Source organism: Mytilus trossulus, chromosome 4, assembly GCF_036588685.1.
Source record: "Mytilus trossulus isolate FHL-02 chromosome 4, PNRI_Mtr1.1.1.hap1, whole genome shotgun sequence".
NCBI lineage: Eukaryota > Metazoa > Mollusca > Bivalvia > Mytilida > Mytilidae > Mytilus > Mytilus trossulus.
Genome location: NC_086376.1, coordinates 85,225,929 through 85,370,107, shown reverse-complemented (window position 1 = coordinate 85,370,107; position 144,179 = coordinate 85,225,929). Strand labels below are relative to the sequence as shown.

Below are 144,179 nucleotides of genomic sequence, written 5' to 3'. Positions count from 1 at the left end.
TTCTAAGCACATCTCATTGGCATATCAACCACATCTCATTGGCATTCTTAGCACATCTCATTTGCATTCTTATCACATCTCATTAGCATTCTTAGCACATCTCATTGGCATATTGACCACATCTCATTGGCATATTAACCACATCTCATTAGCATTCTAAGCACATCTCATTAGCATTCGAAGCACATCTCATTGGCATTCTTAGCATCTCATTAGCTTTATTACCACATCTCATTGACATATCGACCACATCTCATTGGCATATTAACCACATCTCATTGGCATTATCACATCATGATCATCTTTACATTCTTCATTGATCACTGGACCAATTATTTCAAAAATTTAAGAGAATATACCTTGAACGGATTTTTAAATTGCTTTTCTGAAAATCTTTCCCAAAATATTATCCGAGTACTCATTTATAAGGTATTGATCCAAAGTTGTTGTAAAGGATTTATTTCAATAAGTTTATCTCCCCTTGAATAGGACAATTTGGTAAAGGATGTTTTTTTGTTTAATCAGACGTCAACACTTTTAATCAGCAATACCTTAAACCAGTACAAACATTTCAACAGAAACTTTGGACAACATTTAAAGACACTGAAGGTCGGTGGTTTTTCAAAAATGTATCCATTCCGTATCATGATTTAATTCAATCCAAAATTCCAGTTAAAAGAATGTATCCATTCCGTATCATGATATGATTAAAGTCCCCAAATTCAGTTTTATGAATGTATCCATTCTGTTTCATGATATGATTAAATCCCCTAAATTAAAATTAAAAGAATATATCCATTCCATATCATGATACATGTATAATCAAATCCCAAATTCCAGTTAAAAGAATGTATCCATTCCGTATCATGATATAATTAAATCCCAAATTCAAGTTAAAATAATGGTCCCATTTCTGCATCACGATATAATTAAACCCCAAGCATTTTTTTGTTTTTTTTTCTATTTTTCTTAAAATCATTAAAAATGATAACCATGCATATTATTTTAACCATGCATATTATTTTTATTTTTTTTATTTTTCTTAAAATCATTAAAAATGATAACCATGCATATTATTTTAACCATGCATATTATTTTAACCATGCATATTATTTTTTTTTTTTTTTTTTTCTATTTTTCTTAAAATCATTAAAAATGATAACCATGCATATTATTTTAACCATGCATATTATTTTAACCATGCATATTATTTCTTTTTTTCTTTTTTTCTATTTTTCTTAAAATCAATATTAGAATGAAAACCATGCATATTATTTTTTTTTTTTTTTTTTTTTCTATTTTTCTTAAAACTATATACACATTTGACACTATCCACATTCTCATAAATAATTTTTCTGTTTCCTTCTTAAAATCTTTAACAAAAGTAATGAAAAACAATTTTGAAATGGTCATTCCCCTTTTTACACAAAAATTTTACAACTTAAATATGTTACATTTACAATAAAGTTTACAAATTATTTAAAAACAACAAAAGTGGGAAAAGAGATATCAGTACCAAACTTACTTTTCTGAAACATGTGTATCCATTTTTATGAGTTCAAAGTTCATTTTTAAGCCGATTCTGTCATCAATACAAACTGAACAACTTAATTTGGATTCCAATATGGATATCAGATACCAGTAAATTTGGAGCAGATGATGCAGTGCACCTATGAATTTGAATTTGATCTTTTGGTGTTTTCACGCCACTTTTAAGCTCTACTTTGGCTGTTTCATGACGGCCAGTTTGTATTGGTGGGGGAAGCCAGAGTGCCTGGAGAAAACAACTGACCTTCAAAAGGAAAACTTACAACCCTAAGTCAATTAAGATTGGAGTCATGTGCACCCGCACAAGCAGGGTTCGAACTCACTACCTCAGTGTTGACTGGCTAGTGATTACAGTAGTTAATACTTAAGACCACTTGGCCACTGAGGCTCCCATGTTCCTATGGATATCTTATTTACATTGGTAAGACACATGGGATGTTCCTATGGATACCTTCATTACTTTTGAGAGGAACATGTGATGTTCCTATGGATACCTTCATTACTTTTGAGCGGAACACGTGATGTTCCTATGAATACGTTCATTACTTTGAAGAGGAACATGTGACGTTCCTATGGATACCTTCATTACTTTGGAGAGGAACATGTGATGTTCCTATCACATGTTCCTATGGATACCTTTATTACTTTGGAAAGGAACATGTGATGTTCCAATGGATACCTTTATTACTTTGAAGAGGAACATGTACTGTAATGTTCCTATGGGTATATTAATTTCTGGTAAAAATGGGACATGTTCCCATGGATACTCTTAATTCAGGGAACATCTAATTTACCAAATTTAAACTTTAAAAAGAAGTTTAGAAAAGGACAGAGGATCTTTTTATCACTTTAGTTGGCTTCCATTTTCTGTTTCACTTTAAAATTTATCTAAACGAAGGAGATGTGTGAAACAATTATTTAATTTGAAGGAAAATTTAACAGTTAAAAGTTTATATGAAGGGTTTGGTTATTCTGTTTTTTATAATTTGTCCTTTGTCTATTATTAATTGAAAATTACTTTAGGGATTATGTTATTGAGACAGCAACTAAACAACACAAAAAACCTGAATCCCAGAGGTCAATATAGTCTCCAACAAAAACAAGTATCTATACTATAGATCAAGTACTTAATTGTGTTTTTTTACAACACAAAATTATATAAATAGAGTGAGATTTTATTTACTCAATTTTAATGAAAGGAATTCAGAAACACGCATAAATGTTTAAACCAAAGGTTTCTAATTAAATGTTGATATTTTAAAGTTAAAAAGGTACACTTTGGTTCTTGTTTCAAAACTGAAAGTTTAAACAGGAATATTTTTTCATAATCATTTTCATCCAAAAGTGCTGGGGTATTTGTGCTCCACAAACTTCAAAGCAACAATAAAATCATCACAACAATGTAAATACAACGTTAACACATAACTTACTTCATTCAATGGACAGCAACTCTATCCCCATTCCCTATTTTATCTCCCCCAGTTCACCAGGCCGTGGATGTAACCTTCTCCCTCTTTTATCTCCCTAAATACACCAAGCCCTGGGTTTCCTCTTCCCTTTCTTTAAGCCCTAAAATCCCAGGCCAATGTATTACCAAGGTATTATATCTCTTATTCCTCCCTACCTGCCCAAAATCCCAGTCCCAGGTCAATTTTAAAAAGATGTTGCTATATTGGGCTAGGGGTTAACTAAATAGAACAATGAAAGAAAACATCAGCAAGCCAGCATAAGCTTTACATGTTAATTTAAATATGCAATGCTAATTTTCCTATGCAGGTTTGCAGGTTTATGCAGATTGTGCAGTGTTAGATACATTGTTATACTTGACTTGCCAGTGTTAACTTTGGATATACTTTATATTTTTGTAAAAAAAAAAATTGAACCCAGCAAGTAATGTAATAATGTTGTACTCAGACACTATAATAATGTAATATCATTCACTTCAAGTTGTTGTAATAAAGCCCAAATCTTTTGCTGAATTAAAAATTTGCACTTATTTAATTGAAAGAAAAAAGAATTTTTAATTATTTTGCTTTATTATTACTTTTAATAGATATTTAGTAAATTTTGTATACTTTAATTTTTCTTTTAATATAGATATTTAGTAAATTTTGTGCACTTCTTTCATTATAGATATTTAGTAAATTTTGTGCACTTCTTTCATTATAGATATTTAGTAAATTTTGTGCACTTCTTTCATTATAGATATTTAGTAAATTTTGTGCACTTCTTTCATTATAGATATTTAGTAAATTTTGTGCACTTCTTTCATTATAGATATTTAGTAAATTTTGTCGACTTTTTTTCTTTATAAATATTTAGTCAAGTTTGTTGACTTTTTTTTTCCATAGATATTTAGTAGATTTTGTCAACTTTTTTTTCTTTTAGAGATATTTAGTAAATTTCGTTGACTTTTTTCTTTATAGATATTTAGTTAATTTAGGACTTTTTTCTTTATAGATATTAATGTAAATTTTGTGGACTTTTTTTCTTTAAAAATATTTAGTAAATTGTGGACTTTTTTCTTTATAGATATTTAGTAAAATTTAGTCGACTTTTTTCTTTATAGATATTAAGTAAATTTAGTTGACTTTTTTCTTTATAGATATTTAGTAAATTTAGTCGACTTTATTCTCTATAAACACATTCTGTTTCAACTTGTCAATATTCTGATTTGTCAAATCTCAAGGGTTGAACTCAGTAGATATATTATTTATCATATTATACCATTTAACATTCAACATGTGTTTGCAATGTGCATCATTTCATTTCCATTTTATTTAAAACGTATTAAAACGTCAACCGTGGCAAAGAAATATTTGCATAAATACTTTATTAGTATTGTTAACTTACAACATATGAAGAAAAAAAAACATTGTATTGTTATTATTATTTGAATGACTGAATTCAGTCACTCGATTTCATCTTTATATCAAAGAATACAATCAGTGTATTTGAAAGTAACATAAATCTTATTTGTACTTGTTGCTTCTTATTAAATAAAGCTCAAACTGTAAATTCGGAAACAGATTTCGGATTACAGATATTACAGATTAAATACAAACAACATATAACAGAAACAGCCAAATGAAATTAACTCTGTATCCTGTTCATTATTTTCACAAAATGTTGACTGAATTCAGTCACACAACATTTGAAAGAAGCTACAAGAAATTGAACTAAATAAGAGTGTTTCATAAGACTTAAATTACACCAAGTGAGATTACATAGTATTAACATCTATACAACAGATGACTGAATTCAGTCAACACAAATTCAGTAAAAATTTGTTGAAAATAGACCAATTCTGCAAAAAATAAAAAATAGAATGACTGAATTCAGTCACAAAATTAGGTTTACACAGTTATGTTCAATAAAGCAATAAATGCACATAGTTAGTTTACAGGTCGATGTTTGTGATTTGGTCAGTTTAAAGCACAATCCTACTTGAAAGAGACAAAAAGGTGTTCAGTTGTTGTTTTGTCAAGATTTTGGAATCAATGCACAGCAGTCTGCTACTCCTGTCCAAAATATATCACACCAATCGAAACATACGTGTGTTGCTGTCACTTTTGCTAATTTTCTATTTACGGTAAATTCTCTTGACTGACTGGTCTGGATTCAAAATCCACTGAACTGCTTAAAGATTATATTGGTACTCATAGATAGTGAAGTCTAAAAAAGAAAATAATTTATGCTAAAGACCTATTTCAGAAAAGATCATTTAAATAGTGAGAATAATACCATAATATGATTATTTGTAAATGCATTTTTGTCGAGCCTTCGACTTTTGTCGAAAAAGCGAGACATAGCGATCATACATTCAGTCGTTGCCGTCCACAGATATTCTTATATTAGAAATATATATCAGATATCTTGTCTACTTTATTAGATATCTTATAAAGTATATAAGATATCTTAAAGTATATAAGATATCTTAAAGTATATAAGATATTTTAAAGTATATAAGATATCTTATAAACTATATAAGATATCTTATAAACTATATGAAATATCTCATATAATATAGGGTTATTGCATGAATATTCTGGAATATTGTTCTTAGTAGAATTTTATATTGCACTAGCTGGCGAGTGCAATATATGATCTACGAGGGACAATGTTTCCCAATATTCATGCAATAACCCTTTTATTGTATAGCAACATTATAAGTTAAATGGTTTGCTACTGACCCCATACGGATCCATAGAGGGTTAACTTAGTAAAATCCATAGGGAGTGAGGCCGGAGGCCGAGTCCCCTATGAATTGTATTCACTCTCTATGGGTCCGTAGGGGGTCAGTAGTTAACCGTATAACGTATTTATTGGACGCTGGACTTTTTTTGCGGCGTTTTGTTGAAAATAAACAATAAACACATTAACATAAATAGATGACGTCGCCATTGACGCATCATGAACCCCATATGAAACTTACTAACCCCATACGCCTCATAGGGGGGTCACCACGTGACGGCGTTTAATCAATCACAACGTGATAATTCATCTGCGGTCCGATAAAGGCTCTTTAGAGCCTCTAGTTAGGTTTTACTTTGCTGTACATTATTGCTGTAACAGTTTATCTCTATCTATCATAATATTCAAGATAATAACAGAAACGGCAAAATTTCCTTAAAATTACCAATTCAGGGACAGCAACCTAACAACGAGTTGCCCTTTTCATCTGAAAATTTCAGGGCAGATAAATCTTCACCTGGTTAACAATTTTCATGTCATGTCAGATTTGCTTTGGTTTTTGAGATATACGAGTCAAAAACTGCATTTTACCCCTATGTTCTATTTTTAGCCATGGTAGCCATCTTGGTTAGTTGACCAGGTCACCGGACACATTATTTAAACAAGATACCCCAATGATGATTGTAGCAAAGTTTGGTGTAATTTGGCCCAGTAGTTTCAGAGGAGAAGATTTTTGTAAAAGTTAACAGACGACGACGACGGACTCAAAGTGGTGAGAAAATCTCACTTGGCCCTTTGGTCCGGGTGAGCTAAAAAGGTGCACTCGATTTTCTCTTTTCGATACAATTGTTAAACCATTTTTTGGAATTTTTTTCTCGAGTTACATAATAGAAAGGCAGACACGAAAATTACTGAACTAATAGATTGATATGTTCTCCGTCCGTGGTAATTTAAAAAAAAATCGGAGGTTATGCATTTTCTTGACTTGATGGATTCCTATGTCGTCGACTTGATATCGAATTGTTCTGCAGCATTGGGTCTGCATTGATATGTTGATAAATTGAAAACTTATGCAAATTGTGTTTTAAAAATAAAACACTTCGTTATTGAGAAGAAAATTGTCGTTGTGTTTGTTTCTATATTAATTTTTAAAAATCGTGTTACTATAGTAAACATTGCAGTAAGCATTGATCGCCTTCTCTAACAAAGAGCTTCGATTTCAACTGGGTTTCCGCCTGGTATGATATATTTAAAGCTACAATAAAATTTGATCATTTAAGTAATTCCCCTGACTATTAGCAGTGATACCTCGAAGTTATAAAGTAAAGTTTGCAAATAAAATTTTGTAGCCTCACCTTTTTCTTTCATATTCTGTATTTGAGGGTCGCTGTTGATATTTCGAATTCACTGCACCCATGCCACCAGTACTTTGAGTTATTCTTTTTTTTCGTGATTCGTCTGTTTTAATACAAATTACACAGTTTTAAACAGTGTTTCACAAAAAGTTAGAACAGTACATACAACAAGTAATTGTATATTATTTTTTCTTTAAAAATGTATCGAAAAAAACAGGATTTTCACACATATTTGACTTTGCCAATATGCAATCATACCACATCTTCTAATTTCATATTTTGACCATATCTAAGTATATTAAGCAGGTCTTGTCTATTTTACCGTTTATATGTTTTATATGAAAATTAAAGAAAACAAATCGTAAGACTGCATCACATTATCACTTCATTATAAATGAGAGTTCATTGATAGGGAGCATTTTCAATAAGCTTTCCAAAAACGAATCGACCCTATATGAGATAGAATGTCATAACAACACATATACAATTCAAAATATAAAGAGCTAGCAAAATATCTTATTAATAACATTGAAAATTTATACTCTCCAAGTTGCTTTGGAGTAAACATAACTAATAAGGATAGGCGGTGGAAATATATAAAGTTATAAGTATTAATTCACCCACAATTATGCTTATTATATCTGTACTCATCATATTTACCACTTCTCGTTTGAGCATCAGAGAGATATAAAATTGCACGAAAAAAAACTGGCACATGAATGGCAGTAAGCTTTAGAAATTATCACATTTTAACTAAGTACAAGTATGGTTACTGACTGGATAGAGCCTTATTTTGGTACATAAATAACTTAACCATGTAAACAAATATTTTTTTTATAGTTTTGACTGAATTCTTAATACAAATGCAAATTACATGTTTCCGCAGATATAGATACACTTATATATATATATATATAACATTCCAAACTGTTTTAATAACTGCTAGACATTAATAAAAATTGACACTTATTGTACTAAGTTATTATACTAGGTAAATGTAAAGTTAAATAAGAAATATCCTTTTTGAATGTTAAATAGGCCTCAGACACTTTATTCGTGGCTATGGATTTTTTTGGAAAAAAAGTTTTATGAAAAAAAAATATTGTTTTTGATTCTGAGAAAAAAATGCTTGTGTTTCACCCTCAGCTGCCACTATATGTACTGCTAAAATTGAAAGAAAAGAATTGTTTTTGACTTTACGTGAAAGAAATAGATTGTTTTTACCCGCAGACGAAAAAAAAGTATTTTCTATGGATTAAAAAGTATATCTTACCAGAACTCTCGTAGGTATACACGTTAGCTTCAGACTCTTCTTCCTTTAAAACGAAATCCAATCAGTTTCATTTTCTTATTCTAAGGGACTCCATCTTTCTCTTCCTTTGACTAAAGTACACAACAGAATGACCTCGTTTCACTTTACAGTACTGCGTGTATTACAAAACGCGCGACATAATCCATCACTGGCCACACAATAATCCCAAATTATTATTGTACCTCGATGGTTCTACTGATGTAAGAATAAACATGATAACGGTTACCCATACGGTGTATTCAATATAATACTTCCTTCCGAGTCTTTGGTCAATCAAAGAGGCAACATTAGAAGGATATAACACCCAGTTAGCATCTCTAGCAATAAAATATGATAAGAAAATGAAAAGAACCAGCATGTGTATTACCCACTAGATATAACCATTATGAACATACGGTGGTCCTTATTTTCGAAATATTAAACGTTTCAATATGTTAATGTTGAAAGTAAAAACAAATTTAATGTAAATTGTAAACGTAAATTCATAATATCATGATCTTAACTTCTTTTTACTTTAAACTGCAAGTTTTATGTAACGTAACCTCAACTTTTGGGAGTGGTTTAATAACATCAACAGAATGGAAAAAACTTTACTTGAAAAAAGTCTATATTGAAAGCTCGGGAAGGGGGCTTAAAGATTTTTGGTAGGGGTGAGCATGCAGCTGATACCTCAAGTACCAAACCTTTTGTTTATTAGAAATATATACCTTGTCATATATCAACGAACAAAAAAAACTATTGAGATATTTGGATATTTTTCATCTTCTGGTACATGAGAGTTTATAATTTGTTTTGGGGTCCCGCTTATCTTCACGAACTTGTTTAGAAGCAAAGCAGTTGCAATAATCACAATTAATTTAATAAATTCGTCGCATCTTAAACACTTTCCTCTATTTGCCCCTTTTTATATCTTTCATTAAAAAAGAAATTTTAAAAGACAATATAAGATGTTTGGTCAGATAAGTATAGTAACACTCCCGAGAGAAACACTTTCACTGAGTTTTATATTAATGAAAAACTGATCAAAAGTTACATTTTGTACATTGCTGTTCCATCTCATAGCTGACACTATGAAATTTCTTTAAATAATTGTTATCATGTTTCATGTAAACAAACCTTTGAATGTTTATTAGGTGCAAATGTCAAAATGATGACATTTATAGCATCTGTATCTAGCATTAGCGGAAATACCACATATGTCTTATAGAGTTTAACATGTTTAAATGTGTAAATGGTTTGACAAATAGTTGATGTATTTACGACTGTGATTTAACCACATCACAAAAAATAAGAACATCTGATTAGTTTCAGATACTTATAATATAATCAAGCAAGTAAACATATCAATCTATTGAACTGAATTTGATTTCTCACCCTTTTCATATGCCATGCCGATGGAGCATGAAAAAGTGACATATTCCAGGGGATCATCCCTACCCACTCATTACATAGAAAGTGACCCCCCTCCGAGATTGAAAGTAAAGTTGGGGTTGATGGTTTTCATTGGTTTCTGGGGAAAAAATAATTAATATATCCCTCTATATACATGTACATGTATATATACACTCTGAGACAAGTGCCTGTGCTAGTTTGAACTGAAATCGTGACAAAACCGCATAAAAGTTTTACATATACGTATAGAATGGTTAAATTTGTATTATGCATGAGAGGAGGGTGTGTGGTTTATACCCCCGTCACACTTGGTCACGGTCGCACTATGATCTCAAATGCAAATTTTGACGATCGTAGTGCAGTCGTGTTGATCAAAGTAAAGTCGTGGTATACGTTTGTGGCGATCATGAAGTCTTTTTGATCGTGCTGAGCGAGGACCAACTTCGAACATGTTCCAAACAATCTACGTATAAATAAATAATAGAAGGAAAACGACAGTTGTATGGTACATGCTATTGACGTTATTGCTGAAAGCGTAGTAGGAATGCAGCATGAACGTGCATGGTACTCAAACGTGTAGGTCAAGCTATACATAGTCATGTAAAGTTTCAAAACAAATTGGCATTGCAATTCCTGAGGTATGAAATTGTCTTACTCGATTGACCATTCAGCCTTTCAAATAGTCAGAAAAGTACTCCCTCTAATGTACTGGTATATATGTAACATGTGACTGCTTTTTCTCCTGTTTGATATTCTAAATACATATTCCTGCACATTTGTATTTACACTTTCTGCACATGCTGCAAGTGCACAAATATATGCTTATCCTATCAACTCTTTGTGAAATATGCACTAAATACCTTTTATTTGACAATAGAATATTGGTGACAACTAAGTGGAGGGTGGCATAAAATGCTTACAGCGATAGCGGCAATCGACAGCAATCTTCATGAATGTCATAACAGACCACACTCGGAGCCTTGTGCATAATTTTACTCCACATACCGGTATTCTATACCTGCGCAGGTTTTTATGTACAATAGAAATCGTTAAATTCACCCGCAGTAGTTTTATAGGAACACAGGATGATGGTCAACATATTAATGTATTGCCATCAGTCAACGAAGTGTGGTATTAGATTTCACCCAGGATTTTTTTCATTTTAAGAAATAAAGATAGCGCAAGTCGTTCTCCTCTCGTTACCCTTATAGACGTCAGAAACTTGGAGTTACATGTAGACCAACAGCAGAAAGAATATTATGCAAACAATTAACTTGTGATTATCGTTTGGGATTCTGGTATACGCGAAACAATCTATTATAACTGCTTTAGAAACTTTCAAAAGTAAATATATACGTGCCTAGAGAAACACCCTTAACAAAAACCCCGTATGTACAGGTTGAGCGGATTTAGTACAGATTGCTTGTTTGTCATATGTATTTAATCCAGTGACAAGTATTTCATGCCGAGGTTCATCTTGTGTTTTACACTATTGTCACAGTTTAAGTAGATGATGGACTTACACACATGATTTACCCAAGCGCATTACAAGTATGTACTTGTGATCTAAAAGGCTGACTGGGGAATAGTTATGGGCACTTTGGTATTTTTCCGAACGGAGGTAAACCCTCTCCGAAGTGGCACATCTGTTGAGCTGTATGGGATGTAAACGCTACCACGTCCAGTCAGAATGGGAATATAAGATGCAATGTCTCATAAAGAGAGAGCACCACTCTCTCTACACTTTGCGAACCCTTGCAAAAACTCTACGAGGGGTCCGTAAATAGCCTGCTGCACGGCATCGTTTTTGTACTTTTCTAATATACTTTATTTTATCCAGTGCCAGTCCGAAATTCCGCGACATTACTCCGGACTGACTCCTTCCAGAACCAACCTGTAGTATTGGTACTTTGTGTTCATCCTGGACATTCATGAACTAGTTGCAAGTGAACGTTAAGCAAACAATAATCATACAGTATCAATACGAGTGTCATTAAAACATGAGGGGGAATAGGAGGGGTCCTGATCCCGAAATCCCGGGCTTAAAAACATGAAATCCCGAAGTCCCGATTTTAAAATTACTTAAATCCCGACATCCCGAGATTAGGAAAAAAGATTTTTCGGATCCCAAAAGGGTCAATCCCGAAAGGGTCAATCACGAAATCCCGAGCTTAAAAACAGCCGATCCCGGAGTCCCGATAAAGGTCCTATCCCCCCTCACACATGGGGCTCCAGAAAATTTTCAGGGCAGTTTCACCAGTACCAACTTTGAACCGTTCATTATGTATTGATAACTATAAAGACATGCATGAAAGACGCAACAACGCAAGTATATAAGCTTACGTAGATGATTGGTGCTTTGTCCAACTGTATCATTTATACCGACGACGCCATTTTTAACTGGGGTATAAAAATATGGTCCCCTTCCGAGACAGTACAACCTGTGCTGAAATTGGGTGTTCGTTTGGCTATGATGAATGTCTTAATTAGCCAACATGTTCGTTTAGATTTGTGACATTCACTCCTATGACCCACATTGAGAGTGCCCTGCCATTTGCATGTTAAAAGAATTTGAATCACTATACACATGTACAACAACTCTTTGTGGAACCAATAAGTTGCATTTTCAAGGGCCAGTCAATCCCCCTACCACCACCATCTCAGCCCGATCAGATTTGATCATATGACGTTTTAACTGTATTTGTTGGCACTTATTAAAGTACATGTATACTTTATTAACCATAGGACTATAGGAAAACTAATGGCCTAATTTATGCAACAAAAAAAACCGAACGAAAAACAAATATATATAACCACTGAATTACACGCTCCTGACTTCGGACATGCAGGTACATACATAATTTGGCAATGTTGAACATGTTAGCGGCAATATTAGTTTATATCATATCAAATAGACATAGGAAGATATGGTGTGAGTGCCAATGAGACCATTCTCCATCCAAATAACAATCTTAAAAAGTAAACCATTATAGGTCAATGTGCGACCTTCAACACGGAGCATTGGTTCACAACGAAAAACAAGCTATAAAGGGCCCAAAAAATACTTGTGTAAAACAATTCAAACGGGAAAACCAACGTTCAAAGCATACTTTAACACATGCAAAATTAATTGAAAACGTGCATCAACGAAGCGTAGTATAAAAAAAGTGTAATGAAGAAGAACCGTACACAGCTGTATGAAAATAAAGACACTTTAAAACGTGTATTTAGATACCATTTTACCCCTATATCTTTATAAGTATGGTACTTTTGAACAATGAAATTTAAAAAAATGTACGTTTTAAAAACTATGAGACACGATAAACAGAAGGTTTTTAATTATAAAAATACCCAGCCTGCTTTAATCAGTGGCATTGTTTTTTTAATGTTTGCCTATAAAATGTCACATATTTGAAACCCGTTGTACTAGTTGTAGTTAGAATTGAGTATTGTGACAAAGAATATATTGGAGCAAAATATCCGAAAAATAGATATATTAGATTTGTTTAAAAGTTATTATATGCACTCTTCACTATCTGAACTCATTGGTACGCGGTGTTTGATTCGAACGCGTTAACGTCCGAATTAATGTGTTTCGAGGCTATTTTTAAATACGGGGTGAATATGGTTAAGTTGACGGATTTGTGTTTTGATGCTTGTCACAGATCATATTTTTGATTTATATGATAAGGCAGCAACCATTTATTTGATTTTTCGGGGGGGGGCTATGGTTTTTTTTTTGGAAAAAAAACCAGTTTGTTTCCAGTTTTTGGTGAAAAAAATAATTTGTGTTGGACCCTGAGAAAAAAAAATGTTTGTTTCACCCTCAGCTTCCACTATATGTAATGCTAAAATTGAAAGAAAATAATTGATTTCGGTTTGTCGCTTAAAAAATAGATTGTTCTTCGTCGAAGGCGAAAAAAAAAAGTTTCTACAGAAAAAAAAAACATCCCCCAACTAGAAAATCAAATGGTTGCTGCCTTATAGCATTATTTGATTTTGATATACAACCAAAAACTTTGTTTTCAAGTTACTATTGAAAGTCTCTCTTGAATTAAAGTATGTTTTATTTTTATAAATTTACTTGTATATTTGGCACAAATAAAAAGTTTTATTTTGGCGCAAATGAAATATAGGTTGTGTCGTAAATGAAAGATTATTTTGGGGCAAATAAAATGCGAATTGGCGCAAAAGTAAAGCACCACTTAAGATAAAACACATTTGTTTTCGTTGTTTATGATTTTTATCAAGTGAAACAGGCTGGGTTAATTATCCAAAGCTGAACTCTCGATGAATCAAGGCACTGCAATTTTAATCTGAACTAGTTTACGACCACACCAATTGCAACAATACCAAAGATCAGATGTATCGATAACCAAATCTTACAAGGATTTCTCATTTTAACTGTTTAAAAATAGAAAGTAATATAGATAAAACATTTCCGAAAAGATACCTTTCCTATATCTGTATTATGAATATTCTTTGTACAGTGCACCATACCATATGTATTTGTCACGTTTTGTAGATTTTAAAATAATAATCTTTTTTTAACATTAATATAAAAAAAATAAAGATGTGATGTAATTGCCTATGAGAAAGCTAGCAATTGAAATTTATTATTTAAAGAACCTTCAATAACGAAGAAAACCGAAACCGTACTGTAAGGAATAAAATGGTTGTCGTCTGTTTATGTGGTTCATAATTTTCTCGATTTTTACATATATTTAACAGTGGCGGATCCAGAAGTGTTCATAAGTGGGGGCCCACTGACTGACCTAAGAGGGAGGTCCGCTCCAGTTACGCTTTAGTGATTCCCTATATAAGCAACCAATGTTTTTCCCAAAAAGAGGAGGCAACCTGGGCCCCTTCCTAAATCCGCCTCTGGATTAGACCGTTGGTTTTTTCCTTTGAATGGTTTTACACTAGTACTTTTTGTTAGTATAATAGTCCTATCATGAATTGTTATATACCATGTTATTAATGTAAATTTAAAAGCGTTAGCATTTCTCTACAAGTCTTTCCCTTTAAGCATTAACGTCGGATTTAGGGAGCAGGGGACCAGGGTCCTCCCTTATTGAGCTTCGAAATTAATAAATGTATTAATGCATAGACTTTTTTACAAGTATCACTTCCAATGTTGGCTTTACACGCCCAACCTCCCTTTTACAAAAAAAAAAATAGATCAGCACGATCTAAGCATGGGTTTCACTGAATGATAGGAGAAGGTTAAGAAAGACCAATATATGCATCCCGCTAACATGTTTAACCCCGCCACATTATTTATGTATGTGTCTGTCCCCAGTCAGGAACCTGTAATTCAGTGGTTGTCGTTTGTTTAGGTGTTACTTATTTGTTTTTCGTCCATTTTTTTACATAAATAAGGCCGTTAGTTTTCTCGTTTGAATTGTTTTACATTGTCTTATCGGGGCTTTTTATAGCTGACTATGCGGTATGGGCTTTGCTCATTATTGAAGGCCGATCGGTGACCTAAAGTTATTAATGTTTGTGTCATTTTGGTCTTTTGTAGATAGATGTCTCATTGGCAATGATACCACACCTTCTTTTTTATGTAGTAAAAAATGTCAGGAAAACTAACCGTAATCAATTCCAATATATAAAATTATAATTCTTCTAAATAACACCCCAACAATTTTAGACCTGCAAAGCGAATGCACATTTTTATTCTTCCCTGGCTGGGATTCGAACTGACATGCTAAAGAGATATCGTGCTACCAAATCGCTTTGCGCTAGACCACTCGAGCACTTAGGCTCGACAAAAATCAAGCTTTTGGTTGCCGAGTGTTACCTTTTCTCGTCTGTTTTTATCTAGCGTCGTAACAAAAAACATGAGCCCTCGTGAAATATGAATATTCTAATCTTTGTTGAACAAATCTTTATATCTACCTGAGGCACGGGAAATACATGTATAATATATACTAGGCATAAATATGGAATATAAAAAAATCAGCTGAATTATCTATCGTAGAGGATCTTGAAAATTAATGTAGGATGCAGTCACATAAATAATTATATTATAAACTACGTCTGAGCCTATTATATATAGTATTGTTTCTATGACACATGTACAGGTCCGTTGGTTAGTGTAAGAATTTTTTAAACGATTTTATACAAAACTACAAAAAAAACATATCATATCTGATTGTTTGAGATATCGAGGGAAAATATATTCTTTTTGATAACTCTATCGCATTGTTATTTCCATCTTTCACTATTTATCAAAATAGATGTTGTATATGCATTTACTGCAGTAGTCAAAGTATTCATGACGACAAACGCATCAAACACTGGTTTGATTAACTTGGAAGGTAGATAACTATTGAACCGGTTTACCCACTGTTAAAAAAATAGACTGATCTTCTTCTAACTAGTTAAATTTTAGTTTATATTTCAAACAAGACGGTACACACATGTCGAGGTCAGGTGAACTCTGACGGACATCGGCGGAGGACTTTTTAGCGCATTGAAAGGAAATTTGAGAGAGAAAAATCGGACGTTTTAGCGCCAAAGTAGAACCCATTTTAACGTCTGGTTTTTAACCCATTTTAGAGAAAAAATTAAGAATCTATGATGTCTTTCAAAATACAGCACTAACAGTCTAAAAAATTTAATCAAATGTTAAAAGTTCGTTCTAGCCTGGAATTTATATCCTAGAGAACGTACATAATAGGCTCCGGATAAACCCCATGTACAAAATTGTTGAATTGCATTAGGAACTGTTCTTTCTCTTTATCTTGTCTAGATTAATGTGGTGCATATTTGTCTATACTTCGTATTTTTATATATGCTATTCCTTGCAATTTGATAAAAGTATATTAAAAAAAGTAAATAGCTGAATGATAACTAAAAAGTTGTTCATTATAATGTCATGGAACGACTCAGATCCATTATTAATTCGCTTTGAATTACACTGAACTTCTGCCCAAAGCTTAGCGAGTATTATCTAACCAGGTAAGTAAGTTTTCGCTAAAATGGACTATCGAAAATACAGGTGAACGGATTAATCCCGCTCTAAAATGGGCTCTATTGTCTCCTTGTAGTTCAATTGTTTCGCTAATATGTCCTGCGCCCACACCCACCCGACGGACATATAGAAATTGTAAGGAAACCATATACCAATTATAATTCTTCTTTTTCTCATGATACCGTAAATGACTAATTTACATGACAACTTTGTTAAGTAGTTGCTGAAACATGAAAAAATATGTCTAGGACAATGTATGGACACATGACAGATGACTTCGTAACATAATGCATCTGTTTACCAGATATGAAGCATCCATGTCTTCTTCCTGCTAAATTATATATGTTTCATAAAAATAGTTTACCCCATTACCACCACCGCCGCCGAACACCAATTCCTATATCTCGAAAACTGCGAGAGAACAAATAATTAAATTAGAGGTTTTACTTGTTTACATTGTTTTATATTTGTTGTATCGTGCTAGGTGTGCAGTATAGCTAAATGCTTATTTTTGAAGGCCGTTGGTATCATGAAAGTTGCTAAATGCTATACGCCATTTGTTCTCTGGAGGAGTGGTTTCAAATCGGCATTCATATTTTATAATTTTATATCGTCATGTAAATGATGAATCAACTGGTCAATTCACCGATTAGATAGGTTTATTGTTGTTAAACATTTTATAGTGTATTTGTGTACATAAATAAGGAGCTTTATAAACAGGCAGACAATTATTGCTTTGTTGTCCATACATTTTCACGTTCAGTCGTTTCAATTCCAAACAAATTTTTTCAATTTGCATTGATATTAAAATATATCATAAGTGTATAGTATACTTTACACTTGAAAAATATCTCCCTTTTTCCACTTAGGTCGCACATCGGGATTCTCGAAATAAAAAAAATATATTCAAGTTAAAGAGCTGTGTGTATCACTGCCTGATTATTTCTGTATGAAGATAAAGCCAAAAGCTCAGTCACGTGTATTCTAAAATATAAAAATTGAATGTATGCAATTATATACAACCGGACAACCTTCAACAATAACCAAACCATACCATATGGTCGTTTATATTAGTCCACAACATGAAAGATGTAAAACAATTCAAAAGAAAAAATAACGGCCTCATTTGTAACAAAACATGACAGACATAAACCTGACTTATAGGAAATGCACATTAAGAATGTGCGAGATTGAAAAAATTACACATCCAACGGCCTTCAAAATTTATCGGACAGTAATTGCATAAATAACAGTTCATCGAAACTTAAACGGGGCTACAGTAACGATCATGGTTATCAAGTTGTGAAATATGCATGTACATAGGAGAAAGGGGCTTAAGGAAAATCAAAGGGAAACATGACAATTAAGTACGAAAAATTGTCTATTTTGTCGGTTAGTGTAGTGAAATATTTAATTCTAGAAAAGGGACAGGTATTGCTGTCTGTATTGTATTTAATGTGCTCCTTGTCTTCTTAATTTATATCAGATAGCACAGTATTACTTTATTCGGTTATCCTCTGGTTGTTACATGTATTGCAATTTTTTCTCGGTTTATTTGTCATCGACATCGATCTCACATATTCTTTTATTCTTAAATATACCAAAGTACCGTGTCCGTCAATTATGCAGTATGCGGCTCCATTTGTTAAAAAGTCATGGTCACTGAGGAGGATGGACTCAACAACTGCATGATAGTTCCTTATATGTATATAATGTTATGTTCTTTTGTTGTTATTTTTGTATGATGTATTGTGTTGATTTATATATATATATACGCCTTCAACCCCATTGGGGTATAAATGTGCATAATCATTTATTCAATAAACGTAAAATAAACACTCCCCTCCCCAAACGCTTATAGTAAAATAACTTATTTAGTAAATTTGTAACTTGAATATCACTTAATCCGAATAAAATAACTTGTTTGAGTGATCATGATTTCATAATGTATTTTCTATATTGATAAAGACCTATCTTAACTAAAAATCTATAACGGTTAAATCTTTCATGAACCAACAGATACATATATACTTGTATATATTTAACAGACCAGTAGCCAAAAAATAAGGGTCCAGGGATTCGTACGAATCCCAGGCTTTGAAAACGAATAAGCTCATTTCAAGTCGACGTTCTGTTTGAACTGTGACCGTTAAATTTGAAAATGTTTGTTCTTTCGGTAGATGTTATAATTATCTCAAATTTTCAGACATTTTTAGCTATGTCTACTTTAAAACTACCTTTTAGTCGTTAAGTCAACGTTAAGTCACTGGACATTTTTCTTATTCCAGCTTAATATGTAGCCACCGAGTCAAACGAAATTCGACAAAAGAACGGCTTTAATCTAGCCAAGAACTGACACACTTCGTTGCTTCTGCCAAGTTTCGGGAAGATCAGAGAATAATAAATAGGATCACTATACATGAGAGATAAAACAGTTGTTCAAAAATGTAACGTTGGACATCCGTTTTTTCATATAGCTTTGTTGTTTTAATCCTCAAATATACTATATATTACTAAGCATATGACCAAGACCTATAAGAACATAAAGGAAAACATATACTGAATTAGTTTTTATAGTGGTTAGTGTTTGTTAACATTTTATTTTGTTTTGCGGAGGAAATTTCGAAGATTCTGTTTTAAATTATAGGAGTTGTAGGAACAGCGTGCGTGACGTTAGTAGGTCCAGGAAAGAACCTTTTTTGGCCCCAAAATGTAGCAGTTTTAAAAAATTGATAATATGTAAACTTTTAGTTATTTATTGAACAGTAGTGTGCTTCTGCTACATAAATATGGGCTTTTTTTTAATATACAATGAACATATATCGGGTACTGCATGGCACCTGAAATTTGTGCTAAATTACTCGGAATTCTTCATGCAATTCCTACATTTTAGTTAAATTTTAGACGGTTTTCGTGTAAAACGAAAGTGGCCGCATTCGTGTTCATCCATAATATTGAAATGGAAGTTGTATTTTATGACAATGCATAACATATATAAAGGTTGAGGATGAACACGGATGCGACCACTTTCATTTTTGCCAAAAACCATCCAAAAGTGACATTTTTCTGCATATTTGGTTGATTTTTCATACATTGTATTTGAGCTTGAATCGGGTAGTTTTTAATGACTTAATCAGTTCAAATCTTTCACATAAACTAATTGATTCAAATGAAATAGACACTGAAGTGTTTAAAAAATGGTTCAAAATCATTTGTCAGATGAACCTGAAATATGAGGCCAAAATCGGCCCTTACCGGACCTACTCCTTTGTTGGAACAACGACTATTAACGAGTAATGTAACCCCCTTAGAAATTCCTTGCTACGAACTTTGTTAAATCAAAATGTGCGGATCTAATTCCATTATTATGGATAATTACCATTAAACACGTATAATTTGACAAGAAATAAATATAGAACGAAGTGAAAATTATCAATAGATCAATAGTTGCAATTTATATAAATGACTGAAATCTTCATTTTTGTTATTTAACCTCTTTATACGACTGCAAAAATGTATTATTCTATCATGATCATGAATATCCTGATTTTTTTCATCATATGTTAAATAACCCCTATAGTGACCGAACCCAACTTGCTTATAGAAATATGTTCACCATGAATTGTCTTGAGGATCTGGCCATAAAATCTGTGTCGAGGTCGGATCATGACTTTTGTTTAGATGCCGTTTAAGTAATTTATATACATATAAAAAAGAAGATGTAGTGCGATAGCCATTGAGACAACTCTTCACAAGAGACCCAATGACACAGCAAATAAAACAAATATAGGTCACCGCACGGCCTTCAACAATGAAAAACGCCCATACCGCATAGTCAGCTAGAAATCACAAATGTAAACTAATTTAAACCAGAATATAGCCGGTTACTGTACAGTGTGAGGTTATAACCTACATTCGGTTGTAGCTTTAGACTCCCGATGAAGTGAGTATAGTACGCACTTGTTTCTGTCAATATTGCCCCTTTATCAATTAAACAATTCATGGTTACAGTTAAAACCAACATCAAGTCTTTATTCTTGATCTTTACATACATTTTCAATATATTAAAACAAAAACGAATGATCGTATTTTTTTGGATTCACGGGAGCTCGTTCGAAAACTGAAAGATTTGCATACGATTTCAAGAAGAATGTTTGTATACAGACTACAAAGTCAGACAGCGGTAAACATAGAAGACGAAAAGACAAAAGGTAGGTATGTATGTAAACTTTTCTACATTGGTTAGAGGTATAGGGGGAGGGTTGAGATCTCACAAACATGTTTAACCCCGCCGCATTTTTGCGCCTGTCCCAAGTCAGGAGCCTCTGGCCTTTGTTAGTCTTGTATTATTTTAGTTTCTGGTGTACAATTTGGAAATTAGTATGGCGTTCATTATAACTGAACTAGTATATATTTGTTTAGGGGCCAGCAGAAGGACGCCTCCGGGTGCGGGAATTTCTCGCTACATTGAAGACCTGTTGGTGACCTTCTGCTGTTGTCTTTTTATTTGGTCGGGTTGTTGTCTCTTTGACATATTCCCCATTTCCATTCTCAATTTATAGAGTATACTTTAAAACTTTAAAACATTTTTTTTTGTTTAAGGAACCGCTTTGATCTTCAACACGTCGGTTGTCTCGTAATTATTTTCGTGTGCGTGCAATATCACGCCTTAAAAAAGTCGTAAAGGGTGGGTGGGGTGGGGTGATTTATGATTTACATGCAGTACATCGAATTAATAAAAAATCATACCACATTTCTAGTCTAGTTCTACGGTCTACATCTCGAGTCCATTAAAGCATAAAGGGGAGGGACTTTTTTTATGTTTTTCTGGGGGGGGGGGATTTATAATTTTACCTGTTTCTGATCTTATAAAAATATGCAGTTCATCGAATCAATAAAAACTAATTTAATCCTATACCACATGTCTTTTTTTTTATTTATCTAAAATTTGCCTAAATGATCTGCGTATTTTTCTTCCTTCCAAGTCACCGATCTTAAAGTTTGCTTAGTACTTCATGCATTACTTAAAAACATCATGGGTACAATTTCATCAAGAAAAACTTTAATCTTTTTGTATAAAAGAAGACAATGAAATGTTTTCCCTGATTCAGTTCCACAAACATGTATTTGCTTATTTTGTACACAACATTTTAAGTTGTAAATTTATATCGGTTTACATAAAAATTTAATCAGGTTTTTTTAATGTAGAAGATAAATGTTTACGTCATATAGACAAAGTATAGTCCAACCGTCAAATGAAATATTCAGGAAATGACAAAAAAGTAACATAAACACGGGTCCAACGTAAATTCTGTGGTAATCTTCAGAAGAATTGTTGTTGTGAGTCAAATTTATATGAGAGTGAAAAAAATTCAGCCAGAAACCCAACAGCACAAAACCAAAAAAGTCATCGCAAGCGATGTTGATATGGATACAATACACAAGCGCAAGTTTAATTCACTAAAAGTGAAAAGAAAGTTGTGAATATGTTTATTGTATCTGCCACTCAGTTTTTTCGGAGATGATAGCTCAATTTCGTTATATATATAAATGTTCTAAATTTGACATTTTCTGAACAAATTCTGAAGCGACATTTATGTGTTTGTCCTATCCAAGGAAACGAACGACCTGAGATGCTTTGATATTTTTTTTTTTTTTTTTTTGGGGGGGGGGGAGGAGGGGAGAGAGTGGTGGTATTGAAATGCTGTGAATTTTTACTTAAAAAACTGCACAATAAGCCAGCTTAGAAACTGGAATCCTCTTCAAAACCGTGCTATTTAAATTATGAGTTTACTTTCTGTCTATAAATCTCAAGAGTTTCAAAGTATAAATGGGAAAATTGTATTTAGTTAAATAACAATAAAACCAACGATTTTATCACATAATTTGATATAACTTATCATAAGACATAGTTTTATTAATATTGCTTAAGATACATTAACATCATAAATAACTTAGTATAGATTAGTAATAACTCAGTCTGAATCTCCGTTCATTTTTATTTTACAATATTTAAAGCTGAATCAGAAATTTTTAAGTGACCTTGTTATTATCTTAACATGGATCTTGTAGAGTTGCTCTTGACCTCATTAAGGTTAAGTCATTCATCGAAATTCCGTAACACCTATCCCAATGTTCGCAACTGTAATAAATCATAGGTTGGGGTGCAAAGGTTAAGGTTATCAAATGTAACCTATTTGTAAACAAGATTCCGCGCTTAAAAATTTGACAGGAAGACGTTCAGTTAAAATATAAATACAGACATAGGTCTTCATTTGGCAGTTTCCTTTTCTACACAAAATGAGCAAAGTTAGATGTGTATTCGTCGTTGGGGACATACCACACCTGTCCTTGCGCTAGTTCTCTGAAATAGGTAAGAATTCAACAATCCTTATTTTATATCTCAAAACTTGTTTTAAAGACACTGAGTTTCTTTAATTTCTGAGACGTTAGATTTATAAAACACATGTAGACTTAAAGGCGTGATGTAGCACGCACACGAAAAGAATTTATACGAGACAACCGACGTGTTGGAGATCAAAGAGGTTCTTTAAAAAAAAACACCTATACAGACCATTTGTAACATATTATATTTCAGGACCCGTATTTCTTTTGGTTACAAAATATAATTAAACTCTTCATATGAACACAAAAAGTATAGGATATTTCATTTTGAAAAATCTCTGTTGCCATGTGATTACGCTGTTTGAAAAGCGCGCTTTATTTATAAACCAGATGATACACTCCAACCAGTAATGAGATTTTAAAATACAAGGCAAAACAATTAAAGAAATCTCTCAAAAACTGAAAAAGGAATTTTGAATATCAAATCAATACTCGACGGACAAATTTAGGGAATGAAATCTGAACTTTTGAAAATGATATTGTACGTATGTATCGAATACAGTAAATTATAAGCCTTTCACGGATACTGTGGTTATACTGTAATGAGATGCGCAGTCATATTTTTTATGATGATATAATCAAAGAAAAAACTTTGACGGAGGAAGGATAAAATCTAGGACGTTTTCCCCAAATTGACAAAGATCTTTATCGGACAGGATAGTCGCTGCATCGAAGTAAATTCATTGTTTCCTTTTTCACAGTTGATAATCAGCAAGAATATGTGATCATTAATAGTAATAAAAACAACTCCTCATCAGATATCCTATAAATAGTACGGGAAAGTCCAAGTCAGTGAACTAATATCATAAACTCTGGGTTACATTTTGTCTCTGCAGGTCTTTCAGACAATAAATTCAAATAAAAAAATAACTCTAGTCTTTTCTAGCCCCAAAAAAGTTTTCACAGCGAACGGTAAAATACTGCTTTTGGGACAAGCGGCGTATCTAAGGTGGTGGAACCCCCTTTTTGACGATGAATGCGTCTGAATAGGTAAACATAAGGCTCTTCCCCCCCCCCCCCCCCCATCCTGGGTTTGAACCCGGGCCCTTTTAAAAATGGCTGGACCCAAATTATATCAAAATTACAGAAAGGACATGTAAAAATATGGACAATTCTTTAATAAAAATGGGGGGGGGGGGGGGGGGGGGGTGGTCTTTTTTGCTTAGGTTGATTAGGTACTTTCATACTTTGTGTTAACTGGTATTAAGAAAATATGTGTGTTAACTGTTATTCAAATTATCAAATAACAATTAAGGAATTTTTATCAATGCTGGATCTCCTTGTTTTTTTTTCGATCGATATAAAGTATTTTGCCCTATATTGACCCCATTTTCTTAGGTAAAAATCATTAATCAATTATATAAGTCGTACTGAGATTTCTTCCGGCAACACTGACATCTTAATCCAGCCTTCTATTTCGTCAGCGTTAGCTTATACTGGATCTATGGTTAAACAGTGGCCCAGGATCACAGGTTATAGCAATCAGTGAGCCAGGACCCGAGGCTACGACAAATCATACAATCTAATAGGGTAGCGAATTCAGTTTCTGCAGAGGTTAACCGCTTGTCGAGGTTTAAATTTTCGCACCTTCTATGCAGGATCAAAAGTCAAACATCTATTTTTTGCAATTAAGTGACAATTTTGATTTTTTACATTTTATCATTGTCAATAAAAATTTTGTTATTTCATTATTTTAATAAATATTTGAATGATTGAAAGTTGTGACCTCAGTTTACATGGTTTACAACAATTTAACATTTATTGTTGCAATTTTCATTAATCATGTTGATGCAAATTCATTTCCGGAATTTTCGATTCTTTAATATGAAATAAATATATAGAAATTTGTCCTTATGTTATATGTTAACCGGACTTTAACCAAATGCCTTTGATTTATGTTAACAAAAAACCTGGGATATGCACCTTACTGTCTAAACATGAACCAATTGTGAACTAGTGATACATGTTTTGATAATTTGCAAACAAAGAGTCTAGTTCTACGGTCTACATCTCGGTCCATTAAAGCATAAAAGGGGGGACACTTTTTTTATGTTTTTCTTTGGGGGGAGATAATTTATAATTTTACCTGTTTTTGATCTTATTAAAATATGCAGTATATTGAATCAATAAAAACTTATTTAATCATACCACATCTGTTTTTTTTTATTTATCTAAAACATGCCTAAATGATCTGTGTATTTTTCTTCCTTCCAAGTCATCGATCTTAAAGTTAGCTAGGTACTTGACGCATTACTAAATAAACAGCTGTGCTATGAGCTCATGATACGCCCGTCGTTTTATGCAATAATCATAATTCTAATATGACGTCCTTATTACGCTTTGTAAACAAAGCCGTGTTTCAATGAGCATAAAAAATATGTTTGACACATGCGCACGAACTTACTGTGTATATTAACGTTATTCCCATCGTTATCCTTTAAATTGTACACATTTAAGCAGCAAGCATAAACTTTTATTGTGTATTTTTATAAAACAACATATATTTACTCTGCCCATAGTTTTTAAACTTATCTAATATGAAATTTAATGCACAGACTCCTCGGGGAGGAAACGGGAAAAGCCAAACAGTTTTACGGTATTTTCGTACGCTTCGACCTATAAAAACACTGTATTTGTCCGATTAGAATAGAAATAATTCCTTCGTGTCATATATACTCTATGCTCATTTTAACATGGGTAGGCATTATATTTGACCACATTTTACACCTCGCTATCGCTCAGTATAAAATATCGACAAATGTAATGCCTACCCATGTTAAAATGAGCATAGAGCATGACACGAAGGAATCATTTCTTAAATAGTTTCTGAGGTACAGCGTGACATGTGAAAACACACCTTTTCTTAACATACTTTTTTAATACTAAAAACTCAATAACTCATAATTAAAGTTTTGAAGCATCACCAAAAAGAATACAGAACTTAAGATTAATATAACTAAGAAGTAGGCAAAGTTTTAAACAATAATCATAAATTGTTTTTTTAGATACGGCGCTACATGTGAACCCCCTCCCCCCTTAAAAAAACAAACTCAATATCTCTAAATTAATATTTTGAATCAAAACCAAAAAGTATACAGATCTTTGGATTAATATAATGTAGACCGAAAAGTTATCAATTATTTCTCTTTAATTTCTCAAATTAAAAAAAACAAAAAAACGTATGAAGTTCTTAGATTGGTCATATTCAGGTGCAAATTTGTATGTAAGTATTTGTTCCTTCTTCAGTGAATATAAAAGAAGAATATTGTGGTTCATCTCTAACTCTAAGCCACATGTCAATTTTATTTGATGTAAACATGGTTAAGTGTGTCATCTTAAAACAACCTATCCAAATTCTAATAATTATTTTCAAAGCTTAATTTTACTTGCATTTAATAAATGAACATGATAAAGGTATAGATATTCATATGTTAAGATAACTAGTATCTTTATAGTCGTTGATTGTATAATATATGCACAAATAACATCAAATTTAAAGATAAAATTTCTTTGTAGGTAGAAGAAGCTTTATCAGCAATGGACAACTTTAAGATTGACAATTAATTGAGAATAAAATAATATAGAGAGCAAGATAAATAAGAGAAGAAAATATTTAATCATAGTTGCAGTTTTTTTTATAAATAGCAGCCTCACTAATCATAACGAAAAAGACAGTTTATCACAAGCATCGCTACCAATCGATCTTGACCCAGTCGTGGCTATATATTTCTGTTTTGCTATCAACGCTACTGATATTGGGATTGTCTATATAAGACTGTTTCTAAAAAGAATATGTTGCTGATTATGATAGAAGTACACCTCCTATTAGTAGTAACATCAGAAGATTACCTTACTACGCTTAAAGAAGTTTTCAAGGAATAATAAACAGTCAATAGGAATATAGACCAACTGTTTTGATGTCTGAAAACTACAAGATCACTTATTAAACACCTATGGTGTGGATACAAACAGGGAAAATACCATAATGTATAAGACAGAACGATAATAGTATGTGACTGAATTCAGTCATAGACTTAGATTTAAAATGTGTTTGTATATATTGTATAGATATTTCTACTGCACAAACCATGTACTTTATAATGTCAATAAATAGTGGTGCCAGTGACTGAATTCAGTCAAGATTTTCGTTATTGTTAACATTAATATGTATATTTAGAATCAACTTGGAATTTTTTTCTATAATACTATAATCTAGTTTTGAAAAAAGGAAGATGATTCTTGATGTTTAATTGTAAATTGACTGAATTCATTCAACAGTTTTCTTATGTAAAAACTGTATATACCCCTCAGAGCATTTAACTTGTTGTGTAGGATATTGCACACACCCAACTGCTACCAATCTCTAATTTTTAATGTATTATCAATTGAATATTCAAATAAATTAAGATGAAAGTAGAAGTGCAAGATGACTGAATTCAGTCATGACTATGGTGTCACATATGCAGTTTTTATTCATACAGATAACTGGGACAAACAGATTTTCATTAAAAAAAATAGTCACAATTTAACAGTTTGAATAAAACGTATATTCTCATTTATTTTGTTTTTGAACATGCTAAATAAAAGCTTCAGATTACACAAATGGAAGCAAGTACCCATTGTGCCTAATATATTTTTCCAAACAGAGACCGAAACCCTCAGACTAACAAAATAGTATATGCACATTTGCAATCGTGTACTTCTAAGAAAATAGCTGAAAATACGTAAGGACACGATTTGCATCAACATGTGTCAATTTTTTCTAAGATATAGGGAGAAACCTCAGTTATCTAAATTTTAAGGAGGTGTTATTAAGCAGATTCTTGCATACCCTCCATATTTGACAAATCAGAATATTGACAAGTTGAAACAGAATGTGTTTATAGATATTTAGTCATAAATTTTGTTGACTTTTTTCTTTTAACACATATTTATATATTTAGTAAATTTTGTCAACTAATTTTGAACTATAAACACTAAACATATTGTATAGATGCGATCTTTGTTGAAGACTATGTTGACCTAAAGACGCCTTGTTTTTGTTGTTTGTTAAGTACCCCTCATTGATGTATACCAAATATATTCTTTAATTTATCAGAAGCTGCCAAATTAAGATACAGAAACCTTATTTAATATTTTATTAAATATTAAAAGAGTGGTCAAGGTTAAAATGAACAAATGCGAAATTTTTAGGATGTTTAATAGGAAATAAGTGATATTTTCATTTTTTGTTTTACTTCTGATCTGTTACTTTTTATAAATGCTCACCAGAAGTGGTAATTTTATCCTTTCATCCAGAAGTAAAAATTGCTGAAAAAAAAAATTCCCTTTATTTAAACTATGAAATTTATGTAGGGGACTTTAATGTTCATTTTCTTTCTAAAGGGTGGTGACAATTTAAATATTTTAACTGAGTCAAAGGAAATATTTTGTATTTTTCATAAAAATTTCAAAAGCGAAATGGAATGTTGCACTGTTATGCTGGATTTTTATGCCCCATACATGGACCTTATGATTTCTGGTCTTACCCAGTCGTCTGTTTGTCGGTCTGTTCGTATGTTCGTCTGTCACACTTCAGGTTAAAAGTAACTCTGGTATTAGATGCAACTTTTAAATTCAAATTTTAACAGGATGTGGCTATGTATTAACTAAACGGTGGCTAAATTTTGGCAAGCGTTTTACTGCCGGTCAGAAGAAGACCAAGGGATGACCATATTTCTATACCCCAGTCAACCCTTGGGGATGGGATAAATTTTGTGAAAATAGGTACACATATATTTAAAGCTGTTTAGCAGGAATATACTTCTTACATGTGCTTGTTGCTTTTAAGCAATTAATCATATCTGTGATCCTGCTAACAGATATAATCATTCTGTAGAAGTAAACATTGACCTTGACCTGCAGTGCATATCTTTGACCATGCAAATAACCATTCTTACAAATAGTTTGATCTTTAATCTAGTAGACCTCTACCCTTTAAAGGAGTAATGACCATTCTATTCTTGCCAATGTTGACCTGAACCTTTAACCTCTAACATATGACCAAACTTTAAAGAAAATGATTGAATATCTATACTGATTGACCTTGACCCGACTGATAATTATGGTGATCCATTTTGACAGTTGTGCAGCCTGTAAGCTTAACATGTGTTGGATAAAAAGAACAGTGGTTACAAAAAGACAGACACACACTCTTTTTGAATTTCCAAGTTAAGTAAATTAAACATTAAAAACTTTCATTTAAATAAAAAACAAATTATTTTCATAAAACTTTAATGATTAAATAGCCAAAATTATTAAAACACTCATTTTGAAGTTTTGAAGAAATTGTGTTACTTATTAAATAGCAAAGAATGAAAATCTTTCAAAAATAAACTGAATGACCATACAAAAATCATAACAAAAATCTAGTTTCAAAAATTAACTTTTCCAAACATTTTTTTTTTTAAACTAAAACAAAAATTTATATTTTCAAACTTTTTTTTAAACTAAAGCAAAAATTTATATTTTTCCAATTTTTTTTTAAAGAAAACATACAAAATGTAAATGTTTTTACCAAAAATTAACCAAAAAACTAGACAGCTTCAAGACAGTTTGGTATGAAGGAACAAGGCAGCCTAGCACTCTACTAGCCACCTGTCTCCACCCAGCAAACCTCCCAGCTGCCTCAGGGACAGGAGCAACCTCAACCACTGGAGCAGGGATCACCTCCCCGTCCAAAGGAACACCTACATCATTACCTATAACAACATACGGTGTGACTGGAGTGACTGGAGTCTCTTCAGCATGGTTGGTTGTTGCATCCTCGTCCACTACCTCCTCGAACACAACAGTCTCCTCCTCTGTTGGCAGGCAAGACACAGTCTCCTCAAGGAACCAGTCGGCTGGGTCCTCCACCGTTGTGTCTATACCACACAGCACAGACAGCTCGATGACCTCTTCCTCCTCCAGAGTTGACTCCAGAACCGAGAGCTCCTCCTCGACCATATCATCCTCGTCATCAGCAATTTGAATAGCTGCTTCAGGAACCATGACAGAGAATAATCGTGCCCGAGGTACAACTGCATCGAAATGTTCAGGTTGATCATTTCTTGGCAGCTCAGGAGAGGCAACTGGGACAGGGACTGGTTCTGGCTCCAACCCTAAAAGACGACGGGAGCATCGTGGTGCCTCTAGTCGTGGAGCCACATAGCCGTATGGCATACCAACTCGTCGGAGACGCCTGTTCATCTGGTTGTCCACGTAGGTCCTCACACTGAAATATAATATATTGATATGATACATATTCTGCTTTCCCACTTCTTTTAATATAACATTCACATGTCAAATTGATTATGAAACAACGTCATTGAGATACTGTAAGTTCAGAAATTATTACATCAATTTATAATTGTGATTTTTTAAGAAAGTACCAAACTATTTATTTTAAAAAAATCACAAATTCTGAATTTACAGTGACAAAGAAAATAAATAGAAAATGTTCACTGTTTCAGAAAATTAGATTTCATAGTTCAAGGAGCAAGTAAGGTATAGGTCTTTTTTCAAATTTTCATGCATGTTTTTTTAAAGCATCGACATTTAAAAAACAGGCAGAAAAACTAGTTGAGAAATCGTCCTGTTTTCCAACTCATTTTAGACAATTGGTCATTTCAGAATCTAATGCATTTTGGGTAATACTTTCAAAAGCGTACACCAAAGCGTCTTGATTGGTTAAAAACATCCTAAACAACTGAAATTTAACCAATGATGTGATGATATTTCACTTTGGTGTATGAACAATTAGATTACCCATAGTTCTTTAGATTCTGAAAAGGCGAATTGAAAACAGAGCCTGAGAGCTCCACATACTAAATATCAAAGTCAGAAAGGTCACTTTGATGTTTAAAGTTCTAGTCTTTTGTCAACATACCAGTTATATTATCTCCTTTCTAATATTAACAAGTTTTCATTCAAGTTTGTGGCAAGTCCCAATTTGTCTTACTTGTGATGTCATGTAAACACTTGTACCACATATGGAGCAGGATCTGCTTACCCTTCCAGATCACCTGAGATCACCCCTAGTTTTTGGTGGGGTTCGTGTTGCTTATTCTTTAGTTTTCTATGTTGTGTCATGTGTACTATTGTTTGTTTGTCTTTTTTATTTTTTGCCATGGTGTTGTCAGTTTATTTTCGATTTATGAGTTTGACTGTCCCTCTGGTATCTTTCTTCCCTCTTTTGTACATAAATTTTCAAGAAATTGACATATTTCATTAATCTGGTAATTGATTTAGCTATAATTATAAACCATCAAGTGTGATATGATATTTATCTACTCGAGGCAGCTAATTTTCAATTTAAAATGTGAGGCTCGCCCGAGCATTTTTAATATTTAAAATTTAACTGTCAAGAGTGCACTGGATAAATATCATTTGTTTGGAAAGAATATTCATGTTATTTTTTGCATATTTATGTTATTTTGCTAACACAATTCTTCCTTTTTATTTTAGTAAACAGCTGTATCCTGCATTTGTTTGGAAAGAATATTCATGTTAATTCTATTTTCAGTTTTGACCACTGGCCAGAACATGTCTTTCCCAAAACCTTCCAACCCACACTACATCTTAAAAAATCTTTAATCCTGTGATGTTCATTGTTTCTAATTCATAGTGTTACAGTCTTAATCAGGCTATTCAACAAAACTGTTTCATATTTTGTCATCTTGGACTTTCAGAGATATAACACTTCAGCATAGGATTTTGTTGTTTTTTGAAGGTCATATGTAAAAAGAGACCTATTACATGTATTAATAGTCCAGCTATCTTTATTCTAAGGGGTTAATATTTGTATTAATGGCAATCATACCATTTATTTCTAGATAATATAAAAAAATGGCTGGAAAAACAATCAGGAACCTTTATGTAAGCATTCTTTAACATTTCCAATTCTGATCATACAGCTGTTTATGAGGCAAACATTTTAAAGGGGAACCACATGATAAAAACACTGTTTTATCCACACAATTACTCATCAGAGGCAATCTAATCAAAACATTTGGAGAACCAAACAAGGAAGTTTAACTGCTAACTTTAAAATTCTAATATGTTAATGTAGCTGTGGATTTATTTATTTTAGTGGGTATCGATTTTCATGGATTAAGGAAAACTTGCTTTTTCATGGATATTTGATTTCTTGGTTTTTCCTGAGTCTTTCCAGGCAAACCCTATAGAAAATTTGTAATTTGTGGTGCAATGTTAGCTACAAAACCACAAAAACTTGTATCCAACGAATAATACTGAATCCACAGTATACACAATATTTACTTAGGGAGCTACCATTTGATTTTTATCGGGGGGGGCTAGGATGAAAAATTTTCTCCTGCATTTTTTTCTAGTTGTAATCTCTGTTCTGCCTTTTTATTTTTCACTCTATCCGGTCCTGCTTTTTTTTTTTTAGTTTATCCTGACTTTTTTTACATAAATTGTCATCCTGACTTTTTTTTTTGCAAGTGTCTCATCCTGACTTTTTTTTACTAAAAACTCCTGTCCTGCCTATTTTTTTAAAATTTCATCCTAGCCCCCCCATAAAAATCAAATGGTAGCTCCCTTATAATTGACAGAAAAAGAAGGGGAGTCTCTTACTATACATGAAATTTGTAAGTTTAATGGTAATTCCAAAACTTGAAATAAAGGTTTTAACTATCAAAAAAATAAGTGTCTTTTTTTCAGAAAAATCCTTTTAAAATCAAGGGGAGATAATTGTATTAAAATTTACAGGACAAATTAAATTCTTCAAAAAAAGTAAGGCATGTGACCCCTATCGTCTTTTTATTTGTTATTTTTCTGTGCAATTTATAAAAATGAAATACTCTCATTGAATCATTACCAATTCTATTGTTTAATGTTTCCTCTATAAGGAAATAAAATGCTTTGCTGAGAACAACTGGGTATACACTTGCAGAGGTCCAACCCTGAACAGTTGGGGCAAAAATGGAAATAATATTCAAGCTTGATACAGGTCTGAATTTAGATTGTAATTAAATATTTGACATATTATAGGTTTCTGAATAAATGCAGTCAAAGAACTTGAAATTGGTTATAATGAATTGAATTTAATTTCAATACTCATATATGAAGACCCTATTTCAATACTGAACGAATAACAATGAGATGAAAAACAACGATCCAGAGTTGTTGACGTATTTTCTAAACATATTAAAACTTAATCAAGAGTTGTCTCCCTTTTTCTGTTGTGAATTATAATTCACAAATACCAAATACTAACTAAAGACTTTCTGTATATTATACTCATTTGTGTAGAGGTTCCATCCTCTGTAATTCATATACAACTTATACAAAAACAATCCTTTGAATTAAACATACATTTTATTACACCAACTTGTATTTACATTTTCATGACTAGAATATACATTTTTTACTTTTTGGCAATACTTTGGCTACAGAGTATTCTATGATATTTTGTTGAGGCGCCAGGGTGACTACTGATTACCTACACACAATGGCTATCAGCTGACCTATGTTGACATAGTGTCATAAAACCCCTGGTAGTTAAACACGGTTACACCACCACCTACCATGGGGAGTGACCGGGGAAAACACTCGTATTACCAATGCTCCAGTTAGCGCCCCACCTGTTGGCAGGTGTAGGCCTCCCCTCTATGAGATGAGGTGGAGGAGGTCCCAGAGTCACCCATCTGTAGACCACACCGTTACCACTAACCACATTTTCCAAACCTGCAAATTTTATAACTTGTCAGGCCCAGAGCAAGGGCCGAGTGAAATAATCCCCCAATCACTACCAGTCTCCCTGGACCTCCCCCCATTCAAAATTGACTCTGCGCCTTAGGATAAAAGAAGATAATTGATTTTTTTAAAATGTCATGTTTTTGTTCCAATTAATATAATTGTTAATTAATAAAAACTAAAATTAATGCTAAATGCTCAAATCACAATAGTCCATAATATGTTAATAAAGTGCTTAATAACGGAAATGTCCAATTCATAGAAACGCAAGTTTATTCGAAATTATCCTGTATTGGTCCAATACTATGAAGGTTCTGCTTGGATACTGGTAACCATAATATGCCAATCAAATACAGCAAACAGATGCCTGAAAATATAAAACAAAAACAGCAGCAACTATTCTCATAGGGAGGGCGGGCGGGTTTTAAAAGTTTAACTAATTTGTGTAACACCTGCTTTCTAGTCGACAGCAAATTAACAAGTGCCCGATTCGGGAATTCCAAAATTCTAATTCAAGCTGATACGGGAATTCCAAAATTCTGATTCAAGCTGCGAGCGCCCTCTATGGCCATGCCGAATATGGCAATAAGCTACAGGCTGCAACACCCACACACCCACACAAATATTTGATTGAATTAAACCAGATTATTGAAAATATGAAATTTTTATAATCTCTATTAATTGCAATACTCATATATGAAGACCCTATTTCAATACTGAACGAATAACAATGAGATGAAAAACAACGATCCAGAGTTGTTGACGTATTTTCTAAACATATTAAAACTTAATCAAGAGTTGTCTCCCTTTTTCTGTTGTGAATTATAATTCACAAATACCAAATACTAACTAAAGACTTTCTGTATATTATACTCATTTGTGTAGAGGTTCCATCCTCTGTAATTCATATACAACTTATACAAAAACAATCCTTTGAATTAAACATACATTTTATTACACCAACTTGTATTTACATTTTCATGACTAGAATATACATTTTTTACTTTTTGGCAATACTTTGGCTACAGAGTATTCTATGATATTTTGTTGAGGCGCCAGGGTGACTACTGATTACCTACACACAATGGCTATCAGCTGACCTATGTTGACATAGTGTCATAAAACCCCTGGTAGTTAAACACGGTTACACCACCACCTACCATGGGGAGTGACCGGGGAAAACACTCGTATTACCAATGCTCCAGTTAGCGCCCCACCTGTTGGCAGGTGTAGGCCTCCCCTCTATGAGATGAGGTGGAGGAGGTCCCAGAGTCACCCATCTGTAGACCACACCGTTACCACTAACCACATTTTCCAAACCTGCAAATTTTATAACTTGTCAGGCCCAGAGCAAGGGCCGAGTGAAATAATCCCCCAATCACTACCAGTCTCCCTGGACCTCCCCCCATTCAAAATTGACTCTGCGCCTTAGGATAAAAGAAGATAATTGATTTTTTTAAAATGTCATGTTTTTGTTCCAATTAATATAATTGTTAATTAATAAAAACTAAAATTAATGCTGGATGCTCAAATCACAATAGTCCATAATATGTTAATAAAGTGCTTAATAACGGAAATGTCCAATTCATAGAAACGCAAGTTTATTCGAAATTATCCTGTATTGGTCCAATACTATGAAGGTTCTGCTTGGATACTGGTAACCATAATATGCCAATCAAATACAGCAAACAGATGCCTGAAAATATAAAACAAAAACAGCAGCAACTATTCTCATAGGGAGGGCGGGCGGGTTTTAAAAGTTTAACTAATTTGTGTAACACCTGCTTTCTAGTCGACAGCAAATTAACAAGTGCCCGATTCGGGAATTCCAAAATTCTAATTCAAGCTGATACGGGAATTCCAAAATTCTGATTCAAGCTGCGAGCGCCCTCTATGGCCATGCCGAATATGGCAATAAGCTACAGGCTGCAACACCCACACACCCACACAAATATTTGATTGAATTAAACCAGATTATTGAAAATATGAAATTTTTATAATCTCTATTAATTGCAATACTCATATATGAAGACCCTATTTCAATACTGAACGAATAACAATGAGATGAAAAACAACGATCCAGAGTTGTTGACGTATTTTCTAAACATATTAAAACTTAATCAAGAGTTGTCTCCCTTTTTCTGTTGTGAATTATAATTCACAAATACCAAATACTAACTAAAGACTTTCTGTATATTATACTCATTTGTGTAGAGGTTCCATCCTCTGTAATTCATATACAACTTATACAAAAACAATCCTTTGAATTAAACATACATTTTATTACACCAACTTGTATTTACATTTTCATGACTAGAATATACATTTTTTACTTTTTGGCAATACTTTGGCTACAGAGTATTCTATGATATTTTGTTGAGGCGCCAGGGTGACTACTGATTACCTACACACAATGGCTATCAGCTGACCTATGTTGACATAGTGTCATAAAACCCCTGGTAGTTAAACACGGTTACACCACCACCTACCATGGGGAGTGACCGGGGAAAACACTCGTATTACCAATGCTCCAGTTAGCGCCCCACCTGTTGGCAGGTGTAGGCCTCCCCTCTATGAGATGAGGTGGAGGAGGTCCCAGAGTCACCCATCTGTAGACCACACCGTTACCACTAACCACATTTTCCAAACCTGCAAATTTTATAACTTGTCAGGCCCAGAGCAAGGGCCGAGTGAAATAATCCCCCAATCACTACCAGTCTCCCTGGACCGCCACATGAGAGCCCAAGTCAGCTTCCAAATCTGACATGGGTTCTCACCTCCACAAAATTTTCTTTATTGACTCTAAGGAAAAGTTGATTATGTTGTGCGTAGGACCGACTCCCCCCTACACAAACCCTTGTATATTATTCAAGAAAAACCTGATTTCCAGTTTGTGACAAATAAGTTCCATTTGTTTTGTATAAAGACACTTCACTTGCCCTAATGTTCTCATGTAATATAGCTTTACCCCTCTTTTCCGTAACAAAGATTTTGTTGGCCACTAAATCACTCTTTTTCTGTTCTGTTCTATTATTGCACCCACATTCAAGGGTGCAACATGCCAGTATCGCACTGTAGCAATAAAGGCCATATTATAATAACCTTTTTAAATAAAGCCTGGTTACGTAGGGTAGACCATTTTTTTCATTTTCAATTAAACCATTTGATGTCAATTCTAAATATTTCAAATCAATAGCTCCACAGAGAATAATAATAAAATGGGGAGATGGTAAAAACAAATATTCTTTTTGCATCCAGTAGGGAGTTCAAATCTTAAAGAGACTATAGAGACAATAACAAGTGGAAACAAGGAGCTATCGTTCATAAACTCGTAACAGTAACTTATCTAGAAGTGACATATTTTTCAGATTCGTAACTTCATACCGCAGGAAAATAAAAACATACCAAACATACTTGAAATTACCATATCTGATATTTACACTGAATTAATAACCTAACCAACATGTAATTCACTTGCGATACCGAAAAATCTGAAAATAAGAATGAATCCGAACAAACTAAAATAACCGAAAACAATTGAAGTAGATGCTAATGATACTATAGTTATGCACCGCACATAAAGAGTAAGAAAGGCACCAGAATTGAAAACATATATGACTGTAACTAATTGTGGTTAAGTTAGTGCAGTGATATAACTGTAGGTTTAGGATTTCATAATTGAACATTAAAACTTGACATGTAGCTATTTAGTTCAATTGAGTGCAAAGTGAATTTATTGCTTTCATTCACTAGAGATTAATCTTGTTTATCTTGATCTTCTTAATTAAAAGGGGGAGGATTGTTATGTTAACAACAAACAAATGGAAGTGTTTAACGACCTTGTCTGGTTATGTTTACATTATACGTTATCACTAATTTATAGTTGAATCGGCTTATAATTAATACTGACAGTTAGGAATTTATAATCATCAGATTAGCGGATGTTGTGTATTTGTCCTTTAACCCTGTGATTGCACTGACACGCTGTTTTGTACTATGGGAGATGTGATGTGTAATAGCCAATATTCACCGTGTATATTTCCCCAAGATAAATTTGGATTCTTCTCTATTTTTAGCCTAAATTGCTCGTCATAGGTGGCCCAGTTTTCTGACCTCGTTGCCGCTAGTCTTATATCGCGCATATATTTTAACAATTCCTGTGCCCGTGTGCAGTATTTCTCAATGTAGACACTCATAAAAACCATGAATGCTGAAGTCCATTCATTTATGGACAAATTAACACTCGACGATCTTTTTTCAATGCAAATTTTTCCCCTTTTTAATTTCAAATCGCCCTCGTCCACCTCTTCCATTGCTTTTTGCGTTCTCAAAAGAGAATGCAGCTCAATAAACTTTCCCTCCCAAATTTTTTCCTTAATTTTAAAAGGCACGTGTTCCCCCACTGTGTCATGAATGCTAGATTCTTGTGAAGGAGTGAAATCAATGGAATTATTTGCAATTTCAAAGTTTTTGTGTAACGGGTCGTGCCTTAAAGAGGTGAACACTCGTGCATCCTCCTCCGACTCATTACCTGATGAAAAATCAGTAGTTTCCACCGGTCCTTCTGCCACCACGTGTCCGACCCCTTGGGTTTTCTTTGCAATTCTTCTCCGGCCAGCTCCGTCCTTCTTTTGGGTTATTTCCTCGTTCTGCATTATCTGTCCGCCTGTCCTGTTAGCCGTTCTTCTCTTCTTTCCCATGGCCCTTGATGGCGATCCTACGGCATTTCTCTTGTTTGGCATCTTTTCTTTTTCTTTTAAAAGTTTAACTAATTTGTGTAACACCTGCTTTCTAGTCGACAGCAAATTAACAAGTGCCCGATTCGGGAATTCCAAAATTCTAATTCAAGCTGATACGGGAATTCCAAAATTCTGATTCAAGCTGCGAGCGCCCTCTATGGCCATGCCGAATATGGCAATAAGCTACAGGCTGGAACACCCACACACCCACACAAATATTTGATTGAATTAAACCAGATTATTGAAAATATGAAATTTTTATAATCTCTATTATATTCAATTAAAGATTTCTTGCTGTTGTGTAATACACTGTGCTGTTTTAGAGTTAATGTCCATATGTTGATGAAGGATGGACAGACGGACGGACAATGGTATACCATTGATTGATTGTTGGTTGCTTAACGTCCAGTGGCAAATATTTCATGCATATTCAGGACGAGAACAAGTTAACAATAAATACAATAGGTAGGTAGTTTAAATAGAGGTCATCTAGGATGATGATCGGGGAAATTTGGACTGCCACTGGAAAATGAGGCTATATTGGATAGGGACAGAAATTTAGCCTTGCAACAAGCTACCTACTGACCCCTCAAAGAGTTGTTGCAAGGGTTCTTAACGTGCAATTTAGAGTGTGGCACTCTCTTTACAGGAGGCATCGATTTAACGTCCCCCTTCTGACCGGACTTGGGGGATGGTATACCATAATACGTCCTGTAAACAGGCTTATAAAAATTAAGTTTCCCCTATATAAAAAAAAAACAGTTGATTTTTTAATTTCAATTAATGTATCATGGGGAACGGGTCTATCTTCAGCTAATCAATAAAAAAAAATAACGGGTGAACAACAATGAAACAGCAACACTACAAAACAAATAACTTAACCTCTAGAGGTCAACAGTTGTTGATTTCAAAACAGATAAGTATCTTTAATTTACATGTTATTTTGGGCATTTGTTGATCCCCATGTCTGCTTATACATGTATTAAGACATTTGAACACAAAACTTCTACATATGCCCGAGTAAAGTCCCCTTAAGCTTGTACCCAAGACCTTGACTAAAATTAATTTGGCTTGTTTAATTTTCATAAAATTTTGACACAATGTTAACTTTGACCCTTTGAAAAAAACATAAATAGAGTTGTGTTATAAGCATGCTCATGTTATGCCCGTAGCATACGTCAATAGATATAAACATCTCACCAAATTTTCATTAAAGTTGATGGAATCATTTTTGAGTGATTGTCCGAAAACTGGAAAATCTCCCTTTTTTTGAGGATAAAACTTCATAACATGGAAATGAAAAATCTCAAATTTATAAAAATCGAAAGAGAGTTTATGTCAATTTGCCAGGTGAGTTAAAAAAGTAAACTTCTTCTGAATGTGGACAAATCAAAGAATTTTCATCAGAAAAAAGTATATGTACATAAGTTTAATAATGAAAACTATCCATTTTGTTAGAAAAAAACATATGCTTCATTTTTTTTAATTTGAGGTTTGACATATGACTTTAAAAAAAAAAAATAACCACAGACTGAGAGTGAATGTTCAATGTTTCTGGCAGAAAAATTAAGTCCGTTTATAAGTAAAACTAGAACACACCCGTGAAATCGCAGGTCCGTGACTGAATTCAAGTATATAACTTTGCGCATAGTCATGCTGATTAAACAGGTCAGGACCACTACCTTATATGGAAATGCATAAATTAGCATACTTATGTTCTCGCACATGTAATTGTTTATTTACATGTGACGCAATTCATTTTTACCTAGGTTTTTGACCAATCCACTAAATGAGTCACAATGCATGATGGACTACTACGTGTTTACAATCAACCAAGAACACGTGTTATTTACTGAAATACAACACATTTTTCCGTGCAATGCGGGATTCACAATTTCGCTTAGTTTTTCATTTTATGTATCCTCATTCATAGTTCGTGATATAAAGTATTATTTCCATGCTCAGATTAAAGAAGAGTTGTTTCTATGCGAAGAAAAAAGGGTTTGAATTACCCGATATATAGCCATTAACATGTTTGATGATGGCACAGATATTTCATGTATTTGTCTACCAGAGTGAGACAAGAACGAAACAACAGCGAAAAAACACAATTACCCATGAGAAAAACTCAATAGTGTAAAGTAAGCCGTCGATAACAGCCGGTGCTGATATTCACGAGTACAGAAATGTTCGTATAAATAATTAAAGCGGCAAATGTGGGATCCTTGAATTTTGTGTTCGTAAAAAGGCGAAGAAATATTTACATACATGGTAGTGTTAACAAAATCTATATGTATTTTTTTGTCACATTTCAGTATATGGGACTTCCAAACTGTTCCCTTTGTTTTGAAGGTAGTGAAGTCAGCAACTGTAGTTTCAGAATGTTAGTTTTTTAACGGGCTCGATCGGACATTTGCCAAACTGAATAAAAATATTACAGCTGATTTCTCATACCTGCGAAGTAAAACTTTTGTTGGCTTGCTTGCTTTGTTTGCATAGTTGTTTATACAAGCTTTGAAAATAAGATTGACATCTTTAAAAAGTATATGTATATAGGCATAATTTAACTTGTATATTTTATATTTTGTACAATATACAAACAAAGCAAGCAAGCTACACAAAGTGTTGCTCTACATGCATTCGGAAATAAGCTGTAATGAATTTATCCATATGTATGTTCGACAAGGTGGAAACTTTGATATGTTTTGTGAAAATTGCGGCGTTGGATCTATAATAAAAAAGATGTGGTATGATTGCCAATGAGACAACTGTCCACAAGAGACCAAAAAGACACATAAATTAACATTTATAGACCACCGTACACCCATCAACAATGAGCAAAGCTTATACCGCATAGTCAGCTATAAAAGGCCCCGGTATGACAATGTAAAAAAATTCAAACGAGAAAACTAACGGCCTTAATTATATAAAAGAAATGAACGAAAAGCAAATGTGTAACAAATAAACAAACAACAACCACTGAAATACAGGCTCCTATACAATATATATTTTTTAATGGAATAGATTTCTTGTCCTTTTATTATATTTAATTGGGCCGGTTTTTTTTGGGTTTTTTTTGTTTGGATTGTTTTACACAAGTAATTTTTGGGTCATTAATAGCTTACTTTTTAGCATTGAACCTATGACTGCTTACTTTACTAAATTATGTCTTTTTTGGAAAGATGTCTCATTTGGCACTCATATCTCATCTTCTTATTTCTATATACAAAGCACGTTTTAGAAAGAAAAAAATAATAGGTAATATGGCACCCACTATGATCCAGAGACTTTTAATATTGGAGATATTTTACATATGTCAACAGGACAGCAGCCGAACGACAAAAAAAAACCCTCTGAGGTATATTTTGTGATAAAATTAGCAACAAACGGATATTATCGATGGATGAAACTATAAAATATGTATTGAGCTATATACCGTACCCGCTCAGTGGCGGATCCAAAAGGGCTGGGGTTCCGGGGGATGGACCCCCATTTTAGGACGATCAGTGCATTTGGATGGGGACATGTAGTTTGAACCCCTCCCCTTTTGTCCAGGGTTAGGCCCCCTTTTTTTAAATGGCTGGATCCACCCCTGCCGCTTTCATAACATATTTATTTAGCATACTGAATATCGTGATGTTCTAACTATTAGTTCAGGTTCTGATAACTTGAAAAAAATACACATTCAGTACAGAAAAAAGTGTTTCAATGAAAGTTTCCGTGTTTTTCTATGCAGAAATGATTTTGGAATGACATTATACAGGTTTAAAAGAGCTCAAATGATTTTCTTACTGGACAGTGGTTACTTCATTTGATATTTCACTGTGTCACGTCGTGAAATTGATGCAGGTTCAATTCATAACAATGCACAAAACCGGTTCAACTACTTTTGCAAGGCGAAAAAGAAAGTCGAATTGTGAAGCCAATAAACAATATTTTTTTAATCTGAGCATGCAAATTGAAGATTACGTTATATATTTTAAATTAAATATATTTGCAAAATAAAAACTTTGGTAATGAGAGTCCCAGACAATATATTAGCTGACTGTTTTCCCACTAATTCCACGTGTTTTAAGTAGTAGTTTACTCGTAGTAGCCCACAATGCATTGTAGTTCATTGAGTCGATTGGTCAGTTTTTCAAGGCCATATTGGCCTTGTGTTTTGGACATTACTATGCAAATATATTCTGACGTCAGAAAATCTAGAGTTCTCGACCTGTTAAAGGATACACAGTTTTCTCTGCTTTCAAATCTTTCTGTTTGAACTCGTCGAACTGGAACTTATCAATTATTGGTAATATTAATTATTTGGAAAACAAAAGGTTCAGGAATGGAGTATTTTTTATCAGCAGCATTGTCCTATATTAGATTTAGATAAAGTTGAATTCTTGATTCGCTGTTTTACGTCATGCCCACTAACAAATTGAAAATTGTACCTATACGCCTTATTTTTAGTATTCGTATTGTTATTTTAGGAAGTCTAACTGATTAAAATACTACAATAGGTATCAATTTGACAATTTAATAGTGTCAATCCTGAACACACCATTTGGTGGTGTGCCCGACAGATATGGAACGTACAGATAAGGTTATAGGTAACAGGTGAATATACTATTGGTATCGGTATCGGACTCGACTCGGAACTTCTTAATTATTGGCAATATTAATTACGTGGGAAACAAAAGGACATTGAGTGGTGTAATTTTTAATCTACACCTTTGTAATATATAAGTTATATATAAAGTTGAATTCTTTGATTCTTCGTATTTACGTGATGACGGCTGACAAATTGGACCTCGTAATTTTAGTATTATAGATGTGGAAAAAATGGAATTTTATTTTTACAAAATTTACTTCTAAATACTTTCTTATGATGATAAACAAGCTTTCCAAGTTTGGTACAATTCCAGGATAGTAATATTAGTTTATTGAAGTCCATTTATAAGTAAAATATTGGAAAATGGGATTGTATTTGTTTAATATTTAGTTCTGGATACTATCTTAGGATCATAAACAAGCTTCTGTCCAAGTTTGGTAGAAATCCAGGATAGTTTAATAAATTTAAAAAACTTAATTGAACCACAAAGCGAATGTAATGTTTCCTGGCAGTGAATATTTGTGGACACTGCAGAATCGGCAGAATGTATAGTAGCTTGTTAAGGGATTTTTTTAATTTGAAGCAAAATAGAAGGTCAAATAAAAAGTGTGGGCACTGCCAAGATATATAACACTATATTACAAAGTTCACATGATTTTATTATTTTTTTTCTCAGTTTTATCAATATATTAATAAGGAGAAGTGGTATGAATGCTCATTAGATAACTTATCACCAGAGTTTAAATGAAGTGGATATGTAAATCAAGTATAGGCCACCATATGCTTTCTAAAGTTAGGCTCACACCACAAATGTTGATTATTCTTTTGTTTATCAAGTTATGACAAAGCTGACAATTTGAAATAGCTTAAATTCACTTTTTGAACCTCAGGTCCCAGTGATATTGTTTGCCTTAAATTAGAGGAGAATAAAGGCTTTTTCCCCCTGGAGAAGAATCCCAATTTGAAAAAAAATGGCTAAAAATTATTCACAAAAAGACAACTTTTTCCCCAAACAGTGCAGTCTCAGTAGTAATTGTGCATGATTACAAACTGAAAAACACTCATTTATACATTTGTCATGCCTAAAATGACTATATGGGCAGATTTGAGGTTCTATTTATGTATCATCACTGACAAAAAGTGGTCTTATTTCAAAGCAGGGTTTGACTCTTGAAAGGGAAATTGAAGTTTCAGTCAAATTCATGGTTTATTCTAAATTTCCGAATTTGTTGAAAATTACGCATATTTTCCCAATAAAAAAGGGTAGAGGTAGTTTTGAAAAAAGCCAACAAAATCACTGGGTCCCACTTACTTTGGTTGTGGCCACATAGAGTTATCCTCATCTGTCATACTGTTATTCCCCAAATGAACAATTAGACATTTTTTTTTATTCTAAATGCTTTCACATATTGATCTGATTTTTAGTATGCGAGTCTACTTCCACAAGTCATAGATCATAAATTTGCTATAGAAATTACTGATGTCACATTACACATGACAACATTTTATGGACGATCCAGCATCTTAAAAGTGGACATGCTTTGGCAGAAAACAATTATTAGACTGCTTTTGGGCAAAGAAAAAATCTTACAAAGTTGAGTGAAGATATTATGGTAGGACACATTTGGGGAAAAGAAATTGTACATGTTTGGTCTAGATACCATTTTGTGGACACATTGCAGGGAAATAAACAAGTTTGAGACTGTTACATGTATATATAGGATTTAAACTTTTTTGTCCAGGAACATGTGAAGCTATTATCTGGCAAAATACAACACTAAACGAAATACAAAGGTCTCCTTTTCTAGTGGAACTTAACCTGAGAATGACCATGGTCCAAACTTACAGTACAGGGTATCCTGTGTTACCTAAAATTCTGGGGGACCAGGACAAAAATGTCAGATTAAGTAGTGTGTTGGAATACTCTGTTTTTTTCTGCTAGGATCGGCATAATTTGGACCTTAGGACAATGTGTCAGTTAAAGCAGGATGTAGTAATACTCAGGTGTGGGATAAGTCAGATTACACTGTATATAGTATGTGTGTTCCTCTAGAGTTTATTTTGAACCCTTGAACTATGTATCAAGAGACCTTACATACAGTGTAGCACTCATTTCAGCTTGTCACAATAAATGTACGATAGTTTTACTTATTCATTGAGACATTTTTCTATGTTTCTATGAAAAGAGATTATAATATTATATAACTTACCGTGGAGCAACTGGAGGTAGGCCGTTCCCCTTAATTTCTGCTACTAATCTTTCGTTGATTGCCATGTTTTTTATTTTTTTTGTATTCTCTATATGTGGGCTGAAAACAAAAATTGAAACCAATGGTGAAAATTTGTCAACGAAAAATACAATCTTAAAATTAAATATGAAACAATCCTTAAATGTTACCATGGTAACCACTTATTTATCATTGTTAAGTTTTTACTTTTTTTAAACCAATTTATTGACTGTTCATCCCAACTAAAAAATAATTTTCTAACCCTCCACCACCCTATAAAATTGATAAAAATACTAATTTTCTCAAAACCAAAAAAGAAATTAATTAATCTTCCCAACCAAAATAAAATATAAGATATTAAAAAAATAAATGTGACAAGAGCATTTAACTGAAAAGAAACAAAAAATGATTTAAATTCAATGATTGTTTATTAAGATTTGACCACCTGACCACTGCATTCAACCAATCATATGGCAGTCCATCCTGTTTTGTAACACAAAGTCACAGTAACCAGAGATGGGTCTGATTACTTTCAATGTAATTGATTTAATTACAATTACTTTGTCATTTGTATGATTAAATTAAATTTATGATTACATCATTTCTGAAAGTGTCTGATTAAATTAATGATTACATTGGCAAAGTAATCATGATTACATCTAGATCTGATTACAATGAATTAAAAAAACAACATTTTGCATGTCAGATGTGAACGAATAAACATTTAATATAAAACTATATATCATTTTTTTAGAAAAAAGTAAAAACACAAAAATACTGAACTCCGAGGAAAATTCAAAAAGGAAAATCAAAAATCAAACGGCAAAATCAAAAGTCCAAACACATCAAACAAATTGATAACAACTGTCTAATTCCTGACTTGGTACAGGCATTTTCTAATGTAGAAAATGGTGGATTGAACCTGGTTTTATAGCTAGCTAAACCTCTCACTTGTATGACAGTCGCATCAAATTCCATTACATTGTCAACGATGCATGAACAAAACAAACATACTCAAAGAGTAAAAATGTCAAAAATAGGGGTACAACAGTCAATATTGTGTTATCATCTTAATATCACTACATAAACAACAAATGTAACAAAGAAGCACAAAAAGGCATACATCAAATTTAACATTCTCATTTTGCTTTTCTTATACGGCTGAATTTATCTATGTAAAGTCTACCCATAAATGATAGAAGGTTTTCATTACTGGTGTAAAATTGCGCGTTTGAAATTCGGACAGGTAGACGTAAAAATAATTTTGTCGTACATGACGGCATACATAAATGCAGACTCACGTAACATAGATATAGCAAAAACACAGACTTCACAGTAAAAGTAATAAATATAAATATAATAATGGTGTGGTTCAAAGTATGACGGGATACATAAGTACAGTTTCACGTCAAATACGGCTGAATTTATATATGTAAAGTCTACCCATAAATGATAGGTTTTCATTACTGGTGTTAAATTGCGCGTTTGAAATTCGCACAGGTAGACATAAAAAGAAAGTATTGTGTTTGCTATATTATAAAATGAAAACTTCAAACTTCATCTATTTAAAAAACCTCAAAAGTTCACTTCATACAGACATGTGTCAACGTATATTTGTTCCACCTAACAGAAGTTCCAGTGGAAACTTTATTATAAACAATGTCATAATACCTGTACCTGTCGGAACAAATATTCTATACTATTTATTCCGTTAGGAACATCTACTGTAATATTTATCCCTGTGGAAATAATATTCCAGAATAGTTTTTCCATTTGGAACCTATATTATGAAGGAACTTCTATTTCGTGACACATGAACATTGTGTCACTGGTTATGACCCATTGCACTTTATCATCATTAATCTCCGAATTATTTTGACTTCAATTGAATATAGCTTTATAAAAAGCATTTGCTGTTTGTCTTCTGACATATTCTAGACTTTAATTTATATTTGTTTCAAGGTGCAGTTTATGGGAGTTAAAATATTGATGAAATTGTACCAGTTTAATCAAATTGTTTTTATGTATCTTTTACCATATATTGTCCTACAGCTATACTCAGTTGATAATTGCAATAAAAACAAACCTTTTAATTGGTTTCCTATCTGTCAATTCAAAATTGACAAAAATCACAACATTAACAAAAGATTATAATTAAGGGTTAAAGAAAAGTATTACTTGAATATAACAGTTATTATCAAATATATATATGTACATCTTTAAATTGTGAATATATGTACAATATTTTTACTAAGGCCAGAAACATATAATTAGGTCTTTCCACCTTTCTGTGGAAAGACCTATTGTATTTCTTCTGATTATTATTATTATTTTTTTATTTTATTTTTTCTTCCGCCTAATTTTGATATTGCGACAAATGTTTGTTTCGCAATATGTCGCTTAGATATTTCTCAAATTGTATCGTACAGTTTATGCGCTTTTATATTTAACCCTGTTAAGCTGAACACTTTTCTTTGTAAGAGTTATCTCCCTATTTTCTGTTTATCATCAGAGTGCATCTCCTTCGTAACAAAAAAAGATAGCAACAAAATTCTTTTTACAAATTGTTCGTTACATCCTAAGAAAAATTTGGCTTATTTGGATCGAAGCGATTCGATGAAATTTTAAAGGAGTTATCTACCTTTACCAAATTATTTTCTCAATATGTGTTATTAACTAATAAACCGTCAACCGTATAACCCTGGAATGTATTTATTTGAGATCCCTAGGCCCTTTATTAAAAAATGGGGTCAAGGTCAAAGGTCAAGGTCAAGTTCTAAATTTGGAATTTTCCATGTTTTTGCATTTTCTCCAACCCTTGAAAAGGTACATATTAAAGAACAAGTGCAAAATGATTGCTATATAGTTATGAAGATATGTTACATTTGGTCTGATGCAATTAAATAGCATCTAATAGGAGTTAGTGCCCCTGAAATGTCTTGATAGGAGGTTATTTGATTATAACTTCAACTAAGTCCATTTTAATGGCATTTGACCTTGTGCAAAAGGTTGGATGACAAATGACCTTGAAAAATGACTACCGGAAGTGACCACGAGAAAACCGGATGTAACCTTTTTTGCAATTTTTTCATATAAAAGTACTCAGAATCCACAATTTTGTCATATAGATACATAAACTGATTACTGAAGACTAAAAATGACTTCCAACAAACCGGAAGTGACCATGTATCTCCCATTCTAAATACAAAAGTATATAGAAACTGTATATTTTTGGAATCAGTGTGAAAGAAGCTATCATATTAGACCGGAAGTGACATTCATTTCACCGGAAGTAGCATATTATCTCCTTTATATCACTTAAAAATATGATTAAACCATTATTTATCGTATCAGTATGAACAACTTTCTTCTTATCAAAATTTCTTTGATATGGAAAGACCTTCAATTGTTCTCTGAACAATTGGCCCATGGTTTTTAATTGTATTATATGTCTCTTCTTAGGCTATTGATGACTTTTCAATACTGTAAGTTTATTTTTACTGAAGTATACAAACCAATTGTCATGTTTAATATAAAAAAAAGTAAACCAAACTATCTTATTAAACATGTTCAATATAAATTGAATAAGAATAACAAAAAGTTTCCTTTATGGACCATAAACACAGTTCAATTTTTTTGTCATTGTAATCAGAATGTAATCATAAAGTAATCAGGATAACAGGGTATTTTGAAAAAGTAATTGATTAAATTAAATAACATGTAATCAGATTTTTGGCTGATTGATGATTACAATGATTACTTGAAAAATTGTAATCAATTACAGCTGATTAACGATTACAATTACCCCAACTCTGACAGTATGAGGAGAGAAATTCTGTTTACACCAAAAAAATGTAATTTCTCAGAAAAAAGGATACCAATATTAAAAGCATTTTTCAGTCTCATTGGAATATGTTCATTTCAATTAATCCCAAACTGAAGAAGTAAGTAAGTACAGTCAAAACATATCCAATCTGCCTATTTCTGCACATCAAAAATCAATACGATCGTTTTAAAGTCAATTTCGTCTACCTCACACAATCTTGTTAGGCAACTATAATACATATTTTGTATTTGTTGACAATTTAAATCAAATAGATATCCGTTAATTTTATCTTTCACTTTAAAAATTTTGCCAGCTGCAGGTAGTAAAATATTTACTATATCTCTATTAATAATAATTTTTTAATAATCCGGTACTGAAAAAAGTGGTGCCCTAGCTTGTACAACGCGGGTTTTGGCTGATACAGCACATTTTGACCCTCTTCTGAATAATAGGTCACATCTTCCTTAAAATCATCCGCTAACTGTTGTCCAGGATAATACCTTCTTCTGGAATCGTGTTCAAATCTATGAGCTTCCCAATCGTTTATGGCAGCTACCATGTAATATTGCGTTATTCTATTGTGACGCAATTTTAAGATCTGCCATAGATTTTGAGAAAACAAAAATCTGCCATAGATTTGAGTTGTTTGGCGTTTGTAACGTCACATTTGCAATGGATTAGGAATCTGCCATAGATTTGGAACCCGTTATAGATTTGAGTCCTACATGTATAATTTATTTCACCACATGTTTTAGAGGGTTTTCTTAAGCGTAGATTTAAGTTTAAATGTTATGTAATAATTCAATATTTCAGTGAATTTGCCATTATTTTACAGGTTTCTCTTCGACTTGTGGTTGGTAAGTTTTTCATTATTCTGTCTGTCTAACTCCGACCTGTGGTCAGTGAATTATTCTGTCTGTCTAACTCCGACCTGTGGTCAGTGAATTATTATGTCTGTCTAACTCAGACTTGTGGTCAGTGAATTATTCTGTCTGTCTAACTCGGACCTGTGGTCAGTGAATTATTCTGTCTGTCTAACCCGGACCTGCGGTCAGTGAATTATTCTGTCTGTGTCTAACTCTGACCTGTGGTCAGTGAATTATTATGTCTGTCTAACTCAAACCTGTGGTCAGTGAATTATTCTGTCTGTCTAACTCAGACCTGTGGTCAGTGAATTATTCTGTCTCTAACTCCGACCTGTGGTTAGTGAATTTCTGATTATTTAGTCTCTCTTCCACAGCTGGTGGTCTGTGAATTTGATTTTATTTTGTCCGTTTTTCTTCTACTTGAGGAGTTTTTATTCTTCCTTCATTTTCAACTTTTCTTATTTTTACAAAGCACAAAATAAGTTTTCTGAGGCTAGTCCAAATACACGTGCAATCTATTTGTTTACCAATGTCTTTGATACTATACATGTATCTCTCAATAATATTATATATGTTTGATGTTTTTTCCTAAATTTTGCATGCATAGACAAAAACTTTATATATGCTCAATAAGACTTGTCAAATATATCAATGATGAGAGTTGTGAAGGGGAATACAAAATAATAAAATATTTTTTTTAAGCAAAAAATTACAGAAAATTGTTATGCCCAAATTGCATTTTTCAATCTTTTTGCTAAAAACAAATTTAAACAACTGTTCATTAACAATTGAAAATGAGAAATGAAAAATCAAACTTTTGCATAAAAATAAGCTTCACAACTCTCAACGAAATTTATATTAAATACCACAGAGGAGGGAACCAAACTGACAAAGAACTGTTCTCTGTTTGTAATTAAGATTAAACATAAATATGAAAACCAAGTGTTGCTCGAGATAAAATTTTAACAAATCTTTGCCAATGTATTATTTTAAAGCATCAGAAATATTAAGACTGCAGAATTGGCTTTTCCTTGTTATCCCCGCAGACATATATACATACATGTATACACCTCCCAAATCAAATTAATAATTTATATACAACGTACTTTCAAATAAATGTGTAAATACTAAAATATATTACTTTACAAATTTCATTAATTAACAAATAAGGAGATTATAGTGGTTTGATTGCCAATGAGAACTATCCACCAAAGTGAATATAAAAAAAGATGTGGTTACAGGTATGATTGCCAATGAAACAATCCCCACACGAGACCAAATAAGCAGTTATATATGATATTTTTTTATGTTCATGTGTATTATATTTTCCATTCATTGATTTTCACACACACACAAAACCCTCCTCTTTGTGGTATTTAAAACAATATAGAGCTATACTCATGTAATGGATCAAGTAGTCAGCAGCCTAAAATCATGAAGATGTCCACATCTCTGTAGTTACATCTCTTTACAACACATATACACATCAACCATATTCTTGTTCAATTTTTGCATCTACATCAGTTGCTTTTACGAAATATCGAACATAAAATCAACAACTAAAAAATAACCATGTTAACTTCAACTAACCTATTTTAATTTGCAAAGACTTCCGGGGCGCGAAATCTTTTTATACCACGAGATCACATGACCAAAATATTCAGTTTTGGACCGTAAAGTGTATACTAAACAACATACGCAATTAACAGATTTCAAATTCCACTAAAAAAATTAACAAACAATCATGATAAATAGAAATCAAAACGTTAATTTCAACCTGTTAGCAAATAACTTAAAAGAAATGGGTTGCCTCAATCGCAATTGACCTTGAACTTTGTTTGATAACTCAGCCTCGGAAACTGCATATACCGATTTTCTAGTTACCTGCTTCAAAAAGAAATCGACTGTTTCTTATTTCTTATTTCTCTTTTTTTAAATGCTTGAAAGATGCAAGATGCTGAACGATAATCATAATCTAAGCAGTATAGTAAGGCAGCAACCATTTGATTTTCGGGAGGGGGGGGGGGCTATGTTTTTTTTTTTTCTGTACAAACTTTTTTTTCGCGACAAGTCGAAAATATTTTATTTCAATTTTAGCATTACATATACACAGTGTAGGAACGGAACTGTACGATGTTTTAATGTTTTGGTCATTCGGGAGACTGTCAAGCGGGGCTCCCGACATTCGAGAGCATTTTCAGCTACGGAGAAGGTTAGTGTTTTATATAATTACTAACTCTGGGCTCACTTTTAATGCATATGAGAAAAGTATTGCATCTGTCAATAATATTCAAACATTCAAGGGTTAAGAAAATATTCTAGAGGCAAGAAAACAGGGGGAAAAATGGAATAAAAGTAAGAGCTCCGACCAAAATTATGCAAACGATTGTCTTCATTCAGCTGAAAATCTGACTTTACAAGGTTTTTTTAACAAAATTTTAAGTTGTGTAATAAGAATTTTTATATATTTTTCCATCATATACCACTTTACCATGTTTACACTAGAAAATAGTTCTAAATCTTTGAAAACGGAAGTCTCTAAACATTTTTCACTGTATGGTCGCTCGTCGGTAAACAACTTTCGACTGTATTATGGGTCCTCAATGCTCTTCAACTTTGTATTTGTTCGGCTTTTTAACTATTTTGATTTGAGCGTCACTGATGAGTCTTATGTAGACGAAACGCGCGTCTGGCGTATAGAATTATAATCCTGGTACTTTTGATAACTATTATCACTTGGAGCAGTTCTGTAATGTCGCTTGGGAGCAGAGTAATGATTTTGGCTACAGTATTCATGAGAAACCTCGATTTTAGTACAAATGTATATAGAAAAAGGAAATTTACAAATCAAATATCTTTAAATAAAAACTCAGATTATATTTTATAGCCAATGGGATATTTATAAATTTATACATAGACCTGATATACCACTTCTTTATATGTTTATATTAATATCATCAGCTGTAGTGTTCCTATAAATAATTGAATTGACTCCAAAGTAAGTAGCAATCGAGACGTCCTTATCATTTACATTCACAGAATTGCGCACTGACACACACGTATCAGTATATTTTCTTAACCCTGACATATCGCGGTTTGTTCGACTTGCTATGGCATTGTTAATTCTTTTTAAAAAAACGATTTTATGATGATACAAAGCATGTAAAAGCATCAATCAATTTTGAGTTCCATTTATCATATAATAAGATACGTAGACTTGTTCCAAAATTTATCAATAAAAAGTAAACAGACAACCCGTCGTTATGAAGACAAACAAAAAACCCTCCCTTATCAACTTTAAACATGGTATTTAATTTCTATCCCAATAATTTTGGGATTGCTTCCTACTGAGAGTGGTTTTTTTTAGTCAAGCGCAGGAGATAAAAAAATAAATAAATCCAGAGCCATTAATTTTAAGTCCAGCGCTGCAGATTTCAAATCCATCCACTGCTAAAGATTTAAAATCAAGCAATTGAGATACAAAGTCGTGCGCTGTGTAGATATAAAGTCGACCACTGGATTTGTTACATCCCGAGCGCTTGAGGTGAAATGTTAAGATGTGGACTTTAGATCTTCAGCGCTTGACTTTAGATCTTTGAATCTGTACGAACTCTTTTCACTAAAAATCTTAAGTGTTAAATGCATCTTACATGTATAGTAAGTTCTAAAATATTCCTTAACAATTCAACTAAACATTTTTGTCGGGAATTTGCCCCAAAGTGGGTCAACAGGTGCAAAAAACGTCAATTTTGCCGATTTTTCACCCCTTCTCTTGACCCAGAAGACCCAGGGTTGCTGGTTAAGGTATCCAGCTGTAGCCTGTGTGTAGAGTGGACCCTAGTGAACAAATAGTTGTTAGGTCGGAGTGAATCTGATCTTGATTCATCGGTCTACAGAAGGTCATTTGGACCCAAAATACCGAATTTCACGATTTTTGCCGATTTTTGACTTCGAATGGACCCAAAACCGGAAGTAGTTGTTTCCTATGCGTATTTCAATAATAACAATGATCAGTAGTTATATGGCTGTGGGTTTGCACTATCTTTGCCAGTTTTATGCCTCTGAACTTCTTGTGTAAGATACAGATGTGAAGCCTACCCCTCCAGAAAACCGAGTTTTAGCCAATTTCAATTTTCCAAGTCCGTATTTGTGCTCAAAATGCTACTTATACATGAGAAACGTGAATATGGATAGCCTCAGATTGACGGAACATGCATAACTTTTAAAATAAGTATCATAAAGTGGACTTCTAAAAGTATGGAACGCCAATAGAGCCAAATAACGGTTATTAGGGTCCGCCCGTCAAAAGACGGGTACCGCATGGTAAGTGTTAAGACTTTTTGTGAAAAGGGCTACTTTAAGATTTATAACGCTTGACTTCAAAACCACAACCTTTTTTGTATGAGATAAATATCATAAATGCATCTCTTAATTTAATACAGATACAGTTAAGTCAGCTTCATATCTTGACTTACATCTAGAAATTGACAATGAGGGTCGGCTGAAGACAAAACTTTACGACAAAAGAGATGATTTCAGCTTTCCAATTGTGAACTTTCCATTTCTAAGTAGCAACATTCCAGCAGCACCTGCATGCATACGGGGTATATATCTCTCAATTGATACGATATTCCCGTGCTTGCATTTCCTATCATGATTTTCTTGATAGAGGGTTACTGCTCACAAGGAAGCTATTAAATCAAGAGTTCCAAATGGTGAAGTTGAAATCATCCCTTCGTAAATTTTACGGACGCCATCACGAGTTGGTTGACCGTTATGGAATAACCATTTCACAAATGATATCGGATATGTTCCTTACGTCGTAACTACAATCACCTTCCCTTTCATGAATTTGACCTACCGAATTAGACTATTTACCGGATTTGTAATCACATAGCCGCATGTGGAGCAGGATCTGCTAACCCTTCCGGAGCACCTGAGATCACCCCTAGTTTTTGGTGGGGTTCGTGTTGTTTATTCTTTAGTTTTCTATGTTGTGTCATGTGTACTATTGTTTTTCTGTTTGTCTTTTTCATTTTTAGCCATGGCGTTGTCAGTTTGTTTTAGATTTATGAGTTTGACTGTCCCTTTGGTATCTTTCGTCCCTCTTTTAATATAAGGATCGAAATAAAATAAAATTGAAAAACTTAATTCCTTTAAATTTAAAACGCTTCTCCTTTTCGGCACTTTAGATTACATGTAGTATATAAAATGTATTAGCGTTAAGCGCAAGATATATACATATAAGTATTTTACTTTAAATATACAGCGCTTGAATTGACATTGACAGCGGCAAACTTCACATTTCCACCGTTGTACTATTTATATATCTACAGCACTAAACTTTAGATCTGAAGCGATCGTGTTTATCTCTTCAGCACTGGACTGTTTTCAATGCAGGACATGACACCACTACCGCTGGACTTTGCTCTACAACGCTTTATTGACCTCTACAGAGCCAAAATTCACATCTCCAGCGTTTAACGTTTAATAGATCTACAGTAACACGTATACCACTGGAGTTTTGTTGGTATCTTATATATGGAAGTGTTTAACGACCTTGACTGGCTTTTTCAACAGCCCACGAGGAGCTAGATCTCAGGTTGTACTTAATTTGAATTATACAAATACAAATACAAATATTTTATTGACACAAACACAATTACAATAATTGGCAAAGACCCATATCGGTCCGTGTAACAAGTTTTGAAAAGTTTTGATATTTTAGATTTTTGGAATTTTGATCAAATTTTTAAAATATTAAAATTTCAAATTGTGTAAAAGTTTTGAAATTTTGAAATTTTAACCAAATTATTAAAATATTAAAATTCTAAATATCGTTTATAAATTTGATAGTTTAGGAATTTGATCAAACTTTTTAAATACTAAACCTTACGTGCAATTTTGATTATTTCACTTTTTGAAAGTTTGATTTTTTAAATTTTTTGTTAAAATATCAAAAATAGAAAAGGGGCGAAAAGAGGGGTACCTGTAAAAAGCGAAACGAAATAAAAGCGGAACGAAACGAAACAATATGAATTGAGAGCATACTGACACTTAAAAGTTTATGTATGAAATAAAACCACAGACAAATAGTCGTAAGCGGTGAAAAATTGGATGACAAAATAAATATTTCTCAAAAGAAGAGAAATCATTTCAAAACCAGACGTACGGCTCTGATATTGGCCATTTTACTTGCTGGTTTTTCTAGCACCCATAGTTTAGGAGAAACAGGAGTAACAAAATACTGAACAACTCGCAGTAGGTCAAATAGTATGTTTAGGTTGAGCATGTACATTTGTATATATATTTTCTACTGAACTCTAAGCATTAAAAATGCTCAATACACAATGTATACGTATTATCTCATTTGATTTCATTTTTTTCTGTTTTGCTCTACGACTTCTTACTTTCTGCAATCATGTTGGCTAAAGAATATATCATTCCATATACATTATGAACGATCATCTTTAACGTTTTAATCTATAATTCTTTTTATAAACCATTTATAAGGGCTGCTTTGCCCTAGGGAGTTGAAACCTACGTTTCTCCGTAATTTGTATGTAAACCACCTATTTTAAATTATCATTTTTTTGTTGCCAGTGACAAATATTTCATGAATGTTCCGGAACAAATTAGCAATAAATGCAACAGGGAGACAGTATGCATATTGAAGACATATAAAACCTTTCAATTGGTTTAATTGAAGTCTGGAGCTGACGTAACTGCCTTATATATATATATTTGTAGGATCCTTTAATGTAGATAATTTAGCTGATCTGTAACAATAACATCTTCATGCCTTATATATCATGTACTGTAGTACGCCGCTAGATTAAAACTGACGTGGAAAGGTAACACATGCCCACCGGAAGCTCTTTTTTTTTAGAGCCCAGGTGGTCGTGTGGTCTAGCGGAACGGCTGCAGTGCAGGCGATTTGGTGTCACGATATCACAGTAGCATGGGTTCGAATCCCGGCGAGGGAAGAACCAAAAATTTGCGAAAGCAAATTTACAGATCTAACATTGTTGGGTTGATGTTAAGACGAGTTGAATATATATAGTTGTTCGACCTGTTAGTCAAATGCGTTTTGTTTAAATATACTTTTTCACTCTTTTGGTCTTTTGGAAAATGTTGTTTGTGCTGTTTTTAAACCCCTTCTACAACGAAATTTGTTTGACATGCACACGTATAAAAATTGCAGTTTTTATCCAACGCAATCATAGGTTTGAACGTAGTTTTCAATTTAGACTCGTTTATATTTTTTGTTTGGGCATGTATTATATTTTCCCTCCGGTTTATATGATCCGTTCATCCTATATATATTGACTCTTAAAATTCAAGAGTTAATCTAAAAATGAGGGTACTTTCTCTAAAAATGAGGGTGCTTTTTATATGGCCTTCCAAATACCGTTTCGAACCCTAACATCACTGAAGAGACATTTATTGTCGAAATCCGGATATGGTGTACTAAAGAAATATTGACACCGAATGTTTGTGGCACAACATCCTGTCCACAAGTTAACAATTTTTTTTTTTCTGTGACGTATTAAATTTATAATAAGATCCATTTTGTTACAACCTGTGATCAATTTTATTTGGCAATCGCCAATGGCAGTCAGCAGGGTTAAAGAACATCAGTTGTTCGACCTGTTAGTCAAATGCGTTTTGTTTAAATATACTTTTTCACTCTTTTGGTCTTTTGGAAAATGTTGTTTGTGCTGTTTTTAGACCCTTCTACAACGAAATTTGTTTGACATGCACACGTATAAAAATTGCAGTTTTTATCCAACGCAATCATAGGTTTGAACGTAGTTTTCAATTTAGACTCGTATATATATAAATATATATATACATAAGTACGTCTGAGTCAGTGACAACCCTACAACAGATGTATCCATCGGATCACCATCAATGATGGTGATATATGGCTGTGTACATAATGTATATACAACTCGTCTAAACATCAACCCAACAATGTTAGATCTGTAAATTTGCTTTCGCAAATTTTTGGTTCTTCCCTCGCCGGGATTCCAGGTGGTCGTGTGGTCTAGCGGGACGGCTGCAGTGCAGGCGATTTGGTGTCACGATATCACAGTAGCATGGGTTCGAATCCCGGCGAGGGAAGAACCAAAAAAATATATATACAACTCGTCTAAACATCAACCCAACAATGTTAGATCTGTAAATTTGCTTTCGAAAATTTTTGGTTCTTCCCTAGCCGGGATTCGAACCCATGCTACTGTGATATCGTGACACCAAATCGCCTGCACTGCAGCCGTCCCGCTAGACCACACGACCACCTGGGCTCTCAAAAAAAGAGCTTTTGGTGGTCATATGTTACCTTTCCACGTCAGTTTTAATCTAGCTTATGGCGATCCGATGGATACATCTGTTGTAGGGTTGTCACTGACTCAGACGTACTTATGTATATATATATATATATATATATACAACTCGTCTAAACATCAACCCAACAATGTTAGATCTGTAAATTTGCTTTCGCAAATTTTTGGTATATATATATATATATATATATTAGTCCTGTATTAATTTATTATCATTGTCATTTTGATTAGTTTCTTTTGTTTCCTATTCTGACATAGGAGATGCATTTCTTTTTCAAGTGCGTTTTACTGATCGTATTACTGTGTGTTTTCATTCTTTATTGGCTAGAGGTATAGGGGAGGGTTGTGATCTCACGAAAAATGTTTAACCCCGCTGCATTTGTGCGCCTGTCCCAATTCAGGAGCCTCTGTCCATTTAAGTCTTGTATGCTTTTAATTTTAGTTCATTTTTATATTTCGGAGCTTAGTATGACGTCTATAATCGCTGAACCAGTATATACTTTTGTGTCTAGGGGCCAGCTTTTTTTGTTTTTATCTTTATTCAATTCTTCAACATATATATATACAACAGATATATTACATATTACACAAAGACGTCCATAGGAAAAAGCGCAAATGTATGGTCATGCAATCTGAGACTAGTATAACACATATATAACACATATGTGTTATAGTAGTCTCAGATGCAATACAGGTGTTTACAAATGTAAAGCGCACTGAAATGTTCATAATAATCAATGTAGCAGTGTTTGGAGCGCAAATGTACTATCTTGTAACATTTAATACAAAAAAGTAAATTAAGACCAGTAATCCCTATGGCTGCTTGCTGTTCATTCATTCAGACAGGGACGTATATAGGGGGATACGTAACTTGTTAACAATCCTTGTTGCGATAAAAAAATATGTAAAGAATCATTGGAGAAACCACACTGTACCGTGACACCTAAAAACTTTAAAAGTTGTTGATGGATTTTAATGAAATAAATATTTTCTTAAACTTAGATGATTCCTACATTGATAGAGTTAATTTGGTTAATAATGTTCATGTCCTTCATGTAATTTGAATTATTTAAGAAAGGAGCCCGGGTAATTATTTTTGGGCATTATTCTACATTTTGGGTGAAAAACACAATAAAACGCAGTTCAACTGTTCAGCTAAAACTTAAAAAGTTCTTGATTGATTTTGATGAAATTTATTTTGTCTGAAGTCTTGATGTTTTTTACGTGTACAGAAGAATTTTCATGGTTATCAATAAGGTATAAAATTAAATATAAGCAATCTAAAAATGTATAATAGATTTATTCAAATCCAACGATTCTCTACATATTTTCCACAAATTATGAGATTCGAATCCTTCTATATAAGTCCTTGATTCAGATCATAGTGTATTTTCAAAGCAAATTTTATAATCCCTATAGTTGATTCAGGGTTCGTGACCGGGATCAGATTCTTTTATAGGTAATAATTGTATTTTTTGAACCGGAAGTAGTTTTGTTGGCGCTCATTTTATTTTCAAAATTTGAAAGCAGGAAAAGGTAAACAAAGCCCATTACACCTGTATTATGAACGTCACATGCACTTACTATATTATGATTTATCATTAGATAATTTCTTAAAAAGGTTTCTGAAAATAAATTTGTAAAAATATAATAACCTGTAATAACTAAAATACGGAAAATTTATTTTCTGGATATGGCCGTGTTGTTTACACCACAAAATTTGCTCTTATTACCTACACACTGGTCTAGTGTTGTATCAAGGAGAATTTTAAGCCACAACTTGACCTAGATAATTAAAATTTATATACATTGTTACGTATGTTTAAATAAATCATACATTTGATGTCATTTTCCTCGATTTTGATGTGAATTTCATCTATCCTACCATAGTCTAAAATCGTTCATCTTGTCAATTCGTTAGGTATTTGTATTTGAACTTAACACACAGGGAAAACTCTGCATTGACGTCACTACACTACTTCCGGCGTAGAAAAACAGTGCAGAATACATTTTTCTACACTTTTGAATAAAAAAACATTTCTGAAGGTAAGTTTTCATTGTTCTCAATTATTAGTGTTGGATAATCGGTTGAAATTACCAACCGATAATCTATTACAATCGGTTGACAGCAACCAACCGACTATCGGTTATAATCGGATCATAACACCTTGTCCTCTTTTTTTTAAAGGAAATCATGCATTTAGTCTCATTGTACTTGTCTAATGGTCCGAGAACACAATTAATTCGTAGTGCATTTCTTTTAGAACATAAATGAAAATAAAAAAAATCCCACCTGCGCTTTCTCAAAGAAACTTTTACAGTGTGTTGTACTACTTTTGGGACAAATCATATCAAATTTATAGAAAACTTCATCGCCTCTAACTCAAAATATGGACAATTTTCTGTTTAGGGCGTCTTGAAATCTTTTGACAGCTTCCGAAGTGCTCATTTTCAACCTTTTTCAGCTGGACCAAATCACTACTTTCCTTTAAAATTCTGGACCCAAATTTTTTTACAGTGTAATTTCATCCCCCTACTTGCAATTTGAGGCATTGAACATGGAGAAATAAATTTGGAAGGGGTATAAAAATTAATGGCAAGTAACCCACTGTCAACACTAGGGACTATATTTGGCAGATTTTACAGTATTGTGTTCTGTCTCCTACTTTCATGTTGCTAACGTGACGGAGACAAAAATGAGTAACGTTAGCGACATTTGGACATGTCACATGAGCAACAACATCTTTAAAAGTTAAAATGTATGCACACAGTGATGTTTAATATATGCCTGGAGTAATAAAATTGTACAGTCTGGTTTAGAATTTCTAAATATACAGAATGTCATTTGCAGGTGTACTTTATATCAAATGAATACACAAGAAACCAAAAAAATAGTAACGTTAGCGACATTTGGACATGTCACATGAGCAACAACATCTTTAAAAGTTAAAATGTATGCAAACAGTGATGTTTAATATGTGCCTGGAGTAATAAAATTGTACAATCTGGTTTAGAATTTCTAAATATACAGAATGTCATTTGCAGGTGTACTTTATATCAAATGAATACACAAGAAACCAATTCGTAATAGTAACATTAGCAACATCTACTATCATGATATTACGTTTTGTTGCGAATGTCTTTTTGATGGACGGAATACATTTAAGGTCCTCTTGTAACAATATTACATACAACTTGCCTTCTTTGCTTCCCCATCATGTGAAGGAACTGACTCCGAATCTATTTCTGCAAAGGGCGATATCGTAACTCCTATACAGGAGAGTTACAGATCTAAATATATGTTGCTCACGTGACACTGATTTGGACGGAAACCTAGAGCAGTAACGTTCACAAAAAATAAAACAGCCAATGATATTGATTCCTCAAGTCCTTTGACCCCCTTACGTCATCCAAATTTAATATGATTGTTATTTTCAATTATTTATAAAACCCGGGATAAAAATAACTACAATTGGCTGTCTGAGAACCAACAAGAAAATTGCGATTGTGACATACCACAATGGACGGAAAAGACGTGACGTTAGCAACAATATTATTAAATTACCTTTTTTAGCCTTTACCAATAAAAATCTGCCTTAAAGTTATGAGTAAAACACAAAAGAAGACTTTTTATTAAAATATAAGTCCATGTTATTAGGCTCCACTTATAAATAATACTTAAAAATTCCACTCCAAATAAGCTGGATGTCAGTAAAGTAGGTCATGATGTCTATTCCATGTCCAATATTTTGAAATTGAAAACCCTCTAATTCCAACAAAAAACACAAACACAGAGTAATTTTTATTTTTATTTACTCAGAAAGACACATTTTATTCAATAACATAATGCATTACTCCATTACACAGTCTGTTTCACAGTTTCAGCAATTGCTTTTTTGATGGATACACATAAACAATAATTCCTTTTTATTGTAAAATCTGCCATTTGTGAACAACGAAAATCAAGGGACGACAATGGTGGTCTCGGACCTAATAGGGTAGAAAGAGTTGACAAATCTTAAAAAAACTTGGTATGAACAAAGTTTAATGTATTATAACACTGCTTACAAAGTTTCATGACAATAGGATGTATATTATAGACATTAAGTTAAGTTCTATACTCATCTTTGCGTGTAAAATTTTGACGTTAAAATTGAAAAATTTCAACTATCAACATTTGGGGCTTTAAAATTTAAAATATTGCAAAAAAAATCTTTTTAAATGCCTTCTTATATAACTTATCATGTACTAAAAGCAATAGAGTACTCATTTGATTTATCAGACTTGGCATAATTATTCAAAAGTCAAATTTATATCAGCCCGCGCCTAAAAATTTAGGTTTTTCAATGAAGGGGGGCCTTACATAAAGATGTAATATTTTCCAGCAATTTTAAATTTGTGAAGCTTTTTGGTTATAAATAATCCTTACGTATGTATTTAAAGTACTTTAAATGGAAAGAAAAGTTATAAATAACATATCATATTAGTTTAAAAGGGTCTTAGGCCAAGTAAGACTGGAAAAAATTTAGGGTCAATTTAGGCCGTACCACATATTTACATTAAAAAATGCATATTGAGGCTAAAAAAAATAAAAATTTGCGTCTTTTTTATCATTTCTATACTCATGTGACATGATACAACAAATCTGAGCACAAAAAGACTCTTACAATTAACTTTTCTTACAAGCAGTATGGGCTGAAACAAAGATTTTTGCCTTTTTAGGGAAAAACTTGCATGCAATTTATTCTCAACAGGCTTATATTTAAACCACTTGCTATCCTACAGAAGAAAAGAAATATATTATGTGAAATGGAACAGGTACAATAGACATTGTAAAGTGCATTTGATACAAATTTAGTGAGTTCTCTAATATGGACATCAAATTTTATATACCAAGCTTCCCACTATTGACTTCATCCAAACAAGGCGTTAGACAAGGGTCATTTATACAACACACTTTGCACATTTTATCTGAGATAAACTTCTTTTCTGTAGATTCAGAGTTCATAAATAAGTAAAAGAAGCAGATAAAGGCATAGAAACACAAATATTGACACATAAAAACCTGTCAGATAGAAAGTCAGGATGCCATTTATGCATCAATATTGGAAAAGTTATAAAATGCCTATTTTGACCATAAAATGCCAAAATTGGTAATTTTTGCAGAAATTCTATAAAATAAAAGTTTCAATCCTTTAGTTTCATGCTATTTGACAAGTTGATACCATCAAATCATTTAGGGAAGTTGCCAGAGTACAATTTCTATATTAACAGATTTCACCTCTTAGGTCCGAGAACACAATTAATTCGTAGTGCATTTCTTTTAGAACATAAATGAAAATAAAAAAAATCCCACCTGCGCTTTCTCAAAGAAACTTTTACAGTGTGTTGTACTACTTTTGGGACAAATCATATCAAATTTATAGAAAACTTCATCGCCTCTAACTCAAAATATGGACAATTTTCTGTTTAGGGCGTCTTGAAATCTTTTGACAGCTTCCGAAGTGCTCATTTTCAACCTTTTTCAGCTGGACCAAATCACTACTTTCCTTTAAAATTCTGGACCCAAATTTTTTTACAGTGTAATTTCATCCCCCTACTTGCAATTTGAGGCATTGAACATGGAGAAATAAATTTGGAAGGGGTATAAAAATTAATGGTAAGTAACCCACTGTCAACACTAGGGACTATATTTGTGAACAACGAAAATCAAGGGACGACAATGGTGATCTCGGACCTAATGTGTATATCCATATCATTGCAGAGTTTATAAATTCATATTTGATATTTTGTTTCCATTTCATATTCTGTTGTACTTACTACTAAATTATAATTCTGGTAACTTTGATAATTATCTATTTAGCAGTTAAAACAATGAATTAATAAGAATCAAGATTCATATTGAACATATTTTATCTCATAATTACAACATTAATTACCAACAGTGACACTAACATTTCTAAATTTCAATGGTGAAACTCACAAATTTTTTTTTTCAGTAATACATAAATTTCTCTCTTTAAAATCTAAAAAAGTGTTTCATACACGAGCGAATAGTACAAGTTGAAAAGACTACATAATATTGGAAGAAGATAGATAGCATAGGCAACAGTGTAATAATTATGACGTCTTGAAAGGCTATTATATTTTTTCTTTGATGTCTGACAACGACGTCATAACACCAAACTCATATTTGCAGTTGGACATTGAGAGGTAATTTCCTGCTTTATCTAAACATTTAGCTGATTTCTCCTCAAGATGCTTCATTTTAAGAGCGTAAAATGTATTTTTAAAACAAACTCAGTAAAATTTGACAGACCTGAATTTCAGGACAATTTTAAACAAAGGTTCCAGAAATTTGGGTCTATCTGAATGTCAGAGTTTGGAGTTTCCTAAAAGCTCAGATAAAGTTCCTCTAATTTATAAATTTTATCAGTTGGACCTGATAAAGTTGACTAATTTCTTATTATCAATGAACTGTTTATTTTTCCTTATAATTATCAACAATTTTGCAAATTTTTTTAGGCCAACATGAAGCAGCCAACAATGAAAGAAGTGTTTGAACAATGCCAGAACAGTATGAAAAGTCACAGTAACCTGTTGAAATATATGGAAAAATTGTATGACAAGGTAAGCTGAATAAAAATATACAAGGACAAAAGAGTACAATAGTACAAAAACTCTTGAATGAAACATATCCTTATATGTGAATATTTATACGCCCATCAAAATTTTGACGAGACGTATCCTATGGTATACTAATGTCCGGTGTCCGGCTGAAACATGTCGCACCGTAACTTGAAAATAACTTATCCAAATTTCATACAACTTAATATAGTTGTTTTATGATGGTCAAATGATCTGGAATCTTTTTGGTGAAAATAAGATTCAAACTTTTTGAATTACGGCACTTTGTAACTAAAACTTGGCTGTGTTTTTTTCACATGTCACACCGTATCTCAAAAACGATTCTTGATTATGGCTTAAAACTTTAAACACTTCTTAGTAATATTAATCTAAAGATCTGTACATACTTTTTGGTGATGATTCAAAATTAGATTTTTGAGTAATTGAGTATTTTGTAAAAAAAGGGGGAGGGTTCTGTTACATGTCACGCCATATCTCAAAAACTATTTATGATTATGGCTTAAAACTTTAAACACTTCTTAGTTACAAAAATGTATATTAATCTAAAGATCTGTATACTTTTTGGTGATAATTCAAAAAAAAAGGGGGGGGGGGGGGTTCACATGTTCAGCTGTGTCTCAAAAACAATATATGGTTATAGCTTAAAACTTTCTTAGAAATTATTAGTGATTATTGCATAAAACTTCCACACAAGATGTCGGGCGTATTTGTTAAATAGATATATATTTGTCTCATAAGCCTTTCTAGGCTGGGTATTTGTCTTATTTTATTATTGTGCAATGTATATTATATAATCTGTATAAAAAATCTGTAGACAAGTATGTGACACTTTAATAAAATAAATTATTATTATAATTATTATATTTAAAAAAAAAAAAAGATGTGGCATGATTGCCAGTGAGACAAATCTCCATAAGAGACCCAAATGACCGAAGTTAACAACATAGGTCACTGTACAACCTTCAACCATGAGCAAGCCCATACCACATTGTCAACTATAAAAGACCCCGAAATGACAGTATAAAACAATTCAAATGAGAAAACTGACGGTCTAATTTATACCTTGTTTTCAGCAATGCAAAATTATGTTCCATGTACATTACACAGACGGACACTTTTGTTCATGTGTGTAAGGGCTTTCCCAGAAAAGTAGCTTTCAATCTCTTGCATGTGTTATTTAAATCCAACTTCCCTATACAAATTTACTGATGAAACACTTATCAAACAAAATTTGGCTTGTCCTGATGTCTTTAAAATATTTAAAAATGTAACTAAATTGTAGATTTGTCAATGTATGGCTTGTCATTATTCTTATACATGAAATATATATATGCACAAGCAATCCTTAATATCAATATTACAGTCCCATTTGTTTGGCAGAAAGAAAAACTATTAAGTTAATTAAGAAAATAAATGATTGTAGTGTTTGTAATGGTTTATATTTCTGAAATATGATATACCATTTAGAAATATAAAATGTATAGATCTGCATCTTTATTTAATATTATTCTTTATATTTTAGACTGAGTTTAGCAAATTTTGGTCAGATTTTAATCACTATCTGAAGTATCCTATGATTGTATTTCAACGTGAGCCTGTTGTTGAGAGGACTATAGATTTTATCGCCAAGTTTGTGACCTCTGTTAATCCTGATCCTGAAGCACCTGGTACTGATAAGGATGACTCTTTACTGGATGAAGTATCACAGAACAGATTATTGTTAAACATGTTTGAATTTCTTTTGAAGGTAACTAAATGCATAATTGTGTATGTTGTATCTGCAATCATTTTAGCATCTAATGGATGTCTTTTTCTGTGAAGTCTAATAATAGTAATTGATGCCATGATGGATAGCTTACAATTATTTTTATTCATGTAAACATCAATTTTATAGAGATGATGAGACCAACATTTTTAAGCAGTTAAGCTGCTTTATGGGAGCGCCCTAGATTTATGTTCTACCCAAGAAATGCTGAAATATGTGCCACTTTTATTATCTGGCTGGCTATCATGTTATTTATAACTTATTGGACACTTTTTTCATACTTTTTATTCTGGAATAAAAAAAAATATTACCATAAAAACGTTAAATGGTCGTCGATTTTCCCAAAAGTTTTGAAGTTGCACATAGGAAGTAGTGTTCGATAAAAATCCTTCCATAGTTTATTATCCCCTGTGCTGTTGGCTAAGATGTCAAAAATCAATTGTATGAAATATTTGATCGTCGAAAATCTATAAAGATGAGTCGTTTACATTTCCCATATGGCAAAAGTCGTAGGAATATTGTTGGTTATCGATACGTATTACATACGTCAGTAGTCTATTAGTCAGCTGATATAAGTTGTCGGCAATTTCAAATTACATAGAAGACCATATTTACGTACCTTTTAAATTGGGAGAATTCTGATGATACATAGTAACTTCCGAAGCAAGGTTGTCGGCTCTCCGAATTTTCCCGATGTCCTGCGATTAACACGTGCTTTGATTAAGATCAATTTGCTTCAATAAAGATTGTGATTAAAACTTTAACACCTGTTCTCTAATAGACGGCATTATTTAACTTCAAAGTCGCATATTTTGTAAAGTATTAAGTCCGAATTTGTGATGCGTATCACATCGTAATAGTTTTTGATTTACAAGGACTTTTCTATTTCCGGTACAGAAAAATACGACTTTTTTATATGTTTCTTTTTATAATTTTTCACATTTAAAGACTCGTTAAGTGTTATTGAATCAATTCTATGCGGTTCCTTCAGCAACTTTATGCTGGCAAACGATTTCCCCATGAAAATTATATGGAAAAAAATCGCATGATATGATAAAAAGGTAACGACTAACGAGGCTCGAGAAACGTTTAATATGTTTTCAACAAGTTGAAGTTACAAACAAGTTCCTACTGTTGCAATTATTGAAAGTTTAAATAAATGTTTTTTTTTATTACCATATTAGTAATGGAAGACAGTTGAACCGTAATCAAGATTTTTAATTCAGTTATAATTTGAGACGTACATAAAATTAAGAGTGAACATGGTGAAAATGGGGAATGTGTCATAGAGACAATAACCAGATCTTCGAGCAGACAACAGTCGAAGGTTACCAATGGATCTTTAATGCAGGGAGAAACTCCTATACCCAAAGGATTGCTTTTACTGGCCCCTTGACATGATAACAAAAATGTAAATTATTTCAACTAGTCACTTGTTCTGGTTGAACTTTTAAACGAGAGGAAGAACAAAGTAACTACAATGTAGACTGTAGTTAATAAGTTCCGGAGAACTTTTCAGCTAGTTAGTTCTTTTCGCCTGGAACTTTCCAGCGTCACAACAAAAGAGCATTTACAATAATTTGGACATCATAGATCATCATACTAAAATCAGAAGTATACACAAGAAATTAATTTTTAGACATGAAAAAAATGTACAAAAAATTATGAAAAATAAATATGATATACAGCTACAACCACCACATTAGTGGGTCCTCACTATGGACAGGTACATACAGAATGTGGCGGCTTAAACATCTTAACTGGCACAAAACTCTCCCCTTGCAAAGGACAGTGTACATGTATGTGTATAATCTCAGACATTGAATCTTTATAAATATAAATTGGAAATAACTTTTGAAAGTGGAAGGATTGCATAACATAAACATTACTGTACAAGCATTATTCGGTACTTTAGGAATAGCTGAGAACAATGCCTGAGATAAATATTTTGACTAATTCTTTACCCTATCATCTGAACGTGGCCAAGGTTGCCTTTGGGTTTTTTGATTAACTGCCTTTAGCACCCTTTGGTGCTTTGATTATTTTCTTTCTCCAACAGAACTCAGCAGATATAGTAATTTAGAATTTGATAGGGAATTTTTTTTTTTAAGAAGTTGAAATGGGCCTAACAATTTGTTGATTTTTATTACAATGATTTTTAATAAAAGTATGAAAATAAAAACAGTTTTGTCTGCACCAATTTCAAAGTAACTTGCATGAATACACTTTATCACTATTTAGTCCAATCCAGGAAAATTTATACAACTTCCTGTTTGGTTCCAGTGGCCGAAAATAGAGGTTTTTCAGTAGAGAGCTGAGGGAGGAAAAACTTTAGAAAGGGATCATCAAGAAACTTTAATAGAGTATGATCCACTTTTTTCGAAATTAAAATTGAAGTAAATAAATATTTTGTTTGAAATATTTATGGTAGTTAAAACAGGTCTCATTAAAAAGTATCGTGCATGGTGAATTGTTTATGCAGGGTCCCAGATAGCTTCAACTGGATGAAAAGTTGGGTAATTTTAGAACTTATCGAGAATGGAATAAATAGCGATTAAATGTATTGGTTCATCAAATATTAAAACTTTCATGCTATTGATTCATTCCTGTAAAATCTGTTTAGAATTTTAATTATGTAACACTTTTATTTTCAGTCTCATAATGTAAATTCAAGAGCAGTAAGATTCAGATGTTGTCAGCTGATCAACAAAATTCTGAACAATCTTGGTGATGATGCTCAGATTGATGATGACCTATATGACAAGATATATCAGTGCATGCTTGAACGATTACGAGATAAAGAACCTGTTGTCAGGTTTCATGCAGTCATGGCGTTGGCTAGACTTCAAGATCCTAAGGATGAAAATTGTCCAGTTATTAAAGGTAAAGTTGTAATAACAAGTGTGATTGAATAATTTAATCTTTCTACTAGATTGTTGCCATCCAGCAATATGGTAGTAAACAATGACATAATTGTTGGTAACACACTTTTAAGGACAGAACTTTCAACATTGTCACTTTAAAAATAGTCATTAGACATGTTTAGAAAGAAGTTTTGTAATTCTTGTTGCAGAAATATTGCAAATTTGTATTATTATTTTTCAGCATACCTGTTTTTAATCCAGTCAGATCCTAATCCAGAAGTAAGACGTGCTGTGATGTCCTGTATAGCCCCCTCACCTAAGACACTGCCAGCTATCCTAGAGAAAACAAGAGATGTTAAAGATACAGTTAGAAAGACAGCTTATAATGTATTGGGTGAAAAAGTTCATATCAAGGCCCTGTCAATAGCTAACAGAGAAAGACTTTTACAAGAGGGCCTGACAGATAGAATTGGTTAGTATTTATCTCAATCACAAAATGAAACAGGAATCAAATTGATTTTAGTTCTGCATTTAAAGAAGTAGACTTACCATGAAAGTAAGCTTTCGTTTAGACATTATTAATATTTAGACAATATGAAAATATTCATTTCCAATTTTGGTGAATAAGAACATTGTGGACATCTTTTCATAAACACAATTATTTAAAAAAAAAATCTAAGCTGTTGAATTAGAATACTTATTTTCTCTCTGTGAAATATCGTATGTTAACAGAGATGTGAGTAAAGATTAGCAGTATTTTTTTGTATATTACTATTGTTTGTGTGTGTATTTTACATTATGTTTCAGAGAGTGTAAAAGAAGCTTGCTCTTCCAAACTACTACAGGCTTGGCTGAGAACATTTGGTGGCAATGTTTTGGAGCTCCTTGGTGCACTTGATGTAGAGTATGCCACAGGCACATGTGAATTGGTTCTCAACACATTGTTCAAGCACACATCAACTGCAGAATTGATTAAAAATTTCGATATCTTGAATGAGAAGTAAGGTTTTTTTTCAAAATGGGATTCACCAAAAATCTAACTTCATGAACTTTTAACTGTTAACTTCCAACTATTTTCAGTGTTTTGATAGAATTCCCCAACAAATTTCATAAATTATGTCAAATGGATCGAATAACAACATTTGAAGTGATTTGATTTTAACATGATTTTAATCCTCTCAATCTTTGTTGATTTCTCAAGGAGTTTTTCTACAACATTTTAGTAGATAAGAAGTCTGAAGCATACATATTTAAGTTAAGGCATTAATTTTTAAGATGAAACCAAGACAAACTTCATCCTTTACATTTATTTGTTTTGTTTTTTAACATATTCAGAGTGTTGATTCCACAAGAGAAGTTGAATGCAGAGAGTGTTATGTATTGGAATATGTTGTGTAAACACATTCATGGTCTTGGAACAGATTTTGATGCTGATTTAGAAAAAGTTCTGCCAAATTGTCTGGAATTTTCAACCTATATCAAAGAGTGAGTGAGAAAGTATCAGATTAATACTATATAAACAATTGTTTACTAAAAGCTATAATAATTTAAAAAAATATATAGTAATCAGTTTGTATGTCACATATTAATTCCTCATTATTACTTTAAACCCCTTGGGATGGGAATAAAACTTGGCATGATTAAACACAACTGATAGTTATAATGCAAATAATGAAGAAAACAGTTCAGTGAAAATCACAATCATAACTCAGTTCAATTTTCTCATTAATGTGCAATGCATATGCTAAAAAATATTTCAGCTATTTGAATAGGTGTGTCATGAAGCTCTCTGAATAGGTGTGTCATGTATTAGGAAGAAAACTACAGTGAAAGTCATGGTCATAAATTTAAGTTCACCACTTCCTACCTGTGGTTGTGCACAAAAATGGTTTCTGCTCTTAATTTTGAGTATCATTGGAAATTTGTGATGAATAAGGGATGCAATTGTCAATATCTGTATTCTCTTGCTTTTTGTAAACTGTATATGACATGTTTTCATAAACATGTAATAACTTTTAAAAATGTACCACAATACACTTATTCACTTGAGAATGTGCAGAGGCTCATAGTGGCTGTCACAATCACTATCCTTTAGTTGAAAACTTGTTAAGATAATAATTGATGTTCTGAGTCAAAATTACATGCATTTAAAGATGTTTTAAAGTAAAGTTGAAATTCTTGTAAAAATAAATTAACAAAAATACATTTTAAATTGACATCTACAATAAATAGACATTTGGTTGATAGTTGTCTCCTTGACTATCATACCACATCTCCTTAATTTTGTACCAGAAAATGTAAATTAGAGATTGTTTATTTCTAGATATGTTGATACCTTGAAAGGCTGTGATGATATCGATATACAGTTACAGAAACAGTTTGTCATACAACAATTGTTAGCTATTACTGTTTACATGGATTTGGCAGATACAGTGTCACGGTAGGTATATTAAGGGATAAAATTTATTTTTATTGCATGGGGATAACACACTCAGAACATTTACAGCATAAAACTTGATATTTTTTAGAAGAATGCAATTGATCAAGTACAAATTAAATTTTATCAAATTTTATAGAATTGATCACTTGTATGAAAATGGTTCACACATTTGTGTATTTTTATTCCCCACCTAAGATAGTAGTGGGGCATTATGTTTCCTGGTCTGTGGCTCCGTTTGTTCGTACACTTGTTTGTGCATCCGTTCAGGTTAAAGTTTATGCCCCACCTATGATAGTAGTGGGGCATTATGTTTTCTGGACTGTGGCTCCGTTCGTTCGTACGTTTGTCTGTGCGTCTGTTCAGGTTAAAGTTTTTGGTCAAGGTAGTTTTTAAAGCAATTGCTTTCATGCCGTCGCGTATGGCCATCTTTGTGACCCAGATCAGAGACTCCGCCCAGATCAAGCCATAGTATTTTGTTAAACAGGCTCCTGGTCTGTCATTCTTAAACACCAATGTATGTTTTCTAATGCAATACATAGCTTGAAACTTTTGAAAAACGTTAGTGGATTTAAGAAGTTTCAGCATACGTTCTTGTAGATGTATTTTTGTATTTAGGGGGACAACCGTTTGACTATCAAAAAACATAGACGTCCGAGTGAAAAAAAATGCATTTTTATACCTGCGATTCCGTTTTCCGTTCGTACGATGTTTCAACAAAATATGGAATCATTTCAGTTGTTGATTGAGTATTGCAAATTTGACTGAATTATCTTTTATAATATACGGTTTTATATGTTTAATTGGTGTTTTTTTAAGAAAGAGGTCAGGTGCTCTTGTTCATTCATAAAATTGTCGTTCATTCATAAATTTATCGTAAAATCAAAATCACTACACAGGTTATCAGGTTATACGTAGTGTCAAATGATTACCTGTAATCTAAAAATAGACAAAGTTAACTGACCTATTTTGTTGATTTGTTTGCGCAAATAATTTAGAGGAACGAAACCCTTGTTAAAAACACATAACAATAAGTTTGTTTTCCTTTTTTGTCATAACTCCGTAAGATTTATCGATCACCTTACTAATGAAATGGACCCGTCCAAACGTGATAGATGCCAATTAAGTCCAGATGAAGAGATATTTACAATTTGGAATTTTCTAGTTTCATAGATTAAAAAAAGTACATCCTTTTTGGATATCATATTCAAAACTGGGTATGCATGACAAATGATAAAACCATTATCCTCGTCTTTCCAATGGACGAGTCTACTACGTTTGTTGACCCTCGACGGTCCACCGTGTTTGCAGTTTTATTTCACATGTTTTCGAAATATTGAAGATCATTTTCACAATGTTTCCTGAAAATTGGATAAATATCAAAGCAACTTAGAGGTGTTTGTTCTTGTTCGTTTAATGACGATTTAATGTCATGTTTGTCTGTGATGGCCCCTCTTTTCGGGATTGCACGAGAATTATAGTTATCTCGTACCGCATGAGGATGACACATATCAACTGAGCAATAATGTTTGGGACTTAGTTTTTAAGAAATGATGACAAAGTAACATTATGAAAATATTTTTAGTCAGCTGAAATATATATTTATTTTTTACATGTTTATGTCTTGTAAAATATTTTGTTTCTTTCCCGTTTTTCAACATTTGCGTCTGGAAAGTTGAAATGTTTTTACTGAAGTGTTAAATTTAAATTAATTATGAAAATTAAATCAATAAAGCAAATTATTGCCCAGTTACAAACACTACTAGGGGATAATCCATTATAATTTCTCTTGGAGTTATATGTTTCAGCACATGTATATTTGACCCCAACTTTAGCCTGGTAAACGTGTTGTCTCCTTGTGAAATATAAAACATATTAAAAATGACTTTCTGCTAAAGTCTTTAATTGATATAAAGTTAAAACCTTCTTAATTCTCACTAATTCTTAAATATATGTGGATGAAAAAAAAGTCCCCAAAACATAAACATGGCAGCAATTGCTTTTACAGCCTTTTAGGCTTTGATTAATGAAGCTGAAGTCCAATCAACTTGAACTCAGTATACTTGTTGCTTATGATATGATCTTTCTAATTTTAAAGCCAAATTAGACTTTTGACCCCAATTTCACAGTCCACTAAACATAGAAAATGAAAGTGGGAGTTCCAGGTTAAAGTTTTTGGTCAAGGTAGTTTTTGATAAAATTGAAGTCCAATCAACTTGAAACTTAGTACATATGTTCCCTCTAGTATAATCCTTCTAATTTTAATGCCAAATTAAATTATTACCCAATTTCACGGTCCATGGAAAATGGAAAAGGATAGTGTGAGTGGGGCATCCGTGTACTTTGGACACATTCTTGTTTAAACTGTCACGTAATCACCATCTTTGTTAAAGATTGAAATGATTTTGTTTTAAATACAAATTATGAAAATTTAAAAAAAAAGTTTTAATACAAGTAGTCATCTTTTAGAAATTGATTCATTTGGCTGTTTCAATTTTATGGGATGAGGACTGATTCAAATGATGCCATTGATAAGGAGGGATTTATTAAATTTTATAAGCCAATCAAAAATACAATTTAAGATATTTATTCATTATGTTCTTTTCAACATTTTAGAAAAGCAATGGAAAACTTATTGAGTTCTATGTTAACTGCAGACCATGTGGCTTTCAATCTGGTAAAATTTATCATTCCTCGACTGTGTGAGATAAAAGACTACTCTGATAGTTTGGTCAACCAGATGGCAGTTACGATATCAGATATCCGTGAACCAATCACGACTGTGGAGAAAGATGTCAATGAGGAAATGAGAAGACAGAATGACCTCAAGGTAAAATATTGAATCTTTCTGATGCTTTTGTGATTGGACAACATTTGTTTATTTGTGTAAGATCATTACATGTATATCAAAAGGAAAATGATTATTTGAAACTATTAAAAAAATGCAGCACAAGTCATTTAGAAATAAATTAAATCTTTAAAGAAATGAAACATCAAAATATATTGATTTATAATACCAATAGGATATTAACACCATATTGGTTATGTTTTTTTCTGGACACATATTTTGTTAAAATGTCATCAACGGTATAAAAAAAATGTAAGTGACCTATTTTCACAGAATCCTTGTAATCTAATGGCAGTGTGCAAATCCTGTTTTTTTTGTTTTTTTTCAAATAAACTTAAGAAATGGGATGAAGTTGTTTTATAGTGTTATTGCTCTCTACAGTGAATGTGAGGTTTATGTTAAGGTGACTGCAACCCAGCAATACTGATAAACATAAAAAATTCTATAGCTTAGTAAACATTCTAATGAATCATTCTGATTATTATATTTTTGGATTACAGGTTGCAGGTATTCGTGTTAAAATCAATCAGTTAAAGGAAGATATGGATGAAAGTATTCGCAGTCAGGATTTCTCCAAAGCTGCAGAGATCAAAGAGTCAATCAAAGGTCTGGATGAAGAAAGGGATAAGGTTTTGAAAGATAATGAACCACAGACAGAAGAGGTCAAGTCAGAAAAGGTATGAGAAAATTAATATAAATTCAGAACAATAATGTACTACAGGGAAGTAATTTTTTGCAAGGCATTCGTGTTAATCTTATTTCAGAATTAAGAAATAATGACAAAATTGTCCTACATGCTTAAATTGATCTATGATTAAAATCATCATAAGGTACTAAAAAAAACATTACAATTGGAACATCTCTCAAAGATTTAGTCCTAGAAATCATGAAACTACTCACAACTATGATACTATAATATGAAATACTTATAGTCCAATGTTTTTATTTTAGACTGACGTAGCAACATTACTGAAATGTCAGGCCATTGTAGCTGAGATGTTAGAAGCATTACCACTGAAGACACTGAACCCAACTCTTCAGACTTTAATAGAAACTTTGGTATGTTTTATGTTAGATATAGACTCATTGATACGATACACATGGCCTGAAGTTGTCAGTTTATGGTTTGGTTATAGTTATTACTATTCATGGGTCAGTTTATTGACTTCATTATTTTTTTTAAATCAATGAAAGTATTCTCAAAATGGGTATGAAGATGTTTTCTCTAAAAAAAATTGTGCTATTTTCACATTTCCTGACTGGCGTGAGAAAAATATTTTACCTCACTAGTGAAAAGTCTGTCATGGGCAAATGATGTTTGAAATTTAATTGTGATGTTGAATTTTCTTGTTTTTTCTGAATTTTCTTATTATGACGTCATGAAAAAAGGCGACCATGTCTGATGACGTCACATCAAAAATATGCAACTTTCCTCCAATCCTGAAAAGGAAGGATAAATATCATTTGAGGAACAGATATCACCACTGTAACTCTTGTATTACGATATTTCTCCACTCTCAACAGTTCAATTTTGATCATTTAAAAAGCTCTGCAAGCCATGAGCTTTTAATATTGAAATTTTAACTGTCTCAAGTGGAGAAATATAGTAATACACTTGTTGCAGTTGTGGAATCTATATTTTTCCGAAAATTATTCAGATGTTCAATTTTATATTACAGATATTACCAGGAATAATGAATGAAGATGCAGGAATAAGAAACATGGCTGTCAGGTCACTAGGAATGTGTTGTTTGTTAAATAAAGATCTGGTTTTAGTACATCTACCACTGTTTATGCAGGTATAAAATGATGTCTTTACTGTTATGATGTATGTCGCTTCTCGAACTTCCAAATCAGATAAATCATAATGGCTGACCAATCTTAAAGTTATTAAGGATTCAGACAAAAAGCTATTGCAAGCAGACGAAAACTGTATACCTTATTCACTACATGACTCCATTAGATGACAATATGAGTACTAAAATACTGGCTTATACTGTAAATTCAATTCAATCACATACCCATTATGGGGCAGAAGTGACCTGATTGATATCAAATTACTCAAGTATTTTATTCTGTTGATTTTGGATAAATTCTATTACATTAAAAAAAATTATGAATATGATAAATTAAATTGAAAATGAATCAGTTTCTATAAATGTTCATCCTCCTTGCCATGTATTCAGGAAGATTTAATTTTCTTTTTCCAGGCTTCCCAGATTGATGTTGAATGTGTGAGAGTGACTTCTCTGAAAGTGATGATTGATTTGTTACACATGCATGGTACAGAAGCTATTAAACATGCTGGTAAGAAGCCTACCGAAGAGCAGCTCAATACTAGTAGTGATTTATATGAGGAACCAACTGATAATTCTGAACAGGCATCAAAACTGGTAGCCTTCCTTACAGCTTTCTTGGATAGCCAGGTATTTGATTTAGACAATTATTTTTATGCCCCACCTATAATAGTAGAGGGGCATTATGTTTTCTGATCTCTGCGTCTGTCTGTTGGTTCGTCTGTCCCGCTTCAGGTTAAAGTTTTTGGTCGAAGTAGTTTTTGATGAAGTTGAAGTCCAATCGACCTGAAACTTAGTATACATGTTCCTTATGATATAATATTTCTAATTTTAATGCCAAATTAGAGTGTTTACCCATATTTCACAGTCCACTGAACATAGAAAATTATAGTGCGAGTCAGGCATCCCTGTACTGGGGACACATTCTTGTTTAAGTTCTTCTACAGTAATAGATTGTCTGACTATCAACTCTTCTTTGTCGTATGATTGCTTTAACAGATTACCATAAGTGTTTAAGTGTAAATGTTTATAGCTGTGAAAGGAAGGCCTTGTATATTTTGTGAAAAACATTTGTAGATTTTTGTTGCTGTTAAATTCAAAAATTTGGATTAACATCATATTGCATTCACTTTTAATGTCTTTCTGGGGATTAAGCAACTAGGTTCACTTTAACTAGTTTATTGATATTCAGACATTCTATTTCAGAACTCTGAACTACGTACTATTGCTGCTGAAGGCATGTCTAAGCTGATGCTATCAGGAAGAGTGGTATCTTCAAAGATCCTGTCTCACCTTTTATTGTTATGGTATAACCCAGTAACTGAAGATGATACACATCTTCGTCATTGCCTTGGAACATTCTTGCCAATATTTGCTTTTGCTGGAAGGTAACTAATTTACAGATAAAATACTGTGAATTCAGAAATTATTGTGTGCATTTATTATTGCAATTTTGCCATATTAGACTAAAATGTGATTTTTATGTTTGTGATATATTCAGAAAAATCCTGTTTGATTTAGATAATAAATTTCAAAATGTGAATTTTAATTATTGCGATTATAACCCTGTCACATTTTTTGCAATAATAAAAACATCGCAATAATTTCTGAATTTAAAGTACGTAAATAGCATTCAATCAATGATATAGTTAAATGCCTTACATACATTATTTACCTGCTGATAACTAAAGGTGTTTAAGACTGAACAGTAATGCCTGGGATACAATCTATAGGCAATGGCAGTGCTTGTTGAATGAATTCCTTAATCTACATTATTAAGCATGCTGAAAATTGACTTTGTACCAATAACACTAACTAACATGTTTAACACCGCCACATAATTTATGTATGTGCCTGTCCCAAGTCAGGAGATTGTTTTTCGTTCATTTTTTTACATAAATAAGGCATTAGTTTTCTCGCTTGAATTGTTTTACATTGTCTTATCGGGGCCTTTTATAGCTGACTATATGCGGTATGGGCTCTGCTCATTGTTGAAGGCCGTACAGTGACCTATAATTGTTAATGTTTGTGTCATTTTGGTCTTTTGTGGATAGTTGTCTCATTGGCAATTATACCACATCTTCTTTTTTATATTTGTGTTTTCGTTACAAGGATTTCATATGTTATCTTGATTCATATAGAAAAAATACAAATGTTCTTTTATATTTATGAAAAAAAACCTTAGTATTTAAATTATGAGACACAAAATGCTACAAAAGAAAACTGTTCACTGTTCTATAAAGGTCCACAGTTCAGTAAACTTTATGTTAATGCATTATTGTATATTGGATTTCAAATGCAAACAAAAGTACACAATGTACACAACAACCAGAGCACTAGAATATCAACCAATCTATAGATTAAAGAAAGTGTGGTATGAGTGCCAATGAGACAATACTCCATCCATGTCCATATACTTGTTTGACATTCGACTATAGGTTTCTAATGTAAACTGTGACTGACTAAAACACAAACAAAATCAGAAAATGGATTGAAATATCACAATAGTGGAAAATATGATTTAAAGACACAATCCAATCTTAATATTTTTCTTCATTTTAGATCTAACCAAGAAATGATTGAGGAAGCTTTCCTGCCCACATTGAAGACCATAGTCAGTGCTCCATTATCTAGTCCACTTGCTGAAGTCAATCCAGACAATGTAGCTGAATTATTGGTACAACTGACAAACTCAAAACTGTTACTGGAAAATCAGAAATCGGAAGAACAAACTACTGTATGTATACAAATCAAATATGGTTTTATTGCTTGTTTTATTATTTGTTCATTTCATCATGTGACACATATATAAGTAGCAATTTTATTTCATAAGATCATAACAAATTGAGGTTTTATGGCCGCCATGGCTAAAAATAGAACATAGGGGTAAAATGCAGTTTTTGGCTTATAACTCAAAAACCAAAGCATTTAGTGCAAATCTGACTTGGGTAAAATTGTTTTTCAGGTCAAGATCTATCTGCCATGAAATTTTCAGATGAATCAGACAACCCATTGTTGGGTTGCTGCCCCATAATTGGTAATTTTAAGGAAATATTACTGTTTTTGGTTATTATCTTGAATATTATTATAGATGGAGATAAACTGTAAACAGCAATAATGTTCAGCAAAGTAAGATTTACAAATAAGTCAACATGACCAAAATGGTCAGTTGACCCCTTTAGGAGTTATTGCCCTTTATAGTCAATTTTTAACCATTTTTCGTAAATATCCATGATCTTTTACAAAAATCTTCTCCTCTGAAACTACCGGGCCAAATAAATCCAAACTTGGCCACAATCATCATTGATGTATCTAGTTTAAAGTTTGTGCTTTTTGATAGAGATAATTGTAAGCAGCAATAATGTTCAGTAAAGTAAGATGTACAAACACATCACAATCACCTAAACACAATTTTGTCATGAACTGTCTTCTTCCTTTGTTTAATTCACATAAACCAAGGTGAGCGACACAGGCTCTTTAGAGTCTCTAGTTTCTTGTAAAGAAAAAGGTCATTGAATATAGCAGGATGAATTATGCTGTGGCAACTTGTAATTTACTATATGTACATACTATTTTTTAGCAAAATCAAAGGTTATGACAAATAAGATATTTAGTGAATGAAAACATTTTATGACTAACTATTTGTTAATATTTTGTAGGAGAATCCAGGCCATGATAACTTAGCTATAACGATATGTAATGAAATTCTGTCTAACCCTGAGGCCAATACTCTGAAGGTGTTCGTCAAAGTTCTGAACCAGCTGGAATTTTCACCTCATAATGTTGTTAACCTTAAAGAGATTGCAGTGCTAACTGAGAAGATATCAAAAGTAACTATACGTTTTGCTTTTAAACTTTGTTTGTCCAACAATTATTCCTATCACACATTTCACAAGTACTACAGAACTGAATTTGATTTGAATTTTAAGATGTGTAAGGCTAAGCTGAACAATGTGACCAACTGCTTGTTATATTTTCTGTTTACATAAGTAAATGAGGAGGCTAGTTTTAAGTTTATTGATTAACTCACTACCAAATTATATTGATAGGTATGTCTAAGTCCTGAAGCTAACATACCCTGTGTATTTTGGTCACTTTTCATTTTGCAGCTCAAATTATATAAGACATACTAGTAATGTAAAAGAAATTAATTTTGGTAAATGTAATTCTATCATCTGATTTGGTCAGTGGACAAGAAAATCCAACATCACATCACAATATAACCTAAATGAAACAGGATTGGTTTATAAACAACCAGAAATTTCAAACAATGTACAACAAATATCTTATGTGTAGATAAAATTGGTAAAGTAATAGCTCAGAATTGAAATCATGACTGAATAATTAATAATAAATTAAAATAATATTCAATTTATTTTAAAGGTTATAAAAGATAACCAATGTCTGAAGACAGTAGAAAAGATCAAAGCTTATGTTAATTCCTTGCTTCCTGAGGAATCTCCAAGCATGGAGGAAGATAATAACACAGATGAACAAACAGAAGGTAATTAAAATGTGTAGGAATACAGAAGGTAATTAAAATGTGTAGGAATGAAAAAGAGGCTGTAAAGTCAAAATAACAATATTTATTTTTCCTTTGTCCTTATAAGTCAAAGGAATTGTAAAATTGAGAAAGGAAATGGGGAATATGTCAAAGAGACAGCAACCTGACCAAAGAGCATAAAACAGCAGAAGGCCACAAATGGGTCATTTATACAGTGAGAAAATCCTGCTCCCAGATCGTATTTCAGCAAGCACATAATTAAAAAGTGGAACAATCAGTGATAATCGACGTAGGTTGTACATGTAAAAAAAAGTATTAGTTTTAGCTCAAATGATCCAATAGGTATTTACAGGTTTTTGCTGTCAATTGTTGTCCAGCATTTATTTATCCATATATGTGTCAGCAAATTTTATTTTGCATTTTTAATTTGCCAAAAAAAGTTCCTTTTTAAGTATACCGCATTTTATTACAATCTGAATGCCTATGATTTTTATTAAAGAAAAAACCCTCCTTTTAGGAATTGGAGACAAGTTTAAATATGATGTTATAGTACAAATGTACTTTTTTTTCTAATATTTGATATATTTTTATAGCCATGGAGGAGAAAGGTGATGGAGATGCCAACACAACAGTTGATCGTTCAGCTCTTAATGACACGGCTCAACAACTGGAAGGATCATTGTTTCAAGAATCAAGAACTTTAAAGAGAAGTAAATAATTGTTTTATTGCACATTCAAAATTTATATTCTTAATGATTGAATGTAGTTTTACAAATTTCTCACCAAGTGAGCTTATCTTATTTGAAGTTATCGAATGTACACACACACAATCAATTATGGTTCTACCAATGATTAGAACAGAATCTTTGAAAAAAAGTTATAACTTTTTCAGCTGTTAAACTTCATCATGTTTTATTTAATGTTGTAAATCTAGTATACCAACTCAGCATGGAATTTCCTGCAATGTTTAATAAAGTGTTGGGTATACTTTCTATGACATTGCTTATATTTTATCATTGAATATTGTGTTGTTTTCACTTGTAAGGATTTATAGATCTTACTTAATTTGACATACAGAAAATCAAGGGTAAACACATTTGGCTCTTTAAAAGAAAGGCCTCCATGAAAAAACACTTAAATTCACTAAGAGAGGGGATTGATCTTGAGAAAAGGGACATGGAAGTTTGTAATGATAATTTGCTTTAATTTTCAGAACCAATTTGCTTTCCTAGAGTGTAACATTTTATCTATTTTTCAGTAAAATCCATTACATCAACCAAGTCATTAGATGCATCAGAATTAGAAGCTGATATAAGAGAATTGCCAGTGTTCCCAGAAATTCAGGAAGAGCCAGACACACCAAGGTTAATAGGAGTAAAAACCCCATCTAAAAGTCTTAAAAGAACACCAGCCAAAGGTGTAACACCTCTTAAAGGACAAACCACCAAGACAATGAAACCATCTAAACTGACAGATGTAGAGAGTAGAAATGCTGCATCTTCTGAAGATAACCCTGACAATGAAACTGTATCTTCTGGGAACGAAAAGGAAAACTCTACATTAAGAGGCAGAACACCAACAAAAAGAAAAACTAAAGATGATGAAGAAAGTCCTGTTCAAATCAAGTCACCGAAAAGTTCATCTTCTAAGAAATCTCCGGCAAGGAAAGAATCCCCTTCTAAGTCTCCAGCTAGAGCAGATAAATCTCCTAGAGGGAGAACCCCCACAAAAAGGAAAACAACTACTGAAGAACATAGCCCAGTTCATAGGAAGTCATCTAAAAAGAGTTCACCAGATAGAGTTGAGAAATCCCCTGGTAGAGGAAAAACACCTACTAAGAGAAAAGCAGTTACAGATGAAACTACTTTGCAGGGCAAATCACCTAAAAAGCCTACACCTGCTAAAAAATCTCCCTCAAAAACAGATAGTATCCCTAAAAGCCGAGCAGCCACAAGAGGCCAGAAAACTATTGAAAAAGTACAAACTCCTACCAAAGGAAAATCACCAGTAAGAGGGAAATCTGCAAAATCCCCATCCAGACCAGAAACACCTTCAAAAGGAACGCCACAAAAAGTCAAATCTCCAACCAGGAAAGAGACTACAACTAAAGTCAAATCTCCTAGAACAATGACACCTACAAAGGGAAAATCTAATACCAGAATGGGGACACCAACCATGGCAACACCTCCAGTTAAAAGAACTACTAGGGGTAAATCTCCAAAAACAATAACTCCAACAAAAGGACAACCATCAGCTGCAGACACAACTCCAATAGCCAAAAAGATTCAAAGCAAAGAAAAACCATCCGAGAGTCCAGCTTCTGTTAGAAGTAGAAGGGCAGTAGATCAAAAGAAAGATACAGCTAAACCAGTTGGTAGTTTAGCCAAAAAATCGCCATCGCCTGTCAAAAATACTGGTAGAAGTACAAGAGGAAAGGCATCATCTATAATCTCTGATGATGAGCTATCAACTAGTTCGTCAGTTCAATCACCAAGGGTCAATAAAAAGGCTGCTTCATCAGAGGATGAGGATGATATACCGTCAACCGACTCATCTGTAATCTCTGTCACCAGAAGTACCAGACGCAATAGAAATGTGTCAGGAGAACCATCAACTAAATCTCCTGTCCCATCTGTCACCAGAAATATTAGACGTGCAAAGAAAATGGCAATTGATGATGATTTACCTTCCACTGATTCAACCCTGAAGTCAAGCCCTAGAAATACTAGGAAGAAAGTACCAGCTAAAGGTACCAGAACAAAAGCCAAAAATACTCCTTCAGTATCTGATGACGAAGATACAATGTCAACTGATTCATCAATTAAAAGACCAGTCAGGGGTACCAGGAAAACAGTTATTTCAGACAGTGAGGAATCTGTTAAATCTACGTCCAGATTGACAAGAAGAAAGCCAGTAGATACCTCAGATGATGATTCTGTCAGGTCTACAGCTAGTAGTCAGCGTTCTACAGCAAGTAAAATATCTGATGATGACACAGATTCCTCTATTGTATCAGGCACCAGGAGTACCAGGAAGAAAGGGTCTATCAAAAAACCTTCCATTACATTGCAAGAACTAGCAGCAGACAGGTACGGTAGACAATTGTCTTTATGACTTGAATAAGAGGTTTGGGTCAGTAAAAATGGTAAAGGATATTTAAAAACATTAAAAAAATGAGACTTGAATATCTTTCAGAAAATATTTTCAGGGTTTCTTTTATAAAGAAAATATGTTTGATGTTAAAAATGTAACATATAACAGCAGTGAATTTTGTTCCTTTATAACTGACACGAGATCAAGAGGTCAAGTTTTCTGTTTTATTCTTTTGACCAATCATAAATGTATAACTACAATACATAGGAATTCTTGCTCTGTTACATTATTTCTCCTATTTGAAAATTGAATTTAAGATTTTGAATAGTTGAACTTGTTTTTTTCTTCTAAAATTTAACTATCAAATAGGCAGGAACATTGTCACTCATGTATTTAATCTGATTGACAGAATTTGTTTCACCCAATTGTTTTCCAGTCTTTCTTTTGTAAATCATGTGATTAGATCAGACAATAATGAAAATAACAAAGCTACTTACTGTTCAAATAAAGTAGTTGTCAGTCACAGCACTAGCAATTACTGACATATTATGCAATTTAACAACTAACTACATGACAATAAAGTCACAGTTTTATAAAAGAGCCATGATAAAGAAGTTCAGTAAATTTCTACTTTATGAGAACTAACATTTTTCAAATTTTGCAGATTATGTTAATTGTAAATTTATTCTTGTATCTACTTTTTAGTGACTCTGAAAGTGGTTCACCTGCTAAGGTTTCCCATCATAGGATTAAATCAACAAGGAAAATGACTAAAGACTTGGAAACTGTTTTGGATGAAAGGTAAAGATAAATTATAGTGCTGAAAGAAATGTAATCTTATATTCAAGAATAGCTAATAATGTCATTAGTGTTTAGGATTAATACTGATCCTGTAATATACTATAGTTCCTGGTCTTGTTTGTAAACAAATTCTAGATATTGTTGGTATGCATGTAAAATTTTATATTGCTTTAATTGTTTTTAATCAGATGAGTCCACCAACCTGTACCTAAAAACCTTTTTTTATTTCTTTTTCTCTAATTATAGTGATTTGGATACTGTATTTGAATCTCCATCTAGAGGAACAAGGTCTGCGGCAAAACCAACTAAAAAGGCTACAGAGGAAAAAGTTTCAAAGTAAGAACCTTCAATGTGACCATGTCAGTTCCTTAATGATTATGATCATTTAAACATTCTGTTTACACATCTAAATTAAAGTAGAAATAGTAAGGAACTATGTCTTTTTCTACGCATTCACATTTTTTTTTATTCATGTCTTGACAATGATGTCAGAGGAGTGAAATTTTCAGTTCTTAATTTCAATGGGAAATCTATGAAATTCATTGCATTGCAACCACTGTCATAATATGTTATTTATTTATTTGTATTATTTATATTTATCAATTTTTGTTGTTTTTTTCTTTCTTTCAGTTCAATTTATATACTAAAATAAGTTTAATGCTTTAATATTAGTATTACATCTAAGTAGATCAACTGCCAAACATATACCTGGTATTTTTGATCTTAAAAAAAACCCAGACCATTAAAAAAAATTGTACAGTGTTATCTTGTTTTAAGACATTGATTTCTATTTGTTTGAGTGTTTTAAATAATTTGTTTTTAAATATCCAGTGAGAAGAAAGGTAAATCAACAAGAAGCAAACCAGATAACAAGGCACCAGAAATCAATCAGCCAAGATCAAGGTGAGCTTTATCAAATTAGATAACTTAAAAAACTTTCAAAGACTTGTGAATAGTAGGAAGTATATTCTTCACAGAGAGTTAACTGATTTATAATACTTAAAGCAGGATCCAACATTTTGTTTAATTTGATATACAGTTGGGTTTTCTTTTATCTCATAGCTTTATTGATTTTAGCATTCTAAGACATAATATATAGATTACCTAATAAAATTTGGATTTGATAAAGCATCATTTTGATAAAACTTCTGTTTTGATACACAATTGTTTCTTCGTTCAAAAGATTTTGTTCTATAATTAATTTTTGAAGTGTTATTTTGTAAATTTGACTTGCAGGTATGGCATTTGACTAAATTATAACTCAATAAAACAACTCAAAGTTAAAACACAGTTCACAATTTGAAAATGTTTGCAAGTAAAAAATCCAGAGAGTTTAAAAAGAAGATGTGGAATGATTGCCAAGAAGACAAATCTCTACAAAAGACTAAATGACACAGAAAATAACAGCTATAGGTCATTGTATGGCCTTCAACAATGGGTAAAGCCCAACCACATTGTCAACTTTAAAAAGCCCTGAAATGACAAATGTAAAACAATTCAAACTAGAAAACTAAGTCTAATTTGTGAAAGAAAAAAAACAAAAAATGTTACACAGCAAAAAAATTACAACCTCTGAAATTTTGAAACATTTTAAATCATCTACATGCTTTCCTTAGAACCTGCTGGTAAAAATTAAAAAAACAGAAATCTCATGAAAACATTGACAAAAAAAACCAACAGAATAAAAAGCACTTATTCTCCAAAATTAAGGAAAGAAGGTCTCATCCTCTGTGAACCTAATATATTTCTGAAGGTTTTGATCAACAACAAACATGTTACTGTTAATATAGTAAACATTTGCTAGAAAACAGGGTGAACATTACTCAACTAAGCTTTGCGTTTCCCTCCATTTCTCAGCCTTTAATAATTTGTTTCTATATTTTTTTCTACACTGCTTATATATTTTAGTTGGCATTAGTTGACAAATTCTATTTTTATTTGCACAGGAGAACTCTGAGAAGCAAACAGTCAGATTGATTAGCATTAGATGACAGCAGCAGTTTAATATAATTGATACCAAAGCATCAATATAAACTTTCTTAATTTATACCTGTTAGTCTATTCCATGTGTTCATACTTTTTTTTGTAAAAGTTCTGACATTTTATTATTTTAAATTAAAAAAATTGTACCTTGTGCTTTATTGTTCCACCATATTGCCTGAAAAGGAAAGTGAGGAGGTGTGTGGTTACAACAAGCATAACCACAGCATATTTTGTGTCTGAGTAGTTTTAGAGAAAAAACAAAAAAACACTTCATTTCAGGCCCACACATCAAAAATGTTTAGAAAGTTGAGCTCTACCAATAGTCCATTTAGGTTAAATCTGTCACAACTTTTGAAAGAAGTTATTGTCTTTAAATGACAAATTTTGTTTTTGCCCATTATCTTGAAAACTACATATAGAGAGAACTTTTTAATTGCAAAAATGATCAGCTAGACAAGTTCAACTATTAAGTCTGCATGGTAAAAACTGTCAGTCATTATCACCTTATCATGACAATTTTTGTCGAGCCTGCAACTTTTGCGGCTGCGGCGGAGGTGTTAGCTCACTTCTTAAAAGCTTTATATTTTAGAAGGTGGAAGAGCTGGATGCTTCATACTTTGTATATAGATGCCTCATGTTACGAAGTTTCCGTCAGTCACATGTCCAATGTCCTTGACCTCATTTTTATGGTTCAGTGACCACTTGAAAAAAAAGGTTAAGATTTTTTGTAATGTTGAATTCTCTCTTATTATAAGTTCATTGTATAAGGATTACTATATTTGGTATGTGCGTACCTTGCAAGGTCCTCATGCCCGTCAGACAGTTTTCACTTGACCTCGACCTCATTTCATGCCTCAGTGAACAAGGCTTACTTTTGGTGGTCAAGTCCATATCTCAGATACTATAAGCAATTGGTCTAGTATATTTGGTGTATGGAAGGACTGTAAGGAGTACATATCCAACTGGCAGGTGTCATCTGACCTTGACCTCATTTTCATGGTTCAGTGGTTATAGTTAAGTTTTTGTGTTTGGGTCTGTTTTTCTCATATTTTATACAATAGGTCTACTATATTTATTGTATGGAATGATTGTAAGGTGAACATGTCTAGCGGACAGATGTCATCTGACCTTGACCTCATTTTCATGGTTCACTGGTCAAAGTTAAGTTTTTTCAGTTTTGGTCTTTTTATCTGATGCTATACGCCATAGGTCAACTATATTAAGTGTATGGAAATATTTTATGATCTATATATTAGTTGCGCAGGTTTTATTTGACCTTGATCTTATTTACACGGTTCATTGCTCAGTGTAAAGTTTTTGTGTTTTGGTCTATTTTTCTTAAACTATAAGTATTAGGTCAACTATATTTGTTTAATGGAAGCATTGTTAGCTGTTCATGTCAGCCTGGCATGGTTCATCTGACCTTGACCTCATTTTCATGGTTCAATGGTCTTTGTTTAGTTATCTTTGTTAATGTAATTTTTATGGACAGTTGTAATAAAGCTTTATACTCAGGACTATCAAAATAATATCAATGATTAGTAAAGAAGGCGAGACATTTCAGTGTGTGCACTCTTGTTACCAATTTTATGCGTATTTGCCATATTATTTTTAAAAATTCACAATAAAGAAACTTATATAAGCAAAAATGATCAACAAGACAAGATCTTCATTGACATTATGGAGGAAATGGTTCGGTGACTGTATATTGGAGTTATTGGCCTTTGAAAATGATTTTCACAACTTTTGGGGGCAATTTTCATCATAGGATGAAAATTGTAATAGATAAATAGACACTTCAAATCACAACCAGTTTATACGACCGCAGAGGTTGAACCCTGAACGGTTGGGACAAGTATGGACACAACATTCAAGCTGGATTCAGCTCTTAATTTGGATTGTGATTATATAGTTGACACAACATAGGTTTCTGACACAGAATGAATGTGTTCTAATGAACTTAAAATTTTTGTTTTCTCTTATAGCAATTCACTATGCTGTTGAATATTAATCCTCTCAAAAAAATGTTTGTAGAAATTTTCTTTTTATTTATGAAATTTCAAATGAGAATAAAAATTGAACCCAATTTTTTTAATCACATCCCCCTTTCCCTTATTCCAAAACTAACCTCAATTAAAATTTCTAATGGAGTTTGCAACAATAACTACTCATTTAAATACATCATAAAATATTAAGATGTAAAAAAAATGCTTGTTATCACTGAATGGTTAAGATTATTTTAATTTATCAGTTGGTAGTAAAAAGTAAATATACATTGTATATTGTATGTAACAAAGATTTAAGTTGATTCTGGACAAAGAAGGATAACTTCAATTAAAAAAAAATTGTTATTTCACAATATTGTGCAATTAGATATTTATTGCCATTGCGCAATACTGTGCAATTGAAAAGACTTGCTATTGCACAATACTTAATATAATAATTTTAGATCCTGATTTGGACCAACTTGAAAACTGGGCCCATAATCAAAAATCTAAGAACATGTTTGGACTCGGCATATCAAAGAACCCCAAGATTTCAATTTTTGTTAAAATCAAACTAAGTATAATTTTGGACCCTTTGGACTTTAATGTAGACCAATTTGAAAACAGGACCAAAAATGAAGAATCTACATACACAGTTAGATTTGGCATATCAACGAACCCCATTTATTCAATTTTTGATGAAATCAAACAAGGTTAAATTTTGGACCCCGATTTGGACCAACTTGAAAACTGGGCCAATAATCAAGAATCTAAGTACATTTTTAGATTCAGCATATTAAAGAACCCAACCGATTCATTTTTTGTCAAAATCAAACTAAGTTTAATTTTGGACCCTTTGGACCTTAATGTAGACCAATTTTAAAACGGGACCAAAAGTTAAGAATCTACATACGCAGTTAGTTTCGGCATATCAAAGAACCCCAATTATTCAATTTTGATGAAATCAAACAAAGTTTAATTTTAGACCCTTTGGGTCCCTTATTCCTAAACTGTTGGGACCAAAACTCCAAAAATCAATACCAACCTTCCTTTTATGGTCATAAACCTTGTGTTTAAATTTCATAGATTTCTATTTACTTAAACTAAAGTTATGGTGCGAAAACCAAGAAAAATGCTCATTTGGGTCCCTTTTTGGCCCCTAATTTCTAAACTGTTGGGACCTAAACTCCCAAAATCAATACCAACCTTCCTTTTGTGGTCATAAACATTGTGTTTAAATTTCATTGATTTCTATTTACTTAAACTGAAGTTATTGTGTGAAAACCAAGAATAATGCTTATTTGGGCCCTTTTTTGGCCCCTAATTCATAAACTGTTGAAACCAAAACTCCCAAAATCAATCCCAACCTTTCTTTTGTGGTCATAAACCTTGTGTCAAAATTTCATAGATTTCTATTAACTTAAACTAAAGTTATAGTGCGAAAACCAAGAAAATGCTTATTTGGGCCCTTTTTGGCCCCTAATTCCTAAAATATTGGGACCCAAACTCCCAAAATCAATACCAACCTTCTTTTTGTGGTCATAAACCTTGTGTTAAAATTTCATAGATTTCTATTCACTTTTACTAAAGTTAGAGTGCGAAAAACTAAAAGTATTCGGACGATGACGCAGACGACGACGCCAACGTGATAGCAATATACAACGAAAATTTTTTCAAATTTTGCGGTCGTATAAAAATGATCAGCAGAAAGTAAAACAGCAAAAATATAGAATCAAGGAAATTTCAAATCAGAAAGCTCATACACATCAAACGATTGGAAAACAACTCAAATTCCTGACTTGGTGCAAACATTTTCTCATGTAGAAAATGGTGGATTAAACCTGGTTTTATAGCTAGATAAACTTCCCACTGGTATAACAGTCACATAAAATTTCAAAACATTGACAACAATGTGTGAACAAAACAAACCCATAATAGGTAAAAATGTCAAAATAGGGGTACAGCAGTCAAAATTGTGTATGATCTTAATCACTATAAAAAGACAAATATCTCAACAAAGAGAAACAAAATTGCATAAAGACGAGGCACATAAGCAAAACTGAAAGACATGAACACAAAAAATGACCACAGCACAACACATTGTCCGGATGTTTAAGTACCAAGCCACACCAATAAAGATCTTAATTCTATGGAGTGATTACCTTTAATTGAAGATTTCAAATGCCCCACGTACAGGGCATTTAATATGTCTTCTGGTCAGTGTGTCTGCTGGTTTGTTTAATGGCCCTTCTGTCCCACAGGTTGACAGTTTTAGGTCAAGGTAGTTTTTAATGATTTTTGTTATTTAAGCAAATGGCTCCTGAATAAATGCAGTTTTCCTTTGTTTTGTCTTTTTGTATGTTAAATCTGTAAGCTTAATCACTACTTACTGCATTCAAATAATTGCTTATAATGAATAATTTATATAGCTTGTCAAATTACCAATTATAAGTTTTGCAACATGGCCAATTAAGTTGTTGATCATTAAAAAAAAATCAGAAGGTGAAAAACAGCTAGGCTTTAGAAAACAGATTAACACTTGTACGATTCGCTCGTGTATGTAACAATGCTTTAGATTTTAACGAGAGAAATTCATGTATTACTGAAAAATTATTACACCAGGGTTTTGGATGTCACAAACTAGTCAAAACATTTACTAAATTTTATCATCGGTATAAAGACATCATTCGTAAATATAGCTCAACATGCAGACTTCTTATACGTTCAGGTATTCCACATCCAATTTTTTATGGAAATATTCTTTTTAAAGCACAAAGGTGTCAGTATTCACCTCAGAAACTTACAAAACCTTTGAATAGACTTATTAAGAAGGGATATAATTACGATACTGTTGTCAAGTCCAAGTCATTAAAGATTGCATATTTTGGTGTTAATATTGAGTCACTTATAAGGTCTTTGCGTCGGAACTAAACACATTTATTCTTAAAACAGTTGTTGGCATGACATTGGTTATGTTCTTCTCATATATGTTATGATGGTATGATACTAAACCCCTAACGGGAAGGATTGTGCCTGATGTTCATATGATGAAATCATAATCTTTCAGTCAGTTTAATTGAAGTCTGGAGCTGGCATGTCAGTTAACTGCTAGTAGTCTGTTGTTATTTATGTATTATTGTCATTTTGTTTATTTTCTTTGGTTACATCTTCTGACATCAGACTCGGACTTCTCTTGAACTGAATTTTAATGTGTGTATTGTTATGCTTTTACTTTTCTACATTGGTTAGAGGTATAGGGGGAGGGTTGAGATCTCACAATCATGTTTAACCCTTCCGCATTTTTGCGCCTGTCCCAAATCAGGAGCCTCTGGCCTTTGTTAGTCTTGTATTATTTTAATTTTAGTTTCTTGTGTACAATTTGGAAATTAGTATGGCGTTCATTATCACTGAACTAGTATATATTTGTTTAGGGGCCAGCTGAAGGACGCCTCCGGGTGCGGGAATTTCTCGCTACATTGAAGACCTGTTGGTGACCTTCTGCTGTTGTTTTTTTATTTGGTCGGGTTGTTGTCTCTTTGACACATTCCCCATTTCCATTCTCAATTTTATTAACAGAAGGTTTAAACTGTTCCTAGAAAAAGTTTCCCATAAATGACAGTCATTGATCTATGCAAATACTATAAAACCGTAATCCTCTGCCAACAGGAACATTTTGTAAATTTTATTTAGAACATTCCTTTCATTGGATTGTCATAATTGATATTTGTAAATAAATAATGAAATGTCTAAGAAACAACATAAAATGCTCATATAATAAATAACATAGTAAATAAATACAACTATCAAAATTTCTACAGAACTATAATACATATATCAATAAGTTTTAATGGAAAATATTTTTTCAATAAAATAATCAATTTAAGTAAGTCTCCATTTTAATACTAACATTTTCATTTTTGTGGCCATGAATTAAAATGATAATTTTTGAACTTTGTAAAAGTTACATACTGTTGTTTAAATTCAAGATGTTTGATTTAAACAAATATTTTATTTTTATTAGTTCTTCATTTGACTCAGCTTTGTCCCGAAAAAAGACCATTTATTTTTCATTAGAAATACAGGGTTAGTTCCCCTGCTCAGCTGTATTTTTCTGAGGATTCTATTCTGAACCATCACAAACTGCTAAATATGTCATTCAGTTTTGTACAAAGTATCTTAACATTATAACAACTTGTATTTTTTTTTACAAAGAGAATATACTGGTAGCTCATAGCTAAAATTCTCAACTATATCAATATACATTGTTTTGATTTATAAATAATTCAAAGATGTTTCGTTGAAATGAAATATTAACATATTTGTATTTTGGTATAAAGATACATTTCATGTGAAATTTAGCATAGCTAGTGATCTTTCAGTGCCATTACTTCTAGACAAGCTGAAATCTGTGATGTTTCAAGTGTGTTTAAAGATGTCCTGTTTTTGGATGTGCATGCCATTATTTATGTGGCTAGATGTGATACATTTTACCAATAACTAAATGAGTAATTTTTTTAAAAGTTTAGTTGTATCCTGTGAACACTCCATCTTTTTGAAACAATATCACTTTGCTATACTGTAAACCAACTTATTTTCACGACTATTTTGCGATTATAGAAAAATAATGCGATTATTAACTGCTGCTAATTAAATAGCCGCGATGTGTTCTAAAAAGGGTAAAACGCGAAATTAATTATTAGCGAAAATAAGTTGGTTTACAGTATGTTAAAATCATTCTGATATCTAGGTCACAATGACCTAGACAGTAAATTGATATTTAGGTCACAGACAAGTGATATTTAGGTCACAGACAAGTGATATTTAGGTCACAGACAAGTGATATTTAGGTCACAGTAAACAGAATGCCTGTTAAATACCATTTAATTACTATTAAGATTTACTCTTCTAAAAGATCCATAAAATGAAGGAATTCAGCAGATGAATTAAAAAAAGGAGCACTCATTGGATGATTGTAAGATTCAGCAGACTATATGATAAGGTTCATTAGTTAAACAAAAGGTCACTATAGTGATTCAGCAGACTAACAATACTGGTACAATAGTTCGTAGTGGTTCGTACAACCTTCTTCCTATCTGCTCTTTCAAAGTTTGATTTAACCATCTCGTAATACTCTCCGTCACTCAGGGTAAACGATTTCATGTATGGACATCTCAATCTGAAATATTAAAAATCTAAATTAGCGGGATATTTTTTTCAACAAGACCAATACCTGGACTTGACCTGCATGCAATTAGATGAGGTTACATATGTACTGAAGCACTAAAAACAATTCAATCTAATCAAAAAATAAATCTATGGACTCTACATGGCAAACAAGCATACAAAAATGAAGAAGTGCAGTGATTTATTTTCAACCATGAAATATAAAGTGATTCCCTGCCATAGAAGCAAAAGAAAGTTTGACAAAAGTGTTTTTCACAAGGTCTTTCAGATAGATTGAGTAAAGTATTTAATAGATCTGCTTTTGTTAAGTGATTGTAAGCTATACATGTCTGTCTGATGAAAATCATTTGTTTTTTATGTTTCATTGGTCAATATTTTTATGTTTTAAATTTTGGTCCTATTCTCCCACACTTGAAGAAATAGGTCAAATATTGTAAGGTGACGTACATGTCTATTTGGCAAGGTTCATCTGACCTTGACCTCATGTAAATGGTTCAATATTCAATTCTAATTTTTTTCTTAGTGGAGTGGATTTCTCAAATGCTTGTAATGTGTACATGTCTGTCTGGCAAGGTCATCTGACTTTGACTTCATTTTCATGGTTCATTGGTCAATTTAAAGTTTTGGTCTCTTTCTTAGATGTCAACTAAATTTGGTTATGGAATGCTTGTAATGTGAACATAGATATAGAAAGATGTGGTGTGAGTGCCAATAAGACAACTCTCCATCCAAATAACAATTAATAAAAGTAAACCATTATTGGTCAATGTACGGCCTTTAACACGGAGCCTTGGCTCACACTGAAAAACAAGCTATAAAGGCCCCAACATGACTAGTGTAAAACCATTTAAATGTGAAACCCAACGGTCTAATGTCTGCCTGACAAGGTTCATCTGACCTTGATCTCATTAATTTCCATGGTTTATTGGTCAAAGTAAGTTTTCCAGGTTTAAATTCTTTCTTGGATACTATGAGCAAAAGGTCAACTATAGCTATTATAATGTGCACATGACCACATGTCTGGCATGGTTGATCTAACCTTGACTTCATTATTCAATGATGGACCATTGATAAAGTTGAGTGAATGGATATTTGTACAACGTTGTAGTAAAACTCATATTTTTGTACATTTATACTTAGCTGTTCAAAATATAATCAATTATTGTCGGTAAAGCAGAATAGACATTTTAGATTTTGCACTCTTATATTTAACTACTAATAAAATTGAGAAGATGTGGTATAATTGCCAATGAGACAACATTCCACAAGAGACCAAATGACACAGAAATTTGCATATCTTGTCTGTAAACTAAGTACTCCTTACACTGTACTTTCATGACTTACCGTATATGATCTATAAATTTACTGCTCTTATCGCTGAATCTGATTGTATCAGGATCCCACTGAATTTCACATCTCAACATTTTTGGACAGTTTTGTGCAAATGCTTCAATGATCTGATCAATATGAACACGACTTTGGATCTTCAGAAACCATCCATTAGCTGTTCCAAGGACACAAATTCTAAAAGTAGAACAACAGGAAATGATTAAAATCTGTATTGAATGTCACTAGTCAAAAGCATTCCCCCAGGTTTTACTAAGATAATGAAATAATTAATGGATTAATTCTTTGGTTACAATAAAAGTATCATTTATACAAATGTATCACCATCAACATTTTTGTCTTCTTCAAAGACTGATCTTTCTTTCAATTTTAACATAAAGAACATGACATGAGAATGTAGATGTTTAATTTGCCTGTACCAAGTCAGGAATATGACAGTTGTTATCCATTCATCGTTTGATGGGCTTGAGCTTTTGATTTTGCCACTTGCTTAAGGACTTTCCTATTAGAATTTTCCTCACAGTTTGGTATTTTTGTTATTTTACTTTTGCTTGCTTGGTGTGATTAACATATAATTGATAGAACACTCTGGCAAGGAACACAACCAGAGTACTATTATGATAGAAAAGAACAAGTTTTGTTTTAATTCAACTTTTTTTCAATTTATATATAGAATGAAGAAGATCTATTAAAATACTTTACTATAGATATTAGATTGTTATATTTCGTTGTGTTTTCTATATTACTTATTAAAAACATGCAAATAAATTAAAATTGCAGATTACAGTGATGAATTCTTGCAAATATGAGAATTTAATTATCTGTCAGGAATATTGTTATGACATTTAAAGTTTTACATAAAAAGTGTGATATTTACTACAAATCTTTTTTTAATTCAAATTTCTACAAAGTTCGCCTAAAACTGTTATCAATCTTTATATATCTTTACCCTTTTATTGGTACGTTTTGATAATCAATATTGTTGTCTGTCACTTAAATACAGATGTAATACATTATTAAATTAATCAATTGCATGTTATCCATACAAAGCAATATATATTACTACTAAAACATATCAAATTTGTAAACTAAAGGCTGAAAATGTTAAAATAAAAAGCTAATAAAGTGATTTTTGACACTTGTGAGAAATGAAGTGTTTCTTACTATTTTTTTCATTTGTTTTTATGTACAGATAGCTATTAACCCTTGTTCAAGGATATGGAAAATATTATAACACCTTGACATTTATAGATATAAAGGGAAGTGAAAGTTTAGCTGTAGGACAAACAACAAATCATTTTAACAAGAAACATGAAAAGTTATCCAACATTTAGCACACTTTTCACACATTCAGGATGTAAATTTTAGAAGTTATTGCCAGGTTTTTTTTTTTTTATTTTGTTACTGTTATCCTGATTTGATGCAACAATAAACCTTTACTAATGATTTTTTTTTTATAAGTTAAAAGTCAAATTCATGATAATATCAGAAGAAGCTAAAATCTAGAAAAGGAATATAAGGGCAAAAAATAATTAGTTTTCCCAATAAATATAAAAAAAGATAACATTAAGTTAGTTAGTGCTTGTTACTTCCATGATATTTTTATAGCATATAGAGTGATCTGTGTCCATTAAAACTCTTAAAAAAATCCTTTTAACCAAATATAGAGGAAATCAATTTTGAGGAATGTATTTATGGAAAAAATCAGATAGTAGATCACGTTATTTCTGTAAAACAAACATCATGTTGAAACAAACATTCAAATTTGTTTTATTATCAGAAAGTTAAAATTGTATAACAGAATCAATAACCAATTTCAGCCAATACACAAGTTTCTGTTTTCCAATAACAGAACATTAATTGATCAATTATGTAGCTACAAATAACATAAGTGGTGAAAGTATGTTCAATTCCCATCAAATGACTGATTGTTTTGTACTATACCGATCAGACTTATTAACATACAAAACATGGCAATACATGAAAGCCATGATCGCACTTCTAAACATCATTTTTGCATTTGGAATTGATAATTTTTTTCACGCTCTCACACAAATCAATTATTCTTACTATGTCAATTTCATATGGATGTTTATTTCTTTTGACCATGAAGCCAGTGAAAGTACTGTTGTCATCACCTAGTTTCTTGCATTCATTCATCTAGCTGTCTTTCAGTCTGTCAGTCTGTCAGTCTTTAAACATTGATCATTTTTCAATCTTTTTAAATGAACCATGATATTAATGAAAAAAGCGTAGCCTGAGACATCCTTAAATGTGTTCATGAAAAATAAAATAAGATTTAGACTGGGCATTAATGAGTTAAAATACAATGAAAACGACTGATAAAACTAAAAACAGTTTAGTTAAAAATCTGCAGATGACCAATTTCAATTATGTTTTTTAGAAAATGATATATTAATGATTTCCAGTAAGAGTCAAAGTTGATGGGCCAAAACTGCTTTCACACATTTTTCACACTATTTCATTTTTTTTTTTAGAAAAGTTTGGGGATAAATATCTTGAGCATGATAATAAAGGCATGCATGTATACTAAAGTCCAATATATACATGCTTTTTGAAACAAACATCAACTCCCTTAGGAATAACTATATCCTACACTAATCCTACTAAAATAAATAAGAATTGCTATTATGTTTTACTTGAAGCTTGTCACATTGACGACTGAAATCTCCTGACTAGATTTCTTACTCTCACAATAAATCTTATATCCGTTCTATCCCCTCCAGAGTACTAAGTGCCAAGTAATATTATTAGGGTTAATTTCTCAAGCTCATAAGCTTGGTAGATTACACTGCTAATGTTTTATGATGATAAATCAATAATCTAGCTTTAGAATAGGCTAGCTTGTAATATCACTTGCTAAATTATTGAATGGGTTGTGTTGGGTTTATTATTTCATTAGTACTTCCCTCAATAATAGCCTTATGAAAATGTGGTCTAGTGAGTTAATAACATTTTATGGCTGGAAATGGTTTTATTCCATCAGGTCTTTGTGGCTTTTTAGTAAATATTTTTCATTACTTCCTTTTAATATCACACTAATCTTCCTTTATGGTAGACCAACAGGTTTATTGCGTTATGGATATAGCAATTTTATTGCATTATTTCAAATAGCAATGTTTTTGTATTATTTCAGTTAGCAATGTAATTGCATTACATGTATTGAAATAGCAATTTTATTCCATTATTTCAAAATAGCAATGGTATTGCATTAATTCAAATAGCAATGTTTTTGTATTATTTCAATTAGCTATGTAATTGCATTACATGTATTGAAATAGCAATTTTATTGCATTATTTCAAAATAGCAATGTTATTGCATTATTTCAAAATAGCAATGTTATTGCATTATTTCAAAATAGCAATGTTATTGCATTATTTCAAAATAGCAATGTTATTGCAATATTGAAACAACAATGCACTTATCTCAAATTGGCCAATTTATTTTCTTCTCTCTCAAAAGAATCAAGCACTATTCTTTAGTTGTTGTTTATTTAATTGGCTTAGGTAACTACCAAATAATTACATGTAATGCTTAGATTTTCCCCTTATGTCCTACCTAACATAAGTACACCAGAGATAGATTCACATGATAAACTTATGTGACCCAGTGACCATTCTGTGCTGTTTGGCTACCTAAACTTCTGTAAACACCTGCTTTGAACTGTACTTTTAATCAATGTCTTATCAGGTGTGATCAACTATAACCATGTATGTTGGTATCTTAACATTGAATGAAAATTACATAAGGCACATCATCTATGTCCATCAAATTTCTTGCAACTGGGCACTTTTGTTTTTAAAAATGGAATCAGGGTTAATTTTGACAACAGAACTTGGAAAAAATGTCCTCCAGGAAAATATCAAGTTTTTCTTTCAAAGGATCTTCAAATTTTGCAGTCATTTTTTTTGGTATAAAAGCTCCTTATGATGGTCTTGGTCAAACCTAGTCCATCAATGTTAAAATAACAGCTATTATAATGACCATTTGATTTTGAAAATGAAAACTTTGAAAAAAAAATGGTGTTTTAGTTGTGAACTTCAGGATAGTACTAATTGAAATTCTTTTTTAATAATAATACCCATAATACATCATTTCTCTTTCCTGAGGCTCTTGTTTTGATTTTTATGTACCTGGAGCTATCCCATGTTTTAAGGATCTTGTACAGGTGTTACAGCTTACTTCAATAACTTTCCTGTACTTTTGTTCTAACAAAACAAATTCTGGTTTAAACACCTGTTTTCTTATAAAAGAGGGATGAAAGATACCAAAGGCACAGTCAAACTCATAAATCTAAAACAAACCGACAACGCCAAGCCTAAAAAGTACTTCTCAACATAAAAAAGAAGTGCACTGAACATACTATCCAGAAATTGATTCATGGTCTCCTTTGTATTCTAACAATCAATTATAGATTTTTTTTTATGTTTTCATGTAATCAATTATTTATAGTACAAAAGTACAGCAAAGTGCTTGTGTATAGAAAATAAATCTACGAGCCAGCACAATAGTACATTTCTAAAAGTGAATTATTTTCTTTTGAAAGAAATAGTCACTAGTGTAAAAATTCTATGATTGGTATTCCCTAGAGTTTCATTTCTGATGTAATTATCATACTTTTAAAGTGTGTAGTAATTAATACACTAGTGCATTTCATGTACCAGAAAGTTCTTAACACACTGAGATTTAAGTACGTTTACATCTAGCACTACCTGCTTCTTGTTTATCATCAATTTCTGTATACACCTGCTTAGAATGTCATTATCTCTAAGTGAGAAAAACTAATCTATCAGAACATTGATCATGTCAGTCATTACAAAATTAAGGAGATATGGTACTATTGCAAATGCGATAACAATCCACTAGTCCAAATGACCTGATTGTAAGCAACTACAGGTCACTGCTTGGCCTTTAACAATGAGAAAAATGCATATATTGTCTAGTCTGTTACAAAAGTCACATGACAAAATGTGAAACACTTCAAACAGGAAATCCAATAAATAGATATAAGAAGATGTGGTATGAGAGCCAATGCATAGACAACTCTAAAACAAGTCACAATTTGTAAACCATAAAGGTCAAAGTCTTCAACACAGAGCTTTGGTTAACACTGAAGAGCAAACTATAAAGGGTCCAAAAATGACTAGTGTAAACCATTGAAACAGGAACGGCCTGATTCAAGCTTTGGTTTTGAATTCAATCAACTTACTGTATATTTTTCAGCAATGGTATGACATTCAACCAAAAGTTTTCTGTTAGTTTTGGTTTTCCACTCAGCATCAGTCCAGTAAGTTGTCCCCCATGTTTCTGGATCAGTTTGTAAATGGTGTTTTCAGACAAGGCATTTGTATGGCTTATATCAATAGCCTTCAGCTGATTTAATTTTCCTCTTTGTACCAGTGCCTCTAAGATCTGCAAAAGAAAACTTGAATATAATTTTCCATATCCTTGATAATTCTTACAATTTATGTGTATGTTGATTAAATAAAACACATTGAGGAAATTGTTTGTTGGTCAAGTTGGCCATCTTGTTTTCATTATCTTGCTTACATATTTTCTGACAAGCAATTCCATAAAGTATCTTTCAGTACCTGCATGTAAACCTATACATTTAAGGCTATCTTCTCATAGATTGTGGAAGTTTTATAATTGCATTTCATCAGGATACAATGAATATTGGGTAACAAATTCTGATATATTCGTTTATCCTGATGTATGGTTGCTTTTTAAAAAAAAACACAAACAACACATACAAGCCTGACAGTGTAAACTTTTTTTTCACCATTTTTCAATTAAGTTTAAAAAAAATAATTTTCTAAATTCTGGGAGATTAGAAAAAAAATATGGTTGCTGATTTTTTTTTAAACAAGATTCCTTAAGATTACTTAACTTGGTCAAAGCACCAATGAGATTAATATTAATTTAAGTATTAAAACTTCATTGAATAGTATTGCCATAAATGTAATACATCTATGGTATTGGTAATGAATGAGATCAAAAGAAAAACTTATTCAAAAAAAAATTCCTTATAATTGAATAAAAACCCATGCAGTCATTATATTTCTAAGGGCACTGTCAGAAATCCAGGAAATAAAAGAAGCTCTCCTGCAATCAATAAACAGATTAATTACTATATATAGACTTTTTTCTCAATAACTACCAGTGGTCTCTATGATAATATCTTTATTCAGCACATTTTATTGTACAGCTACAGACAGGCTGATTATGTTACAAGACATCACATCACTCCATTCATATACATTTGACCTTAATCAAATAAATTGAAAGAAACCAAAAATTGATTAGCCACATGATTAAGGAACTATTGGTGAATTAGGTTTGGATGACAAAAATGTCCGTAGAACAGCAACAAGGGATGGCTAATTTTCAGTTTATATTTTAACTTGAACTGTGAGTCGCAGTGAACTTGCAAACACATTCCCTTGGCCAACAATTCTACATTGGGTAAATTTATTTTGATTATCTCCCCCTTATAAACTTGAAACCAGCAGTGGTGGATCCAAGGGATGGGGTAGTCTGAGGGTATGACCGCCCTTTTTTATGGGACAATCAATACATTTTCATGGAGAATTAAAGTTGGAATCCAATTTTTTTTGGACAATCAATGCATTTGAATGGGGACTTATACTTTCAACCAACCCCCTTGACCTGAGGTGTATATTCTTTTAAGCACATCCTCAAATTGTGCTTTTTTATTTATTTTATCTATGCTTATTGCAACAGTTTTTTTTTTATTGGTGGCTTAAAAATTGAACAGTTCTCCCGCTCTAACACTAAATCAATATTGGGATCATTATTAATGTCTGTAATTACTTTTTATGATTAATATCCCCAATGTTTATATCATTATTTAGAAAACCTTCCATCAATCAATTTCATTGCAATATTGTTTATTAATAAGAGATTTTCTTACATCAGAAATAGATTTTCTAGTATGGAATAAAGTCAAGCAAGAAAAAATGTTAAATTCAAAAATAATTTTCTATTACTGTAAGTACCAAACTCCTTAAAAATGTTTTTTAGTGAAAGAAGAAACAGTCCAGTAGTATTTTTGGGGTCTTCTACATAAATCCTGTAAAAGTCATATATTGGATAAAAGGAATAACAATTTAAGTCAATATCAAACATGAACAGAAAGAGACGTGTGGATGTAAATGACATAAAAAACCACATGGTATATATAAGTAAGCATTCAGTCAGAGTTCAACAATTGACAGGTGTGTATACTAAATCACCCCTTGTCTTAATAAAGTTGTAAATAGATTCTACTTATCAAAGATCGGCCATTCCCCAAATGACCAATAAAAAAAACCATTATGATATAATATGTATTGGTTTCTTTATTAATTGTAATATTGGGAATAAAATGACACAAAATGTGTCACAGGCATGCTTAGCGGTTGATATTATTATAATTATCTTGTTTTAGGAAAGCTTGAATCACAACTGAATAATAAAAAAAGATTTGTTCACTGTAAGTGTACTTGCTAATGCAGAAACTGTCATATCAAGAAATTTTTATTCATAAATCTAACATTAGGGTATACTAACTGTGTTGGCTTATATTCTATGTTTCATCGTTTAAATTCTCGTTAAACCTGTGGATCAAAATCTCTCAGATACTAAACCTTTTTAAGCTAAAACTTGTGTTATCTGTTTCATCTTGAGTCTAGACCATTTCATGCTTTGCCCAGCCAAACTCTTACCTATATGACCCTTTTGGAAGCCCTGATCTAGACTACGTTCATTATCACCAAACTTTTTCTTTCATTTTTTTTACACAAATAAGGTCCGTTAGTTTTCTTGCTTGAATTGTTTTACATTGTCTTATTGGGGCCTTTTATAGCTGACTATATGCGGTATGGGCTTTGCTCATTGTTGAAGGCTGTACGGTGACCTATAATTGTTAATGTTTGTTTCATTTTGGTCTTTTGTGGATAGTTGTCTCATTGGCAATCATACCACATCTTCTTTTTTATAATAGATAATTGTTTAGGGGCCAGCTGAAGGACGCCTTCGGGTGATGGAATTTCTCGCTACATTGTTGGTGACCTTCTGCTGTTGTTTTTTCTATGGTCGGGTTGTTGTCTCTTTGACACATTCCCCATTTCCATTCTCAATTTTATATACTTATTACTTTCTAAATATAGATTCCAGAATTACCTTCATCCAACTGATTGATTACTATTGTATAGAAATAAGATTTACCCTATCTGTAAAGAATTCACAGTATCCCAGTCCTAGATAGGTAAAGCTTGGAATACGAAGCAGAATATTCTCTAAGCATTCCTTTGAAAGTTCTGTTGATGTCAAGTCAAGTTCTGTCACAACAGATGATTCCCAGGGTGCATTCTTCATGTGCTCGTCTTCAACCCCTTCAAAATATAGAAGTTTGAAAATATCAATTATCAATCAACACAATAGACACAATTCAGAGGCGGATTTAGGGGGGGGGGCCAGGGGGCCCAGGCCCCCCTTTTTGGGAAAAAATTTGGTTGCTTATATAGGGAATCACTGAAGCGTGACTGGAGCGGTCCCCTCTTAGGTCAGTCAGTGGGCCCCCACTTATGAAAATTTCTGGATCCGCCACTGCAATTTACCAATCTAAGAGTACTCGCCGTTACTAAAAGCTAGTATAAAGGACAATTTCAACTAAACAAAATGTGTTCTCAGACTCAAATATCAATTAGAACACATCCAATGGATTTTGTAGAAAATGACATAAGCATTATGGGAAAAGGATTTTTTTGAGAAATGTTAAAAAGTATAGAATGAAAGAAGTCCATAAGAAGATAATCTTTCCAGATGTGCTGTAACTCAACAATTCTTTTTTATCAATTATACATTTTTTTCCAGTAGAAAATGGAAATATAAACATTGGTTTTATGTTACATTCTAAATTTTTATTTTTATAAGAAAACAAAATTAGGAATAAAAACCATAAACATAGTTGTCAAGAAATGGCTATAAATAGAAAAAAGGTTTAAAAAAAAACCACATTTTGGTTAGCAGTATATAGTCATGATTCTTTTTCTGCATATGAACTCTGAGGAACAACAAAGAGAATATATTTTATTTTGTGCTCTTTGGTGACATTTTAAAATAAAAATTATGAATTGAAATGAAATGAAAATTACATTATATAATATGACAATTTCCCCAGGACTTAATTGTCTGAGTCATGTGAGGAAAACCATATTAAGGAGTCGTTAAATGTCAAAGTTATAAACTTGGCTTAATTTGAGAGGCTTGGTATAGAAAGTACCAAAGTAAACATATAATCATGAAACATTAATAAAGGTTATCATGTTATCGTTAAATAACATGCCAGTACTTAAAACTCTTAAAATAGTAATCCAGCAAAATCTATCCTGGTTCCATCTGGTGATCAATCTCTTTGTAATTAGTTGATTCTATTCTATTATTGATGTACCACATACTTTTAAAATTATGAATGAGTTGTGCAAGATGTACATGTATAACAAATATTTTTAGAATATAGAAAAGCTTAGATTTTATATAAGTTAAGGTAGTTCTTTTTATTGCTCTAACTGTTAGTTACTTATAACAGTGGTAGATCCAGAACTTTTTGTTAGGGAGGGGGGGGGGGGGCTGGCTCTGACTGACCTAAAAAGATAGGGGGGCTCCAGTCATGCTTCATTGATTCCCTATATAATCAACCAAATTTTTCCCATGAAAGGGGGGCAGAGGCCCACCAGGGCCCCCCTCTTGGATCTGCCTATGGTACACATTCACAAATACAGTATTATTTAGTATTGTTTTACTAAATAGTCTTTTTGATTTGAAACTGATGCTTGTATGGACCAATTGAATGCTTTTCCTGCACAGATATCTCATTTTACATTTTCAAAGTATCTCTGGTGGTTATGCTACCGTATTACAGATTAAAAATAAATCACAAACTGTGGTTTAATATTTTGTCTTTTGGGGAATTCAACGTTTAAAGTAGATATTTGATTATTTCACTAGTCTCCTTGTTTACACTCTTACCAATTAAGTACTTGACATGTTGTACTGACATTTGTCTATTGTAGGAGAAAGTATGTTCACCTCTGATGTTTTTTTGGGACATTTTTTGTTTCCTTTGGTTTCTTTCTCATCTTTTTTTGTCATAGTGTTACTGTAATTCAGATTTTGTATTGCTACCTGAAAACTTCTCACTTATTTTTTCAGCTAGTAAAAGTCATTGGCATGGTAAAAAAAAAGAAGTAAAATAGAAAAAAATACTGAACTTCAAGGAAAAGTCAAAACAGAATGTCCAAAATCAAAAGCTCAAATACATCAAATGAATGGAAAACAACTGTCATATTCCTAACTTTGTAAAAAGTAAAATCACAAAAATACTGAACTCAGAGGAAAATCAATTGGGAAAGTCCATAATCACATGGCAAAATCAAATAACAAAATGCATAAAAAACGAATGGACAAGAACTGTCATATTCCTGACTTGGTACAGGCATTTTCAAATGTAGAAAATGGTGGATTAAACCTGGTTCTATAGCGCTAACCCTCTCACTTTAATAACAGTCTCATCAAATTCCGTTATATTTACATGAGAAGATAGACAGCTGTATATTCTTCTCATAAAACCTTCTAAGAATATCACTTCAGATAGACAAATACACATGGTTCTCAGATTGCAAGGAAACGCATTCAAATCATTAAAATCATGTAAGGCATTGTTTCATTTAAAAAATAAAGTTTATGTTATAACATTGCTATTCATCAAACCCACCTGTATGTTGCAGCAGTAGTGATTTCAGCTTTTTACATCTTTGGAGAAGTGTTTTGAATGAAGCACCTTTGACCCTCAGACAGAAGTTCAAGGCCAATGTTTCTAGATGGATACAGTTGGAAGTCAGTAATTCAATGTGCGAGTCATCAATAAATGAAATACCATATAAATTCACAACTTTTAAATTTGGTGTGTGTGATTTGATCTTCCCAATATTAACAACTTCATAGATGTCTTCTTCAGCCTCAGTTGACATTTCGAAAGTGCCTACAATTTTCAATTAAGAACATCAAGATCATTTTAAATTGATTCTTACAGATTTTAAAAGAGATAATAAGATATACATGTAAAACTCAGCATGATAATACAATTGAAATATAAAAATGTCAATAAAAATAAATAAAAACTGTTCGAAAATTTTAACAGTAAGACTTAAGTTAATAAATCAATGGTATGGTTCACTAAAATGAAGACAGTGTAGTTCTTAAGAGCAGAATTAAAGTAAACTTTTTGTCTGACCACCTTAAGCTATCTATTTTTAAAGTCACAAACAGAATCATTTTTTGCCTTGATGATATCTTTTGTCATTTAGGAATAAGATGTTTCTGGCAGATTTTAAATAATGTCCTTTAATCTTTTTCGTAATTTGTATAGAGTGCAGTATGAGTTTGACAGATGAAATTGATACTTTGTACTTTTGTTGACCCGCGTTTTCCCTCTAGTCACTTTTTTGTAATGTTTTGCTTCTGACCATTGATTGTATACCACACATTACTTTGTATTTATCATTTCAATTTTTTTCCCTTTTAAGCTTATCCCTTGAGAAGCTGTGACATTCAAATCAATAAAAAGAATATAAAAAATTAACCTTGTTATATTCAATTTATATATAAGCGATAAAGAAAACTCGTCATTAAGGGCATACGATACAGTTACAGGGAAGGTAATGACGTTGCTAACGTAATTTGTTATTTTTGCGACGTCAAACTGTGACATATCGGGAAAAGATGTATTTTTCGACTGATTTTTAGCATTCAAACTGATTTAATTTGAAAACGAGTTCATGGACCCCTATTTTTCAAAACGGCATTTTGTTTTATTTTGCAGGGAGATTATGTGACCCAAATTTTATAAAACTGTAAATAGAGGATTTCTTTAAATTTTGATAAACATGCAGTAAAAAATGACGTTTTTTTCTCAATTCATGAACATTTGATAAATATGAGTTATTTTTGAATAAAAAATTGCATATTTTTTAGGATATTTATAAAATGCAGAAATTACGGATTATTTAACAAAAAACAATTTGTGTTTATCTTTTATAACAAAAAAGTTATGCCTTTCTTTCAAAAAAGAAATTACGGCCACAAATCTCGACTTTGAGCAAATATGCAAAATTTTGACCTCATTTACTCAAAAAGTAGCACATGAAGGTATATTTTTTATTACATATTTGATTTAATCAGGTAAGAAATAGCCTATATGCAAATTTTCATGAACTTGTAAATACAGGATCAAAACTGTATCGTATGCCCTTAACAAGCTGAAAATTCTGTGTTATATCAATTTACTTGTAAAGAATCGTTAGAACAAAAATAGTAATACTGAATTTAATTTTCCAGTCAAGTTATATATTATACAGGATTATTTTATTAGCATCATTATCAAAGTTTAATGTATTAAAGTAAAGTTAACCATGCTTCAAATGTTCCAATATAAACATGCTTAAACTTTTTATCGACTCCAATATCCTTTGAAAAGGAAGTTGTTGATTTAATCATTGACAGTTTGTCTACAAATTTATTGCATAATATCGTTACAAAGCTTTCAACAATTCACTTTCAATTTCTCTAGCCATGGTGCACTTACTGCAGTTAGAAGCCTAATTGAGAGAAAATTAGCCAATGATGGTCTTTTTATTGATTATCTTTAAGTGAAAAACAATAAGATAGTGAAGGTTAGGCAAGAATGTTACCACTGGTTTCTATGGTAACTAACAACTTTAACATTATAATTTGATATGAAAGTGTAAAAATAATTACCTATAAGATGCAACACCTCTAGAGAAGATAGACAGCTGTATATTCTTCTCATAAAACCTTCTAAGAAAATCACTTCAGATAGACAAATACACATGGTTCTCAGATTGCAAGGAAACGCATTCAAATCATTAAAATCATGTAGTTGCATAGCATTTGAAAAATCAAGTGTCATGTTTTTTAAAATCGGACACTTGTTTGAAAGCTCATGTAGTACTGGAGCAGTAATAAGTTCACTCGGGAGTTCAATTGTCTGCATGGTGTTTCCAAATCTAATGCCAATCAATTGCATCAAAATTTCGATGCTGTTCACATGAAGGCCACCGTACTCTGGCCGAAGGGATACATTTTTCCATAACTGTGTGCTGTAAACAATCATTCGCCATTTTTTGCAGACTCTTGCTAGTTTTCCGTAATCTTGATGTTTTATGTAAGAGAATACTTTCATTAACAGTTTCTCTGGAAGTTGATGTATCTTTAATGACTGAAAAAAAATTAAAAAAAAAAAATTCACATATATATATATCATCATAATGAAATGTCTATTTCTGTATTAAATCACTATATAATTCATCCTTCATACATTTTTTGCTTGTCAGGATAGATACATATTCTTTTTTGCACTGATTCCATAAAAGCAACCATCAATCAATCAAACATATTTTGTGTTTCTTTATATTTATTGTACAAAACTATGTAACTAATTGAGAAAGAAGGGATAGTTCAAACCAGAATTAAACTTTATGTTAAAAACTTACATATTTATACAAATGTATTTATTATAGTGTATGGATTTGTTTCTATTTCATAGTAAAAGCTGTGTTGTAAAAATCATATAAAGGAATGTGCTATGAGGTTTTTTTTTTAGCTGAACATTCACTTTAGGTCAAACAGTCATTTTTTGTCTGTGTGTAACATTTTAGCTTTTGGAAGATTTCAGGACACAGGTTGAATAAAGGAAAACTTTTATAGCAAAATAAGGAGCAATAATGTTATTTCAAAGATATTATTGGCACAAGTTATGAATGCGAATTTAAAACTCATAAGTCAAAAACACATCTAAAATACTGCCAAAAAAACCCAAAACCTTACAAAAAGACAACCAAAAGTAAACAAAACACAATATAGAGAACTAAAGCCACGAAACCCTAATTATCCAATGACTGAATTCTAACTTTGATACTTGATGAAGTATGATACAACATTAAACTTGTTCTCAATATTTAACTAAAAATTGTACTTGATAACCATTACAGAAATACTGTATTATTCACATTTTATAACACTTTAAACCACAGATATAAATTTGCAGGAACAGATGTTTTTGCTGTTTAATAAACAAATAAATGTTAATACAAAGATAACACAATATTACTGCTTTATAGATAAGAATAGCTTATTGAAAACATTAAACACTTGTTATTCCTAAATGCATATTTGATTTTTTTGTTTGTGATATTTAGTTTATTTTTTGGGGGTGATTGGGGTTGGGGTTGGGGTTATTGGATATGAAATTGGGTCACAAAATGAAATATATCAAACTATTTCTTCTATTCAAATTGATTAAATGATCTTAATAACTTTAATAATTATATATATATAAAAAAGGTTATTATCAACTGAGACTATAGTAGTCTCAGTTATCAATAAAACATGCATGGATTTGTCTATGATCATATATACATGTTTTTACTTAACATATTAACCCTCAAGCTGTTATGCGAAAAATGAATAGGTTTTGAAAACCAAATATGTAAAAACTGACAAGATTTCACATTTGAAATTCTTCATGCTGCAATATTATAATCTAAATTTCCTAAATATCATAGTTTGTAAAATTCTAGAATTTTACCATACATGACATAACTCATCATGAAATTACAGCTATAGTTTGTGCTCAAAAAAGCAGTTGAAACTTTAAAATGTTGTGCCATATTTTGCTTTTAACTTTTCAGGTAAGAGAGTCATGCAAGCAATAGAAAATATAGAAAAAAATCAATGTATTTACTAACCGATATGACAATGAAATGATCAAAAGTATCCTGTTGTGAATTAGAAAGTGCTAACTTTGTCCTAGCTGAATCAATATCAACATCATAAATTGTTGATCTTGCAAAATCCATAATTGAATGTTTTTATTATACATCATACACTCCTATCAAAAATATTTTAACCTACTGACAAGATAAAAATGCTGGATGTTGTTAAAAATCGTCTGCAGAAAGATTTCTTTTATCTAGGAACACCTCTGAACTTATCCAATACATTTCAATTGATAATTTTCAATCAGTTAACCTTTTGATATTAGGACTAAATTAGAATTGACATTGTTGAAAAAGTGTACCAATGACATCAATACATGTTTTTTAATTAAAATTGTTGCTATACTTTATGAATTGTTTGTCCAGTTGATGTCAAAACCTTTACGTGCAATCCGTTATAGACAGCTGATCAGTATCTAATGAAAAAGGTCAAGGACATTAACGTCAGTGAATGGTAAAAAGCCGAGGACTTTCGATATTCTATTTATGAATGGGATTTCCCCAGTCAACAACTCATCATTCGGAGATAGATAAATATGTGAACACAAACAATGACAGTCACCTCCCAATATTTGTTAACATTCACTATCTGTTTTATACTGATAGGACTGTCAAATGGAGAGATACATCGAGCTAAAAGTCCACATATCAAATCTAACGGTAGATCCACGAGGACGACAACATCTGCCGAATCAAACGTGGCAAACAACTTCGAGGAAAAATCAAACAGTAACAGCAACATTATGGATGGAGAGCGAAATATGTCTGAAGTGTGGATTTTTTCAGTGTGTGGTTCGATAGCCGTTGGTCTCAGTGGCATTTTCCCTCTTTTGATTATCCCGATTGAGGCTGGACCTGCATTGAAACACGGAGGTAAGTTGTTCTCTCAGAGGTATCAAATTACAAACAGATGCCAACAATCAGGAACATTGGGCGACTTATATAGAGTGAAATCATGTGGAAAATATATTACTCTGCTTACATGTTTTTTATTGTACAAAAAATGAATTTAGAAATGACAAATAAACATTTTAATAGAATATAATTGTTTTATGCTTATACTCTAACAACATAAGAGATGCCCTTTAAATTCTTAGATAAAAAAAAATGAAATTATTTTTTCATACAGTAACACATATTTTTAATACTTACTGACAGATAGGGCGAACAAGCTTCACGAAAACTCTCAGAGGCTTTTATTTTAGATCCCATAGTCATTTTGAAATTTTCCAATGACACTTATATATATCCAAATGTGTGAATAAACAAATGTTAGCACTTTTAATATCACCTTCAAAACATCAGCCCACTTAATTAAGTTTCCCAAGTAACAGTTACATGATTTTAAAATGTTATTTCAAGGTCATCATTAGCATCCATGTGCATTAGTTGTGCAGAATGATCATCCCAATACACAGTTTGGCACAGATCACAGAATATGATCTAATTAAGACAAGATGTACAAACATTGTGACTCTATTTTATGGCTTTGGTTTACATACAACATTGTAACTAGTTAGCTAGTTATTCAGTGATTGCACTTTTACTACACTACTTTGTTTTGCAATTATAAAGAAAGTACAAATTAATATTAAATTTAAACAATTTTCTCATGCAGACAAGAATACCATTTGTACAATATTAAAAATTATGACCTTTGATTATTACATTTGAAATGACTTCATGTAATGTTTAATTTAATTTTTGATTTATTTTTAAAGAAAAAAATACAACTCAAATAATTCCTTAAAAGTTTAAATATAATCTCTAAAGATTCAGTCCAGTTACTGGCAGTATGAGGTTTTTATTGGTTAATGAAAGCAGTGTATCACTGTGAAATTAGGAATTAATTTAGTTACTGTTCAGGGTGGAAGGGGATCCTGCCATATTCAAAAGGATAAAGTAGGATACCAATCATATGTGCCCATTCAAATTCATTGATTGTCTATAAAAAAAAGAGTGGAGTTCTAACCCCCCCTCCTCTATATCCTGCACTTCTGTTTTATCTTTATTTGATTTTAACTTGGTCCAGCAAGTGATTTTAATATTTTAATACCTAGTGAAATATTCTTCCTTCAAATATTCAAAACAAGCCATGTTTTATCTTATCTTTTAAATATGTGGAATGTACTTAGATTTATATTCCAAAAGTGTCTGCATATGACCCTTTGTCAAGAACTGAGGTACATGAACTAATTCTTTACTTTTCTATAACCATGGCAATACTTATGTAATCAAAATAAGCAAAATGCAATTATAAAGACAAATTGATTTGAATATCTGTTTACTGTGGTGTGTAATGATATCAGAAAAGACATAACCTCTTTTTATCATTGCTGTAAACTGCAAGCCATTAAATGGTTCATTACAAAGGAACGAAAGCAAGACTGATGTTGATTATCTACATTTAGAACATATTGTAGTGTACTGTATATTGCTATGGTGTTGCATAGCTACTGGATCGCTGTATAGGTTTAGCTTAACGCTTTTACTTTACCATGTTTATATAATACTTTATTGCAAAAAGTGAAACCCTGACCAGTTAAAATGCAAACATACATTTGTAATACTACTGGTACATGTATATTTGGATTCATTTATTTTCGTGGATATCAATTTTCGTGGATTGCTATATTCTTGGACATTTGATTTCGTGGTTTTGCCAATCTCTATTACAAAGCCTATTGAAAATATGATATTCCTTGAACTTTTGAATTCATGGTTCACCTATACCCACGAAACCCATGAAACTTGGTATTCAACAAATAAAAATGAATCCACAGTATACACAAGTGACAAGAAACATACAATATATATGTAAGCAACTTCAAAACTTTAGAAGATAATGTAACATTATATTTCATACATGTAGTTGTATAACAATTGACATGATTAAGCTACATTCAAATAGTGTGTACTCTTTGTCAGGTGCTTTCAGTGGCGGGTCAAGAACTTTTTGTAAGTGGGGCCCGCTGACTGACCTAAGAGAGGCCCGTTCAAGTTATGCTTTAGTGATTCTCTATGTATTAAATCAAGCAAGTTTTTTCCACAATACAGGCCCAAGCCCCTAGATCCGCCTATGTGAAAATATGGTTTTTCATCAAAGAATTTTATCCATTATAAACCCTGTCTATTCAGTACCAACTTATAACACTACCTTATTCAAAGATGTAACTCGTATTTGTTCACTTCAAGCTTTTTTTTATTTATACATGTAGAACTGTTGTGAAAATTTATGTTTTTTTTCCTAGTGTGACACATCAAAAGTAAAAGATTTGTCAGTCTATCTACAAGCTAAAATTTATTTGAAAATAGTGATTTGAATTTTAAATTTGCATAATTAGATGCACTGAAAAGATTTATGTTTTTCTTGTAAGGACAGAAAAAAAGTGTAACATATTTGTTTGACAACATCAATCAATTCCAAAGTTTAGTACAAGTACCCACATGGCCCAAGTGGGAACTAAGTCTAAAATGATTCATAGATTTTATTTGTCATTTGTTAAAGTATGATGTCCAAATTTCAAGGAGAAAACTTTTAAATATGTCATATGTCTATGACATTATAATATACAGTATGTGACCCTGATTTTTTTCCATGAGGGTACTTTTAAAAGAAATGTTTATCATATGATAGAAGTTTGCCCCTGGTTGTCATATGTTTGTGACTTTCTTCTACAAATAATATGTATTTATAGTGTGTAAATACAAAACATGTAGACAATACTACTAGACATCATAATCAGATAAATTATACAAAACTCTTTTGTGGAATAACTGTCGCTATATACATTGTATATAAATGTGAATGCAATCATATTCTAACTCTTTATAGATTTCAATAAAAATTGTTGTAGGGTATAAGTCATAATCGAGACAACAACCCAACAACACAAAAATACTAAGAACATCCACATCTCAACATGTACAGTCTTTAATAAGATATTTGACTCTATACAACATTTGTACAATATGAGAAACTCTAAAACTGCCAGTGTATTTAAAAATTGAATTTTTGTCTATTTGATCATGGAAGTATTATATTGACAATATAGTACTTCCATGATTTGATTAAGTAAAGCTAGTTTTAAGCTAGTCTATGGACAAATTTCAAAATCAACAGACATTTATAACATATTGTAGACTTACAGATATATAAAGAGAAGATTCCACTTGCTGTACTTCACTGTGCAGAGTCATCATTAGATATATCACCAAATTACAAGGTCATTCCATTAATAAAAAGATAACTAATCTCACAGCAGGTGCTCTTTTATAAGCTGAACCAGCTACTAATCACATTAATTATTTAATGGAAAATTATGCTCACAAATTGATTAATTGGTTCTGTGTTTAACTTCTGTAAACTTTGGGTGGGTAGATAAAAAAAACTAGCCCAATGTCTGGATAGGATAATTTGTTTCAGAAGATAGTTTGATGGTTTTTCCATAGTTTTTTTTTCTATGGAGACATTAATATTTGAGTGCTTGTTTGTGGTCTGTTGGTGAGAAATCAATAGAATTATTTATGAACTTAAAAGGTAACATAATATACTTCCATGTTCAATATTGGCTGATGTAAATTGTTCCTTGTTGAATTGAACAAAGGCTAATATCTATAATTGAAATTATATTGCATGGTCTAGAATTCACCAATGATTTTATTGGCATGATATGATTATGTTTACTTTAATTTTAATTCATATACTAATGGATCACAGGAAACCTGGGGATAAATATAGAAATGGATTTCTGGTATTAAATATATTTATAGAAGAGACAAATGTTGTAATGGTGTGTATTCATGGCAATTACCGGTACATGAATATTCATGACTTCCAGATGAATGTTAAAATAAAGTGAATTCAGAAAAAAACATTATACTGTTTGCACATCTAATATAAACAAAAATATATTATCAAGGAAAGATTAACCCGAATAATCCAGGCGTTATATTACGATCACTCCGATCACTCCATTAACCTCGAGAAAAGTAGTGGATAGAGGGGCCTGAATTATTCGAGTTAAGGAAAGATAAGAATGTTTCTCTTGCTGAGCAGACTTTTTAAATTTTTCCTTATGTGGCAACATAATTGTTATATGATAAACTATTAGGAGATGGGCATCATTTAAGGTCTATGTATCCATCTGTCTGTTGGTCCAGTATCTGGTAAATGTTTTGGTTGATTTAAGTTTTGTTTAGGCTAGTGTGTGGGCACACCACAATTGAACCTTAGACTAAAGTGCACATGTTCATTATGAAGTGAAATGCCAAAGTTTTGTTATTTAAAGGTAGTTTGTGGTCACATCAACTTGAAATGTAGTGCATGTACATAAATTTATATCCATTGAACTGGTATATATGCAAAATAGGGTTTGATCAAGATTTCATAGTTCATTAAATATGGAAATGTGCTAGTACTAGCGAAACATGAATACATTGGGGTTTTTTTTCAAATAAAATTATATGATTGAGTTAAGCCATTTCAATTGATATTTTAAAGTGAATCTTTTTATGTTGTGATAATACACTATTGTTTCATTTGCATTTGTTTGCAACTATCATAAGTGATGAACCTTATGTTTAGTGGTTGTAGTTTGTTGATGTGGTTAATAAGTGTTTCTTGATTCTCATTATTTATATGAATTAGACTTGGTTTTTCTGTTAGAAAGGTTTAACACAAGTTATTTTGGGGGATTTTTATAGCTTGCTGTTCAGTGTGGACCAAGGCTCCATGTTGAAGGCCGTACTTTGACCTATAATACTAGTAGTTTACTATTACAAATTGTGACTTGTATGGAGAGTTGTCTCATTTACTCTCATACCGCATCTTCTTATATCTATGAAAGTAAATGTGGGGTAAATCTCAGTCAGACAGCAATCCAACAACATCTTTAGGTCAACATACTGAATACCACCAAAAGCAAGAACAAGCACATTTACATAAATGACGAAATACATGTAACTACTAGTATATCAAGTTGATTGACCCAACCTGAGAAAATGGAAAGTCAAGGTAAATGAGGATAATAGATAGATAATATTACTAAACAAACTATCTTGTGGACCTATGATAAAGATATGGTGATTTGTATATGTTCTGAACTTTAAGCTTATCTGCTTAAAAGGGTCATTCAATCCTCTATATTAAAATTAAGAATTGCTTATGAGACAACTGTCAAAAGTTTTAACTGTAGGGCCTTCAATAATGAGCAAAACACATACCTTATGGTAGGCTTTATAAGGCCCCTGTATATCTAAAAGTAAAATAATTTCAAGAGACAACTAACAGCTCGATTTTAGGAAACCACTTGTTATGAAGAAATGCTTCTTGTACACAATTACAACCTCTAGATTACTTGCTCATAGCCAGGGAAAGGGACATAAGTATGTGACAGGGTTAATTTTTGTTAACCCATCCTTTAACCTAGGACAGTGGTGCAACAGCAAAATACATAATCTTCACCAAAGTCGTTTTAGTATAACTTTATTTCTTAGTACTGGTAGACAATGCATACTTTCATTGCCTTTTGGGTTGTAAGGTTTTATACAAATCCTCATTAAAAAAAAACATATTATAATAAGTTTAAAATCAAGATTTAAGTTTGACTGTGAAAGTCAAGTGTGATGACCTGAAATAATCACCCTCATAGACATCCAGGTTATGAGTATGATGCACATGTATATAAATGTTAGCACACTAAACCAATTCAGAAACAAACTTGCATTATGGAAAGCTACTACTTGTATTTAGATGAACATTCTGTCAGTTTGAAGATGTCATTCATAAGGCCAGGATTTTTTAATTTGTTGGTTTACGGATCCGCCGACTCGATTTTGCCGATTTCCAAAATAAAAATAAAATCGAATTTTCAGGTTTTTTATTCTCGCCGACCCTAAGAAATGCATTATCCCTGAAAAATAATTAAAATATCCTTTTTTATGAAATAAAATGCATTAATCACTTAGAGAAGTGATGACACTTTCTGTTGTGAAAAATGAAACTTTCAGTTTACGTTTCTAAAAATAGACAAATCAATTATTAATGACCTTGAAATGTCGTTTGCGCAAATAATTTTGCGGAACGAAACCTGTGTTTAAAACCAATTACACAATAAGTTCGTTTCCCTTATTTGTCACCAGTCCGTAAGATGCATGTTCTCATATAAATAGACTTGTCCAAATGTGGACAGGTGGAAGTTCAAGACATCAAGTTAAAATACTGAATTTTAACAAATCATTTGAAATTTTCTTGTTTTATAGATAATAAAAAAATATCGTCCATTTGGATAAAAAAACGGGAATGCATGACAACAGATTATTTAACCTGATAATCTCGTTTTTTCCAGTGGACGAGTCTATTACTTTTTTGACACGTGTGTTGAAACTTATTTTGTACGACGTTTTTACTTTTTTTTTCTTTTTCAGTTTTCGTGCTTATTATTTTTCACCAAGTTTTGATTAAAAGCTAAGTCAAATAACTGACGTGAATCTGTTTTTCTTGTTTGTGAAATGACGATTTAATTTCGTCTTTGCCTCCCTTTTTACGGGAAATTATTAGACAATGTCATGCGATGTTTACAGCTGAGCAATAATATTTCATCAAACTAAAATTTAAGAACGATGAAAAAATAGTATGACAAACATTTATTAGAAAGGTGAAATATATTTTTATTTTGCATATCAGTTTTCTGTCTTGAAAGATTTTTTTTTCTTTTTTTTTCCGACCGACCGACCCGACTTTTTCATGGAGAAAATCCGTAAACCAACAAATTAAAAAACCGTGGCCTAAGGTCGCAGACTTCACAACTGAACTTAGAATGGAGATTGAATCTCTGACCTGATATATTAAAACATATATGCAATTTAATACCAAAGAAATCAGCTTATTCTGAAATTCTTTTAAGGTACAATACGCTTTGCTTGGATACAAATCTGTGTGTTACGTAACCTCTTTTTATACTATAAGAAAAAGGAAATGAATAATATAATCACGCTTGTATCATGTAAACATAATCTGTAGGATCTGCTTGAACTTGATATCAAGAGTCAGGGTAGTATCAGTTTTATAGAATAGTTATGCATAGTATAATCACAAATAGCGTCATACATAGTTTTATATAGAAAAGTCTTAAAACTTTTAAGCTTTGCCTTAAATGCATACCTTAAAACTTTGGAGTCATGGTGATAGGGACAAACTTAAGTCTTTTGTATATATGTGTGTATGTTGTTGTTGTGTTTTTCAGACATCTGTTGTATTAATTGAAGTATCGATAACCCCTGATTCTTGATCAGTTTTAATCTGTAGTTAGGTTTTGCACATGTACATGTTTCACTGAACTCAATCAGATTAACACATAGGCAGTCATTATGCTACAGGGAACATATTATTCTGGCTTAACTTCTCCATAAGAACATGGAAGTATTTTATTTTACTTCTATGATTAGAATAAATTTTATGCTTCCTAATGTCATACAAAATATGTCACGATTAACGCTTGTTATATCAGATCATGATGGTATGATTGATGCATTTATGAATAGGACTATGAAACAGAAAGATTATGCTGTATATTTCAGTCTATGTTGCACATATATATATGTCAAACCATTTTATTTACTGGTAACAAGTTTCTTTTTTTTTCAGTATGTATATATTCATGTTATAAAGAGTTACAAAGTAAGAAATTATGTTATGCAATGTATGTATGTATATATAGAGATTTCCTGCAAGATTCACAATAATAATTGATGAACAGGCAAATATAAAGTTTACAAACAAACCAACCTATTTACATAATATCTAATGTGCAAGTTTGATTAACATTAAGGAAGGACATTGTAATATATTTGTTTTGATAAAATAAATCAACCTAGAAACAAACATAATTTGTAATCAGGGGTGGTTTCCCTTGTTTTTTTTGTTTTTTTTTATTCTGTTTACTTGAAAAAGTGGTGGGGTGTAAAGAACATACAAAATCTTTTCTTGTACAACTTAAAGTATAAAATGTTTTTTCTTATGAGTTAAGGAAAAAAACACAAATATCCTTCATATTTGTTTGTCATAAAAAAAGTGATATTTTATGTTGTTGTTGTTTTGTATTGTAGTGTTTAGGTTCTACATTGTTTCACTTTCAATGTTGACATTTTTCTTTCCTTTATTAGCTGAACATGCATAGTTTATGCGTAATCCATCTCTAACTTAGAGGTTTAGTTGAGGTTCACATGCATACAGATTTAATGATGTTGATTTATACACTTGCAAGTGAATAATTCATTACTTTGCTTTTTTGATAAACTGAACCAATGTGGCTGCTAAAATTGAATTTTTATATAAATATTTCACTTCAATAAATGATTGAACAAAAGAAAATCATATTTTATTTTCCATAAATAATTATATAATTTGAAAGGGTAAATGGCAGACAGAGTACCTTACACTCCTATATTGTTTGACTCTTATTAACTTATTACACTTGACAGTGATTACATTTATTGACCCTTCGACTGGAATAAATTTAGGTTATTTACAAAATGCTTTAGCTGTAAGAAAGTTACTGGATGTTTGCCAAAATTTTCCGGGAATTTTTTTCTGGAGTTTCTTTCATCCTCTAAAATAAGCAAATTAAACACCCCTGAAAATTACCTGGTGTACAGTATTTTTTTTTTATCCAAATAAGTTAATAAAAAACTGTTATTGGTTGCAATGAAACAATCTGATTTGCCAGTGATATCTTAAAACCCTTGCAAGTTGCAAATCCTTCATTGAGAAACCCATCTCAGTATAATGAAGCTGGTTGTCCTTCTCTACTATTCATCATATTTGTTTATCATTTATTGTTTTGTACATAAATCAGACTGTAAGTAGTTTTACATTTGTCATTTGGAGGCTTTTTATAGCTTGCTAATAGGTATGGATTTTGCTCACTGTTGAAGGCTGTTTGATTAATTATAGCTGTTTACTTTAAAAATGTCATTTGGTCTTTAGTGGAGATTTGCATCATTCACTATCATCTTGTTCTTATTTTTATAATGTAAGTTACATGTTAGAAAAATAATGCAAAGTTGTTACTAAACATCAACAAAAAAACCCAAAATAAATAAAAATGACATTTTCCCTCAATGAACTATTAATTTAACAAACAACAGTACTACAGAATATTATACATATTAGGTATTTCTTTACAATTTCCATTTATTCATTATTTTCTTTAATTTAACCTCATTTTTGAGAATTGACTTTTTGCTTTGATATCTTGGTAAAGTCTTACCTGAGCTTTGTGATGGGTTGTATCCTTCAGACAAGATTTGATTTCAAATCTGTATGCTTTAGCTATCATTATTTGCATTTGGCCAATAGAGCTGCTTAATTCCTTTCTATTAGCTCCGTTCAGTTCATTTTGTTTCAACAAGATTTATTGAAGAAAAAAAAAACTATTTCTGTTAAGAAACTGTCAGCGCTTTTTGCTGTAAACAGAATTGTTTACAAGTTCTTATCTTGAAAAGACATGGTCGTCTTTAAAATGTTCCATTCATTGCATTATCTGAAAACAGATTTAATTTGCAAGATCTGACTTGTAATTTATCGTAATTTGCTGAAAGAAAGCTATCTTCTTGAAAATTTCCATTCAGTGCATTTTTACTGCAAAGAGATTTATTTGGTAGTTCAGAATGGAATTATTGAATATCTAACTCAGTGATGGATGAAGGCTTTGGAAACATCGTCAGATATATTGAAGGGAGTCTGTGCCGGAATCTATCGCAATTTATATTGTAAGTCATTGCAATGATAGGATACATTATCCATCAGAATCTTATATTGTCAGAAAACAGGCTTTTGAATAAATTGTTCTAAATAAGTATAATAAAACATTAATTTAGGGATTATTATTGATTGTTTACTTTTATGAGAAACTGATCTATTTCACAAACTGTTACCACTATTTACCTAGATATGTTTTCTGATCAATACCCTGGGAAAAATTGTGACAGAGATTGAGAACATTCTCAAATTGATTTCTGGTTATCTATCCATAAATATTTCACAGCATCTATAGTGAGGAGTAATCAGATTCATTGATTTCACTCAGGTGTGGTTTCAGAGAGAAGTACTAGGAAAAGAGTGATAGTTCTATGTACCCAAACTGTTGTTGACCCAGTGCCTTCCTAAATTTTTCGAGCAGTTCACAAAAATCTTTTTTTTTTTATCAAAACTACATTAACCTTATAAACCCAATGGGTAAAATATTGAATTTCAACTTTAGTTAACTCTATTTACCATAAGACCTTCTTAATAAATCTGGCTGCAGCATCTAGTAATTATTCCCCCTTCCTTAATAGATTAGATTTGAAAAAATGAATGCATAAACTCTTTTTTTTTTAATGAATATTTCTCTCCATAATTCATAACAATGCTTGGATACAAATTTGAAATCCGGCTTTATATTTGTCAAGGTTTTACATACTATATCTATATACCACAATAAACAACCTCAAAAAGTTTTCCTTTGCCTGGGTTTTCTTTGCCATGAACACTTCCAATTAAAAGTTTTTGTGATGAAGTAAATGCTAGAGAATAAGGATAAATAATTCCAAGGTCACGAGTATCAATGTATACTAGAAAAGATCCATTGCAGTCTAAGACATGAAGAGCATGATTGTTGCCATCGGTTACAAGAATTTTGTCATTTGGGGTTGTTACTATGCCTACTGGTGTAAACTTTTCTTTGTTGCTAGGGTTACCAGTGTAAATTGATTGTATGTTTCCATCTTCTCTGAGAACTACAACCCTTCCTGTGTCATCTTTTGATAACTGGTCAATAACAAAAATATTTCCATTTGAAGTTGATGTTATGCTCCTAGGGTATGTGAAAAATTTCTTTTCATTTTTCACTTTCATGTACTGCAAGGTGTTTTCCATTTCGGTCCATCACAATTACTACTCTATTCCCATATGCTGGAAACACAGATCCTTTATTATCCCTTGCTCCAACTATAACTTTCGTATTATCTTTTGTCACATGAACAGCTCTTACATGTAGATTTCTAACTCTGTATTTTGAATTCACAATTTTCCCCGAACCTCTTGATATTTGGTTTAGTGATGATTGATATGGGCATATAAGAAGATCGCCTGCAGAAAAAGAGGCAATCCCAAATATTTTTATATCATATTTTGACTCAACTAATATGTTTTGTTCATCTATTTTGACCTTTTGAAGCATTGCTGATGTATTATCTCCTATCCACAAGAGGTCATTAGAATCAGAAGAAATATAATGAATATTTGCTAAATCTGTTGTAAATTGCTTTGCCACTATGAATTCAGTTGATCCAATTTCACACTTAGGGATGGAGCTTAAATTCTGGTGATGTTTTAGCTCACATTTTTTTGCTAATTTTTTGTAACTTTCTTGTTTTGTTAAAGTATCTTTTTTTTCAGCTTCCTCTAAAAAAGTTGCAAGATCAGGAGACCTAATTATATTTTTAAATTTCATATTTAGGTGATGTAATAATTTCCTGTCCTCTTCAATCATTTTCTGTTTTTCACGAAATGCTTTGATTATATTTTTCCATTTATAGTTAATGAAATTAAGTTCAGCTTTAAAAGAATCAGTGTTTATAATGGATTTGATTTTTGCAGCTTTTTTTCTTGTCAAAATTTCTTTCCTCATCTTATAATAATTTGAAGTTTCAACTTTTCTTATCTGGTAAATTTCCTCTTTGATCTCTCTTATATAGTTAAGATATTCGAACACTCTGTCTTTCTGGTGAATTATAATATCCAATTTTCTATTATATTCATTTTCTCTTATAATACAGTGTCTTTTATGGTTTGCATTTAAGTTTTCTTCTATACATTTTGAACAGAGAAGCTTTTTGCATGTTCTACAAAATAATGACACGTTTTCTTTATGTTGGGAACATTCTGTTACAGGAAAATTTAACAAATGTTGTGAATCGGTTTTTTTCCGAGAACCAATCTGTCGAATGTCTAAAGAAAGATGGTCCAATGGATGTTTTTCATTTCGGCACTTCGTACAAATTAAAATTTCGCAGTCAATACACTTCCATTTGATTTCTTTTGTATTACACAATTTACAAGCAACTGGAATTTGTATCCTTTCCTTACCAGTAAATGGTCTGATATCCTCCATGATAACAAAGAAAGGTACAGCACATCAGATATATCTTATAAAATTGTTATTAGAATTGACGTAAAGGGTGTCCTTTGCAATCTAACATTACACTTTTCAAATTATTTATTTGACTTCTTTGTACCATGTAGAAAAGAAATTAAGGTATGAAGTTTTTGTTTAAATAGTTTTGAGAGAATTGTAGTTGTAAATTTTCAGCAGTATTTTAATGATAGGCACAAGGCCAAGATCAAAATGTTTAAATTATGGAATACATTGTAGTGGTATATTTATTAGATTTTTGTTCAGAATAGTTATTAAAGGTCCAAACAACTGTTACAGGACATTTTGAAACTATTGAGACTTAGAACTGTGTTAAAATAGAAATAACTTTATAATTTCAAATTTACTGTGCAGTTTTAAACATAAAATATTTTACAAAATTAGGCCATAATTCTCAAATAGTACTTACAAACAGGGTTGTAAATAACAACTTTTCCATAATAAAAACATATATATCTGTAGCTCACTCATAAAACAAATATTTTGCAAATACATAAACCTATTTTCTATTGAAGAGGATCAGAATGGGGATCTTGATCCTTGGTTTGCTGTATTTTGTTAATTTTAGATGATTTTTCTCTTTTATTTTTATTTTTTTCTATTCTTTATATATAAACACCTGTTTAATCCACATACATTTGTTGCTGAAAAAATACCTTTGTATAAAAGGTAAAGGGGTAAACAAACTAACAAATAAGTGTCTGTGTGTCTGTGCATTATTCTCAATTTTTTATAGCATTTTTATCTCTATTCTTTGTTTCATTTTTCTGTAACCATGGGCCATTATTCACTATTCTGTAATCCCAATCCAGACCTCCATAGAAATTACTGACAGTGAACGATGGATTGATTAATTGATTAGTGTTTAATGCCACTGTCAGCACTTTAAAGCTTTTTAAAAAATATAGTTTTGTGAATGTATGTAATATTTGAGCCAAGCAATATGCAGGGCAATAAACGCCAGTTATTCCTAAAGGAAAAATGTTAATTTTTCAGAAAATAATCAGTTTTAGAGTATTGCAATTCCTAAAAATCACTATTTATAACACACTTTTGCAATATAGTGAAAAAAGATTGTATATTAGAAACATTGTAACTATGTTTATATATACCGTACATGTATGTATTTCAGCTGCAGTCAAATAACAAGTTAAAGCTATGTTATGTTTTTTATTTTATGTATTTTTTAGCTGCAGCAAACAAATTGAAGCTATTATTAAATTTATTACTTTTATGTATTATTTAGCTGCATCAAACAAATTGAAGCTATTTTTAAATTTATTACTTTTATGTATTTTTTAGCTGCAGCAAACAAATTGAAGCTATATATTATTAAATTTATTACTTTTATGTATTTTTTAGCTGCAGTAAACAAATTGAAGCTATTATTAAATTTATTAGTTTTATGTATTTTTTAGCTGCAGCAAACAAATTGAAGCTGTTATTAAGTTTTGCTGTTGGTGGACTGTTGGGAGACGTCTTTCTCCATCTGTTACCTGAAGCATGGGAATCTTTAGATAAAAGTTTGTAAATTAATTTCTTCAATTATGAGTAATGCATGAGATTATATTTGCTGATTTTATACATAAGGTCAATTTTTTAAAATTGGATGGTCTTACAAATGAAAGTATTTCATTCTCATACTATTACACCCCTGTTTATATCACATCTACATCTTTGAATTCAGACTTGTCTCCCCTGCAACAAATATAGCCAACAGCCAACAGTTGTTAATTTTTAGATCATGATCAAGCAACTTTCAAATAATTACAGATACCAATTTTCCACAGGCACTTGTCTCAGATTTTTTTTTTACCTATATACCTTAATATTAGGTATATAGGTAAAAAAAAATTCTTAGACAAGTGCCTGTGCAATTTTTAATGCCTCAAGACTTTTTGCTTAAGTAAGCATCATGATAAACAATGATATTTCAGTGGCGGATCCAGAACTTTTCCTAAGGAGGGCCCGCTGACTGACCTAAGGGGGGGACGCTCCAGTCATGCTTCAATGATTCCCAGGGCCCCCCTCCCTGAATCCACCTATGTATTTTCTATAAATTTGCATTACTATAAGTACATCTCAGATTGACCCTGCCCTCCTGCAATGTTAAATTAATTAGCAATGTTGCTGTTCATCAGATTGTCTTTTTCTGAATTTTCTGAAGACAGCTAGAGCAGATATTATATACTAATGTGAAGACTTTTTTCATTTTTTTACATAAATAAGGCTGTTAGTTTTCTCGCTTGAATTGTTTTACATTGTCTTATCAGGGCCTTTTATAGCTGACTATATGCGGTATGGGCTTTGCTCATTGTTGAAGGCCTGACGGTGACCTATAATTGTTAATGTTTGTGTCATTTGGTCTTTTGTGGATAGTTGTCTCATTGGCAATCATACCACATCTTCTTTTTTATATCTTTAAATGTAAATACAAAATACTGCTGAAGATAAACAACATTTGATCACTACTGATTAGAATCTTTTATAATGCTTTTGGTGTTTATATTCATCTGTAACATTGGTTCCAGTACCTTTGTAATTTAAACCATTATAAAAAAACACCAACGATTGAGTCATTATGTGCCATACATTCACAGTATTTTACAATGCTGTTCAATAACAATTTGATCACTTATATTGTCCAGTGACTTTTTTTTATACCATTTGAAGTTATATGTGATATATTTCTATTTTAGATAGCCATGACCATGGAGGCCACCTGTCAGTTGGATTGTGGGTATTAGCTGGAATACTAACATTTTTAGTTCTAGAAAAGGCTTTTGCAAAAGAAGGAGAGTTTGACCATGTATGTATATATATCAACAAATTATGTCTTTTGCAAACTATATCATAAAGAAAACTATGTGATTACAATACAGATTCTATAGTTACTGTGTAATAAAATACTGTGTCATTACTTTGCCACTAAAAATCTGACAACATTCTGTCAGCCAAATAAAAGCCTGCTTACATTTGTTTCAGAAAAGGAGTGAAAAAAATAGTTAGTTCCCATTAAAAATTAAGAAGGAACAAAATCAACATTGAAATTATTACGTGTTCGTAATCAGGGGAAAATGTTTGTCTGATGAGAAATAGTACTTTCATCACAAAAGATGAATGTCCTGTGCCTAAGGAAATTTGCTTTAATATAATGATTTTGAACTGGATTCTGATGAAAGCCATAAATATTGATACACACTGAATATTTTATGATTTATATAATGTGCACTAAAGCAAGAAATTGTCAACAATAAATTAAAAATTTCAATAGAGAAATCATTGTATTGGAATCAACTCAATAAGTTTAATATTGAGAAGACAATCAATTTCATTGTTATCTTATTTGAGTACCATGAATTATAAAATTCCCTCCTGTACCAAGTCAATATATTTCAAGCCAATTATTATCACAGTGGATTTAATGATCAAAAGAATAATTAATTGTTAAAATCAAACATTGATCCCAAATCATGAGGGATAAATTTTCTGCCTGTGAAAGAAGGATTATCTATGCTTTAATCTGTGCAATTTCCGGAGGCAGAAAAAAATCATCTATAATATAGATGTGTTTCTGTTTGGTGTTGTTTGTTTAGGGGAACCATGTATCATTGGAGTGTACCTGCCATCATGTGGATGATTTGATATTAAATATTCAGTTACAATGTAAAAATTCAATAACAATGTATAATTTAAATTACAATGTATATTTTCAGTTACAATGTATTATTTCAGTGACAGTGTATAATTTCAGTTACAATGTATAATTTCAGTTACAATGTATTATTTGGGTTATAATGTATAATTTGGGTTATAATGTATAATTTCAGTTTTCATGTATAATTTCAGTTAGGTGATGAATGTGAAGAGGAAGAAGTGGTGGTGGCAGAGAAACAAAATAAAAATACAAATACAAAACATAAAAATTTACGTAACAGAGATAAACATAAGTCCAATAAAAGTACAGAAAATGGAAGTGTTCAGGAGAATGGTAAATCTGTACCACAGTCAAAAAATATAAAGAAAAAGACTGGTATAGCTGAACAACAGTATAAACAGCAGCAGAATGGGGGGCATATGCAGCTGTCCACGGACACTGAAAAACCACAGGAAATAAAAGTAAGTTTATATTTATATGTCTTATATGGGCGCTATCGTTTACATGTTTTATTTTCTTGTTTTTAAATGAACATCTTTAATTTGTATATCAAGGTTTACAGTTAATCTTTCAACTTCTTAATACTGCATCTCAATGATAAAAATATAGAAAACCATGCAGTTTTAATTAAAACCTCAGAACAGTGAAGTTTGCCATATTGCACTGCTGTTTTATGTTCATCTTTCTGTAGATGTAAGATATCCTTCAGAAGTTCTAGGTTTTGCTTCTGTAATGAGAAGATTGCTAGCTCTTTAGAAGAAGATGTTGAACATGCCTATTTAACATCATTCATTCTATATTCACTGTTGATCTCACAGTATAGCCATTTTTTTAGGTGACGGTATATTTTTTTAATGTTTTTATTTCTTTTCATGGCTAACCGTAATTCATATTTTAACTCATTTTAACTGAATACCTGTTAAATGTTTGAAACATTATCTGTAGGCCCTTATTGGTTTAGTTTCATCAATTTTCACTTTATTTATACTCAAATAACTTACTAGATTTAATACACTGTAAGCTAAATTGGGTAAGAAATGTCAAGGATTTGGTGACAGATTGTAATGATGATTTAAGGCGATAATCTCTCTCATAATTACACCCATTTTTCTTGGAAATTGACTTTTAAAGGGTATAGACAAAAACCAATCAAATATCTAATAACATGCACAAAGAAACAGCTGATGTAAGAAGGCAGACATAAACATTAAAGATTTAGCAGATATAATTTCTACAATATAAATATAATTGAAATGTAAAGATTGCTCATTTTTGTTTAAACAACTGTTGATTTATCAGATTTAATGTGGTTTTACTCAAGTTTACAAAGACCCCAAGAAAAACATCACCATACACACATAAGTCATCAAAAATCTGAACAAAAACTTTATATCCATTACATAAGAGAAAATTAAATTACTGTGGATTCATAATTATTTGTTTGATACCAACTTTTGTCAGTTTCGTTGGTACAGGTGAACCACAAATTCAAATGTTCAACGAATGACAAGTTTTCTATGAGCCTTCTTTGGACAATCAACTTATTTGAATGGGGACATATGGTTGGAACACATCCCCCTTTTATTCTGGGTTGGGAACCCCCTTTTTAAAATGACTGGATCCACCCCTGACATCAGTGATGATTGATATGCTTTGTAACCAATTTGTGGGAGGAGGGATATAATTATTGTTATTTAATTAAGTTCTATATTGATAACCTTGTTGACAGATATTTTTATATCTTGTAATATTAAAAGCTGATAATAGGTAAACATCATTGAGACAGCAACCCAATGACACAAAAACGTAAAGATATCTGAAGGTCAACTGTATACAATACGACTAATCTGAAGGTCAACTGTATACAATACGACTAATCTGAAGGTCAACTCTATACAATACGACTAATCTGAAGGTCAACTCTATACAATACGACTAGGTTACATGAGATATTACAAATACATTTGTATTTGGTAATTGGATTTGTTGTAGATGTCTGTCTGACAGATGTCATATGACCTTGACTTTCTCTTCATGCTTTAGTATATTCATATTAGTTTAAAAAGATTGAACTCTATCTAAAGATTACATGTTATCCATTAACAATATTTTGTATGTTAATTTAGTATAAGATTTTATTATATGAGCCCTTTACCTTGATATTTGTTTGAAAGTTCAATGATTTTGAAAAGAAAATCAGAACAATCAGGTTTTGGAGCAGCAAGACATTTTTCAGTTGCAGTTCTTTTAAATTACCAGAATTGATTTATATATATGAATTTTTCTTTTTTTAGATAAGTGGTTATTTAAATCTTTTTGCCAATGTGATAGATAATTTTACTCATGGTTTAGCTGTAGGTGGTAGTTTTATAGTCAGTAATAAGGTGAGTCTATATAACAAATTAACATGTTTTAATTTTCAGACCTTAAGCTTAGAAATGGCTTTATATTACCAATTCAAATCATGAAGTTTCATATTTTTTTTTAATGAAGATTTTCAGTCATCTTTCTTTTCTTTTTTTTTTTTATCAATCTGCCCTATGAATTCCTATCCAATAGCAGGAACACTTTGTGTATGTAACCTACAGCCTATATACTATGATAAATCTGATTAATGGTAGTTTCACTGATAACAGTATTTATTTTCAAGTACTTTCTTAAATCCCTGTGATGATACAGATAATGAGTCCAGTTATACTGTGGTCAAGCAGCCACCTTGGGTCCAGTGACTTAAAATGTTTGTATGGATCCTGTTTTTAAAAACCAAGGCTGCCCTTTACCTTTCTGCATCCACTTTTGTGTTTTATTATTATCAGATAATCTATCTATAATTCAGTAACTATCATAGTTATATAATGTTTTATTGATATGAAATTTTAAGATGAGATACCCAGATTTAACCTTGACCTGATGTTAACTATCTCTGCCCTAACTGACCTTGTTATAAAGCTGTCATTATACTAGTAATTGACCTCTTACTTATGAAAACCAATATTGTACATGTAGGTGAAAAATCTTCACAGAAAAATGCTGATAAAGATTTGTAAATCACAGGTCAAAATTTCCTACATGACCGCATCCTTAGCTTACACTGAAGCAAATTGACTTCAAACTAAACAATACTGGCAGTCATAAACATTTGGAGTATGATTATTGTACTCAGACTCTGAATTCAACCAATTAAAATACTGGATTTGGTGTCTCAAGCACAAATTTTGTAATTTGATTGGTACCAATGAAAATAAATGAACTCATAGTACAGGTGTGGATCCAGAAGGGGGGTTCCGGGGGTTGGAACCCCCCCTTTTTTTTGGACGATCAACGCATTTGAATGGTACATGTAATTGGTCCCCCCCTTTTGTCCTGGGTTAGGAACCCCCCCCCCTTTTTAAATGTCTGGATCCGCCCCTGTAGTATAAGAATGAGGCAGCTCAATTGAAACTAGTAAATTATGTATGAGGTCTGACTTCTTTTAGAAGTTCAATCTAAATTAATCTTCTAACATTTGTTCAAATATTAAGTTTTCTAATTAGATTGTTTTTTTGAAATAGAAACTATTGCTTTTTGGTAATAATCACCTTAATTAATTACACTTTACAATTTTTTTACTTTTGATGAAGTTAGTACAATGATTTATCAACTCAAGATATATGATATTTAACGAGGCTAATGGCAGAGGATGAATGTCATATATCTGGTGTTGATAAATCATTGTTTTAACTGAACTCAAAAGTCAACTATTGTTTTATTATATGACTTTTTATCCATCTGCAATTTTCTAGTATTTGCTCAAGATACTTTTAAAACTGCTCGCTTTTTTTATACAAAATATATGTGCTTTTGCAGTTGCTAAATTTCATAAGTTGGAATACTTAATAAAGTTTGTGTAGTGGTTAGTGCATCGGACTACTAACACAAAGGTTCCTGGTTTGATTCTCGTTTGGGATGAAAATTTCAGGAACTCAATTTTCGGCTCTCCCTTAACACCATTTGCGAGTATGGTCTTGAGGAAACGATGATAGTCCGTCGGAAGGGGACGATAAATGGCTGACCCGTGTTAAGAGAGTGCCATATCTCTTGCACGTTAAAGACACCCTTGTAGATTTCGAAAAAGAGTAGGCTAATGCCACTACAAGGCAGCACTCGCACCCGCAAAGTGGAAAGGGATTAATATAAGTTGCAAAACTTGTTTCCCAATCCACTCTAAATAAATATGTTTAAACTAAACCAAAAACAAATACATCAAAACACAAGAAGAATAAATAAAAACATCAAAAATAGGAAGAAAAAGACAAACAATCATATGGTAATTTACTTGCCTTCACAAACCTTTGTCATTGACATTGCCTTGAAATATCTATATTTAGGGACATGTATGCTGTTCATCCATTGGCATTGGAACCGTAGCTCTTAGGTCCGCAAATAGTCACGAAGTAACATAAGGACCTAAGAGCTACGGTTCCCCAGCTATTCATCCATGTGCTTCAGATTTATCTTTGAATAAACTTGTATCGCTGACTTTTAATTTTTTGTTTGTTTTATTTTGCTCATCTGGCTATAATGCCACATGAGCTATTGCCTTAACTTCTGTCCTTTGTAGTCAGTCATTGTTAACTATTTATTATTTGCTGTAAAAGCAGATATTTTCGTGGCAGATTTAATTTCATTTATTACGTGGAAAGAATATATCCATGAAATTAAAAAAAACACAAAACTTTAGCCTACAGATGATACCACTTCTATGAAATTAGTCCCCATGAAATCTTATATAGACAAAACCATGAAATTTTAACCCCTCAAAAGCTAATGCGTCTACAGTATATGTTTAGTATATTTTTTATTTTTAGGTTGGATTTATAACACTTTTAGCAATTTTACTTCATGAAATACCACATGAAGTTGGAGATTTTGCAATATTACTGCGGTCAGGATTTGATAGATGGAAAGCTGCAAAAGCTCAGGTAAACCTCATTTTTCCAGGAATATCATATTAGAATGTAGATAAATATAATGGTCCAGGGTTTATATAGGTAGTATAAGAAAAGTAATTTATTGCAATCATCATATAACATACTGTTAATCAAAGTACTGAACATTGAATGACTGTAAGTTATGTTGGATGATGAATAAATGACAGGCGGTAATATGATATCTGCTAGACAGACATGTACACCTTACAACTAACTATTCAATAAACATGATATAAATGACATATTCATCCCCAAACACAAATTTTTGGTATGTGTGCATAGATACATGTATTCATGTTGTCATTTTGTGTATTTTCTTTGGTTACATCTTCTGACACCAGACTCTGACTTCTCTTGAATTGAGTTTTAAATGTACGTATTGTTATGTGTTTACTTTTCTACATTGGCTAGAGGTATAGGGGGAGGGTTGAGATATCACAAACATGTTTAACAACCCCCATCCCCCCCCCCCCCCCATTTTTGCGCCTGACCCAAGTCAGGAGCCTCTGGTCTTTGTTAGTCTTGTATTATTTTAATTTTAGTTTCTTGTGTACAATTTGGAAATTAGTATGGCGTTCATTATGACTGAACTAGTATTTATTTGTTTAGGGGCCAGTTGAAGGACACCTCCGGGTGGGGGAATTTCTCGTTACATTGAAGACCTGTTGGTGACCTTCCGCTGTTGTTTTTTCTATGGTTGGGTTGTTGTCTCTTTGATACATTCCCCATTTTCATTCTCAATTTTATGATTTTTTACTTTATATATGAAATACATATTTCTCAGGACAAACATTATCATATTATTTATTTAATATTTTCTTTTAAGGTGGTATGGGAGTCTAAAATAAAAATGATAGAATTTGTTCATACTTTGTCAAAATGTAGTATCTATTGATACATATTCAAAAATATTATAAAAATGATAGGTCACCACGCATTTTCTCAAGCTACGGGTTGTGACAAAATGACAAATTTTGTATGGATTATACAGGAAAATACAACATTTTGTGAATAGAAACTAAACAAAATGATAGAATTGTAAAATAAATTAGGAAAAGATTGCTTTCAGACAATGCTTTGAGATTATCAAAAGAAAAGATAGGGTCACCGTACGTTTTTTCTGGCTAAAAGACAAAATAGGAAAATTTCATGTAGAGTCCTTCAGAAAATGCACTGTTTTAGAGTTACCTCCCCTTAAATTGCCAATTTGAAAATATTATAAAAAACAACCAAAAATAATCAACACTTGTAAAAATATTAATATTTATAAGTTATATTCTTATAAATTGGTTCTTTGAAATGAAAATTCACATTACAAATCTGCATTCCTGCATCAAATTTTGCTAACTTGATTGAAATTATGGACCTTAGATTCTATGTTTTTTACAATCCAAGATGGCGAAAGACACCCATACCACCTTAATAAGAAATATTTTCATGAGATTCATTGAAGAAATGAATTTATAACAAGCAATAAGGAATGTTATTTTGCATTTGTTTGCATTAATACGAAATATGCTCCGTTATCAGTCAAAAGTGCAAGGGATATGTGCAGATATTTCTGTGGCAACTCCTATTATGACCTCTCAAGGTCACAGTCTCAAGGTCACATCCAATGAAAAAAGAATAGCAGTAACTACAGAAATGTTTAAAAAAATTCTCCCTCTGATGGTCTTTGAAAGAAAAAACATCATGAAAGTCTTCACAGTCTAGCCATAATCACCAAGCCAAACAAATATTTGATTTTGACATTTAACAGCTTCTGTTGGATATACTTTGACAAGATGATTGTCATATTTAATGTTCCCTATACAAGCAGATGTATTGTTTTATCCTTTTGTCTGTTTGTTTGTCTGTCAAATAAATTAGGTCACATAAAGTTTTCTACAGACAACATAACCTTGGAATGAGTTATGCACCTTTTCTTTGATATTTGATTGATACTAGTGGGGTTATGTTTACCACAGAAAAAAAATGGACTTTCTACAAAATGTAGACAGTGCAAAAAGTTCAACAGTTTACAAACATAGACAAAATTGATAGAATTACAACAAATGTAGCTTTTTATGACAGAGATAGATTTTGTGGGTTTTCAATGCCAAATAAAAGTGAAGTTTATAAATTCAAAATTAAATGGTAAACTCATGATTAAAATGTACCATTTATGCATTTATTTGATACTTTTTTTAAAGAATGTTCTGTGTGCCATAACCGAAAAGTAGGGTATATGTTTTTTTATAAATACATGTACTCAGATTAAAAAAAAAAGGAATTATACTGGATTTCAATATATTTTTTTCTCTTTTGTTTTAATGTTTGAAATTTAAAAAACGTGACATTATAATGCACAATTGTCTGACAATTACCTGTGTCTGTCTTTGTCAGCACTTGTGGCTTATGCCTAATGTAGACAAAAAATAATAATGCAGTTTAATTACTAGAACATTTGTGAAAATAAAAGACATAAAAGCAAAATGTTTGTAACTCAGTTGACAGAAAGAAAAATAGGCTATTAAAACCCTTTGAAGAATAAACAATGAAAGATTTTCTTTTAAAGTTTTTAGCATAATTATTACTTTCTAAATAATATTTATTAAATGATTTTGGAGTTTGATGTTTTTAGAGACAAATCTGACTCATACATCTAGGGCTTTGATAATTCCGGTGTAGAATGTGTTATATAATGTGAACTATTTATTGATGAACAAAATACTAAAAAAGCTTGTTTTAATGTAAGAAATTGATTTTGGTCAAAATATAAATAGATGCAGATTTAGGATGAAGATTAAATTAAAAATGAAAATTTGGGAATGTGAGACAACAACCCAACCAAAATTAGATTAACAACAATTGAAGGCCACCAATGGGTCTTCAACACAGCAAGAACATTTGACATATTGAAGGTACATGTATTTATGTGTTTTGTGCTTGACAAAGAAAAAAAGATCTTTCAATTACAGAAAAATCCAAAAAGAAGCCAGTAGGAACAGTCTTCTAATGTTGCCTTTTTAAATGCATTTTGTGATTGCCTTGTAATTTTTCAACTATCTATTTTCAGTTGTTAACGGCAACAGGTGCATTAGTAGGTGCTATGACAGCATTACTTGCTGACTCAGCAAAAGCTGCTGGAGACAGTACAGCCTGGATCCTGCCCTTCACTTCTGGTGGCTTCATTTATATTGCATTAGTAACAGTAGTACCAGATTTATTACAGGAAACACATGCAAAGTAAGTAAGGGGAGACAAATCTGAAAAATACATGCAATAATGTCTTTATAGCATTTTCAACACCTAGATTTTTCTCCAATACAAATTTTGCTCTATAAGATAATAAGAAAGTTAAACAACTAATTGAAATTCTAATGCAACAACGTTTGTAACGTTCATTTTGATTGGATAACGTCACTTTCTTACATGGCATCAATTGACAATTGATGCTATGGGACCTACGCGCAAGCGCAGACGGCATATGACAGATTTTAAATACATGTTTTAACGTTGTTTTCTGTCAGTTTCATTAGAATGGAGATAACAATATTGTATTTTAAGCCCCGACGGCATCAATTGGGGATTTGATGGTCGCAAATACCCGTTTACTGTCTCCGCTAACGCGTCGCCAGTAAACTTAATTTGCGACCATCAAATCCCCAATTGATGCCGTCGGAGCTTAAAATACAATACAGTTATCTCCTAAGTGTGGACTGTTTGTATACAGTACATAAATAAATTTTGTAAACGATTGACATATTGGTGTTCCCCAAGACATTAAAGGATATTTTCTGTAAACATACTTATTTTCAGAGACACTTTATCCTGCCTTAAGCACTTTTCAGCTGACCTTGCTGAAATTTTATGTATTTATATAAAAGATGACCTCAATTTACATATTCTCATTATTTTTTCTGCTCACTAGTAAGTCAAGAATAAATTGTTCACAAAAAATAGTTGGTTTACCTTATTTGAGGGGACAAATTAAAAAGTTTTAAACTTTCATCCATAGATTGATTGATTGATTATTGTGTAACACCATATCCACACTGTTGGCTATGACGTTGCAGCTAGTTTTTATTGATGGAGGAACAAATCAGATAACAAGGATAAAACAACCAGCCTTCTTTAAGAAAACTGACAACTTTAGTCAATTAAGATATGGACTCCAACTCTTAAACTCAGTGTTTACATATTTGAGATTCAGTAGTTGGAATAAGACCACTTATACACCAAGCTTAATACATGAACAATTTATAATATTAACATTAACATATAAATAGATAAAGTATGTTCTTAAAAAATGCTCTTATGTTTTATCTTCATGTGGTTTTTTTTTTTCTTCTTTCAGAGAATCAATGAAACAGCTGCTGTGTCTGTGTGCAGGGATATCATGCATGTATGGTGTTTGTATGATACATTGACAGTGTAACAGTGTTCTGTGATAATCTCAATATACTGTGCAGCTGGTTGTGTTCATAGTATTATAGTCTTTAAACAAGAATCTTTTGTATGTCAAGTTCAGTAGAATTTACTCAAATGATATTTGTATGGTAGATCTCCCAATGAGAAACTCTTGTGACAATTGATCTCTCCATTACAACCAAACTCATACAAGTGTTTGTCAATTGCAACTGGTCAATTCTGGTAAAAAAATTATTGAGACCTGTTTTAGTAAAAAAAATTAATGAAAATTAATGCTAACCAAGCATTTGAGTTGATGTAGCTTACATAAGGTGATTAATCTTAAGATCCACTTGCAGATTTTTTTTAAAGTTCTTCATAAAATTAAGAATGAATGGCCACTTGCAAGAGTAACTGAATAACATTTCTATGATTTTAGTTGTAATGGACTATAAAAGTATTTTTTCCTTGACTCCAATTTGAATGTTTTTTGAAAAAGAAGAGTTGTTGAGTTCTAACCAATAAACAGGCTTCCATAGCACTTTATACATGTCTTACAATGCAAAATATGAGTAAGGAGAAACTTTATGAGCTAATATATAAAGATTCCTAAGCCTCATAATAAAAATATTTCAGCAATAGACTTTTGATTTGAAAATTTAATTATTTTTTAGTACTAAAATTATTAGATATGGAATTTGATTTGCTCAAGAAATCCTGGTAATATAAAATGTAGATAATTATTTAGATCTAGTTGTTATGCCTAATGTCTGATAGATTTGTGGTTCTTCAACTTAAACCAAACATTATTTCAACATTGTACCCAAAATTGTTGTCTTTTGAAATCAAACTGCCTGTGTTAGAACTAGGGTAAATCTAGGTTAAGTTTTGTAAATAAGCCAATATACTTGAGCAATTTGATTTTAACAGGTAATAATTTTGAATAGCTTCTGTATTAAGACAATGGAAGGAATAAGATGAATGATTTCCTCTGTAAAATGTGCTGCAATTTGTCATATGTATTTATTTATTGATTGTTATTTATCATTCATTATCTTGTTAGAACGTTACATTATTTCATAGGTTTACATTCAATTGCAATGCAATTACAATTTTTCTCTTTTATTTGTTTATTTATATGAAACATTGTTATAAATATTTTATGATAGGTACAACTTATTGTTACCAAACCTGAAAATTCCTGCGGTAATTCATATATTACTTTTCTGTCAGTCATTAATATTTTTATCTTTTAATATCTATTAATTTTTCTTCCATTATTGTCTTATTCCATAGAAAATGTTTAAGCTTGAGTTTTCCATGTGCAAAATATATTTAAAGAAAAAGACTCAAGATGACCTACCTTTGGTTTCATCAGCTGTTTAGGAATTCATATTTTAATTAAGCTTCTTATCTTTGAAAATGTTAGTTGATGTATCAAGTCTTATAAAAAGCTAAGTTTTTTAATAAACCTGTATTATGAAAGCTTTTTCTTTTTTCAAATCCAAGCATTATCATAAATAAATCATTGAAATATACCCAAAAAAGTAGTGCAAATATGATAGTAGTGTGTAATATGTCTTTTAATTAAGTATTTGTCATGGCTGAAAAAGTCATTATACCGCATTGGTAATTGTCACAAATATTTTTAAAATACCTTTTAAATCCATTTTAAATCCAACAATCAAAATAGAAAGTATGTGATATTAGGCAAGGACCAACTTTTCTGTAAATGTTGATGTAAATATATATTTATGTTCATTATGATATATTGATAATATCCTAAATGTTTTTTTAGCAGCTGCTTTTGTGCTCAGTTAAACATATATTAAAAAATTTCAGTTACAGGAAACTTTAGCCTGTTTCAAACTAGTCAAACTCAGCTTTATATATGATGAATTTATTTTCATAGGTACCAATTGTCAATGATTGAACAATTCTCTATTTTGCGGCAACATCATTTTGAGGTTTTTAACACTGAAATATGCAGTTCCCCATTTCCCCAAAAATCCAAGATAAGAAATTTTTTTTCCAGTAGAAAATCATGCTTTTGAAGAATTTCTGAAATAGGAGTATGTTCGCTAAGGTCCTAAAATGGCCCCCTTTTTTAGCGTAAATTTCAAATTCAGATTTATCGACCAATATTACGATTAATTACAGCTAATACATTGACTACCAAGGATATAAACCATTTTGTTGAAAATTTTACGCTTCTGCGTTTCATTATGACGTCACAAGTTGTACTCATATTGATTTTTCACGATAAAATCAATTAAAATGGGTAAATTTACATAGATTATTGGACATGAAACATAGAGCGCATACGTCGACAACAAAGATCTTTTAAGATAATGTGTGTGAAGACATTTCACATGTCTAATTTGAATCTTAAGCTTGTCGACGCCTGCGCTCTATGTTTCCTGGTCCTTCATTTGGTTGAAATCTAGCTGATTTTGTCAAATTTCACCAAAATCCCTTATTTTGACCTTTTTGGGATGTAAAAATCAACGTGTTAGAATTAAACTTTGACAAAAACAGTTCTGTTTAACTTTCTAACATGTCTGTAAGGCAACTTTAGACATTTATTGTCTTGAAACTATGAACTTTATAATTGGGGCCAAATATGGCCCTTACCGAACTTACTCCTTTCTTGTAAGAAATTCTGATGTTAAAAAAGTTCTGAAGAGAAATTAGGAAAATACTACTTATTTAATGGCAAAACTTTTACTTACACTGTATAAAATCATAAAAAAAAAAATTGCTTGTAAATGGCAACCTTTTGCATCTTTTCTAAATATTTCTTTTGTTACTATTTTAGAGTGCCATAACTCTGACAGTATTCATGAAATGCCATGTTTTAGTTTATCAGAACAGCTGTAATATGCCTTCCTATGTCTTCAATATAGCCTTTATTATATTTATTCTATCAATTTGCACTTTGATGTCTTGACTACGGTTCTCTTGCAGCAGTTTATAAATAATCACAAACTTCTTTAAAAAAAAGATTGAGAACTTCCTTATTTTTTTCAAAGCTGTACTGTGGGAAATATAACATGTTTAAAACTTTCTATAAACTTATTGTATCTCAACATGCAGATGTCTATATTGACCAACACAAAATCTGCCCTAAAATCTACATATTATCATAGATGAGAGGGGGTAGGAGGGGTCCTGATCCTGAAATCCCGGGCTTAAAAACACTAAATCCTGAGGTCCCGAATTTCAATAAAGTTGAATTCTGGATCCCGAAATTTGAAAAAAAGGATTCCCGGATCCCAAAATGATAAATCTTGAAATCCAGAGCTTAAAAACACCTGATCCCGGAGTCCCGATAAAGGTCCTATCCCCCCTCATAGATAAAAAGAAGATTCCAATGAAAAAGTATGTGATATAATATAGCATAGAGACTTTAAATTAGGTAGGTCTTCTGGAATGAACTGAACTATTAAGCCTTTTGTTTTTAGTGAGAACATAGGAAGGCATTAGCAAAAGTGTTTATTTTAATATTAGCCATTTTTAGATACAATGTTTTGAAATTTTATCTTTTTATTTGGTAATAGTTTCTATATAATCATTAAATCCATATATATTTCTTATATGAGCTGTTAATGTGAAATGTTTGAGCAATTTAATAGAAATAGTATATGCAAAATATATTTTTTATATGAATTTTTTAGGTCAGTGACAGTAGCTTTTACATATGCAAGATGTAGTATTATTGTAAAACAGTAGACTTTTGATAAATGTGCAATATTTGAATATTTTATTTTATTTGTACTAACTAGTATTTAAAGTATAATCCACTGTCATTTACCTGATCTCAGAATAGTTGTCCTTTGGTAATCTGAATTACTTTGTAGATGATGATTTCTTTAGTAGATAAATTGTATAATTTTCCCTCCCAACAGCCATATGTTAAATAATAATTCTGAGGAAATAACCTCTATTGAAACTTTTGTAAGCAGAGGAAAATATTTTCCATATATTAGAATAATGGCAACATGTATTCATAGATTGTATTAAATAAGTAATATTTTAAGTTATTTTAATAATATGGAGCAATGCATAGAAATAAAAAGAAAGAAAGAATGTATGTCTTAAATGGTCAAGTTTTTGTTACATTAAAAGAGGAACAGAATGAATATTAATTAGGAAGTTAAATTTGTGTAGATTTTCCTCTTCCCAATAACTGTATATATTTTGATTCTTGGGCACCTTCTTGTGCTTCTGGGCTAATAATTTTTTATAATGATTACAATGATAATTATCTTTATTTATTCGTGTCAAGTAGTTAATTGCTTTGAAAAACTTTTGTCATATATCGTTCTTTTAGAGACAATATGTATCCATTCATGTGTATAATTTTCTCTTCATTGATAAAAATAATGTAGCTAACATGAGGGAGAAAAGTTTTTGCTTTTTGGGAACGAAAAACAGTTGAAACTAAAAATTAAATTGAATATTACATTTCATTAATGATAATTCACTTTTACAAATAACATCTTACATTTTATTTAATTCAGTCATATGTAATAAGAGTTCCATTTGAAACAAAATTATGGCCACTGCAATAACATATAAGGAAAGAATTTGAATGCATCAGAAATATCAAATTTACACAATGCACTTATTCTTTCACGCTTAAGAATAGTTTAATAGCATCATTCATTTTAAAATTATATGACATAGTGTAAAAATTCCTATCTATCATATCATATACATTTACAAATGTCATCAGATAAGTCTAGAATGAGGTGCTTATTATCTATCTACTTCCTTTCTACCAGGACTTTCTTTGTCACATACTTTAACTTATCAGAAACAACAACATGCATTTGATTGTGATCTTGCAGAAGATTATTTTACGTTTTTATGTTTCCGGCAGTTTCATTACTTATTATACAATCAAAACCTTATCTTGATTATCTTAATTGGAAGCTAAGGGCTTTGTTTAATTCCCTCCTGTGAATGCTGGTAAACATTATTGGCTGAATAGGAATTTCAACATTTTAAATGACCAATTAATGTATCATTCATCATTATATAATGTGTTCAAATTACTTTTCTTTTTTCATCAAAGTTTACGCATGGGTGTATTTCTTATCAAATGAATGTAATATTTGCTAATTTTTTGCCAAACAAATATTTATTGGTGCTTTGTATTTTTCTCTGTATCATGAGGTAACTCATACATGTATTGCTAAACATGTATTCTAAATCATTATTAGTAAAATTTGGAATTAAATGTAGCAACAAAATAAAATCCATCATGCAGATATCAAGAAAGTTTCTATGAGCACATCTTTTTGACAATGTATGTAAGAAAATGAAGGAAATTATTTAGTCTTAAATGATACTGTATAGATCAAATGAAAACTACAATCTTTTATTGGAAAAAGTATCAACAAGTATATTCCAACCAACAATTCCCCTAGTTTTTCTAGATAAGACATGCAGTTAGGCATTATATCTTATTTCGATTGAAAATAATATACATTATGCAATATATTCATCTGTTTAGAGCATATGTTTGTTTTTAGTGATAAATATACGATACCAAGTACTATCATGTTTGTTAAGAAATGTTTCAAACCATTATTGTTATCATGCTTTTATCATGAACATCTAAAAATAAAAGAAATATATTGTCATTTGTTGCTTATTATATATAAATGTTACAAGAGGCCACAGTGATCAAGTGGTTTAAAAAAGCTTAAACAACTGTATCAATAGCATGTCATCACTGAAGTTGTCAGTTGAAATCTCTCACGGGAAGGTGCGCTAGACTCACATCTTAATTGACTATGATTGTCAGTTATCCTACCAAAGGCTGGTGATTCTCTCAGGCACTCTGGCTTCCTCCACCAATTAAAACTAACCACTAAGAAATAGAATAATAATTTTAAACACATATGTACAGTACAGGGTTTCAACCTGTAGTAACATCAAGTGTTTGTACATTGTTTTCCTATTGCATTGTTCCATTTTTAGCTGCAAGGTGCAAGGAATTTATGAGAAATTGTAGCTGAATCATAACACTAAGTTATGGTCACAACAGTCACAAACGTCCCTGCAGATAAGATAGATCAGGACCTAGTTTAGATAGTTAGCTCTCATAGAATCCTAGATTCGTCTTTACAACAAGTAATATAATTTCATGTTGATTATATTTGTGTTCTTATTTTCTGCTGTCATATTCATTTGACTGCTCATATTCTTTCATCTTTGAATCTCTGTCGCTCTCTGCATGTGGTTTGATGTCTTTGTTAGTCTTGTATTATTTTTATATTAGTTTCTTGTGTACAATTTGGAAATTGGCGTTCATTATCACTGAACTAGTATATATTTGTTTAGGGGCCAGCTGAAGGACGCCTCCGGGTGCGGGAATTTCTCGCTACATTGAAGACCTGTTGGTGACCTTCTGCTGTTGTTTTTTATTTGGTCGGGTTGTTGTCTCTTTGACACATCCCCCATTTCCATTCTCAATTTCATTCATCGAATTTCCTTGTCTATTTTTTACTGACAAGTTTTACCTACATCAAATATATCAGTACATAGCTTTGGATCAAAACTATCATTTTATGATAGACCATTAATAGGGAGAATACAGCATAAAAAAACGTCCAACCCTTACACTTTACAGCATCTATAAAATATACATGCCCCAAGCCAGGAACCGTTTAAATAGTGCATATTACACTTCTTTTATTTTTTTATTAGCCCAAAAAAGGTCCCAATATTTTTTCGCCTCGCCCGGCTCGGCGAAATTAAAAATCTTAGCCCCCCCTTTCCAAAATTCTGCATCCGCCCCTGCCAGTGAAAATCTAGGTCACCGTTTTGTCAAAAATCCGTAAAATAACCTAGACATTTAATAGGTAGACCTGACTTGACAATAATAATTCGCCAGCAAGACACTTAAGTCCCATATACTCCCAGTTGGCATGATTAATGGACTGCAGTAACTGTAGGGTAAGACTTGAATGACAAAAAAAAACACAGTCTGGAGTGGTCAATGTTCACCTCTCAAGGTCGTTTTAAAATCGGAAAATAGACGGAAAATGACAATTTTTCAGTGGGGGTGGGTGCAAACCCAGGAGAAGATGGATAATAAGAGCATATAAAGTGGAAATACCTGGAACTTGGTATCACAAATAATGTACCTGCCAACACTTCAAAATGCCCATTGCAGGATCCAGGGGGTCGGGGTGAGATGGGGTTGGAACCCCCTTTTTTGGACGATCAATGCCTTTGAATTGGAGCATAAAGTTGACAACTCCACTCCCCCTTTACTCT

The 144,179-nt window shown here is 31.9% G+C and overlaps 4 protein-coding genes and 1 long non-coding RNA gene across 13 annotated transcripts; 2 read left to right on the top strand and 3 right to left on the bottom strand.

The window, feature by feature from the left end:
* Positions 1-4,232: 4,232 nt before the first annotated feature.
* Positions 4,233-8,720, bottom strand: LOC134716198 (uncharacterized). Its single transcript, XR_010106841.1, has 3 exons — positions 8,371-8,720; positions 7,098-7,200; positions 4,233-5,223 (listed from the first exon to the last, which is right to left on the bottom strand). It is a non-coding gene; the product is annotated as an uncharacterized LOC134716198 (long non-coding RNA).
* A 19,470-nt stretch (positions 8,721-28,190) lies between these two features.
* Positions 28,191-45,569, bottom strand: LOC134714253 (uncharacterized). The gene is made up of 2 exons (XM_063575493.1): positions 45,475-45,569; positions 28,191-30,443 (listed from the first exon to the last, which is right to left on the bottom strand). Exons 1-2 carry the CDS (start codon positions 45,537-45,539, stop codon positions 29,741-29,743), a joined length of 768 nt encoding a protein of 255 aa, XP_063431563.1. The 5' UTR covers positions 45,540-45,569; the 3' UTR covers positions 28,191-29,740.
* Positions 45,570-53,219: 7,650 nt separating this feature from the next.
* LOC134716197 (condensin complex subunit 3-like) lies at positions 53,220-87,422 on the top strand. Of its 4 annotated transcripts, none has more exons than XM_063579039.1 (23): positions 53,220-53,243; positions 65,058-65,162; positions 66,703-66,927; positions 69,600-69,828; positions 70,051-70,281; positions 70,617-70,809; positions 71,145-71,294; positions 72,133-72,249; positions 74,863-75,076; positions 75,595-75,771; positions 76,046-76,153; positions 76,774-76,893; positions 77,305-77,520; positions 78,097-78,278; positions 79,453-79,627; positions 80,550-80,720; positions 81,274-81,394; positions 81,988-82,104; positions 82,653-84,483; positions 85,193-85,288; positions 85,535-85,624; positions 86,120-86,191; positions 87,235-87,422. In XM_063579039.1, exons 2-23 carry the CDS (start codon positions 65,064-65,066, stop codon positions 87,263-87,265), a joined length of 4,965 nt encoding a protein of 1,654 aa, XP_063435109.1. In that variant the 5' UTR covers positions 53,220-53,243; positions 65,058-65,063; the 3' UTR covers positions 87,266-87,422. The 4 variants fall into 4 exon arrangements, with proteins under 4 accessions (XP_063435109.1, XP_063435106.1, XP_063435108.1 ...); XM_063579036.1 differs by lacking the exon at positions 53,220-53,243 and adding an exon at positions 60,001-60,068; XM_063579038.1 differs by lacking the exon at positions 53,220-53,243 and adding an exon at positions 60,068-60,153.
* A 5,502-nt stretch (positions 87,423-92,924) lies between these two features.
* LOC134716194 (F-box/LRR-repeat protein fbxl-1-like) lies at positions 92,925-121,073 on the bottom strand. 6 transcript variants are annotated; one of them, XR_010106840.1, is made up of 8 exons: positions 110,638-110,873; positions 108,629-109,109; positions 106,587-106,853; positions 104,039-104,205; positions 101,019-101,221; positions 95,785-95,964; positions 94,104-94,432; positions 92,925-94,059 (listed from the first exon to the last, which is right to left on the bottom strand). XR_010106840.1 is itself a non-coding variant. In XM_063579030.1 (7 exons), exons 1-7 carry the CDS (start codon positions 121,014-121,016, stop codon positions 94,261-94,263), a joined length of 1,548 nt encoding a protein of 515 aa, XP_063435100.1. In that variant the 5' UTR covers positions 121,017-121,073; the 3' UTR covers positions 92,925-94,260. The 6 variants fall into 6 exon arrangements, 5 of the variants coding, with proteins under 5 accessions (XP_063435100.1, XP_063435102.1, XP_063435101.1 ...); XM_063579030.1 differs by lacking the exon at positions 110,638-110,873 and adding an exon at positions 120,939-121,073 and having other exon boundaries at positions 92,925-94,432; XM_063579032.1 differs by lacking the exon at positions 110,638-110,873 and adding an exon at positions 114,817-114,951 and having other exon boundaries at positions 92,925-94,432.
* On the top strand, positions 111,143-142,537 carry LOC134716196 (zinc transporter ZIP13-like). The gene is made up of 8 exons (XM_063579035.1): positions 111,143-111,540; positions 125,285-125,389; positions 126,566-126,675; positions 127,716-127,985; positions 129,819-129,908; positions 132,372-132,485; positions 135,553-135,722; positions 136,834-142,537. Exons 1-8 carry the CDS (start codon positions 111,219-111,221, stop codon positions 136,904-136,906), a joined length of 1,254 nt encoding a protein of 417 aa, XP_063435105.1. The 5' UTR covers positions 111,143-111,218; the 3' UTR covers positions 136,907-142,537.
* Positions 142,538-144,179: the final 1,642 nt, after the last annotated feature.

Excerpts from the sequence above, each read along its gene's own strand:
- LOC134716196 (XM_063579035.1), top strand. The coding sequence starts at position 111,219 with ATGACAGTCACCTCCCAATATTTGTTAACATTCACTATCTGTTTTATA. Across the intron at positions 132,486-135,552 it reads GGAAAGCTGCAAAAGCTCAG|TTGTTAACGGCAACAGGTGC; the intron begins GTAAACCTCATT and ends ATCTATTTTCAG. Across the intron at positions 135,723-136,833 it reads TTACAGGAAACACATGCAAA|AGAATCAATGAAACAGCTGC; the intron begins GTAAGTAAGGGG and ends TTCTTCTTTCAG.
- LOC134716194 (XM_063579029.1), bottom strand. The coding sequence starts at position 110,748 with ATGGATTTTGCAAGATCAACAATTTATGATGTTGATATTGATTCAGCT. Across the intron at positions 109,110-110,637 it reads ATCATTTCATTGTCATATCG|TCATTAAAGATACATCAACT; the intron begins GTTAGTAAATAC and ends ATTTTTTTTCAG. Across the intron at positions 106,854-108,628 it reads AGAGGTGTTGCATCTTATAG|GCACTTTCGAAATGTCAACT; the intron begins GTAATTATTTTT and ends TGAAAATTGTAG.
- LOC134716197 (XM_063579039.1), top strand. The coding sequence starts at position 65,064 with ATGAAGCAGCCAACAATGAAAGAAGTGTTTGAACAATGCCAGAACAGT. Across the intron at positions 76,894-77,304 it reads ATCTACCACTGTTTATGCAG|GCTTCCCAGATTGATGTTGA; the intron begins GTATAAAATGAT and ends TTCTTTTTCCAG. Across the intron at positions 86,192-87,234 it reads ATCAATCAGCCAAGATCAAG|GAGAACTCTGAGAAGCAAAC; the intron begins GTGAGCTTTATC and ends TTATTTGCACAG.
- LOC134714253 (XM_063575493.1), bottom strand. The coding sequence starts at position 45,539 with ATGGCAATCAACGAAAGATTAGTAGCAGAAATTAAGGGGAACGGCCTA. Across the intron at positions 30,444-45,474 it reads CTACCTCCAGTTGCTCCACG|TGTGAGGACCTACGTGGACA; the intron begins GTAAGTTATATA and ends ATTATATTTCAG.